The 140,421-nt window shown below is 36.2% G+C and overlaps 2 protein-coding genes and 1 pseudogene across 15 annotated transcripts; all 3 read right to left on the reverse strand.

Moving 5' to 3' along the window:
- Positions 1 to 1,013: 1,013 nt before the first annotated feature.
- ABCA9 (ATP binding cassette subfamily A member 9) lies at positions 1,014 to 64,002 on the reverse strand. Of its 8 annotated transcripts, XM_037809505.1 has the most exons (40): positions 63,864 to 63,997; positions 58,847 to 58,894; positions 57,405 to 57,514; positions 55,656 to 55,860; positions 52,348 to 52,512; positions 48,519 to 48,622; positions 47,725 to 47,951; positions 45,938 to 46,079; positions 45,507 to 45,692; positions 44,504 to 44,651; positions 39,778 to 39,940; positions 37,646 to 37,704; positions 36,998 to 37,108; positions 36,438 to 36,613; positions 36,117 to 36,236; positions 35,764 to 35,902; positions 35,168 to 35,258; positions 32,825 to 32,964; positions 31,544 to 31,663; positions 30,200 to 30,398; positions 28,487 to 28,653; positions 27,837 to 27,970; positions 25,952 to 26,089; positions 21,991 to 22,098; positions 19,452 to 19,625; positions 19,150 to 19,263; positions 17,101 to 17,220; positions 13,431 to 13,499; positions 12,895 to 12,986; positions 11,578 to 11,698; positions 10,809 to 10,926; positions 10,045 to 10,136; positions 7,604 to 7,764; positions 7,137 to 7,212; positions 6,973 to 7,067; positions 5,557 to 5,676; positions 5,197 to 5,337; positions 4,318 to 4,397; positions 1,264 to 1,319; positions 1,014 to 1,132 (listed from the first exon to the last, which is right to left on the reverse strand). In XM_037809505.1, exons 3-40 carry the CDS (start codon positions 57,498 to 57,500, stop codon positions 1,034 to 1,036), a joined length of 4,866 nt encoding a protein of 1,621 aa, XP_037665433.1. In that variant the 5' UTR covers positions 57,501 to 57,514; positions 58,847 to 58,894; positions 63,864 to 63,997; the 3' UTR covers positions 1,014 to 1,033. The 8 variants fall into 8 exon arrangements, 6 of the variants coding, with proteins under 6 accessions (XP_037665433.1, XP_037665432.1, XP_037665434.1 ...); XM_037809504.1 differs by lacking the exon at positions 58,847 to 58,894 and having other exon boundaries at positions 63,864 to 64,002; XM_037809506.1 differs by lacking the exon at positions 58,847 to 58,894 and having other exon boundaries at positions 19,452 to 19,562; positions 63,774 to 63,998.
- Positions 64,003 to 74,166: 10,164 nt separating this feature from the next.
- Positions 74,167 to 136,787, reverse strand: ABCA6 (ATP binding cassette subfamily A member 6). Of its 7 annotated transcripts, none has more exons than XR_005212723.1 (40): positions 136,620 to 136,785; positions 135,593 to 135,739; positions 133,872 to 134,076; positions 126,068 to 126,229; positions 124,415 to 124,518; positions 123,795 to 124,021; positions 121,113 to 121,254; positions 119,923 to 120,108; positions 111,581 to 111,728; positions 110,038 to 110,206; positions 107,506 to 107,564; positions 104,579 to 104,692; positions 104,009 to 104,184; positions 103,682 to 103,801; positions 103,272 to 103,410; positions 102,599 to 102,689; positions 101,641 to 101,780; positions 98,364 to 98,480; positions 96,965 to 97,148; positions 96,493 to 96,659; positions 94,158 to 94,291; positions 92,767 to 92,904; positions 90,909 to 91,016; positions 89,936 to 90,109; positions 89,599 to 89,712; positions 87,003 to 87,122; positions 85,453 to 85,530; positions 84,089 to 84,180; positions 83,268 to 83,388; positions 82,564 to 82,681; positions 81,404 to 81,495; positions 81,006 to 81,184; positions 80,471 to 80,546; positions 80,300 to 80,394; positions 79,202 to 79,321; positions 78,865 to 79,005; positions 77,581 to 77,660; positions 75,732 to 75,787; positions 75,439 to 75,599; positions 74,167 to 75,194 (listed from the first exon to the last, which is right to left on the reverse strand). XR_005212723.1 is itself a non-coding variant. In XM_037809405.1 (40 exons), the coding sequence occupies exons 2-39, from the start codon at positions 135,686 to 135,688 to the stop codon at positions 75,498 to 75,500; spliced, it is 4,884 nt and encodes a 1,627-aa protein (XP_037665333.1). In that variant the 5' UTR covers positions 135,689 to 135,739; positions 136,620 to 136,784; the 3' UTR covers positions 74,168 to 75,194; positions 75,456 to 75,497. The 7 variants fall into 7 exon arrangements, 6 of the variants coding, with proteins under 6 accessions (XP_037665333.1, XP_037665332.1, XP_037665331.1 ...); XM_037809405.1 differs by having other exon boundaries at positions 74,168 to 75,194; positions 75,456 to 75,599; positions 136,620 to 136,784; XM_037809404.1 differs by having other exon boundaries at positions 74,169 to 75,194; positions 75,464 to 75,599; positions 135,593 to 135,693; positions 136,620 to 136,783.
- A 2,337-nt stretch (positions 136,788 to 139,124) lies between these two features.
- Positions 139,125 to 140,210, reverse strand: LOC119514811 (annotated as a pseudogene).
- Positions 140,211 to 140,421: the final 211 nt, after the last annotated feature.

Raw genomic sequence — 140,421 nt, forward strand, 5'->3', positions numbered from 1 at the left:
ATGTTGGAAGCAATAGAGTTATTTTAGGTTTTTTTTCTCTTATTCCTTTGTTTTCTTAGGGGTTGTTAATTTTCTTGGGGTATGGTAGGAACATGTTGGAAGCAATGTAGTTATTTTAGATTATTTGTTTTTCTTACTCCTCTGTTTGGACATGGTTTATTAATTTTCTTGGGGTATGGTAGGAACATATTGGAAGCAAAGTAATTATTTTAGGTTATTTGTTTTCCTTAATCCATTGCTTTGTTTGAAATGTTGTGGGGTTTTTTTGGTTGTTGTTTGCCTGTTTGTTTTTAATTTTTTTGATAAACAAAGTTAAAAGATTGAAAAAAAATCAGTAGAAAAATGGGAGTAAAAACTAAATGACAAATAGGGTGGGATGGGGGGATGGTTTGGGTATTCTCTTTTCACTTTTATTTTTTATTCTTATTCTGATTCTTTCTGATGTAAGGAAAATGTTCAGAAATAGATTGTGGTGATGAATGCATAACTATATGATCATACTGTGAACAGTTGATTGTATACCATGGATGACTGTATGGTTTGTGAATATATTTCAATAAAACTGAATTAAAAAAAAAAAAGTGAATTAAAAGGGGGGAAGTACTCTGCTGCTAAGTTATCAATTGACTTCTTTTTATCCCCTAATTTATGTCTTCATCTGGACTTTGCCTAACCAAAAAGATCAGAAAATAGTTAATATTTTAAAGTTCAGAGAAAGAAAATAAACTGTCTCTGTACCGTCCTCAGAGGTGTAAGCAATTCTACACTAACTGCATTTTCAAGTTGAACACTATAGAACACGGTCCCTGGCTGCCAGCATCGTGGCTGCAAAACCTGGCTGAATCCCGTGCCTTGTCACTGAGCTCTCTGACTTCCTCCTGCCCCTTTCTCTACTCCCGCTGTAATGAATAGTATTGAGTAAAATTATGACATGAGTTTCAAAAGCATTTTTTACCATATCTGATATAAGGTAATGAATGCTATAAAATGTTGCCTTTAAAAAGAATCACAGGTTTAAGCAGCATTTGGGGCTTTAATTCTCTTCCTGAGGGAGAAGCCTCCACTTCACTGAGGGACTGAGTTCCTCCTCAAAACCTTCTAGCTCCTGCTCCTTGGAGAGTTCCAGGAAAACCTGAAAGGGAGGAGAGGAATGGCGAGAGAGGAACGTCACACTCCTCCTGGAGCTCCAAACGAGTGGGAAGAGTATGCACACATTATTCATTTATAGTACACGATGATAAAAAAAACCCTGCTGTGACCCACCTGCTCCAGGGTCGTCTGAGAGAGGCTGTACTCCTCCAGGTTGAAGCTCTGTTTAACTGCATAAGGAGGACATATAGTCAGGGTTCATGTATTTTCTATTCAGACAGCTTTACCAAGTCATATACTAAAAGTAAACACAAACAGATCTTAAATGTAGAAGATAAGGTAATGCATATTCTGTGACCAAATGTGGGAATGCAAATTCATGATACAATCATAACAGGGAATTATAACAGCTTTGCTGTTCCTTGCACTTTAGCAAATAGTTTCTTCATCAACAATACTTTCTTGGATTACTGTATTTTGAATTTACCAGCTGTTACCAATCTGGACAACGACTGAGCCTCCCCATCTTGTAAGTACATAACAGAAGGAAAAGAATGAATGGAAAGGTGAGACTGGGAAGCAAAAATTCCTTTTTGAGAGTTACAGGAATGCCGTGGCATTTCCTTTCTCGGTGGGCAGGGGTTGCGGTGGGGTTGGCCTGTGATTTGAGGACATGGGTGCTGGACTGTGGCTCATTTCTGGAAAAAAATGTAAAGAAGAAATACTGTGGCTATCTGTGCTCTCAACTTCTAGAGTTTGGAGGAGAGAACTGCTTGTGTGTTTCTCATGGACTTCAAAGGGGATGTACCTCAAGAGGAGCACCTGGAAGGGCAAGGTGATTCCAAGGAAAGTGCCCGAGGGCTACAACGTACTCACGAGCAGCCAGGAGGAAGAAGCTTCACCCTCCCCAAGGAGCTGAAGTTAGAGACTACTGGGAGGAGAGAAGGAATCTTCAAGGAAACCACAAGAACATCCATAAAAGAAAGGGTCAGCAACTGTTCATTTCTGAAGCCATATGTGCCTGTTTGAATGTATTATGTCCCCCCAAATGCCATTATCTTTGATGTAATCTTGTGTGGGCAGATGTATCAGTGTTGATTAGATTGTAATTCTTTGAGTGTTTCCATGGAGATGTGTCCCACCCAACTGTGAGTGATGACTCTGATTGGATAATTTCCATGGAGGTTTTACCCCACCTATTCAGGGTGGGTCTGAATTAAATCACTGGAGCCATATAAATGAGCTGACAAACAGAAGGAACTCAGTGCTGCTGTAAGTGACATTTTGAAGAGGAGCTATAGCCAAGAGGGACACTTTGAAGAATGCCCAGGAGCTGAGAGAGGAGCTGCAGATGAGAGACAGTTTGAAGACGGCCGTCGAAAGCAGACTCTTGCTCCAGAGAAGTGAAGAGAGGACAAACACCTCAAGAGCACTAAGAGTGACATTTTTGAGAAACTGCAGCCTAGAGAGGAACATCCTGGGAGAAAGCCACTTTGAAACCAGAACTTTGGAGCAGACGCCAGCCATGTGCCTTCCCAGCTAACAGAGGTTTTCCGGACACTATTGGCCATCCTCCAGTGAAGGTACTCAGTTGTTGATGTGTAACCTTGGACACTTTATGGCCTTAAGACTGTAACTCTGTAACCAAATAAACCCCCTTTATAAAGGCTGATCATTTCTGGTGTTTTGCATTCTGGCAGCATTAGCAAACTAGAACACCATACTACCTCTCTAGTGATCAAATCAGACTTTGATTCCCTATTTGTCTTCTCCCTTCCTCATATGTTACACCCTGGAGAAGCCCAAATATTAGCTTAGAAATAGGTGAAGAAATAGAGTAAGAAGAGAAATAAAATTGGCCATGCCCTCTTCATAGCTGTGGGTCTCCAACTTTGAGGCAGGTCTGACCTGGAGGGGGCATGAGACGCTAGAGTTTTGCTGCAGTTTGAATTACCCAAAAGTAATCTGGTGGAATGGAAGAATTAATCTACAGACATAGGGAAAGTCATGGCGCATGCATTTTGCTTGCACACGGGGCCTAATCATACAATCAATTCATTGCAGCTGAGAATGTAACACTGTGTCTAACTTTTGGGGAAAGCAAATGTTATTTTACATCTCCATATTTTGTACTTTCCACAGTTTTCCCATAATGAGGCAGGAAACAGTGATAAAAGGCTTTTTTCCCCTTCCCTAAATGAGAATGACCATTTTAAGAGACTAAGCACAGCAGAAGGAATTACAGGTGGAAGGGAACATTGTTGAAAGGAGAACTACCATAAGGCTTTTAAGAAAAGACTCCACTGTATTCTAGGGAGAAAGCCTTACTACAACATCTTTCATAAGCCCCTATGGGTTATAAAATGCTTCCTGTTTATCGGTGCCCGCTATGGGGATTCTTCCCACTGCAACGATGCAGCAGTCTACACACACCACAGCTGGCCACTAGGTCAGATGGTCAGTGTGGAGAATGACCACACGGACAATACAGCGAGGGTGACCAGAAAGATGATAAAGTGAAAACAGAACCTACTGGGGCAATCCTGATCCTGTCACAAGAGAGAGAAGAGACTCTAAGAATTAGGATGTCTGGGGCCTCTGATTACAGGAGGGTGCTAAGAAGAAAGTCCAGGTCAAGAAGAGGCTTGGGGAGGGCATTCAGCTCACCAGCACTCCTGCATTAACAGGGCAGGTGGAAACCAAGTCCATGATAGTTCAGTGTGGTCTAAAAAGATCAAACTCTAAGAGCTTGAGAAGAGTTGGGGTAAAGCCCACCTAAACAGAGAGGGGAACCTCCTTATCAGCAGTCTAATGCTAGAAAAAGAGTTCATGGAGACACAACCAAATTTTTATTTTTCTGTTTGTATGTATTTGTGGATAGCCAGTGCCCTAAATGGCAAGGGTCTCCTCCCTCCAAGGTCTCACTCAATTAGAGCAGAATTTCTCAACCTTGCTACTGCAAATATTTAGTCCAGATGTACAAGACGGTCCTGTGGATGGCTGTCTTGTACATTGCAGGATTTGTAGCAGCATCCCTGGCCTCTTCCCAGTAAATGTCAGTAGCACTTTCTCACACTCTATGGTTGGGACAACCCAAAACAGCACCAGACTTTGCCACATCACCCTTGGTTGAGAACTACTGAATTAGAGGACTTAATAATTGATTTATTATGCACAGATTTGGATTATCTGTTCCCAGAATCTTTATTTCAAAATAGTCACTCTTACCTCTCTCTAATTTGAAGAACGCCTGTGATAAAGGTCTCACGTCCTCTACAGGCAACTTATAGACCATCAGGGAGGAGTACCTGCAAGGAGAAGGAAGGGGACTGAACTCTGGTCTCACGGCCACACCATTGATGGAAGCATCTACAAAAGAGCAGTACTCTGATCAGCAGTGATTTTTAATAAGCACATCTGAATGGTGTTGGAGACAACCATAGTGTGAATGCTTTTTGATGAACAGGAAGTCAATTTACTAAAAGGAGGATCAGTAGACAACAGGTAGGAAACTAACAGTGGGTAGGTCTTGAGAAGGGAAGAAACAGGACTACTTATCACCCTTTTTTCTTAGTGAAAAGAGAGAAGAATTTAAAGTAAAAGAGCTGGATTCACCTCCTGGCTCCACCACTAGTTATGTGGCATGCCTAACCTACCAGAGTCTCGAGTGCAGTGACTGATAATAATGAGAATGCTAAGAGACACCGTTTGCAGAGATTTGACTGACGCCCAGTAATGGGCATGGACCTTGTACAGGCGATCTTGTGTAATGGGGCTAGTTTTACTCTCTAGGAAGGACTAACTGAGATGATGTAAATGTATCCATTAGTTCCAGGCACATTATAGAAGGCCCAGGATATTAATTCTCTTATAAGAATCAGCTTACAAATCAGTACCCTGTTCTCTGTTTCCCTCCTCAGGTATCTTCTGGAATTGGACATTTCTTTAGGAGCTAAAGTATTCAAAATTACCAAGAGTGTATGTAAAAAATTTAATGATGGGATAAAGCTTATAGTTCTCAATGCCATAATAAAATAACAATAATAATAATAATAAATCAAATTTAAAACAAAGACCAAGATAAAAGAAACCAACACCTCTGCCCACCTCCCCTGCCGAGCGGCCTGGGGGAAAAGCCTCAGAATCTCAGCGTGGAGGAGCTCCCCTCGTTCCGGGGTCTTCACCTTCATCTCCAGCAGATAATCTTTGCCAAATTTGCTTTTCAGGTGTTGGATGGAACCCATGCATCTGGAGCAGGAGGAAGATGAGGTAAACACGGAAAAGGGGAAATCTCTTCCTGTGGATGTTTAGCCTCCTGAGCCGGCTGCAGGGTGGGGTGGGGAGGGCACGTGGAGCCGGGAGCAGCAGCCCCAGGTCTGCACAGCGAGGGACCCACTCCAAGGAAAACGTCCTTTATTCAGGGGACACGACCCAGGGGTCAAGCGTGGGCTCTGGACAAGCTCCCACCTCAGCCTTCCTGACACCACGATGGCCACGCGGTCGCACACGGCCTCGGCCTCCGCCATGTAGTGGGTGGTCAGGAGGACGCCCCTCTCCGTGCTCCCGACGGCGGCCCGGATCGCCTGCCTGGAGTTAGGTTGAGGGAAAATGTTAATTAAAAGGAATGCTTCAGGAAATCCAGAAATACTGTTGTTTCAAAAACAAAGTTGCAGTTGGCACATATTTGAAACATTCATAAATTCCAGTTAATATATGGAAAGGATTTTTGGAGGGTTGACAGTGTTGGAAACAAACTACTGATTAAAATTTATAACAGAGAACATGGATTAGACTGACCGTAGAGATGGATATTGAGTAAAAGGTTGTTTAGAAAGAAAAATGCTGAGTTTCAAGACTATTTATGAGAAGGTAAAGGAATAGAGACAGAAAGTGAGAAGAACTAATTAAATAATAGTAATAATAACATACGCTAAAGGCAGAACAACAATCTCATAAATTTCCTAAAATATATAAATATTAGAATGTTTCTGTTTTTGTTTTTTATTCAATAAGAACTATGTGCCAGGTGATGTTGCAGAAAGATTTAAAGTTGAATATTAGATTGATTTGGCCGAGGGTAAAAATGTGCCGTGCAGACCCAGAAGATCTGAAGAGAAAACAAAATTCTTAAAGCAGGTTTTAGATTCTTAAAACATTTCTTTTACTCCTCACTATATACTGGCTATTACATGACATCAGATAATGGTTTTCTTTAATATTGCTTTTCCTGATGATGTCAGTCTCCTTGACTTTATAAGTAAACAACAATTTTGACAGTTGCTACAGGATCAGTAAATTCATTTAGGATTTGTATTAGTTTCCTATGGCTACTGTAACAAATCACCACAAACTTGATGGCTTAAAACAACAGAAATTAATTCTCTCACAGTTCCAGAGGCGAGAAGTTCAAAATCAAGATGTTGGTAGCGCCACACTCCCTCCTGAGGCCCTGGAGCAGAATTGGTTCTTTGCCTCTTGCAGCTGCTGAGGGCTGCGGCATTCCTTAACTGATGACTGCATTGTTCCTTGATCGGTAGCTGCTCCATTTCTTGACTGGTGGCTGCGGTATTCTGTCACTTGTGGCTGCTTCACTCACTCCATTCTCTGCCTCTGGTTGCACTGTCCCTCCTCTTCCATCTGGGTAATTTACCTCGGCCACTCTCTTGTAAGGACACTTGTCATTGGATTTAGGGCCAACTCAGATAATCCAGGATGGTCTCCTCCTCCCAAGATCCTTAACTTAATGACATCTGCAAAGACTCTTTCCTAAGTTAGGTCCCCTTCACAGGTTCACAAATTAGGACTCAGACATGAATTTGGGGGGCCACCATTCAACCTGCTACAGGGTTACCACAAAGCATCCCAATACTCCTGGCTCCTCACCACATCTGCTGCTGCCCCTCGGGGTCCATGCCCGTCGACGGCTCATCCAGAAGCACCACCGCGGGGCCGCCCAGGATGCTCAGCACGAAGCACAGCTGGAAGCGGAGAACAGCTGGTCGGCACCGCGCCGCGGGGGAGCCGGGGGACGGCGGGCCCAGCCTTACCTTCCTCTTTATCCCCTCGGGTAAGGCCTTCGCGGGGACCTTCAGATGCTCCTGCAGCTTGAGAGCCTCGACTAACCTGATAGAAACAGTCAATAGAATACACAATGCCCCTGAACAATGAAGAATAAATACACAGAAGAATGTGTAAGCCAGAACAAAAGCTACAATAAAGTTTTAAAAGAGTAGCCAGAGTGATCATAAAATTGAGGCCACCTAGGATACTTCATGGACCTTTCAGGGGCATCAAACTCATATTGTCAGTGAATTTCTTTCCACAATAAGGAGAATCAACAAACTTTTTCTCCTGGCTTGAAGTCTGAGAAAACAACAATGTCTTGGGTTTTAGCTGACCAAGTCTTCATCCACAAGCATGGGGTCACCAGTTAGACTCTCTCTTTCTTAATTCTGTGTGATCACCATTGCCATCACATCCTCTGGGTAGAGAACAGCTGCAGCCCCCCACATACCGAGTGATGGCGGCCTCGGCGGCTCCTCTCCTTAGCCCCTTCACTGCGGCGAACACCTCTAGGTGCTCCCGCACCATCAGGCCGGGCCACAGCGCGTTCTCCTGCGGACAGTACCCCAGGAACCCCAGGGTGTCCCCGCTGCTGCTCCCTTTTAGTAGCACCTGTGGGGAAGAGCTCACTCTCAGATTCTGCTCCAAATGGTTTTTGTTATGTGCATATGAATGAATTTCATTGAAACCCACCTCCTCACACACATAGATCTAATAGTAAAGAGTAAATAAGTAATTTCTTAGCTCTTGGACAAACATGATAAAAACTCGATAACTGAAAAAGCAGATAGCCTGCACTGTTACGTGCCTCTATGACAGTTAACACTTTATTACCAATTCCATAACATTGTCAAATTCCAGATTGCTCTTTGGTCGTGCACTCATTGATCTAATCATTCAAATGAATAGATAATTGAGTTTTCCCTTTCCCACTGGCAAAATGATGATAATTATAGGACCCAACTCAAATTTACTGAGGATTAAATGAGGCAAAGGGTTGCAACAAGGAGCTATCACCATCCCTATCCCCCAGGGGATCTTTGATTATGTCATTTTTGGTTGTCATAATTGGGGGAGGGTGCTACTGGTATCCAGTGGGCAAGAGCCAGGGATGCTGCTACACATCACCAATGCTTGGTGAAAAGCCCTTAGCAGGAGCCTGGGACAAAGAAACCAGTAATACATCAGAGCAGTGATTATTTTTACAAATCAGGCACCATCCTATATAATAATAACAGCTAACGTGTACTCAGTGCTTATTATGTGCCAAAAATCTAAGCATTTTATATGTTTTATATTGGGTTATCCTTAAAAAACTTTAACAGTGAGGTATTATTTTTATCATCTCTGTTTTATATATGAGAAAGCTAAGAATGCATCAATTAAAAAACTTGCAGAAGGTCACAAATGTAAACCTGGGATGTGAATCTGGGGTCTAGCTTCCAAACCCAAGCCCATGACCTCTATGCTGTATCATCTCTTCCCAATAAACATGAGGGGAGAACTAGTTCTGTTCTGTCCCATAGACCTTTCAATCTGATGAAGAAACAAAAAATAAACAAGAAAACACTTAAATGAATTAATCATAGCCCCTGCTTAATGCTTGCAAGAAAACAGATGTGCTAAAGAATAATAAGGAGGATCTAAGTTAGCCAAGATTGTAGTCAGGAAAAGATGCTTTGGGGAGGTAAATTTTAAGGTGATGAGAGGGAGATACCCAACCATGTGATGAGCCAATGGAAATGTACTCCAGCCATAGAAAGAATGAACTCAACATGCTTCTTCCTACTCAATATGGTGGGAAGGTGGCCAAAGCCAATGGGAATAAGGAAGAGAGCTGTGTGAAAGGTGTTCATGGCGGACAGAGGCCCGATTGTGCCAAGACTTCTGCGGCTCACATAAGAATTGTGGATTAATTCTAATTGAGGGGTTAGAAGCAGCAGAGTGATATGACATGATTTTCGTTTTTAAAGGATTACTCTGGATTCTGGGTGAGGCAAGAGGGGAAATAGAATGAGAATCTAGGAGACCTGTATAGCAATCAATACCACTGTGCAACCTCTCTGAACTGAGCCTTATGTCAAATGTCTAGAGCAAAAGTCTCCTCTTCAAAGTCATGGTTCTTTGGACCTCTGTCCATTTTACCCACCTTGACCTAGCCATACTATGAAGGGATACTCATGCATTATTCTAGTTTTTGCTTTGACATTTAGAAAATTATTACCTTTTCTCTGACCTATGATCTTTACTGTCTTAATAAATCCTAACCCAGCATCATTGTTGTGCAGCATGAATTTCAGTGTATCTGAGAAAACAGTTTCTGTGGCTCAGTGGATCTACTACTACTTGCTGCATCGTTACATCAATAAGGCCAGGAGATATCTCAATAATGATGTGACAGCTCCTGTTGCATACGCTTTCCATGAAAACCTATGAAGTCTTATTGCTGATGGAGTCTCAATTGTTACAGTAGTCACCTATAATATTTAATTGCAGCATACAGGTAAGAGAACAGTTAAAAATGAAGATGCATGATTCTGACAACAGTTTCTGGTTTGGTTCAGGATAAGTCAATTCAACTCAACAAGTCCTTGAAATATATCAGTCAGCAAAACAAAGATCCTTACCTCAAGGAACATATATTTCCTACTAATGTCTCTATTTTTCATTTAATAAGGGGCATGGGATAGAAAATATATAGCCTTGTTCAGCAACTAAATACTTTTGGCACTAAACAGAGAAATTTTAAACTAATCCTCTTCAACCTATGCCTAAATCACATTAATTAATGAGAAAGGATCCTTTATGTATTTTTAAAATTGTTGTCATTATTCATGATAAATATTTCTTCTAGGCAGCATTAACCACCATATTTCTGTGTGTTATACTGACCTGCCCAGCAGTTGGTTTTGTGTCTCCAGTTATCATCTTAATAATTGTACTTTTACCAGCTCCATTCTGTCCTAGCAGTCCTATAACTTCACCTGAAAAAAAATACTTACACTTAGAATTGTAACTTCAAATAATAATCATAAAAATAAAATGAATACCATTCAAGGACTAAGTATATGCCAGGTGCTATGGCAAATGTATTATGTACATTATTTCATTTGTTTCTCAAACAAATACAACTCATACACACACAGACCTGAAGAGCTATTATTAGCTTCATTTTACAAGTAAGAAAACTGAGGTTTAAAGAAGATAAATGATTTGTCCAAGGTCATGCAGCCAGCAAGAAACTGAGCTGGAATTTGAAACAAATTCTGAATCCAAAGGCCTTTGCCATTTAACCAACACTTCCACAAAATGCGTTATGTGTTAGGAAATACAAATGTATTCCATGCCCCAGTCAGTTCTCTTCTGTGTTGTATTCTTTGCCATAAAGTTCATTACATTACTTAAAAAGTTATACTATCCTTCTTAACAGAAAGACTGTATATTACAGTTAGATGTAACGCTCCTCCTATGCAAAAATAATAATAATTTTATTGCAATTAGATCTGAGGCTTTTAAGTAGGCTGGATCAACCTTAGCCAGCTGATGGGTTGGCTGCCTTTCATGCTTATCAATAGATGGCGCCAGATTCTGGGGGCTTCAATAAGCTAATTATTGGAGGTCAAGATTGTTCTGCTAACCAAACTACTGTTTCCAACCTTTTTTCACACAGAAAGTGACATTTCTTGTGGCTATTTTTTTCCTTCTCTTAGAAAAACAGTTTTTCTTTTTGCCTGCATATTCCTTCCGTAGACAGCTGGCAACGATTACTGGTTTCTGTAAAGACAAGTAAACAACAGTGGGTTTTATTCTCACCTTGAATTGAGAGACAGTTCCCTATTCACTGTGGCCAAACTTTTTCCTATACAAAATCATGAATCATCCAGTTCTTCCCCAGACTCTGCCATTTTCGAGCACACTCTCACAGCCTATATTCCTACAGGGAAAGGGGCATTTGCACCATGTCATATGATTTAGGGAAGGACTTCCGTCTTCAGAGAGTAGGAATGGAGAGAGTCATTGAACCAATAGATCTTTCAAGACGTGCGTTTACCTGTATGCACACCTACGTGCCCACATGTGCAAACACACACACTCATACATCAGACTAGCTCTCTACTCTGAATTTCTTATAGTAAGCTTTTCACAGGTTCTGAAACTCACAAAATCTTACTTACTTTGCAAATTTCATCTGTACTTGCCAAAAACAATGACCCTGAAAAATAAATTAATGAACGTGTGCGTGTGCACGCGTGCGCGCGTGTGTGTGTATCTTTCTTTTGCTCACTTTGCTCTTTGGATGTTGTTACTGCTGCTGAAGACAAGTAATAAAAACCTCAAGTAATTTTCAAAAATTAATATTAGAAACTCATGCACTTTAAATAACAGATATAATTATTTGATGAAGAATGTTTTCGTAAATTCTACCTCATCAAAGTCAGGGGTGGTCACTGCATTAGCTGTTCTTACTCTTTCCATCTGAACATCTTCATCCTCTCCTTCTGGTTGCTCTGGGTTTGGAAAAATATTACTGCTTCTTGGAGAAATTCTAAAATCAAAACAGTGTGATAAAAACAGGTTTCCAATTGAAAATTTTGTAGAAAAAATAATGAAATTTCTACATACTGATAACAATTGTTAGAATAGATTGAGTGACTATGAACACAACATAATCTCCATTCTTTCCCTACGCACCATCTGTCTTTCAAACCATCTAGTTTTATCACTGAAGCTACTCTTAACATCATCTTTGCTTCTTGAATAATAAGTTTAATTCTCTTTGTCTGTGGTGACTTCCTTTTTCAAATAATAAAACAGAACACACAATCTAGCAAAGGATTTTGGAGAAGGGTTGCATGGAAAAAAAATGAGTATAGTTTTGGTTCACAACATTTGAAATCACAAATATGCCCCAGAAAATCCAGAACATATAATCATCATACCAATGACTAATCTTTTACCAAGCACTGTCAATTCTTGGGAATATGTTTCAGAATCACTCTTTCCCCACTGGTCTCACTGCTACAAATCCAATTTTTTTTTTCTTCATCATCTCCCCTCTCAATTATTGCTGATTCTTCTGTCTTCCTCATACCATCAAAAATTACTGCTGTCAGTTGATTTCCTACAACATGGTTGTCATCTTGTCACTCTCCTGCCCTACCACCTCCATTAGCCTTGAGTATAACTGATACTTGTGAGATAGAACAGGTGTTCAAGACATACCCATGTCTTTGTTTCCCATTATATAATTTGCAAAGTCTCCCATATACTTCTTTATTTCAATGTCTATCTTCAGTTTAATTTTCCACTGTCCTCCAACATAAGCCTTCTAGTTATTTCCAGCCGCCTTCTCAAATTTAAGGAACTTAACATTTTTTTCAACCTTTGTCCTATTGCTCAGACAACTTTTCCTTTCTGGATTGGCTTCACTGATCTAATTACTTATCTGTACTTATCCTTTATTTCAAAGATTCAATCCCTTGCCTGTAGCTTTCCTCTGGTGTGAAAGTGCAGTTACTGTCAGCCTTATTTTTTCAGTGTCTCGTGTGTGCTAATTTGTTTTTCTTTCACTAGATGGTAAGCTTGTTCCATTAAAATATCATGAAGTATAAAAATTTTTTCTACACAGTTCCTTAAAAACAGTCTCATGGTGTATTTTACTTAATTAATTTGCACATATTAAAATGTCTTTAAACAATTAATATTAAAATAAAACATGAAATTCTAGTTGAATTTCTTAACCTGAACACAGGATCCTTTCTCATTGATTTCATCCTAAAGTTCATTTCCAGACATCGTAGAACAAAAAGGAAAATGAGAAACTGAAGGTAAGGCTAGGGAAAAGAAAGACAATCAAAATTGGCATCACCATAAAAATAACTAAATATTGGAATTGATTTAAGTAGTTTGAGCATATATAAAGATGATTGGATAACATTTTCATGAGGTTGAAAACAATCTATTCAAAGTATTCTATGAAACTCTGAAAGTTAGCTTCAATGCTATTCAAAGAGGGCATGACTGAAATATAATAGTATTAGGTTGATACCAGTACTATTTATGACATTTGGAGTTTGGGCTTCATACTCAGCATCAGATACTCATTGTGAAGATAGGGGTTCAAATTTTAAAGACATTGTGTGTGTGATGGGGGTAGGAGGTTGCTTCTGTGCCCCAGATACCTGATCTTTCTTACATGGTGCAATTCAAAGAAACTCAAAGCATATATAGGTTATATCCCCTCATGCTAGAATATTTAAATGGAAATGCCTTCTTACTATTAGCAATGCCAGATAAACAATTTCAGGTTCTGCAGTTCCTAAATAATCCATGGAGTCAGGAGAAATCTGTAAAATGAGGGAAAAAGTATTTAGTTGAACCATCACCTGTTTATGAATTCTATCTCCTTTAAAATAAATTAGTGTCAGTGGGAAGATGGCACAGTAGAAGTCCAGATATCATTTCCTTCACCAGAACAACTATTAAACAGGCAGGAACTGTCTGAATCAATTATTTTGAAATTCCAGAGCCTAGTAGACACTGTAAAGAATCCAGGGAAGAGCAGCAGGGTGGGGGTGTTAAATTATAGTAAATACTAGTAAATTTCTCTTTCTGCATGGCAGTTACAGGTGCCCATCCCCACTCTTGTGGCAGGCAGTGGTGGGCTCTGGCCTCTGGCCTAGATTCCTGGTGCCAGAGAAGGACATAAAAATCCACTTCCCCAAGATCCACGGTGTGGGGTGGGGGTGGGGGCATTGCTGATCACTGCTTTCAATTAGCTACTTTGGATCTACTGGGGCCCCAGCTGTGAGGGCAGTCATTGTTCCATCCCGCCTTGGACAAAGGCAGCAGAGGAGACTTACAGATGTGTGCTTCCTGAAAGCAGCAGAGGACAGCTGAAGGTTTGCATTGGCTGGGTAGGGACCAGGTCAAGAAAGCGCAGCTTCAAGGAGCTGTGGAGGAAGCTCCTAGGGCCCTTTCTGGCCCCTCCTTCATCCCCTCCCCAGGGAAGTTTGGAGTTGGCCGATGCTCCCTTTATGGATCTCTGGTCTTGTTCTGGTTGGGAAAGACTGACTTGGGGAAACTTCTCTGGTGGGCCACCCTCCCAGAATTACCCCTCCGGGCCAAAGGAGCTTGAGACAATGAAAGCACTCTAAGAAACAAATGAGATGGACAGCCTGGGGCAAAGGCTTACTACTTTACGTCCTATAGGGAAAGGCCCTGGAGAGGGAGAAGATCTTTTAGGTGAGAAGTAGCAGGGGCGTTTGAACTCCCATAAACAAGGAAACTCCTAAGACTACTAGCAAGCACAAGCTCAGGACAAGACACAGGTCCAGATAAGACAGGTAAGATCCTGCATTTTGCATTTGCCTTGGACTGACCTTCTTGATAGGAGGGCTGAAGTCTGACAGCCAATGCAAAGCCAATTTGCAAAGATGATGAGAGGTGTTTTGTAATTAGATTTGTTGGTGTTGTTAGCTTCTGATACTCAAGAAAATCTGTGGTATCACCAGCTTTTTACAAACTCAAGAAACAGATATCTCAGGGATGTTACCATTTTAAAATATTAAAATAGTGTGCAACAAAAGAGTACAAGAAAAACAAAGAAAAACAGGAAATGATGGTCCATCCAAAGGAAGAGGATAAAATCCAAAAAACATCAGCAAAGAAGAACAGATTGTGGACATACTGGTCAAAGACTTTACAAAATGATCTTCAATATGCTCAGGGAGATGAAGGAAAATACAGAGAAAGAACTAAAGGATATCAGGGAAACCATGAATGAACAGTATGAGAATCACAGTAAAGAGATAGAAATTCTAAAAAGGAACCAACAGAACTACTGGAGGTGAAGGACACAATAACTGACATGAAAAATTCCTGGGAGAGTTTCAAGAGATTGGAGTGGGCAGAAGAAAGAATCAACAAATTTGAAGACAAGACAATTGAGATGAGTTACGCTGAGGTGAAGAAAGAAAAAGAATTGTAAAAGGTGAAAATAGTCTCAAAGACCTCTGGTACACCATCAAGTACACCACTATGCACTTGATTCATTATGGGAGTCCCAGGAGAAGAGAGAGAGAAAGGGGCAGAAGGAGTCTTCAAAGAAATAATGACAGAAAACTTCCGAAGCTTAACAAAAGATGTCGATATGCATATCCAAGAAGACCAGAGAACACCAAACAGGATGAACTTGAAGAGAAATATACCCCATCATATACTGATTAAACAGTTTCAAATGCCAAGAACAAGGAGATATTTCTAAAAGCTGCAAGAGAAAAGTAACATGTTATGTATGAGGGAGTCCCCAACTATATTATAAAGAGCCAATTTCTCATCAGAAACCATGAAGGCAGGAAGGCAGTGAACTGAAATACTTAAAGTGCTGAAAGAAAACAATTACTAACCAAGAATTGTATATCTGGTGAGACTTTCTTTCAAAAATGGCTAAATGAGTTCCTTTTTTTAAAAGAATACTATCCAGACAATGGTATGATAATGATTCAAATGCAAGTCCATCATGCACAAAATCCAAAGAACCAAGTTAATAAAAAGATACTATGTTTTTACCAATAAACTCCGCATCGTGATTTAGCTTAAACAAAACAGTATCATTTGTCACATTAACTTAATGTGGTCAGTTTGAATTTTATTGGTTTTCCTTATGTTTAATTTGTAAATTGCTTTTGGTTTTGTAGTTCTGTAAGAGCTATGAGCATAAGGAGTGAAGTTTATACCTCATTTTATGATTGCACAAAGTTATGTAATGTTATAAAAGTAATCTAAGTCAAAAAATGGTTCACATGTTTTAAAAACTGAGGAGAGATTAAGACATTCCCAGATAAACAAAAGCTGAGGGAGTTCATCAACATCAGATCTGCCCTACAAGAAATGTTAAAGGCAGTTATTCAGACTGAAAGGAAAGGACACTAGACAGTAGTTCAAAGCAGCATGAGAAAATAAAGACCTCCAGTAATGGTAACCATTTAGATCATTATAAACGTCAATATTCTTGTATTGCATTTTTTGGTATGTAACTCTACTTCTTACTCCCCACAGGTGCTCAAATGCAAATGCATGAAAAGTAATGATAAATCTATGGCTTTGAACATAGGAACCCTGTACTTTTACCCTTTCAAAGAAATCGATCGTGTTAACTTTACCAATGACCTCTATGAAGCCAAATCATATGGTCTTTTCTCAATTCTCATCTTTCTATAGCTCTCTGTAACATTTGGTGGTTTAAACACCCTCTTCTTCTTAAAACATTCTCTATTGCCATCTGGCACACACTCTTATATACTGACACTTATAGGGTTTAAAAGAACTTCTAAGAAACAATTCTGGCACACAAAAGTCCTCCAGTTTTTCTCCTACCTCATTGGCTCCTTCTCAACTCTTTTGCTGACTCTTCCTCTTCCCAAACTCTAAATTTTGGAGTTCAAGACCAAGTTCTTGGCCCCTGTTTCATTTTGACAGATAGTCACTCTGTAGATTATATAATCCATCCCCTGACTTAAAATACCACCTCTATATTGATGAATCTCATATATTTAGCTTCAGTCTCAGTCTACACACACACACCCCACACATTGAATTCCAGACTCATAAATCTAACTGGCTACTTGAGAATTCCCTTTCATGTCTATTATGCATCTTAAACTTAACATGTCCATCTGGTCAGGATATTTGCTCCGAGGAGTGAGGTTATCATGAGAACTGTGAGATTCTACTACCTGGAGCTGCCTCTGACCTTCATAAACTAGGGCAGGGCCTCCTACTGAGTGAAAGCATGAGTGTTGCCCTGTAGCAAGAGAATTGGTTTTCTGACAACAGAGATTTCAAACTTTGCATAGTTTAAGGACTGTACCTTTATTTTTGCAAAATCAAAGCATTCTGAAATGACCACACATTTCATGACCCTGAGACTGGAGTGGAATTACTTACCTCAGAATAGATGAAAAGAGAACCAATCAATGTGAAGGGTGGTATTAATAAGGTGCAGAAAAATAGAGCTAGAAATCCATATTGATTTAGGTCAATAGCAACTATTGAGAAGATGGTTATCTAAAAGAAAAGAAAAGAAAAGAAAAGTGTTACTATCGTGTAATGAAATGAATTTTAGGCTGTTTTCCAAGAGGGTGGGAATTCAACTTGCAGATATTCTTATTATCAGTTTTCATCTCACTCTACAAACCAATATTAATATTGCCATCAATAATTTTTCCTTTTTACACAAATTCTATTGGTTTATGAACTTTTAAAAAGACAAACATGATTTTTCAAATTTTAATGTTTATACAAATCCGGGGTGGGAGGATTTTGCTAAAACTCAGATTCTGATAAAGGGGTTAATTTTTACATATTACTCTGTATTTTTCTTTTTTCTTTTTTTTCCTCATTTCACAAGAGGACACAGAAAACCATTTAAATTTTGTCATGCCAGTTATGCATTTTCATAGCTGCATAATATTTCTTTGAATGGATGGACAACAATTTAACAATTTTGCCGTAAGAAAATGCGTTTTTTTAATTTTATACTCTTAAAAATGATTTTCTACATCAATCTTCATATACAGACACTTTCAGTGTTTAAGAGGAGATTCTGAGAAGTGTAGTTGCAGGTTAAAATTTATGTGCATTTAAAACTGCACAGAAGCTACAGATTATTTTTCAAAAAGATTTTGACAATCTCTTCTCCCCAAAACCATGTATTAGAGTGCACATTATGACACTCCTCATTAATGCAGGATGTTATAAATAAGTAAAACTAAATTACTAGTGTACTTGTTTCAATTTGTATTTGCACAACTACTAATGAGGTAGAGTTTTCTAATACTAATTATGTGAGATTCTTGTTCATTTCATTTTCTGTTTTCATGTTTGTTGTGATTTCAATAGTTTGTAATAATTCTTTATATAAAAGAGGCACAAATTCTTTGTCATATCTGTGCAAACATATTTTGCAGTTGACTATGGGTATTTGATTTTTTATTGGATGTTTTTCAATATAATTGTTTAATTTTTATACAGTAAAATCTGTCAATATTTTCTTTAATGGCTTCAAGTTTTTGTTTTTTTTTTAATCTTGCTTTAAAAATTGACCCACCCCAAGGTTATAAATACCTTTTCTTAATTTTTGTCTTTTTTCCAGATATTTTTATTTTATACTTTTTAAAAACTTTAAATCTTTAATCAATTTAGAATTGATTTTTGCACCTAGAATGAATCAGGAGTCTAGTGCCATTTTTTTTTTCAGCTAGAGAACCAATTATACTGGTTTCTTTTGTTAGACACACCATCTTTTTTCTTATGATATTAAAATATAAATTTCATATGCAATATATATGAGTCTCTATTTGATTCCAGTGATGTGTTTATCTATTTCTGTGCCAGTGGTCTGTAAATTGCAGAAGGGAAGAGTAGAAGTAGGAAGACTAGATGGGAGATGATGAAAGCTTAGACAATGGTTGTGGCAGTGAAGTTGGGAAGCAGCAAACAGACTCAATAAATGTTTAGAGTTTAAAGAAGTTGCAAATGAATTGAATGTGGGAAAAAACTAAGAGAGAAGAATCAAAGATGATTCTAGAGTTTTGGCATGAGCAAGCAGCTGGGTGGATTGCAGTACAATAAAGTAATATAGTAAGGAAAGAGGAGGAACAAGATCAAGAGACGGTAATACCTCAGATATGTGGTCATAGAGATGCTTTTTACATATTCAGGTGAAATTATAAGTGAACTGTTGAGGTAGAAGTCTCTAGATACAGAAGAGAGTTCAGAGCTGCAGACATGTTTGGAGGTCACCAATTTATAAATAGTACACACCCACACTTAGAGTATGTTTTCATGCCTATGGTTATCGTAGAAAAATTCAAATTTTCTAGAGAGCAATAATAATTTACCATTCTGCTTACTGCAAAGATTAAAACATAAGTTCTTAGATTTATGTGAAAATAAGTTAAAAAATAAAAGAATGTGAACCATATACATACTTACAATTAAGAAGAAAAATGACCAGATTCCACTGTTTTTTCTCCCATTGCGAAAGATGAATGAAATCACATATGTCAAGAAAACAAGAGATAAAACATATCCAATGCTACACAAGATCTGGAAATAGAAATATTAAGTTTGGGTAAAGAAAATGCTGTATAGAAAGGTATTTCATACTTTAACCTCAACTTGCCAAAACTATACCTCACCACAAGTAACTTGAAGTTCTTGGTTTAAGATTAATAATGTTATTGCATTAATGAAAAATAGTCTAACAAATTCATCTTGCCATTTTTGCCACTTACCTGAACTAACAGGTTTTGAATTATAAATACAATCTCATCTGGGCTAAAAATGTAGTCCATTATTTGCATTACAAGGAGGATCGAGAAATACAGAGGACCATCCACCAGCGCCTGCCCAAACCAGTAAGCAGAAGGGTAGAGGCCTGAAATCTGTAGCTGGGAGTGAATTTTTTTCTGATAAAGAAATAGAAGAAACATCAAAGGTTCTGAAAAATTGAGCTTTGAAACATTGTGAAAATACAATCATGAAAGCAGTCATTTTGCTGTTTCTCTTTTATAAACACTGTGCTGATTCGGCAAATGCCACTGCCATTTGCTACACTCGATGCTTCTAGGGTTGGAAGCCTCATGCCAGTCAAACCATTAACAAGGGTGACTTCATTGCCAAAGGGAAAATACACCAACGTCACTAGCTCATGTTCCATTCTGGACTAAGATGACACCTTTGCTTCCCAAAGCTATTCTTTCCTTTGGCACTGTGAAGACTTGAAAACTGCACAAAGGCTCAGCACAAATAGTTTTACAACTTCCCGTAAGATTTTTAAGTTTTATTCATTTATAATGGACATTCTCTTTGGGGGTCTAAGAAATGGTTATCTAACTAGTCAATTTCATAAACACCTCTTTAGGTTGGCACAAGCAAGACTTCTTTAAAATGCTGCACTTCTATTGTCTTGAAGAAAGTCATATTTTTCATTATTGCATTGTGGAAACTACTGAGTGACTCACTGCAAGCCTTATTGTTATAGTGACTGTGTTAACATAAGGTCTTTAAAAATATAACTTAGGCTATTATAACAGTAAAGCACAATAGCAATTAAAAATTAAAATGGGAAATTGAGTCAATATAAAGAGATTCATTAGGAAAAAAAATTGGAATGCAGGTAAATATCCTGAAAGAGACAGTGCAACTAAAGGAGGCAGGGAAGAGAATAATAGAAAGAACAGATTAGAGAGGTTGAAGTTTCCTATTCATTAATGTTTTTAATAAATATTTACTGTGTATATACCATATGCCTGGCTTTGCGTTGGTCATGGGGCTCTTAAGGGGTTTAATTTCCGGGATGGAGGGAATAAAGACAATAAACAAACAAGTATGCTGATAGCTACATAATTCAATTGCGTATGTGTTAAGAAGAATGTTTCAGGGTCCTATGAGAGTCTTTAGAAAGGAGATAAATTATAATTAGGGGATTGTCAGGGAGGGTTCCTTTGTGAAGTGATACCTAACTTAGGCTCTGAACAATGAGTAGTTATTAACAGGTGACAAGTCAGGAGAAGGCAGAGAGAAGGCCCTGAAGTGGGGAGTGTGGTGTCGAATGGATTGAATATGTATAGTAAAAGAGAAAAAGAAACAAAGATAACTTCTAAATTTTGTGTCAGGGCAACTAGGTAGATAGTGGTACCATCTAATGAGATGGGAAAATTGGGAAAGAAGCAGATCTGGACAGAAAAATCAAGAGTTTCTTCTGCCTACATTTGAAATGTCTATTAGGCACATATGGGGAGAAATCAAGGCAGCTGCTATATATGGAAGTCCAGAATTCTGAAAAGAGCTGAAAAGTAGTCCCAGTACTAAACTGTGGGAAACTTACTATATGCCAAGTACTATTCTAAGTGATTCACACATATTATTTCACCACATCCTCAAAGGAAGCCATTTCAAATAGATATAACTATTATCCCCATTGTGCAGATAATAAAAATGAGGGACAGAATGATTAAGCAACTGTCAGATGGTGATACAGCTTGACGGTGGTGAGCCCAGGCAAGTTGACTCCAAAAGGAGCCTTAGAAAGAGTGACTAAAGCAATAGAAAGCAGGTGGTGAAAATGTGGTCTTGTAAAAGTCAAGGAAGAGGGGTAGTTTGTGTTTCCCATGAGAGAAGTTCTAAAGCTAGGGACAGTTTAAGAGCAGAATGAATGAAAATTAATTCCAGACAGTCAGAAACATTTCCTGAATTTTTGCAAAGCCCAACAGCACCAAACTAGCATCAGCTGATGGTGCTAAATGCAGAGACCAGAAGTCTTTTCAGTGGCATCAGAGTTACAAAGGAGAGGCAAACACACTCTGTTTCAGGCTTCTTAAATTTTATACAAAAACATCACATAATGAAGGACAGTCTTTTCTGACAATATGTCGAAGTGCCTGAGTTGGTCAGTGCTCTCTGAGTGACTTTACCCTCCTGCCTTCCCCTGGAAAGTGGTAACAATTATTGAGAGATGGGCTGTGATTGCATCAGTGCCAAGTGTCTAAAATAAAACTCCAAGTGATATATCAACTAGAAGTTGTAATTCCCTGTTAGTTGATGATATCTCCTAAGCTGTCCTTCCTGAAGTCACATTTATTTAAGAAAAATAGCATTGCCTTCCTATCAGGCAACCTGTTATTAACTGCTTGGTTATTTACTGTTTCAAACACAAAAACTTAATTGTACCACCTTCATATGCATACATTATTAAAGGACTATTGACTATATATATATTGACTATTGACATTGGCTTTTGAAAATATGCAAGGATTGAGTTACTTTTCTTACTTTGTAGTCTCCGATACTGCTCATCGCAATGTAAGGAGTAAAACAGGCTGCCACTGGTATCCAGAAGAAGGCGTTACTCAGGTACCCATATTCATAAGACATGTGCTCCTAAAATCATGCAGACCACTGTGAGCTGATGGCAGTTGGCCATACAATTCATTTATATATATATATATATATATATATATATATTTGCTAAATCCTTCAAATAAATGGATCAGTCTGACCACCCAAAGCACTTTCTGAGGTCCTATCTGCCACTTCTTACCCACATTCATTCTCAACCCTGCATTGTGGCAATAGGATTTTGAACATGTAGCCAACTCAATGCTGAAGAAGCAGAATCAACCCAGTTATATGAATTGGCTAAGGTCCCACAGTTCATAACAAGTGAGGCAGGCATGAAACGTATGATCATAACATTTAGACTGATATTTTAATAAAAAGTAGAGATTGTGGGCTGTAGTGGAGGGGCTGCTTTGCTATTCTCAGAAATTGGTGCTAAATAAGTTCAGTTCAACATTTATGCAAATTCATTTTCCCTGATTCAGCAGCTAATACAGCTAATACAGGAGTAGCTCATTCAAATGACTTTCAGAGACCTGAGAAGTAGAAATAAATGAATCAAGCATACGGATGTTAGAACATAAAAGTGATGGGGCTTGGAGAAAAATGGACAACACATACTTCACATAAAGGCACTGGATTAAAAAAAAATTCAAAATTCTATTTAGGCTGAAGGGGCCATGAGTTTTCCTGTAAGACTTGATTTGGTCTATGAACCGTTGCTTTACTACAGTATAAGTCATCTGAGGGTACCAGCCACAAGTTTTGGGGTCTCCTTACTTTTCTCCTTTTATGTTTTTTCCCCTCCTAAAAGCACCTCTCTGGGATGCATATGTGGAAATGAGGCCCTGGGGAAGAAAGGGCACCCAGGACCACCTCACCTATCTTATTTCTTTGCCTGGAATCACCCTTGTTGATTTTCCTGATTCAGAAGCTCTTGGAGATGAGAAACTCACAATTAGTCTTGACGGCCAGCTTGGCTCATAAATGACATATAATGTCCATGTTAGACTACACCTGCTCACAGTCAGTGCTTGGTTGGGCTCAGGCTGGAGGGACCCATCAAGACACCTGATAGCAGCAGGGTGGTTTGGTCAGGTCAGGACATGCAGGAATGACGGGGCGGAAACAATTCAGGACATGTGACTAGTGGCTAAAGCCACTGAATGGTGTCAGAAGCAGGGTCTGACCTACAGCAAGTTATGTGCTTTAGGGAAAAGGAAAATTAGTCTGCAAAATTAATTGTAGGGAGGATGCCAGGGACTAGATGGGAAATCAGTGAGAATAGTTCAAGGAGGGAATATTTATCTCACATAGGAACTCAAGGTCAGCTGGACAGGTGGATAGCAAATGCTTTGTGGTTAAGAAATCTTTTTAAAAGTGGGAACGCAGGTCACTTGCTCAATCTTGGGAACTCCCTGTCCTTGGTTATCCACATGATTGACCAGTCTACTTACTGGCTAAGGAAATGTATTGGTACCCTTATGTGCCTCAGTTTCCTCAGTTGTAAAATTAGAATAATAATACACTAATAAAATATAATAATAACAATACCTTCTTAATTGTTTTTGTTAGGACATTTAAATGTGTTAACACATATAAAGCACATGGTAAAATTTGGAGTTAACTTGGGGCCACCTATGAACAGGAAGTCACTGCTTCTGCTCTAGAGATTTCAAAAGGAAGGAGGACTGCTCAAGTGTGGCTTGAGAGGAAATGGATAATATATTTATGAAGATGGGAAAACCCCCATTACACCCCAGATCTTTGTAACTTTCAAATGATGTGGAAGAGGACCCTAACAGTATTTATAGCTCTTTCCGAAGAAGCACAAAGATTAAAGAAGGGGTAGAAGTTATCGAGCTACCTGCGTGATGGCCAGGCCAAACAATCAACAACAAAAAGTGGAGAAAGCCTGATGGTGTGGACCTCTCTGCTGTGGCCTGGGGGAGACCCTGCCATGCATCGTTGAATGTGTTCTCATCTACTGAAGAGACTGCGGTCAAGTTCAACACTACCTTGAGACAATCACCAGGATTACCCAGGCTGTGATCACCCACATAAATAGATGATATCAGCAGCATATCCAGTTAAAGAGAGCATGGATATCTCCCAAGCTGTAAATCTATAGGAAGATTATCTATGCCACCATCCATCCTTTCTACTCCCAGCCCAGCAGTGTTTTACCCAGAAGGAAAACAAGAAGAGGAAGTCCAAGATCTAGATCAGTCTCCTCTTCCTCTCCAAGGCACTAGACTGTAAGGGGGAATGAAAGAGAAAATCACACCACTTCCCACCCCAGTCCAAGTCATTTAGGCCACAAATGGAACCTGCATGTACAATTTTCTAAGTTTATGTGCCTAATCTATTGTCCTTACAATAACTTGGCCAACTTCACCTGGTGCTCAAATTGCCTCATTTACTCCTCAAGAAAAGTTTGTGGTCTACTTTACCTGTATTTTTTTTTTTTTTTTTTTTTTTTGCAGATTGGTGAATCAAGGACTACCAGAGTTAAGTTGAATCAGATAGGAAATTCAAGTTGTGGACTGTATTGGACTAATTTTTAATAACAAACGTGATCAGGATGCTATAGAATATACCAAGGTGCCATTTGAAAAAGGTAAAGGGAGAGTCATACAGAAAAATGAAAGAAGTGATTCAAAAACAGATTTGCATGTCTACCCCTCTTCCCACCCATAGAAATTCTGACTCAGGATTTGAGCAGGCCTGGGAATTTATATTTTAAACAAGATCTGCTGCTAATTCTATCACAGCCAGTCCCCGATCTAGTCCAATCTGAACATTCTTTAATAAAAGTTTCATTTGGCACATTCCCAAGGAAAAATAATGTTAATATCAATAATGATATCAAGTACAATTTATTCAACATGTAAATTTTCTAAGTGTTTATGTGCCTAATCTATTGTCCTTACAATAACTTGGCTAACTTCATCTGGTGCTCAAATTGTATCATTTACTCAAGAAAAGTTTATGATACAGTTTTATCTGTATTTTTTTGCAGATTGGTGAATCAAGGAGTTAAGTTGTTCATGAATGTCACACAATATGGAGCGACATTCAGGGTGGTCTGGCCCAAAAGATCCTGGATTTTTCAACTATGTCCAAATACTTAGGGTCAAAGATGGTTATAGACCTAAGATCAAAAATTCTCATTTCTTTTTCTCAACTAAATGTATTTTATGCTGCTCCAAGTCATCTGAAACAAAGCTACAATGTTATTAATCATTGCCAAATTTTGTATGTATGTATACACACATATATATCATATACACTGTGCTGGTTTGGAGCTATGTACCCCAGAAAAACATGTTCTTAAACTTAACCCATTCCAGTAGGAGTGAACCCATTGTACATAGGGCCTTTTGATGAGATTACTTTAGTTAAGGCATGGCCCAATTCAATCAGGATAGGTCTCCATCCTTTATAGAGAGAATGAAGTTCAGACAGATAGAGAGAAAGTCATGGGAAGCAAGAAGCTGAAGGTCAGTGGAATCCAGAAGGGAAGGAGAGGCCAGGCGAGGCTGCCATGTGCATTGCCGTGTGACAGAGGAGCCCAGGCCAAGGATCAGTAGCAGCCAGCCCCAGAAGACCAGTCTTCAGAAAGAAAACATCAACTTGATGATGCCTTGATTTGGAGTTTTTCCTAACCTTAAATAACTTCTAATGTTTAAGTCAACCCATTGCATGATATTTGCTTGAGCAGCCAAAGAAACTAAAACATATGCTTATATGCATATATATGTGATATACACATATAACAACATAAAACATATTTTGGAGTCAGTTCATAAAATTAATATGTGAATTCAGCACTTCAAGAATTTTCTTGAAAGCTATTGATGGCTCAGTATAAGTGAGATGATATTATACTTACTTCAAAATATGTGCTTCTGTCAGTCTGAATGTGTCCTGAGGAATTAAAAACTCCAAGTAGCCCATTACTAATGATATCCATGAGGACAGGAAAGCAATTCAGCCTTTTGGTATTACATGCTATTGAAAATCTGTAATCCTAAAATATAAAAAATATGAATTCTAAGTCCTCAGAAAGCAAATGCAACATTAAATAAATAAATATGATAGAAAAATCTTTCAAATTATTGATAATACAGTAAGGCTAAAGATTAAGCTCACCATCATCATTATTATTTGGTAAATTCCCAATATGCCTCAAGGAATCCCATACTTTGGTTTCTACCCACTATATCATCCACCATTTGGCTACTTATGCCTTTAACTTTCACCCAAAAAAATACCTCAAATGATTTTTAGCAACGATACTATAAAACTCTACAATGTAAGCTCACTTTAACATGAAAATAGACTTTGTTTCAAAACACAATACATTTCTTTTATAAGTGAAGAAAGTGTGCATAGAAAGCAGGAGGCAAGCAGCTATTGCAGTGAAATCATAGGCTTTGACAAATCCTGAGCTTGCAATAGCAATATTGCAGGTAAAATCTCTTTAAAAAAAAATATAATACTTTTGCATTTGAAATAAAAACTTTATTAGTTCTCCCCCAAAGAAAAAGAATAAAAGTAAATTCATTATCTATATTGCCCAAAATGTGGGCAATCTTTGAGAAATCATTTCTGCAATCATAAATTGTATTGCATCTAACTTAATTATTGAGAGTAATGTTCATTGATGTTAAACATGGCATTTCTTAAAACTGTTTTTCTGAGCATACTGGAAGCTAACTTGATTAGGACATATCAAGGGCTGGTTTGATTGAATGTAACATCTCACTGTATTTTGGCACAGAAATTATATCTGAAAACTGTTTGGAGCTACAAATAGTCAAGATTTGCAACCCAAGAGCTCCGATTTACACATCAACACTATCTTCTCATCTGTTTCCATTTGTCTACTATAGGGATCTCCATCTAAACTCCTACACTACCAGATCCAGATCGGTAATATCAATGAGTGAAGGAGTATAGAGTATGGGCAAACTGAAAAGTAAATGCCACTTCTAAATTAGGCAGCTGTTTCTCAGCTGTTCTGTAGTCTGCCAGAACTGGCATATGGAGTGATTTTTCAAAAGAAGCCAGAAATTTACATTTGTATGTAAAATGTACCAATTTTTAAATGTTGCCAGACTTCAAAGAGCATACAATCACTTGCAGATCTTAGTAAAACCCATATTCAAACTTAGTAGGTCTGACATGGGGCCTGAGATACTGCATTTCTATTAAGCTCCCAATTGATCCAATGATCATGGTCCATGGACCACACTTTGAGTTGCAAGGAACCAAGGCAACTTTTGTTTTTTTTATTAAATTGTCAGATTTCTGAGTATAAATATTTATCTGGAGATTTGACTCATTTGTGTAAAACTTCACAGCTAAGACTTGAGTTTTTTTCCCATAAGAAATCACACAAAAATACATTGTAAAAAATTAAAGATAATATTAATTCTTGGGTACTGGAGCTGTAGTTCATAACAGGCCTTATCAGATACATGTCTAGAGCAGCACCAAAATGTAATTTGAGTTGAAATACAATTGTTAATAAGATTCAAATGAACTTTAAATAAACCATATACAATTTAAGACTTAAATAAACCATACAACTTAATAAGGAATAAAATCAAAACAGCATTTCATTATCTATTTACTTCTGGCAAATAATTGTAGTCCAGGTTCTATTACAAAAATGAGAAATATCATGTTTGTTTGTGTCAAATTTGCCTTTTATGTCAATGGATATATATTATTCAAATTTCTCTTTTAAAATGCCACAAAGTCCAACATACCTTTTCATCACCAGACACAATAATAGCACCATTGTATGATGGGTCATCTGTACCATTTCTAGTTCCAAAGGCATCCACTTCCAAAGTTATATTCTGCCTCTTCAATGAATGTATAAAGTTATCAACACTTGACCCTACCGTGAAGGTAAAGATCAAAGGATGTAAGAATGAGATAAATCCAATATAACGCAACATTTTTAAAAAAGTCTAAATGCCATCACTCATAGCAGACAATAACTACTGCCTAAGTAGTCTCTTAAAATAGCAGAACTGATGCAGAGGTTCCAAAATCTATTCTGACGTCATGGATCTGACAAGGTTACCTTCCCCAGAGCATGGGTATTTACTTACCAATTTCTGCTAAAGTAAGAAGTATTAATTCCAGTTAACATTGTAATCCTTGTGGGAATTAATTGTCTATCTTCTTATAAATTTGGTAGAGACATTTGCAGAGCCCAGGAATGCATAAACTTACCAAATGGACACAGAAAGTCTTCAAAGGTCAGTCAATGATTCACCTTTCTAAATCCCCTCTTGCTGCTTTTTGCTTTCTAATAGAACATATAGAAGTTACTTTTTCTTTATGGTTTGTTTTCTGGGGACTCTGTCAACAAGAACATTTAGGAGTTGCATTTTAGCCCCATATTCACCTGTTTTATTGATGATCAATAAGGGGGTCAGAGGATCTTGTGGTTGTTGTCCCAGTGAGAGAAAGTACATATTAGGAGACAGTCCCCAAGAATAACTTCTTGAATACAATTCAAAGAATAGATGTTCCAGAAGATGAGGGAGAAAGCTAATTCCAAAAAGCAACAACCTACATTGAGGAAAATGTGAAAGAAAAAAAATCACTCACCAAATATATGTATAATGCCTTTTTCCCCTTTTTTCTTCTTTCTAAAATGAGATGGCTCCTATGTATCCATCCTTGGTGTTTCTCTCTCTCTAAATGCCTCACAACTTGGACATTTCATTCAGGCTTTTGAAATATGATGACTAGAATTCTTAAATCTCTCTCTTCAATGCCCACTTCTTTGTTCTGCTTCAGATCTGCATTTCTTCCTTTTGTTAGACCACTGAAACTTCGTTTATCACCATATACCCAGAATTCCTACACTCTGAACCTATTCTTCCTTGTGTTTCCAATTTCTCTAATAAATTACAGTATTTTCTCATTCATGTGGATTTCAAAACTCAGTCATTTTTCATTCATTTTTCTTCCTTAAGTCCCTTTTCCAAAAGGTTGAAATTTCCCATCTATCATATGTTCATTATTGCTTGCCTCCAAACCTTCTTCTCTGTTCTACTTTCCAAGTCTGAGCCTCTATTATCTCTTTCCTGACCTCTCTCAATACTGTCCTAATTGTTTTCCCTCTCTACAATGTCTATTTCCAATCAATTTTACATTTTGCCCAATTAAGCTTCTTAGCATTCTGTTGTTAATTATGTCAACAACCTTTTCAGAATAAAAAAGAAAACCTTAATAGTTTTTCACATTATTCATAAATTTCAATCTCTTTAGCTTTATGTAATATAGTTCCAAAATTATTTTTATTTTTCATACAGTCTATGTTGCAATCAACTGAAATTAGTAACATTTCTTCAGATTCCTCATGTACCCCTACCTCAAGACTATCCCTTCTGCCTGAATTTTCATCATCCTTTCTCTCGTTATCTAAATACATTCCATTATCCTACACAAAACTCAAATTCTCCCTCATGAAAAACTCTTTTTCTGATTCCCCTATTTGGACATACTCTCTCCTAATAAAAGCCATAGTTTACAGGATTTTCTATTTTGTATTACACTTATTTAGTGTATTTCTTATCATCCTCAAGGGCAAAATCTCATTTCTGATACATTTTTCTGTATTTTCAAACATTTAACACAGAGTATTGTGCAGAGAAGTGACATATATTTTTGAATGAATGAGTGTCTTTGTGGAGAGCTGGGCTTATAGAAACAGGTAGTACTTAGTGAAGAGACCAGGAGCTGAAAGGGAGCGTGTGAACTACCCAGTGGGCTCCAGCTAAAGGTGTGAAGCCTTAGCAGGGCTTGATGTTCCAGAACTAGTGGGGGAAAGAGGGAAGTCTTTGGGATGGGACCTAAGTGCTAATGTCTATGTGCTTCTGGAGAACTACTTAACCTGTTGTTATCAGCAGATTCTGTGTAAATTTAAAAGAAGACTCCTAACCTTGACCTGTTTTAACTATATATTAACCTATGCAATAAAAATTGGTTTATCTATTTAAAATGCCATATATAATTGTTGGAATTGACTTTATCTGAGTTTTATGTTTTGCTTTCTTGAATTTATTTTGAGTGTACTGACCAAATAAATCTGAATGACTCTAATACTCACACTGCCATCAGGCTCTTTCTTTCCTTCTTTAACTTTAGGTAGCGAACTTTTGCTATTGCACTCAACTGCAGCCTCCAAAGAGCCATGCTGCTCACTGCTGTCCTTGTTTCATCCAGGGAAGACAAAACCTGTTCCAGCTCAACAAGGCGACCCATGTCTTTTGCTCCATCATTTTGTAACTGTCCCCAAATTCCAATATCTGTAAAACCCAAAATCAGATTAGTATACATCATTTATACATGTATACATATTATACATTAGGTATACATTATTTAGCTTTTCCTATGATCATCTTTTTCACCCAAGAATGTCAGAGCTAGAGAGTCCTGGGCAAAGATACAAGTAGTCTAAATCACAGCATTATTATAGCTACTACCAAAGAAATGGGAAAGAAGTAAAGATAATGACATAATAGAAGAAAATCTTGTTTTTCTGAAAAAAAGTCCTGGGTCTGTAGCTTTAAAAGACTTAATTCCTTCTAGGCATATCGATGAAAGTTGTATTTAGACAGTGAAGAAATTTTTTTTCATTCCAAGAGATAAACCATTTTACTATTTCTGATCTTAATAGGTGAGTTAGTAAGTACAGATTTATCTCCCAAAAACAAGAAAATAGTAGAGGCAATAGTTGTAATACAACCATGGATAAACACAAGAAAAAAGATACTGCTTTTGGAAGAGAAGCCTAGAGAAGTTGGTTCACTCCAATCTCATTAGAAAGCTATATACACATTAAAAGTTAGGTGTAGCCACTGAAAAAAGATGTTAATAATAAAACTTCAATGGTAGAAAAAAGAAGGAAAGGGGGTAAAAAAAAAAAAGCCCTACTTTATTAAAAAAACACACATAAAATGACAAAATGAAAATAAAGAGAACAGTAAAGAGTAACCACAATAATATTTAATAAACCAGAAACAAGGAAATACTTTAGAAGCAATCAGAAAAAGAAGACAGAGACTTTCCAAGGCATAGCATTTCACTGACAGCAGATATCATCAAAATGCTACAAGAAAAATAATTGTCCACTTAGATTTCTGATTTCTCTACAGCACTCAGTTTAAGTACTACTATATATTTATTGTATGCTCCATGAGGACTTAGTCTTGCACACTGCTGTATTCCATATGCTCAGTAAGATGCATGGTACAAAATAAGGAATCCAAGATGGGAGCGCAGCAATGGCAGACGCGGGGAGAAAGGACGGTGACACGTTCCTTCTCTGCTCCAAGTTCTCCCAAGACTGGCCTGAATCACAGCACCTCAAGGGCATGTAGCATCAGTCAGAGTATTTTCAAGATAAAATACTGCACAGAAAGATAAAATTCAAATTGTTGTTTTGTTTTACCTGATTCATCAAGAGCTGATTTTCCTTCTAGCTTCAGGAACACCTCATTCAAAGTTGTCATGGAAACACCATAATTCTCAATGCCCTGGTTAGAACATCTATCAAGATCCCTGTAAAGGTCTGAAAGTACAAATAAAAATAGATCAAAATAAAGTACTTTGTAACAAAAGTAATAACTATACTTTTTAAACAATAGGAAATATTTGTGATAACCTAAATGCATTCATAAAAAAACAAAAGTCCATTATACATGTCCTCTTATTTCTAAAACTATTTATACAGTGTGTTAGTTCCCATGTCTTCTTGAATATAAAATCTGAATATTTATTTTTCCATTCTTAGAAAACTATATATGTGGTTTTAAAAATATTTTATGCAGCTTGTTTTAAAATTTTTAATTCTGTTAGATTTTGGAGTCTGTTTAGTTCCAAGCTCCCATTAATTAACAAGTGTTTTCCAGAGAATAGAGATTTGTATTTTCATGTCAGAGATAATTGTTAGGCAACTATTGTAACAAATGCAAAAGAACTAATGTTTACAGATATAATTAGGTACTATACAACTTTCTGTAATAAAAAATATATCTAAATCAAATGGAAGTACAAAATATGTATGTAACTTTGTTCTTCCTCTCTCTCCTCCATTAAAAGTTGGCAAATTCCTTAAACTCAATAAAGTAAACATGTTTTTATAAGCTACACTTGAAAAAGCAATTTACCTCAAACTCTTGGGAAATGAAAGGGCACATTAGGGGACACAATAGAAAAATGGTAAGGGCAGTGGTCCTTAAGCCTTTTGGGTTTGCCATACACAAAAGTTGTGAATCCTAGAATGTCTGGCAGCATGCAAGTCAGCCATTAGATACTTAGATTATACATTATGTCACAGTGTTTATCAACCAGCCTACATACTGTGAACCCTTCCTTTAGCTCCCCTTCAGTACTCTGCCACTGTTTGCACAGACCTCTTCCTGCCCTGACTGCACTCTTGAGAAAAATTTCCCAATATTCCTAATTTTAGCTTGATATTATTCTGTAGCTCTTAATTGCACATTTTGTGACTTCAACAATATTTTATGTATTCATGCCTCAGTTTGCTCAGAAGTGATGTGAAGATAATATCAGAGTCTAATATTAGAGCTGACCTTGGGAAATACTATATACTTCAATGCAGAACGCCATGCATTCAGCAAGCATTTACACATTAGCTCTTATTCTTATTACCACTGCTACTGCCAGTGACATGATTCCCAAAGCATTCTGTAGTCTCTGCCTCTGTTACCTGGAAATTTGTTTGTCCTTTCCAAAGGCAAAATATATACGAGATTTCCTTCACTTTGAACTGTTAATTTGGCATCAGGGATATGCTGTTTAATGAGTGACGTTATGCTCTCTGGATCACACATATCATTCAGGTGCAAACTGACATTTTAAAAACAGAATAAAAGTTATTTTTATTCAACATTATCTCTAAAAATAATTCTCTAAGTATGTGGTATGTTCTTATCATTTCATTAATATTTATGAGATGAAAAATGCATAATCTACTGGAAGAAGTAAGACATAAAAATACGAATACAGTCGTCCACACTTTAAAATCTAAATGATGTGACAGAGAAGCTATTGTAAGGGATCCTGAGAGACAGATAAGGTGACCAGGGCATTGTTCTCTGGAGAGGAGAGATATCAGCCAGAGCTTGGCTAGGGTGAGGGGTGGGTTGTAGTCCTACACCCAGTTTTGTTTCTATCTATTCAGAAACTCAACCTTGAATTCTCCCCTTGCAGGAAGAACTAAGTACTGCAAGAACTAGGACTTGAACATGGTAATGTAAAAATGAAAGCAATTTGGTACAATCATTAAGAACGTTGGCTTAATGTCAGGCTGATCTAGTTCCCACGTTTCAGGCAAGTGGCTTATTAGAGTCTCTGAGCATCAGTTTCCTCATCTGTGTGATGAAATAATAGCCAGCTCTCACAGAATCTCTAAAGATGGACTAAAATAGAGTACGTAGAGTTAGCACAGAGCCTTACACTAAGCTTATCTTCAATAAATGTTAGATATTTTTTAATCACTCTTTGTCCCAAATTTATTCAAGTCAAGGTTGATCTGCCTTCTTGATGAGAACATATAAATTCTTCAAGAAATTACTGAATTTTAGAAACCCCATTATTAGTCAGATCCATTGAAATTTACTGAGGTGGTGAAGTCATGAGAGCATCACAAATGATAACAAAGGCATAAGCCCCCCAAAAAAAACAATCTTAGAAAAAACTATTCAGTGCTTATAAGGCCCTGAGATACGCACCATCAAGGATACCAAATGAGAAGGATACAATCCCTTCCCTGATGGAGTTTATAACATAACTGTAATATAAAGCAGCATATTATAGATGTGAGAGAGTGGGAAGTTGAGTGAAATCAGTTAAGCAGTTGTCACCTTGCCATGTACTCACTCATTCAATGTGTCTTGCCTTAACTATAAAGTAGATATTATTACCCCCATTTCATAAACGAAGTTACTTAGAATCAAAGAAGTTAATTATGTTGCTTAAGACAACAATTCAAAAGCGTGTGTTCAGAATTGCAGAGAAGAGGGAGCTCACTGAGGAGAAGACATTCAAAAAAGACCTTGAAGAATGAATGATATTTGAATATGGTTAAGTGGAGTTGGGGAAGACATGACAGATAGAAGCCCTACTTCAAGCATAAACAGGAGAACAAACTATGGAACATACCTAGAGAACAGTGAGCTGTTGTTTAGGTGGAGGGTAATGATTCTGTTGGTTTGTAACCAGCAATAAGGATGGAATGGCAGCTTTGGGCAGTTTATGCACTCTAAATAATAATGAGGAGATCCATTTAACCACTGGGGTGATGCAATTTAAATTATGGTTTTAGAAATATTAATACTTTAATGGGAAGGACATGAAGCATTCCACACCATACCTGTAATCTTGGTTCAAAGACTCTATCACTTACAAATTATGTACAAGTGGGCAGATTATTAAATCTCTCTCTCATGTTGTATCCTTACTTGCCAAAGAAGGATAGTTATACCTTCTTCTTAGAGTTATATGGGAGATAAAATACAATAATATGCATATTCTATATGTAAATGTCTTAGCAAATACCTAAAACATAACCAATACTTAATAAGTGATAGGAAAATTATTTAATAAAGACAATAATAATTATCAGAAATAGAAGGAGAACGAAAAGAATGGAATGATGGCGAGAATAAAGTCAGGGAGACCTAAGTTTCCCTGTTTACTTGTGTTTACCTTGACTGAAATTGTCAAGGTAAACACAAATAAGCATCTGAGGTCTGATAGGAGAAAGAGCTGCACTATCAGTAAACTACTCTTAGTAAGTAACACATTGCGAAAATATCTTCCAAAACTTTTATTTAAACCTATGTTAATCATCTTTTTATTCTCAATGCCTATGAGCCCACATATCCTACATTCTGGCTAAAACAGCCAGCAGTTGTGGCTTAGTTTTAGCACAATTCTGTTGAAATGAACTTACTAGTTCTGTAGCCTACTTTGATAGATTAATACTGATATCGCATGTCCCCAATATTTCTAACATGTTCTAATATGTCTCCAACATTAAAGGGTTTACCTTAAGTGGTAGCCGATGCCCCATTTCTTCTTTAGGAATAGAGAGGAACCTGCACACTTCAGCTTCCCACTTGATATAAACACCTTCCTATCTAAGAGAAAAGAACCAAAAAGAAATCACATTATGGTGTTATTACTTCACTATTTTTAAAAGATAAATTGAATTCATTAATAAATAATATATTTAGGAGCAAGAGCCAATAAAATAGATAAATGCTAATTCTAGTCACATGGAAATCACTTTCTTCATCATCCCAAAACTAACATGATTAAATTATGTTAGTTTATTTTCTAGTATATTTAGAAAAGTTATCATGCATCAAAGGATCTAATTGTGTCAAGTTCACTGACATCTATGCTGAATAAAATATGAGTATGTTATATATTTTACAGTTATGAACTGTTTTGTGATGGGATCAGAATACTGCCATGGAGTAAAGTATTCTGGGATGCAGACACTCAAATGGGAAGGAGCAATATCAGCCTGTCTTGGCTCATCACACACACCTGTGAGATATAGCTATGGGTATATCTTGTCATAGTCCACACATGTCCCTAATTCCTCATTAAGACACGTGAAAGGAAACTAAGAATTACCAGCCAGGATGTCAGCTTCATCCATGAACTGGGTACTGAAGAGAATTACTCGATCTGATTTTCTCTCTTTCAGAAGGTTCCATACTTTGTGTCGTGAAAAGGGATCTAATCCAGCAGTTGGTTCATCCAATAGCAAAACCTACACAGCAGGCAAACGCACACAAAAGAATTTTACCCTTTTAGGCAAGGTTCTTTTTAACAGCAATATGTTTCTAAAAGGATTTGGGACATATACCTTAATACTTAATATTTTGCTGTAAAAGTTCTCTTACATTTATCATTTGCAATGTGTTTGATATAAAATAATGTCATAGTCTTCTTGTGATCTCATCAGTAATTTTAATCCTGCTTACCTGAGGATCTCCTAAAATGGCAATCCCAAAGGTTAGTTTCCTTTTTTGTCCACCACTTAAATTTTGAGCAAGGATGTCTTGAATATTTTCCATTTCTAAGTCCAGTAAAACTCGTTGTACCTAACCAAATAAAGAATATTTAGACCAAAACCCAAAATGTTTATCTAAAAAACACTATCATTTTTCTATTCTTTACAAAGACCCTTTTACCTAACCTTTAGACATATGTTGTGTAGAAATAATTTAACTTGACTACATTTAAATTTGCTAGATGAACAATTTCATTTTCATGGCTGTGTAATCTCTAACACGTTCATGTACCTCCTGCTCCACTTCTTGTGGCATAATCCCCCTTATTTTTGCAAACAGCCTGAGATTTTCTCTCACAGTGAGAAAGCCAAATTGCACATTGGATTGTGGACAGACTCCTGTGAGTCTGCTGATATTATCTTGGCCAGCCATTTCTGAAAGTGTGTGATTATAGATGGTGACGGAACCTACAAGCAGAAGGTAGAGAGTTAGCATCAGGATAATGTGTCATGCCTCATTTAAGATACTTTAAAATGTAAAACAATGAATGTCAATCACTAGATTCATTCTAATGTATTTTCCTAATTAAAAACTTGAAAGTAATGTTTACGAGAACACCTGTTCCAGTGGGAACACCAGTTAGTAACTAAATAAGCCTAAAGTTAATTGTCATGAAATATTTTAATCACAAGCAGCACATTCCCGAATAAATAGAGCATAATTTTATTAAAAATAACTTAAAGAAACTTGTGAAATGTTTCTGTTAAATATCTGGGTGTGACTAATAGTTAGCAAAATATAAATGGACAATTGATTCCTTTTCCTTAGCCTTTGGATAATCATCGTCTCACCTGACGTTGGGACTGACAGCCCGCTGAGGATGTTTAACAGCGTGGTTTTTCCAGCTCCACTGTGACCAAGGAGGGCAGTGATCTGTCCCTCATATATGTCAAATACCAGACCTGGTATATATTTTTAAAAAATAAAATTATACTGAGACCTTACATATTAACTTCACATTCTCTGATTTAAAAAATTCTTATAGTATTAATATATTTGGCTAGCAATATAAAATCCATCTCAAGCTCTTTCTTTTAAAATTGTATCTCATATGAAACACACTTTATAACTATAGCACGACCAATGACATTATTATGTGGTTAGCAAGTTTTGGACAAAAGCAGTTATCATAAAAGAAAGTTGGACTACATAATACGTATATAATATATAATAAATAAATTAGGATTAAAGAGTTTATTTAGCAAAAAATAAAGAATTTCATGAAGCTATCATATATCTTCAAATACATAAAATTCTAAATGGTACACCCAATTTTCTGAAATTGTTATATAGGTTTTACTTGTATGAAAACAATGAATTCAAATAAAGGACAGGCATATTATCTGTAAAATCTGTTCTTAAGTCTTACAAGATCTTGCTACAGTGAAGCATAGTCACTAAATCAAATAGCCATGTAAAATACAGGGTTCTTTTATTACCTTTCAGCGCTTCCACTTTTTCATGCTTTCCTTTATATTCCATTTTAAGATTTTTGATTCTGAAAAAAAGAGGAAAAAGTTTTGAAGAAATTGTGCAGGTGGACAGAGGATGGGTAAGGCAAGTCTTTGAAGTTATGAGAAAACCTGGGGGCACAGATGATGGGCAGAGGCATCAGGGCATTTCATTAGAAGCAGCGTCCCTGATCATCATCATCTGAACAGGTTCTGCTACCCAGGCAGCAGTTAGCTCATGGAAATATAACACTATGAGGATTGTGATAAATGACTGCATAAGGAAAAATCAGGAGATGATATTAAGGGTTAGAAGATACTGTGGAAGAGAAAAGAAGAGAAGCAGCCTGCCAGAACAGAAAGATTAAGGGTTTGGAGTCAGTACAGTCTTGGTCACGTCCCAGTATGCCACTCACTAGCTCTGATTCCAAGTTCTGCGTACCCCAAACTCAGTGCCTTCAGTTCTTGAGCAGTAAAATGGGGATGATAATCTTAACTACCCCAGAAGGATGATTTGTGGAAGAAATAAGATAAGATGTGCAAAACACATATGCCTGTAATGTAACAAACCTTCAAGGATAATGAGAGAGGAGGAAGTCAAAGAAATGAATGATTATGGGGGAAAAGATTTAAAATATACTGAAGGTCTACAATAAGCCAGGTTCTGTGCTAAGCATTTTATCTGCATTATTTTCTTACATGTTACCACAGACCAGCCAAGCAGTTGATAAGCCAGTTAATTATGGGCATAACTACGAAGAGGATGGGAAGGAAGGTGGAATGGCTTTGGAGTTGAGCACATGTGGGTGCACACTCTGCCTCTCATCCTAAAACATTTGACCTCAGACAAGTTTCTTGGCTTCTCCTAGTCTCTGTTTCCCCATCTCTTTTTTTAAAGACAATAATGGATATTGGCTTTATTCCTTCCTTCCATCTAAGCAATAGAAACGATGGCTTTCTCCATAGGTTTTAATGGAATTTATCCTTAGTGTTGAGGCAGTAGACTCCACATTAGACAGAATCTACTTCCTGGTCAGTGCAATAATGCATCTCAATCAACATTTCATTCTTCTGCCTCTATAATGAGTGGTGATTGTGAGCCCAGCAGGCTTGTCCTATGGGATAGAGTGAGGGAGAGCTTTAAATCATTCATGTGTTGGGCCACTGGACACAGGGCAGGCCTTGGCAATGAAGCAGGACAGGCAGCCTTGGGTTGCCTAGACCATCCCAACAGTCACCCACCTGAGGCTCTCTGCCTCCAATGCCTCCAACAGTTACTAGAGATAATTTTCCTAGAGCACAGGGATAGTCTTATTACCTATGATTCACAAATCTTTGGTACCCTCCTCCTTGCTCTCTGGGTTGATCAAAATGCTGAATGCATGGTCTTTGGAGCTAAATATTTAGAGGCTGTATGGGTCACAGATGTACATCAGCTAAAATAGATGGTGGAAGAGGTGGATCTGGAAAGATTTCATTGAGGGGTGAGAAAAGCACAACATTGAGTGATGGGCAAAATTTGAACAAAGATCTAGGGAATTTAGGATTTTCTAGTTGTTTGGAAATTTAAGAAACCAGTATTGAATGAAACATGAATACCATCTCAGAGAGAAAATAAGCTGACACTAGCAGCTCTAACTACTCATGTGTCCTTCCCATCTCTCTGGGATGCCTTTCTCCTTTTTTCTGCACCATCTGCCTCTGCTTCCTCGTCTTATTAGCCAGGAACGAAAGACAAGAGGGACAAGGTGAATTGCAGAAAAAGGGGTGAGAATAACAGGGGAGAAGATGGCAGAATCTATCACAAAGAGGGAGGGAGTGGCAGGGGAATCAAAGTATAAAAAGGAGAAATGAGAGATAATGAGGAAAATGGAAATATGAAGATGATTTATTCATTGATGGTAGCTGCTATGACATAATATATTAATAAATGTAAACTCTGACAATGTGAGCAAGCAGTGTCACTAAGCATGAGTGCAGCCTTTCACAAGTGTAGCAGCCTGGGTGTAGGTGGGTCCAAAGGGTTACAGAAGTAGATCACTGCTTGCATTAGTGTTTTGCCTGATAAAATCCTTGGTCTCTGACCTGTTCTCTATTTGTGCCTCCATGTAATTTATTACCTGATGGCTTCTTTCCCATGGAATTCTGGAGACATTGGTTCAAAAGAGTCATTCAGTGAAGGCTCAGAATCTATTTCATTCTCAAGGGCCACATGATCTTGGTGTTGAAACCAAAAAGAGGACTTCAGGAAAAACCAGGGAGAACGCTGATGTCCATATTCAGCTACGTGAGCAGGAGACAATTAGATATTGGGTCAGTCACCACTTTAAGAGTAGAATCACTCTCATGCAGCATAGCAATGCCCTTTGATGTTAACTTGAGCACATGTCATCACCTTATCACTGTTTTAATATGCTTTTGACAAATAGAGAAAAGTGAGGAAAAAATAGCTGAGATGTTACCATCTAATATGATGTTTCTCGTATGAGAAGTACAAACCATTTTTAACTAAACACAGACTCCTCAAAGTTTAGTCAAGTGTTTCTGGAGGAATTTAAATCTAATATTCAGAGCAATTTTAACTTCAGTTTGGCCAGAGTTAAATGCATTTCCCAGAGTTGCTGACCGTGTCGAGAAATAAACATTGTGGCATATGTTGGCAACATTTTAAAAAGCTAATAAATGACTGATGAATCTACAGCAAAAAGTATCCCAGACAACCTGGAACAGGAGACATCAAAATTAAGCCCAACTACTAGAAAATGGAAGAAATAGGGCAAATATATATTAATGAAGGAGCAAAGAAGGGCTTCCTTGTGATAATTCTTATCATTATAGACATGGCTTTGATAAGCATTAGTCTTAGCAGGAATAGCATAGAAAAAGAATTAGGAAATGATTATAAGTGACAGAGAAAATGGAATATGTGTGAGCTACGGAAGTTTCCACTAAAGAATAAGGATGATTGATTAAACACTTCCCTGAGTTTACATTCATGTATGCTACTTACATATACGGAGGTAGTTTTCCTGCTGATGGAAGATTTTAATCACTCTATAAAATTTCATATTTACTTATTTTGGGAAGTAGCTCATGTGTATTTTTCCAGAGAGGTAAAAATATGGTTAGATCTATGCATAATCAGTTAACTGATTGATTACTGAGTGTTTCAAAGGCAAGAAAGAAAAGCAGGATACAAATTAGTATTCATATGCCTATTTTGAAAGGGATTACTCAGAAAAAATAACTATATTTTGAAGTAAAAAAGACAATATTTGAAAAAGGATGTAGTGAAAAGGTAGGAAAGACAGGATATGGAATCATTACATTTGTGTAGCATGTTAGACTGTAGACTATACTGCAAAATATTTTCACAATCTCTCATTTTATTCTTTTAAAGATAATACGAGGTCAGTAGGCACAATTATTGTCACTATAAAGATAATGCAAAGGACACCAAAAGGCTTAAGAATTTGCCCAGCATCTCACCACCTGAAAGGCCAGATCATTCTATTGAATCTTATAAATGATGTATTCCCTTTCCTAGAGGCTGATGTTCTAAAAAAGGGAAATAAGGAAAGTTACATACAAAGATTCAAAAAAGACTACCAATCAACAACAAATGGTTGGAAATTCTAGAATTTATTTTGCATTAAGTGAATATTTTAGAAAATACTGAAACAAATAAAGGGAAAAGGCATAGTCGAGTTATCTTATTAGCAATGCTTTCCTAACACACGCATATCTTCCAGAAAAAGAGGGTTTGGGTCTCATTAGAGAAGTTTTTGAGGAAAGACTCCCCTGCATTATCAGTCTCAGAGTTTCAGTCAAAGGCGTGGGTGCCAAATGGCACAACAATGACAAGGGAGGAGAAGCACTGGTTACAAAGACAGAGTTTATGAGATTGTGCCAAGGAAGAGAGAAAACTAAAGAACCATGAAAGCATCCTTGGAGATAAAGATTCTCTGGAAGAGTAGAGACATATGTGGATGAAATAGGTTAATTCTACCAAATACGTATTGCTGGTCTCATCATTTTCAACAAGAAGGAGGAAAAATATAGAGATTGGTTTTAAAATGTTTTCCTGTGCTAATAAGTGGATGAATCCAGATTTACAACTACAATGGTTTAGAGAATTCCATCTCCTCTGAATTATCTACCTAATTATCTACTTATGTGTGAAATTCATTTCAAAAAGACCTGTAATATTTCAGTAAACCATCTAAATTAAGTGTTTCCCATTATCACACGATCTAGTATAAAATTTTAGAAATTCAGAGTCAAAAGGAGCTTCAGAATTAATCTAAACAGAGCTTTATATATAATATGAATGCCCTATACAACATCGTAAATTTACATTGATAGAGAACATATCATTCCCAAGAGTCCAAAATATAAGTTTTGTGGTCTTCCACTTAAGGAGCAACCACCTCATAATAAGACAAAATCTACTCCTTCTGTCACTAATCCATTTGTCCTGTGAAAGCTCCCCCAGGAAGAGAACAGATTTCTCCCCAGTCCTTGTTAACATGCTGCTATCCTCTGGGAATGTATTTTGAATTTTTTCAAAAATATGATGTTACTTAATAGCCATTTGTGTCTCTTTCTTGTCTTTAAGGTTACAGAAATGACTTTCATTTTCACATGCTTTATTGAAGTACAGATAAACCACATCTATCATTTTTTCTGATCACGCAATTCAGTACCCTGTCAAAATTGATATGAGGTTTTCTAAAATAATTTTTCCTAGTGAACTCAAGCTAGCTACCACTTATTAGACTTTTCATTTAATAAATTATTTCCAACTTTTTGTAAAACTTCAGCCAGAACCATTTTAAAACTCAGCAAGTCATATCTGTTGAAATATTTCTGTCTTCTATCTCAAAAGGCAGAGGGTACTTTTGTGATTTCATCTTTAACAACTCTTCTGATATCCATGTTTCCTCAGAGATTACTAATAGTTCACTGACCTTTCCCTCAATTACTTAAAATCACTTGCATTTTAAAGATGTGTTGACAGTGCAACATAATCTCATTTAGAGTAACCAGGCATCCTGCTATTATCAACCTTACATATATCAACCCTAAATTTATACTCACTATGACCTTCTGTCCAAGTATAATTTTCCTCAACAGGAAAGATGACAGCAGGGAGTAATTGAACTATTCTGGTTGTTCATTACTCCATTTCTACTGTAATAGGTATAACCAGTGTCATAATATAGGACAGCAGGCATCCAATCCCCATCTCTAGCCACACACACACACACACACACACACATACACACACAAAGGGTATCATGACACAACGTAAATCTTCAGAGTTAGATGTGACCATTGGAGAAAGGGGGTAGGGCTCAAATAGACATCAAGCTATATTAAAAACATGAAGTTACATTTAGTACACATCTGAATTAATGATCCAAATTGTCATACCATATCTTGGAGGGACATGAAGTCAAGAGTCAGAAGCCTACAGCCTACCCAGGTTGGACTCAGGTCCTGACCACTAGAAGTCAAGTCCAGAGTGAATTTCCTGCCCACAGGCAGAAGTGAAAACAGAGCCAGCTTCTGGAAGTCCTGGAATGTGGCTAGCAGTGCCAGCAAGTTCAAAGCTCAGAATCGCCACCTCTAATGGCAGATGTGAGTTGGAATATGAACCTTATTAAGTCAGAATGGAGGAAATCACCAAACTTCTCCTTAGGAAGCATGAGAATGAAGCCAAAAAAGCAACCCACTTCATATTTTGAGATCAGAGCAAAGCTGGCATGAAGACAATATACAAATGTTTTAAGAAAAAAATGTTTAGACCAATCTCTCATATGTATATAGTTGTAAAATTTAAATAGAGTAATAACAAGTAAACTCCAACAGTGTTTTATATATTTGACATATAATAACCAAATGGAATTTATTCCACCAATAGAATTTATCACATTAACAGATTAACAAAAAACATGCCATTATGTTTACCAATATAAAATATAATTTGATAAAATTCAATATTCACAAATGCTAATAAAAAATTTCTTACCAACCTAGAAATAGAGCATACTTAATCTGACCAAAATCTATCAAAAATCTGAAATATGTCAAATCAGCAATGCCTAACTATTTAAAAATGGATGTAAGATAACGTAATAAATCAGAAGATAAAAAAGATGTAGTAAAAAAAAAAGAAGCAGTAATAACACAAAATTCTGTTACTGAAATAAAATTGGAAAATAAAAAATAAGGAAAACATAAGTGCTCTATTAATTTGTAAAGAATATAGCCACAATTTTGATAGTTAATATTCCAACATAAGATTTCTTACTCTAGAGGCACAGAGAGCCATTATTCTGTATTGGTTCTCTCAGAAACACAATCTGTTAATTGAAAGATCTCTTCTTTTGTAACATCTCCCCTTTTCTCCTTCTTCCTTTTCCCTGACATTCATGTGTCATTTAGTATTTACTAAAAGGTAAAAGTCAAACCCCAGAGATGCACAGGTAAAGACCTTGCCTTTACTTAATATTACCTATCAAGTGAGATAGATGAGGAAGCACTCAGAGATTCCCAAGATCAAGTATTAGCTAATCTTCATCTAGCTCTGATGCAAACATTAACCACATAATAATCAATAATCTCTTGCAGTGTCTGTTTTTAAAAAGAAAGAAACTGAAGTGTTATAATAGAGCAAAGTCTTAACGAATGATTCTATAAACAAAGCACAGAATACCATTAAGCTATCTTTGAATTTTGGAAAAATGAGTAAATAATTTATATTCAACACATAACAGACAGTTACTTTAAAAGAATGCAATTAATGAAATTGTGTTGAATTACAAGCATGCTGTTACTTACTGGGCAAAATTCGGTCAAAATATAATGTCAATACCAAATAGAGAAGGGCATCAAACACCAACATGAAAAGAGTTGCGATTATTAGGTATGGATTCTTTGAAGAGTCTACAAGGATGTTAGAATTCATGTCATAGTCCAAATGTATAAGCTGGGGGAAAAATAGATAGATTAATATTAAGAATTATTACACTTATTTTTGTTAGACTCTTGGGATGCAAAAGATAAATAAGCCACAATTCCTATCTTTGGAGACCTCAGGTCTACTGGAAGACATAACAATGAAACCATCTAGCCACAAGGCAATGTGGAAGTACCAAAATGCAGGTAGGCACTGAGTGCTAAGGCACACAGAGGCAGGTAAGTTCTCTAGGAGGAAGTAAAAAATTAGGGAAGGAGATATTTGAGCCGGACCTCCTCTAGGATTTCATCAAGCTTAGGATGGGAACAAAGGAGGCCATTCCAGCTGGACCACCAATTAAGAGTAAAAACACGGAGAAGAAAAAATACTTCAGTAGGTGGGGAAAAGACAGAAGAATACCTTCTTAGTGAACTTTAGTAAAGTGCAAGGAGTTTATATGTAACATATCCTTAAATTTAGTATCGTGTAGTGAAGACGTCATGACCAGAATTAATTTTTCTGCAAAGAGAGTCAGTTTCATGTAAGAAGAAAATGATAAATTATAGAACTGGCTAATTTTAAGTCATTTCTACATAATTCCTGGTTTTCAAATGTTTGTGTTACTATTAAGAATCTTGTTTGAGATCAGACAAATGTTTATTGGGATAACCATTAAAAGTAGAAACTGATCCACATCAATAATGAAGTGACTTAAAAAATTAATTGTGCTGAGAGAGAAAAATTAAAACTTTTACTATCTCTTAAGTGTTGATCTTTGCAACAGTGAGTGTGAATTTTGATGGTTAGAACGTCTAACAAGAATTATTAAGAGGAAACCTGTTTTGAACGTTTTGTAACAAATGAAACATTCACATCGACTCTCACCTGGGCCACTCCAGCAGTGAAGGCAAAGGGGCTGAGGAGACACAAGGTCCATTCCAAAAATGCAGGAAGATGTCTGTACAATGCAGCGAATCCCAGACTCCCCCAAAAGACAATAAGGAGAAAGACGACCAAGCCAGTAAGGAAAGGTTTCTTTATCAACACACTCATCAGGAAAGCTAAAGTTACCTGAGAGGGGAGAAAACTTGGGCTGGTATGTAATCCTGAGAATCATCAGTAGCATAAAATATATAAAAGTATATTTCATGTAGTTTTTTCAACCCTAGATACTGCCTCGGGCAAATACTGCAAATGGAATAGAAGAGGCATGACCAAGGTCTTATCTCAGTGACAAAGGAATGGCAAGTTTCTATGGGAAAGAGCCCACATGGAGAGAGACAGAGAAAGGGAAAGAATTAAATTCACCAACTCACCAAAGACAGGCCATAGAAGAAAAAGAGAGTGAAGATCACCATGAAGCCAGTGAAGATGACAACTTGGGTAGATTTTACAATAATAGTCATTAAAGTGGCCACAATAAAGATGAAGCCAGCATACATCAAACCCCAGGAGAGCCTAGCATAGAACAAAACATGAGTTCAGGGTGCTGTTACTTCTTCTCTTTATTCGTTCATTTATTCAGCAATGTGACTTGTGACTTGTGAGGTCAGCAGTGTGACTTCACTCACTTGTGAAGTGAAGCTTACTTTGTGTCAAGGATGAAAGGTATATAAAAAGCTAATAAATCAGAAAGCTTCCCTTGGAGAATCTTTTTTTTTTTTTTTTTTTTTTTTTTGGAGGGGGGGTGTTGTGGCGAGAGTAATAAATAAGTAAACAGGTAAAATGGGTGCTAGTTGCCGAATATGAAGGAAAATAAACTGGGTGACATAATAAATGTAATTTGTAGAGGTTTCCAGAATAGGAATTTGGGAGCCATAAAACAAGTGGGTGGGAAAATAGGCATCAGCATTCAGTGCTCTTTTTCATTGGTACTATCTCATTCATTCATAGAAATATTTCAATAAAAACTAAAAAAAAACCCTCAATGGATTTATTTTCTTTTCATTTTTAAAAATCATATTGGTTACTCTTCTCTGACTCTGTAGATTTCCATTGCTTTTTTTAAAAAAAATACAGTGACCCAATTTTTCTTCTGCATTGAGTTACACAGTACAAAGAGGGTGCCTGAAAAAACTCCCATTCTAAACAAAACCAGAAATCCATCTTCTCCAGTCCCATGCTCAGTCTGTTGAGCTCTTTGAAGGAGGGAAATAGATTTAGTGCTATATTGGCAACACTAAAAATGTGTGGTCCGCAATGCAACTCAACAGTCTCTGACATTCTTTTAAAGACAATGTAGCATATGCCTAGAACTATTCTATATATTCTACATGTCTTGTTTAAAACTGAGAATAATATTCACAGTGTGTAAAAGGCAAGATTCAAGCCATTTTACCGCTACATGTCTCTAATACATCTCTTGACTAAACTCATCAATCTACTGTCCTCTCCTGCCATAATACTTCCCAAAGTTCTATTAGCTGCCAACAGTTATTGACTGTTAACTTTTTCTTAAGGACCATGTAAAGAACATTATATACATTTTCTTCTTTAATCCTCATGACCAATGACAGATAGATATTTCTATCAATGTTTTACAGAAAAGTAAACTAATGTTTAAAGATACTAAGACACTTGTGCAAGGAGGTAGGTGCTAAGCGCTGACGTGGAGACACAGGGCGTCCTGCCCGCCAGGGTTGGCCCTGACTACGCTGCTCTGTTCTCCCCACTGTGGAAAGTGTTATCCTTAAAGCTTTTTTCACCCTCAATGTCACAAAACAAAAAGATGCCCCATTTAAGATAGGGTCAAAATCAATAGTCATTTCTAACAAAGCACCGAAACATTTATTTCATTGGACCTCATAAACCTCAACATCTTAAACAATTGAGTTCATTCACAAGGGTACCTAATGACTGAGAACCATCATGTATTGGTCGATGAAACCACAGCATCAGCTTTGTTCAATTAAAAGTATAAGAGGTATGGAAAGTCCCAGTCATCAAGCCTGGAGACCCACCTACTCCATTCACTTATTATAATGTAACATTCTGTGAAGGCATTAAGTTAGAAAATGCTAGTTTCTAGCTCCAAAGAGTACAGGATAAGCTAAGTCTTTGTGTTTATTCACTCAGGGTGACGGTTTGTAGTCATGTGATTTACCAGAAGGCTGACTCTCGAAGTCCCATCATTCTCATCCAGGCCTTAATGTGTTGTCTTTCTCGTGTAACATTGATTGACAGATAGTATATGAATGCAGAAAAAGAAATAATGCAGAAGAAAATGAAAAAATCAGTTGTAACTCCTCTTTGAGCAACAAAAGGTAATATCTTCATATTTATTCCAGTAACTGACATCAGCTGTTCCATCACTGAATGATTTGTTGTGATCTAGGGTCAGATATCAATGAACAAGAGGTTATTATTAGATTCATTATAACCTTATGCTTTTTTCCTAATTATAAGAAGTCACGTGTATGCCACATTAAAAAATATGCTCCCTGTATGATCTGGGTCCTTGTAGTTTTTTTAATGCTCCAGATTTTGTCTTGATGCCTTAGAACATCCCTCTTTACATTCTTCACTTGACAAAATTCTACTCATGCTTCAAGACTTGCTGAAATGTTTGTTCAATTAGTAAGTCTTCCCTGATAGTTCTCAGCAGAGAAGCTTCTGCTTTTGTGCTTGCCTACCACAACATTTATAACTCCATGATAGAACCTAAAGACATTATAAGTATATATCTACTACCCAGTATCCCCAGAGAAAAGTGACTGAGTTCTATTTTTATTTCCTGATCCCCAAAGTGTAACACAATGATTTGATTATAGTAGTTGTTCAGTATATTCTACCAAATTAATGGAGCTAATAAATGACAGAATAAGATAATTTATTTATATCACCATCCATCAAAATTTAACTTACAATTCAATTAGGTTTCTTCAAGTTAATACTCACTTCTATAATAGCGGCATTAATGGCAGCTTGAAAAGCTACAAAACCTTTTTCCCAGAACTTTGAAACTTCACATGTGATTTTTTTATCCATTGGATGACAATGAGCTTTAGGAAAAGAAGAACATCACAACCATTAATATGGGATGAGGCAATTCTGGTGATAGGAAAAATCAAAAGTTCAAATGCTCCAAAATGGACTCAAAGTCCATAATAATATAGCGTATGGTAAGAGTCCTCAGTTGAGCTTTGTAGGACACACCCCAAAACACATCAGAATTGCCTTTTTAATTCTAAGACTAGCCCTGTATTTTCCCATTAAGTATTATGACTCTCTCCAATAGTCAAGAATATTTTGTTGAGCTTTTCTTTCTACTGCTGTGCCAAGAAAACACTAAATTTTTAAATGTTTGGAAATTACTGAACTTGAAGTCTTTTCTAAGAGTAACATGGGAATAATAGCCAGTATAATTTCTTAATAAAACCATTTACTTCTGCATATAGGTTTTACATAGTAACAATGAATCCATTTCAGTTCAAAAATCATAAATATATCTCATCAGAAATCAGAAGGGCCAGAAAGCAATGAGAAAACATATTTAAAGTGTGAAGAAAAAAAAAAAAAAACTGTCAGCGAGGAATTCTATATCCAGCAATACTGTCTTTCAAAAAATGAGGGAGAAATTCAGACATTCCCAGATAAACAAAAGCTTAGGGACTTTGTTACCCTAGACCTGCCCACTAGAAATGCTAAAGGGAATCCTTTAAGATGAAATGAAAGGACACTTAACCTGAAGCTGATAAAGAAATAAAGATCCATAATAAAGGTAATTATATGGGTAAATTAAAATTCCATTATTATTGTATCCTTGGTTTTTAACTCTACTTTTTATTCCTTATTTGATCTAAAACACAAATGTATAAAAATAATCATATTCTATGTAATTGGATACACAAAATATAAAGATTTAATTTGTGATAGGAACAACATAAAAGGAAAAGATCTTGTGAAATTTGAAATTGAAATTAAACTGGCATCAATTTAAGCTAGATTTAGGATATTAGATGTAAACCCCATAGTAACCACAAAGAAAATATCTCAAAATATACAGAAATAGGAGAAGAGAATTGAACTGTTTCACTACAAAAGATTAATTTTACACACAAGAAGGCAGCAGTAGAAGAAATGAGTGGCATAAAAGATCTAAGATAGTCAAAAGAGAAAAAAGCAAAAATGGCTGAACTAAGTCCTACCTTACTGGTAATTAAAAGAATTAAATACTCTAATAAAAATGCTGAGATTGGAAGAATGGATAAAAATGCATGATCCAACCAAATGCTGTCTACAAGAGACTCACCTTAGATCTAAAGACACAAATAGGTTGAAAGTGAAAGGAGAGAAAAATAATTTCATTAGTAACTGAAAGAAAGCTTGGGTGGCTATACTAATAACATACAAAATAGACTTTAAGTAAAAAAGGATTACAGGAGACAAAGAAGGACTTATTTATTTTTAAAAGGGTCAATCATTCAGGAAGATATAACACTATACACACACACACACACACACACACACACACACACATATATACATATATATACATATATATATATATATATATACACACCTAAAAATAGAGCCCCAAAATATATGAAGCAAATACTGGCAGAATTGAAGGAAGAAATAGACATTTCTATATAAGAGTTGGATCCTTCAATAAACCAGTTTCAATAATGAATAGATTATCTAGACATAAGATAAACAAGGAAACAAATAAATTGAAAAATATTATAAACTAACTAGACCTAACAGACAAATATAGAACACTCCACCCAACCAAGCAGAATACACATTCTTCTCAAGTGCACATGGATAATTCTCCAGGATAGAACATATATTAGGTCACAAAACAAGTCTCAATGAATTTAAAAAGATTGAAATTACACAAAGCATCTTCTCTAAGCACAATGGAATGAAGCTGTAAATCAATAATAGAGGGAGAACTGGAAAATTCACAGATACATGGAAATTAAACAGTACACTCTGAAACAACAAATGGGCCTAAGAATAAATAAAAATGGAAACCAGAAAATTCTTACAGAAGAATGAAAATGAAAACACAACATGGAAAAGTTTATGGGATGCAGCACAGGTCATGTTTGGAGGGAAATTTATAGCTGTAAATGCCGACATTTTAAAAAGATTGCAATTCAATAGCCAACTTCCCATTTGAGTAACTAGAAAGAGAAGAACAAACTAAGCTTAAAGAAGGAAGTAGAAAGAAGGAAAAATAAAGACTGGAGTGAAAATAAATGAAATAGAAAAATAATCAAGAGAATCAACAAAACAAAAGTTGGTTATTTCAAAAGATAAATAAAATTGATGAATTTTCAACTAGACTGACAAGGAAAAAAAGAGAAAGAAGATACAAATAACTAACATCAGAAATGAAAGTGGGGACATTACTACTGATCTTACAGAAATTAAAGGATTATAAGAGAATACTATGAATAAATGTATGCCAACTAATCAGCCTAGATGAAATAGGCAAAGTCCTAGAAACAATTTACCTAGACTGACACAGCAGCATTATAATAAGGAAAAAGATCAAATCAGTCATCAGAAACCTCCCAGTAAGGAAAAGTCCAGGTCCAAATGTCTTCACTGGTGAATTCCACCAAAAAGGTCCTGGGAAAACCAGATATCCACAAGGAAAAGAATGAAATTAGACCTCTACTTCATGCCATATACAAAAATTAACTCAAAATAGATCAGGGACCTAAACATAAGGGCCAAAACAATAAAACTCTTAGAAGAAAACATAGGGGAAACTTTCATGACCTTGGATTTGGCAATGATTTCCTAGATAGGACAGCAAAAACGCGAAAAACCAAAGAAAAAATAGATAAAATGGATTTCATCAAAATAAAAAACTTTTGTACATTAAAGGACATTATCAAAACAGTGAAAAGCAATCAACAGAAAGGGAGAAAACAGTTGCAAATCATATATCTGACAAGGATTTAATATCCAGAATTTTTGAAAATCTGCTACAACTCAACAACAAAAAAGACAAATAACCTGAATTAAAAAAGGACAAAGCACTTGAATAGACGTTACAGTTCAACATAGAATTACCGTACGACCTGGCAATCTCACGTCTATATATATACTAAAAAGAACTGAAAACAGGGATTCAGACAGATATTTGTATACCAATTTTCATAGCAGCATTATTCACAACGGCCAAAAGATGGAAACAACCTAAGTGTCCACAGATAAATGGATAAACAGAATCTAGTATATCCATGCAATGGAATATTACTCATCCATAAAAAGGAATGATGTTGTGATACGTACTACAACCTGGATGAAACCTGAAGACATCATGTGAAAGGAAATAAGCCAGACACACAAAAAACAAATATCCTATGATTCCACTTATATGGAATACCTATAATATGCAAATCTATAGAGACAGAAAGTAGGCTACCAGGCGCCAGAGAGCTGGGGAGGATGGAGAGTTGTTGCATAATGGTACAAGGCTTCTGGTTGGGTGATGTAGAAGTTTTGGTAATGGAGAGTGGTGATAGTAGCACAATATTATAACTGTGAATAATACTACTAAATTGTATACCTGAAAGTGGTTAAAAAGGGGAATTTTATGTTGTATATATGTTACAACAATAAAAATTTTAAAAGTATATGTTGTTTATGTGTGCATCTGTGTGTGTTTAGTTCAATTCACTTCTGCTATCACCTATGCCCTCTTGTGGCCAATGACATAATAGCACAAACAAAATTAAAAACAATTTTCTAATAGGAAACTTACCTGAATGGTCTCTGTGATCGTTCATCTTGGGGATTCTAAGTCCCCAAGAAAATTTCAGATGATATGAGAAAGTGTCATTAAAGATGACTCTCACTGCATCAATAGAATAGTTCAAATCCAATTCATCCATGCTTTCTTCATTAGGCAACCCCATGATTGTTCTTCCTGCCACGTGCAAAAAAATAATATTTAATAAGACAGAATGCTGTACTCAATTGCTTTGATGTTATGTCTTCACTGAAGGCATTCTGAGTACTAAATAAGAGGCTCACATTTTGAGAAGGGGAGAATAGAGAGAAGGGGAGAATAGAGAGCAGGTGGGTGGATTTCTAATACGCTAGATAAAATCAGAAGCAGTATACGGCAATCACTTTTAATCACAAATACATCATCCCTTTCCAAATAAAGCTATTTAATAATTTAGAGCACAATTAATTTGAAATAATAGCAATACCAATGCGTGCTATTAAACTCATGTAGATACAGGCCTATCCAATGTTGAAATAGGTATTATATATAAGATATAGTAATATATATACATAGCATATGTATATATGCATATTTACATGTATATATGTTGTTAAATAAAATTAAATGGCTGTTTCTATTTAAAGTTATCTTTTAATAAACCTACAATCTTAATTATACTGAGTATTTCTTTTCACAATGTTATATACACGTATGTATATATATATACACACACATATAAATAGCATATATAACTTTCAATATGGGAATATATATATATATATATGGTATTATATATTTTCAATTGACAGTATCTAAATGGCCAAATTTCCAAAATCAGCATAAAATTTGATAATTTTGGATAGTGTTTTCTCAAGAGATTTTGTTCATTCTAAGATATGTAATAAAAATGGATAACTGTTACTGAGGTCTGGGTAAAGAGTAAATTATTAAAATGATTCCATATGTAGGGCTCTGGGACAGCGACAGGAACTATGACAGTTTAATCTACATGGAGCCAAAGAGACCTGTGCATTTTGGGGTTTGAGTAATTAGAACAGGGGGTGGGCATGTGAACCGAGTCAAACTGTCAGAGCCAGTGAGCATTAGTCCTGGGACTTTTGTTGAACCTACTGGGGAGGAATTACTATTTCCCCTGGATTGGTAACTTCTTCATCCAAGTATGCATCGTCAAACACTGTAGTGTAGCCTTGCCCAGTTTTTATTTGAAGTCTCCTTTAATCTCCACATCTTTTTTCTATTCCTTTCTTTTCTTCAATATGTATCTTTGGAATAACCCAGGTCATTTAACTTGCTCAATTTCCCAAGTCTGGATTTTGTTGAGTGCATACTCAGGTGCAATTCAACATGCCCCTTCGTTCTCTGTATTTCCTACAATCAGGTAGCTGTATTGAGAGGCTTGATCAGACTCGGGTTCAACTATTTTGGTAAGACTACAGATGGTGGCATGTTGTTTCATTACGAGGCTCATAATTTTTGATTATCTCTCTTCTTGAAATTTGGTAGTCATGGTTGCTCACTATCTAGATCCATTAATTCAAAGGAAGTTTCAAAATGGTAATATTCTATTTCTGTCATTTCTTTTTCATTTACTAGTAGAAAATCTTTATAAAACAATGTTTCCTTCATCTATTTAGACATCCAGTAGTACAGTTCATATAAGGTAAATACTGCTATTTCCCCTTTATTTAAGAATTTTCATAATAAGAATTGATATCTCATCATCCTCCAAAGGTAAACAGTTACATTTTTCTTTCTGAGATTACTATGGACATATTACTATGGAAGTACTTAAATATATTTTATGAGTTTCAAGTTCATCACAGTAATTATCCTTATTGAAGCCCAATTTTGCCAACTTTGACCACTGTGAGTCTTTTCAAGTTGGCTGCTGAGTCCTCTTTACATAACCTGTGTGCCGGTTTGAATGTATTTTGTCCCCCAGAAAAAGACATATTCTTTGATGCAATCTTGTGGGGCAGACAGAATAGTGGGGATTAAGTTGGAACATTTGAATTAGGTTGTTTGCATGGAGATGTGCCCCACCCAGCTGTGGGTGGTGACTCTGGTGGGATACTCCCATGGAGGTGTGGCCCCACCCATTCAGGGTGGGCCTTGATCAGTGGAACCATATAAATACGCTGACTCAAAGAGATGGAATGGAGTGCAGCTGTGAGTGACATTTTGAAGAGGAGCAAGCTTGCTAGAGAGGAATGTCCTGGGAGAAAGCCATTTTGAAACCAGAACTTTGGAGCAGACGCCAGCCACGTGCCTTGCCAGCTAACAGAGGTTTTCCGGATGCCATTGGCCATCCTCCAGTGAAGGTACCTGATTACTGATGTGTTACTTTGGATACTTTATGGCCTTAAGACTGTAACTGTATAGCCAAATAAACCCCCTTTTTATAAAAGCCAATCCATCTCTGGTGTTTTGCATTCCACAGCATTAGCAAACTAGAACAACCTGGTAGTTCTCAACGGTTTCATAGTCATCTAAAAGACAAGGTATCCCAGACTCATCCTGTAAATTTCCTGGCCCAGACCTCTTTATCTCCTTTCTTCCATAATAAGACTCCCGGTTTCAAGGACATAGGGGTGATAGAATTAGACCACTTCATTGTTAGTCATTTGCTCTATTCCACTTTACACACCCAACAGCCTTAGAATGATGTCCTACTACCACACTACCAATATAATTACTGAGAGCATTTTCAGTTGTTGTTCTCAAATCAGCCCACTCTGCTTTCTGGTGGATAGTCATCATCTCTTGGGGGGCTCTCCTTATCTCAGGTCCATCAGATGCCCCATTGCTTCCCTTTGCTCCCACCCACCCATCCACCCAGAGAGTGGTACCATGCAGGACTTGTGACTGTTGGTGCTTCCTCCCCACCCACTTATATCTTGGGATTCAAGGAGGTACTTTGTCACCTAATTTTGCTGTAAATACTGCCTGTGGGTTTTAGTATTACTATCTTGCTATTCTCTCCATTTTTATGTGAGTGTTTGAAAAGATTAAAAACCACACTGTCATCACTGTTCAATGTTTCCAGAATCTTACCACAATCATAAATTTGAATAACCCTGGACTATCTCATTTTGGTACGTATTATGAAAAGGATAACCTTTTTGACATGAAATTTCCTCAGTAAACAGTAGTGAACAGAATAAGAAAACCTCCTTGATATTGGAAAGAAATACACATTAATGTTTTTAGCAAGATCTAGAAACTTCAACATTTAGCACAGTTTAACAAGGCAATTTCAAAATGAATTTGCGTATTTTGTGAATAAGGAAATCACCATGGGCTGCCAGAGAACATACCTTTCATGAATGGAGCTGAAGCCACTTTGTTCATTATCTCTTGGGTTGTTTTGGATTCGGGTGCAAATGCAATAACATAATCAGAATCATTAAAATTATCTACACGTCCCAGATCCATTGCAGGCATGTGAGAGAAGTCATTAACTTGATGCAAATTGGAGGACGATAGGTATGCAAAGAGTAGAAGAAATGAGAAAATCCATTCCTATAAAGCAATGAGGGGAAAGTGAATCAAATCAACAGGGGTTCAACCACAGATTAATCATCCACAAACAATTTGAAACTGTTTTGTTATCTCACTTATATTCCATTTGCTTTTTCCCAGATTTTAATTTTTTCATTCTCTTTTTTCTTCAATCTGAACATTTTGAAATATGTACATTGTTGATAAAGAAAGAGTTGTAGTTTCAATTCCAATTATAACTAAGATTCTAGGTTCATCATAGAGTGATGCAAGCGAGCAAAAGGCTGGATTGTTTCATGGTTGGCCCAATAGCTTATAGCCATAATGAAACTGCATGACAATGCTAGAGAAATATTAGGTGGCATGGAATCAATAAACAGCTTCCATCAACAGAACAAGGTCATACTTTTGTCTTCTGCTGCTTGCTTGTGAAAGAAAGAATATAGTTCTAAAACATTGCTCATAAAAGGATTATAAAATAGTCTTTGTCACCAAGACAAAATTCTGGAATTGAAAATGCAGCATTATATCATTTTCAGCCCAGTGAGAAGAACCTACGTTATATTCAATTATACTTCTGAACACATGGCCTTTAGTATATATGACATTCACCACGATTCCATTTTAACTATGTGGTATATCCATATCTATACCCATATCTTTTGAAACAGATAAAAAATATGATTACTGTCTATAAATAAATTAAAAGTTTGGAAGTAAAACATCTATCTAGAATAGGATCCTGACATGTATTTATTTTTCCATAACTGTTGCTCCGTGAAGGCAGGGATTTTTGTCTACTTTATTCCATGCCAATCCCCAACACCTGGAAATGTACTTAGCACACTATGAATATTCAATACATATTTGCTGAATGCATGAACACATACATATACACACACAATATTCATAAGATTGGATGCTAATATACCAACACTTGAACAAGGATATTTTATGAGTGATTTTCTCTTCTTTTTTACACTTTTCTGAATTTTCTGCATGAAGCACACAATCACTCTTACAATAAGAAAATAATTACTATTTTAGTAGAGGTGAAGTTTCAAAACTCAGTTTTCTTCTCCTCATGGTTTACATGCTCATCATTTCTTTAAAATTGACACTTTCGCCATAGCGCAGTTGTGCAGAAGTGGTACAATTTGCCTTTTGGGTTTTTATTAAATTTTGAATGACTTTCTGAATTGATTCTGGATTAAATTTTGCCTTTTCCTTTCACTTCTGCCCTCAATGTATGTACCTATGCCTTCATGAAACTCAAATGAGTTCAGATATTAAGAATTGCTGTCTGAGATATAAAGATGTGGTTTTATTTTACAGGGGGTTTCTAAATATGAATTCGTTTAAAAATAATGCCTCCAGAAAGACACGTAATGATATATTTTAAAGCAATCTCATTTTCATAAGAGACCAGAATTAAACAAAAAAGGCTGTTAGTTAAAAATAGAATCTATAGGAGACATCAAATAAAGAAGACAAAGTATTTGTGCTGACTGATAAAATACATTTTCCTCTTGTAAATATGAGAAAACATAGACTGTGAAACATACCAACAAGATCTCTCTTTTCATCCTCCACTTTTTAAGAAAATTCTTGCAGAGAAGGGCCCATGTTTGCCGACCCACGCTTATGTTTCTCCTACTCATTTTGACCTGTGTATCTAAAAAGAGGAAGTAAAGGAAGCAAATGTGAAGTTTTGAAAGAGAATATATTATGCAGAGCAAAAAAATCGTAACAACTGTTTCCAACTGCATGCTTAGAGAAGAAGAAAGCCAAAAGACTAATATATCTATATCTATATCTATATCTATCTATCTGTCTATCTATATATATATATATCAAGGAATGTTCAAATTCATTAGTATTGGAAGAATATCAAAATTAAAACAAGTATAAGATATCATTTATCTCTCATTGGACTGACAACATTTGGTATTAAATTTTCTAATGGAAATAAAGGAATTTTCATGCATTACTGGTGGAAGTACAGACTTGTCCAAGCATTTTGATGAGAAATTTATTACTAGTTAGTAATATCCCATCATCAGTCAGTTCTGCTCCTGGGTATGTGTCCCAAGAAAATTATCACATGGGTCAGTGTGGGAAGTTTTACAAGGATGCTCACAATAATGTAGATTATTGTGTCAGGGTGTCAGAAAATACATTCTGATGAATACAGACGATAGAGTACTACGTAGAAACAGGAACAATGGATTGGTATCCATGCATCAACATGAAGAGATGTTAAAAACATAGAGCTAATTTTAAAACTTAAGAAAATTTTGAAACTTATAGCATAATTAATACTGCATGCAAAACACATTTTGGAGGAACATTTATGAACTAATCAAATACAACAGAAAGGTCACCCTTGGGAGAGGGAAATAGGAAAAGAGATGGGGTGGGAAATGGGAGTTAGAAATTAAAAGAAATAATCAAGATATATAGGAACTTTGCTTGAACCAGTCATTTTGGCATGCCATGAACTTGAGTATGATTAACTTAACTCTATAATCAGGGTCCAAAAAAGTCCCAGGCCAACCATTCAAACACATAAACGATGAGCCCAAAAGTAAGAAAGCCCAAAGGCAAATAAATAGAAAATCTCATGGAAATGTCAAAAGACGTCATATTGTTCATTATGGCTGGAATAAAAGAGATTGCACAGTGGGGAGTGTAGATTAATTAGTTTAATCCTAACAACAAAACTTTGGGGTATATCCTATTAGAATGAGGCACAGAGGGGTAAAGTGATCTGCCAAACCCAAGTGATGGTGGCAGAGACAGTGCTTTAATCCAGACAGTTGAGTTCTGGAGATGACACCCTTAACCAGAGTACCACACCGCTGTAGAAATTTGACAAGGGAATGGGTACATTAATTCCCTCTCCAGTGCAAAACCAGAAATCCTGCCACCATCCTGGCAGGCAAAGTGAAGCTCCAGAAGGAATCCATTTCAGGCTGTTTATTTACAGGCTTTGGTTTGTGCTCACATTATCAGGAGTCCCAAAATGCTGGAACATGAAAAAGTGGAGGTTATCCTGCAGATGAACAAAAAATACATACTTTTGAAAGGAAAAACAGCTTTATAATAATAGAAAATAATGCAGTTAAAATTAAAAGTAAATGACATAAAATCTGCCCATGGTATTGAGAAAAATTTTGTGATTCTCTCAAATTTCAAAAGAAAATTAAAACATATAGAAGTGTTGATGAGATAAAAATATGCAGAATAGAAAAAAAGAACAAAGTAAGATATTTGGTAGCGAGAAATCCAAAACAAAGAAAATACAGATGCAAACATAATTCTTTGCAGAACATACGTAGAAGAAAATACATTGTAAAAGCACAATAAAAATCAATTTTTCAGAGTAGTGGGAAGATTTGTGTTTCCCATAAGGCCCTCCATGTACCAAATATAATGACAAAAAAAATAATAACCCTATGATATACTTGAAATTAAAAGACTGAATAAAAAGTCTATAGGAATCAAGTTGGGGGAAGTTGAGGGAGAGCATAAATAGTTTAAACAGAACAAAAATCAGCCCGATATCTTCAGAATGGAAGTGAAAGAAGGGTGATTTGCTCAAATTCCTCTATAAAAATCTATCAAAATGGACAAAAAAGGAGGAACACAGAGGAAATATCCATTTGTAATAACACCAGAAAATTATTTAACCTCAAACCATTGACACCCCCTCCCCCCAAAAAGAAGCCAACCAACTTATTAAATTTGCCTCAAATTATGGAAAATACATATAGGAGACTTTCAACTCTCCTGACCACAATGTAAATATTAATCTAAAATTATTTGGGAAAGCACTGAAAAGCCACTCAATATCCCTACACTAAGGCATGAGTAAAGCAAGGCAGAAGCAAAGGGATCAGATTGCACGTCATGGAATGCCAGATGTGGGTGAAGGAAGGTGTGCATAGATGCAGTTTATCTTCATTTCCTTCGACCCCAAGGTTACAATATAGAAAAATGTGAAACGCCTTTATACCAATCGTAACAACAATAACCCAAACAAAATTCAAATCACACTTTTTCATGGCACTAGCGAAAAACAATAGTTTCAAAGAGCCCTTGATGAACTGAACTCCGTAAAGAAAGCAGCCCTTGGTGGGTGAAAACATGGTCACCTTTTGCAACTCCCATACCTGGGTACAAATATGTAGTCTGGGTATGGGCATATAGGGAAGGTGGGCTACCAGAAGAAGAGAGTATTTGTAAGGATAAGGAGAAAGAAGTCAAAGGTGATTGTGTGGGCTTGGTGGAAAAAGTGGAATCTGAGTCCGAAATGCAAAGAAAACAATTAGCCCGGCAATTTCCCCCCACTTTATCACCACCTAGGATTTTCTCAAGAAGGCAGCAACTGAAAGACGTCCTGAATAAACAGAGACAACTCTTTAAGCTCTGTGCATTCTCATGCTGCTTGGATTCAGTAGCCCTCCTGCAGGTGAATCTCAAGGCAAATGTCACCTACAAGCATCGCTCACTTCTGCCCAGTCCCCTCCCCACTCAAACACTGACAACATCCAAAAAGCAGCTGAGGGGAGATGGGGCAGAACCACAGGTGAGCTCAGTCTGGTTAAAACTTCAGGCAAGTTCCAGCTCAACTAGGATCCAGGAGGAATCTGAATTTTAGTTGTTCACCTTAATTTCCAGAGGAAAGGGATTGCATTGTTTGGAAAGCCAAAGAAAACAAAATTTGATACTTCAGTATTTCTTGTTCTTTTATTCATGTCTGGAAGACAATGGAAAATTACTACAGAAGCAGGAAAATGTAACCCATAATCTAGAGAAACATAGTTTATAGAAGCAGAACCATAGATAACCCAGTTATTGAAATTAAAAAAAACAGGATTTTCAAACAACTGCTATAATATGTTAAGAAACTTATGGAGAAAGATGGATAGAATGGGTGAAGAGCTGGGGCATCTCAGAGGATAAAAAAACAAAAGTCTACACAAAAGTCTAAGGAAATACCTAGAATAAAAAAAATACATGATCTGAAATCCAAAATTCTTTGGATATGCTTAATAGCAAATTTGACATTGCAAAAGAAAGATCAGTGATCTTGGAAACATATCAATAGAAATCTAAACTGAAGCTAAGTAAGGAACAAAAGAGATTGGGAAATTACAGAGTTTCAATTTTCTGTGAGCAAATATTAAATTGTCTAACATATATGCAACTGGAGTCGTAGAATAAGATAGAGCAAATTGACAGAAAACAATATGTGAAGAAACAATAGCCAAGAATTTTGATGAAAATCAAGATCTAAGTCATGAGTGAATCCCAAACAAGACAAATACAATAATAAATAAATAAATAAATAAATAAATAAATAAATAAATACCACATAGGCTCAAAATAGTCAAATTGGTGAAAACAAAAGATAAAAATAAAATATTAAATGAAGCCAGAGGTAACGGTTGACTTCCCAGCAGAAAACCACAAGCCAGAAGACAGTGTGATAATATCCTTAAGGTGATGAAAGAAAAAATTGCTGGCTACTTAGAATTCTATATCCAGAGAATACATCTCTCAAAACTGATAGTGAAATAAAGACATTTTTTCAGATGAACAAAAGCTGAAATAATTTCTCACCTGCAGAATCACACTAAAAGTAATGCTAAAAGGTCTTTAAGTTCAAGGGAAATGATACCAGAGGAAACTCAGATTTTTAGGAAAGAATTTGGTTTGCCAGAAATTTTAAATAAGTGAGGAAATATATTTTCTTTCTTTATTTAAGAGACAATTGACTACTAAAAGCAAAAATATAATAATGCATTTTTAAGGTTATGACATTTGCAAATAAAATACATGGGCAAAATAGGAAAAAGTATGGGAGAAGGTAAATGGCATTATAGTGTTTTATGATTCTTTCATCTTATGCAAAGTGGTAATATTTAAGGTACATGGTGATAAGGTAAGGATATACATTGCAATCCTTTTCACAACCATTACATAAATAAAATGATGAGGTATTGTTGGAAAGGCAACAGAGGAGATAAAACGGAAACCTAAGAAAACTCAGTTTATATAAAAGCAGGAGGAACAAAGGAAGAAATAACAGGGGAGACACACGGAGGACAAAAAGAAATATTAGCCTTAAACCCAACCATATCAATAATTATGTTATATATAGAATTTTTTCAAACAAAATTGAAAACAATTTAAATATTGAAGACAATCTAAATAGAGCATGAGTTAAGTAAATCATGATATATCCATATAATGAAATATGCAGTAGTGATAAATTAACAAGCAGATTTTTTTCTTCTTATATATATTCTTATATATATATATATATATAGTTGAGGTTTTTTTTTTTTTTCAAAAAAGAACAAAGTAAAGGGAGAACTGTGTTTAGAATGCTACCATTCATATGGGTTGTGAATGGCAGAAGAACATGTGTAAATATACATTTGCAACTGCATAGATATTTGGAGCAGAGTCAAGCTGTTCACCAAACCACTTCTTCCTCTTCCTAAGCACAATGCTTTATTATACTTCCCAACCCAAGTAGAAGGAGGAGCCAGAAGAGGGGGTCAGAGTGATGGGAGAGGAGAAGGACTCAACCCACCATTGCTGGCTTTGAAGGTAGAAGACAGGGCCACAAGTCAAGAAATGTGAAGAGCCTCTAGAAGTGGAAAAGGTGAGGAAACAGATTCTCCTCTAGAGCCTACTGAAAGGAATGTAGCTATGCCAATACCTTGGTTTTAGCCCACTGAGACCCATGTCACACTTCTGACCTCCAGAATTGTAAGATAATAAATCTGTGTTGTTTAAGCCGTTAGATTTGTAGTGATTTGTTACAGTATCATTGGGGAACCTCATACAAGGAGCAACAACAAAAAGGGAGTCTGGTAGGATGAGGACAGAGAACGAGATGAGAAGACATTCTAAAATAGGTGTAGGGCAATGGTGCTAGACAAAAAGAGTTGCTGGAGGTTCTTTTTCTTTCATGGAACAAAAGAGAACATGGACCTATGTTTAAAAATTGTTCAGGAAAGAACAAAGGGGTTTGCCAGCTACGTGGTTGAGTTCCTGCTGATAACGCCATCAGAACAGGCTGTGATAGCCTGGAGACCCTGACTGATACCAAACTGCAACATTTCCAATGAGGACACTGATGCCATAATAAATCGCAGAACTGGAAAAGTTTAAATATATGGCCAGGTGCCTATTCTTCTTTTTTCTTGTGAATTAGTATGTGCTAGAGAATATTTTTGAATAAAGAACAATAAACATAATGCAACTGTCATGAATGTGTTTATTTGTTTATGACAATTAGGATTGATTTTTTCCTCATGCACAGCCTGATGTAAATATCAGGAAAATAAAAACTGCTCACCATAGAAGCATGAAACATCCAGTTAACTTAAAATCCCTCTGAATAGCAAATTGCCTTATTTTGAAATAATAAATTTGTTATAAAAAGCCAGCTATTTCCCAGTCAGATATAATTTTATTTTCCAGAGCATAAATATATCACATGGCTAATTAGATAAAATTCATATCTATTTAGCATGAAAAACAAGGTGAATAAAAATATTGCCCTAAGTTTTCTTGATGAAAATACCCTTAAGCCAGTTAAAAACAATTCAAAATTCAGAAAAAAAATGTGTATCTCTCAATGCTTACAATTCCTTGGGCAGTAAAACTGAAAACAAACAAAAAAGAGAATAAGTTTTTAAAATAACTCCAGAAATAGCTCAGACTTGCAAAGTGGCAACACAGCTACATTCCTTTCAATTTACTCAATAGCAGACTGAATAATATGCTGTTTGCCCAAACATGATTTAGTCATGGGATAAAAATGGAAAACTTTAGATCTCAAGCTGGTTATTTAGCTATACAATACAAAATACTCAGATAATTTGCAAAATCAAAACTTACTATTAACTTACTGCTTTTAAAGGTTTCCACCCAAATATTTGGCATTCTCTCTCATGTTATATCTCCATACGCCAAACAACCACAATCTGAGGTTAACTTACTCTCATGAAAGCTGGAGCAAGAATCTAGAAACACAGTCCATCTGTGGGTCTGTTCGTGTCCTGGAGAAGAATTTGCATTCCTTTTGGGTCACAACTACATGGTGCTTTTAATTTCATGTTAATTGTGAATAGCTCCCTTTTAAACTGATTTCTGAAAAGGATTATGGTCTCAGTTCAGCCAGGCTGCCAAAAACTCTGTTCACATGATGACTCTTCTACTGTTTTCCATTTCTTTGTCTCCCGGCCAGTTACACAGCAGGGAGTTTGTAGTTGCAGATGGTTGGCTGGACATTTCAAAACAATATAAGCTATCAAACCAAGGAAAATCTAGTCTTTTTCAGATGACTTTCTAATATAAGACCCTCTTGGGAGAGTTGACCCCAAACATAATCTTGTAAATAAAGATAAATAAGGAACCAGTTCAGAAATGAGCAGGGAGAAATGGAAGAAATTTAAAGAGGAAGAATTTTTTTTAAATGATGTCTATAAACGAATAAATCAGATCAGAAAGTAATTCAAAAATTTAGTTCTGAAAACCTGGGTTTAGAAATTCGACAATGGAGCGGTGTAATTTCTTTTCAGGGTAACAAAATGAACGCTGAATTTTCATCTGCATCTTGTTGAATTGCATGTACACTAATTGCATCATCTTTCTTAGAGTAGAAAAAATTGGAGACTCTTTAGAGAAGCATCTTATGAAAACACCTGCCTTTAGAAGGCCTGCAGGTTTATTATTTCTGAAACAGGTACCAGAAAACAAATGATTTTCTCTATATGCAACCACTGGTTTTTAATCCTGTTTTCCAGTATTGTTCAAGCAATGTTTAAAACATATAATAGCTGCTATTCCATCTTTCTTGAGCATCTCATTTAAGTAGAAGAAAAGGCAGTTACAAAATTTCTTGTAATTCATCTTTGGCTGAAGAAGAAAGGTGAAAAAGGACCAAGATCTGCTTAAAACCAGTACATCTGTTAAATTCTTCTGCACAATAATTATTTCCTGCCCACACCACTGAGGAGGAACCAATGCACTGTGCTCATTATTCTCAAGTCAAACACTCGCCATCTGTGTTCCATTGTCAATGATAATTGCATGAAATTTCGTTACCTATTTCCCATTTCCTCAATATTTATTCAATCATATTTACTCTTTTGCTAGTTATGTGAGACCCAGAAATCACACAGCAAGCAAAATAGCAGAATGAACTCCTCGTTAGTCCACGAGACTGGCATTTAAAAACAAAAAAAGCTTCTGTCTGATTGTTTCTGCATTTCTGTAAATGTCTTTCATAGAAGATACAAAATTATCATATTCAATAACATTGCCAACATTTTGTATACAGAGAACATGATTTAGGAAAATGTTTCTCAGTAACTTGTTTCCTTAGAAGGAACTTGTGTGTAGTTTAAGCTGTAAATTCAGGTCCTAGTCATTTTTGGATTTATTATTTTCCTTCAATACGCTGGCTTCTTACCTCACATGTATCACACACTTTTTAAATCTCTGGAGCGCTATACTGGTGCAAGGCCACCCTCATTAATCTTTTTCAACATTTTTGAAAAATCGTATGTATCTACTCTTGCAAATAAGCTTGCCAATTTAAAAACAGAGTCCAATTGAGATAGAAAAAATGAAATTTCGCTTATTTTATAGCATAATATACTTATTTAGCAACCACGTATAGCATTATTATGTGCAATCCACAGTTAAATATTAACACGTTTATTCCACACAACAATCCCATGAGTTAGTGCTATTATAATCACCCTTATTTTACAGATGAGGAAAGTGAAGCCTCAGAGAGTTTAAGTAACTTGCCTAAATTCACACAGCTGGCAAGTAACAGAACTAGGTTAAAACCCAGACTCTTTAGCTCCAGAGTCTGAGAGCCTAAATTATAAATACTATGTTCCCTCATGTGTGCATGTTTTTGTTCACTGAATTCCTACTTTAGGAACACACATTTTCAGTTCCCCTTGCCTTCTGCTTCATGGATTTTGAAGCAATATTCTCCAGTGCCAGAGCCTTCTGGTCTCCATGAGACGTACTTTGTACCAGGCTAACACATCCCTTGTGGATTCCCTGCTAGTTACTCGTACAGGGTAGCTGTCACCACAGGGTCTGTGTGAGCCATCCTCAGTGCTGCGTGTGCCACAGCAGCAGAAACTGTATTGCGGAGAGATCAAAGCAGCACAACACCTCGTTACAAGACAGGGACAGGATGAGAATGTCTGCTGTCTCCCACAGGCTTTTCTGACTTGCTTTTCACTCTTCCTCAGGCCCAGACACACTGCCTGCATTTAGGTTTTGTCAGATATCCTCCAATTATTTATTTTTGTTTCTTCAATGTAGAATGAACAAATTCTACTTGGTCCTAGTTTATAATTGTGTGTGTGTGTGTGTGCGCCTCAAACATCCTTTGTTTGATATATTCCTGACTTCCATTTTAATTTTATTTACATTTATCAGGTATACTCTGACAACTTTATTATCTGCCTACAGGATGTTTCTTGAAACAGTACAATTTTTATTTCTTTTCTTTCTAGCCTGCAAATATTTAATTTCCATAGGGGAATATAAATCCCAAGGGTGACCAGTCCATTTGGTCCAGTCATCTTATTTCATAGTATCTTTAAATTAAGCTTTCCTGTGGTTTGCTATTTCTCCATTTTTATATTGCTCATGTTCTCTGTTCCTTTTCTCATTTTCCCATTTCCCCCGACTCTCGTTTGGAATATTCTGAGTCAATGCTTCATCCTACTGTGATTCCCCTTAGATGTTAACAAATTTGAAAAGACCTATGGCAATGTTACAAACCAGCCTGTTTCTCTAGCCATCTTCCTGCCCGCTGGTGTCACGTACTACACTCTCATCTCACCCCTTACAGGATGAGTCCCGCAGCATATTTTCATTTGAAGCCTCAGCTCTACCTCTTACTAGATGTACAATGCTGGGCAAATGACTTGTTTAAAGCCTCCATTTCCTCATCCGTAAGATACAAAGGATATAGGAGTACCTACGAAGGGTCATTTTAGGATTAAAGGAAACCACACACATAAAGGATTTAGCACAGTTCCTAAAAGTTAGTGAACACTCCAATTGTCCAAACTGGAAATTATAGGTATTTAATAATTTTACCAACCTGAAAAAAAAATTAGTGTCCCTTTGATGACTTAATGTACATATTTTAATTACGTGACTCTAAGCATATTTTAATACAATTTTTGACCATTTGTAACTTTTTTCATCTGTAGAAAATCTGTCCATTATCATCATCTATGTTTCTGCTACACTGTCATTTCTTATTTTATTTTTTGTGTCTCTAACTGAAAATGTATTAAATTATTCACTTTAAAAATAATATATTATTGATATCTTACATCTGCTTTTGCTGAAAAGAAGGCTATATAACTCTGATTATCATGAATTTGAGTTTGTTTTACTTTCTAGGATATTTCCAGAGTTTCTCTTTAACCTCAAGTTCATGAAATTTCACTACAGTGTGCTTAGATGTAAGTTTTGTTTTTGTGTTTTTTCCTGCTTTACAATGCATGGTCACTTGAGAATTTTTCAGCTAATGCTTTTGTCAAATATTGCTTCTCCTCTAGTCCTTCTGTTCTTATTTTCAGGAAGTTTATTAGATATTCAAGATTTATTGTCCTTGCCTTTATCTTTTGCCTATCCCCTATGTTGAAACTGGAAACAATCCATTTTCACATCACATATTAAACAATCTTTCTGATATACAATTTTTATTTTGTCACCCCTATTACCAACCTTTCAGGGTCTTAATTTCTTTTGCAGGATACACATATTTTTGTATCATCTGGTCCATGCTTCTCTCTCCAGCCTTCCCTTGTCTTATTCCCTTCCTTCAACTGCCCTCTTCTAATGACTACTTTCAACTGCCCTCTTCTAATGACTACATCTACCTGCTTCATTCCTACTTGTTCAGGTCTCAGCTCTGACTTTCTCCTCCAGGGAGTCTTCCAAGGCAGTAGACCCTCCAGGTTCTCCCTTCACACTCCATGGTTATGCTATTTTAGAATGCACCTCTCTGTATTTTAAATGAATTATATTTCTCTTTCTCCCACCATTGACTGTAAACTTCTGAAGGGTACAAATGCTTCACCATTGTACATACCACAGAGCCTAGCACATGAACGTTGCTCCATCCATATGTTTTGAATTTTTAATGCTAAATGTTGAATGAGAGGTGGGAAGCAAAACACAGGAGTCTCATTTTTTCTTTCTAGAAGCTTAGCCATAAAATAAAGGTCATTGGGTGCATGTTAGCTAAAGCAAGTTGTTTTTGTCAAGGATTTTTTTTAGATGGTATTTAGAAGGGATAAATAAAGAGGGAAATGCTGAAAATATAGGAGAAATCAAGTAACAATGGAGCAACATTTAGCGGAGAATAAGAAGGGATTTGATGAAGCTAGATAATAGCATGGCCTTGAAAAGAAAGGACACCTTTCTTTTTCCTCTGACAAGGAAAGAAGAACTTGAGAATGAGAACTGAGATAATTTTTAAATATGGCAATGTGAAATAAAGCTTTCTTCTCTGAGAACGTCCAGGCCTTTTTCTGGGAAGTAGGATGCATGGCCAAATGCTAAGAACAGACCAACAGGCAGTTGAGACAACTGAGGATAATGTTATAAGTTTTGAAATGGCCATTAAGGAAAGTGGAAGATGTTTAACTTGAACCTGTTAGGAGCTCTCAAGTCACGATGAAAATCCTGCTGAGGTAGGTAGTGCTCTTCAAAGTAAAAAGGCAATGTGTGAAGTTTGCTGTGGTGTGGCTCAAAATACCATGTTTTAAAAGTCATTTATTATTCATTAAAATCATGTGAGAATCAGAAAACACATCAGTGGCTACTGAAACTGATAAATACTGAATTACTTGAAGACTTGCCAAGAAAATGCTTAAAATGGGCAAGAAAAAAAAAAGTCATTGAAAAAGCTGAGTTATTCAAATTCAGGACACCAGCGTCAGCACTGGTAGCTCAATGACAAAAATGAAAATGCAAAAAGAGCCTGAAGGGACAAAAGTATTGTTGAATTTGTTAATATTTCCGCTATTTCATTCTTTTCACAAAGCTAATTTGCCTAATGCATAATTTAAAATGATTTAACATTTTATACATATACTCATCAATTTTGAATTTATGAAACTAAGCCATTTGGTTTATACTGGTTTCTTACCTTAAATAAGCCTAACCATTAAGTCTATGGCTCCCCAAACATCACTATTAATTATAATTACACATCATTACATGTTACAGGTAGAGTTACAGAGCCACACACAGCTCATTGGGTTTCAAATAACTAAACATCACTGCAATTGAATGTCTCTTCAGCTTTTGTGGAAGGTGGGGTAATATCTCAAAGCAGGATGCAAAAAGTCAGTCTGAATTTTCTGGTGAGTGCCCATTCTTGCACCTGAACAAGGCTACTGGGGGCTCTCAGCTCCCTTCCTCTTATAGCCCAAGGTACCCAGGGCCCCATTTCCACAACATTTTGGCCCACTAATATTGTCTGTATGTGTTTTCAGATGGGTAACTGAATCATATTGAGGTGTAATGAAAAACTTGGCTGGTCTTTGACCTCTATTCCTAGGAAGGGAACCCTGCAATCTTTGGAATTTCCTGTGATGAGTGTCTTTTCTTCTTCTTCTTGGTGGACCCAGGACTGTGGGGCCAGACACACCTGCAGACTTAGTGTGGGTGAGGGGTACCGGCCACACCAGAAAGGCCAACCATGGGATTATGGGGTTAGGACTTTGAGCCACATCACATCAGCCCACATCAGCCCACCTCCCCAACCTCTGGGAAGTCAACCACATGGGCATTGACTCTTTCAGTCATGCCTGCCTAATGAGACCCCATATAAACTAAGGACCCCCAAAGACCAGTAGGGCTTCTATGATGGAGAAGCTGTATCACTGTGCCAGGAAGGTAGCACATGCTGTCTCCAGGTGGATTCTTACATTTGAGACCCTTCCAGACCATGCCCCCATGTGTCTCTTCTTTGGGTTCCTTATTATTTTCATCATTTTACTATAATAAAGCTAAAATCATAAATACAGTGTTTTCACTGTGTTCTGTGAGTCATTCAAGTGAATTATCATACCTGAGGGGAGCGATGGGAAACCCCAAATTTGTAGTCAACAGGTTAGAAGTGCAGGTGGCCTGGGCCCTCAAATGTGCAACAGCAACATGAGGGAGAATCTAGTAGGGGATCATCAAACTGTGGAGTCTGGACCAACCCCAGGTAGTTAGAGGCAGAATTGAATTGTGTTCCTGCAATCTTTGCAGTTGCTGATTAAATTTCTATACCCACATAGTTGGTGTCAGAAGCTGTCACAAGTTGTAGAAGTCTTTGAAAATTATACACATGATATATTTTTCAGGATCCTTTTATTCTTTCATATTTCAAGTTATTTGCTGACTACTACATAGTTCAGATGCTCAGCCTTTTTGCAAACATTCAACGGGAACTCCAAACAAAATGTATTCAGTCATCTAAAAGTACTGTTTATAATATTACAATCATTACCCTCCTGGACCCATTCCAGGAGTATTTTGTTATGTAGGTTTTCTACATTACTTAGTGCAAATACTTAAGGAGCTGATGAAGATATTATGACAGTTAACTTCCAGTTTATCATTTTCACCAAAATAGCAAACAGTGTGATTTTAAAACACATTAGTAAGACTTCTGGCAGTTGTTGGACTATGTTGATCTGTATGTAACCCCAACAAAGATATAAAAAGGATAAATTAAGATGAGTTCAAAGAAAGATAAATATCTAGGTGCCTAAAATGAAACAAGTAAACAAAGCTAAAGTAAGATTATTATTTTAAGACACGAAGTTTTGGGGTGATTTTTCACATGGCAAAGGCTGACTGATACTATAATTCATCTGTAAGGAAAAAATAGACACATCTTTACACAAAAACTGGGAGTTCTCATTCACAGATATTTCTGGAAGAACTACTAAAAGATATCCTCCAAGAAGAAAGAAATTGAGCCCAGAAGGAAGTTGTAGGATGCTAAAACTAGTAAATATATGGGTCAATTAAATAAATATCATCTGTGCAAAGGGATAATAACAATAATGAGTAATTTGTGTATTATGGGTATGTGTTAAACACAGTGGGGAACTAAAACATTAAATATCAACTACATGGAAGAAGAGAGAAGCAGTTCCCAAGCAATCTTATAGTTCTGGATGAGGATCAGTATGATTGCCACTACTCTCCCACATTCACCATGGGTATTTAAATTTAACAGAATTTTAAAAAAGTTAAAATTCAGTTCCTTCAGCTCTGATGCGTAAAGAGTTTGGAAGTGAAGACAAAAAGCTGAACAAACTGAAAAACAACAACTTTTCTTGGACTCATCAGAGAAATGATATCTCAGGACAAACCACTACCCTGAAATCTGGTGAGATGGGAGATTACATAGAATTACAGCATAGCTTATCTGGAACAGATGCCATAAACTGGTCAGAACATTTAAATGTCAATTTTGATGAATTGCAGGAGTCTGAGTGTGGACTAGCATCATAAAGTGAGAAACTCCTGGGGACTGTAATCTTAGGGGGGTAACACACTTTATTGGGTTTTATCTCCAGGAACTCTACTAGGTTATTACAGTGAAGATTCAGAAAACAAAAACAAAATAAAAACTTTCTTTCTTCTGGCAGGGGAAGGAGAATAGTAACCATTCTGAAATACAACAGAGCATTCACCATAGCAAAAGCCTATGGTATGGGAGAAAATACTTTACCATAGCTTTATCTTACCTAGGGGTAAAGGCATTTACCCAAGTCTAGTCTCTCTAGCCTTCCTGCATCACTAGGGGCAGGGGAAGAAAGTAACAAACATGGTGAAAATCATAACCCAGGGAAATAGGCTTACCAAAAGACAGATTTACTCTTAAGAGTTGAGCACTTTCTCTCCCTTATCCGTGAGTACTACGTCAGCAGAGCTCCAGTATAATAACAGTGGATTACAGCAGAATGAGCTGCAAAGCTTAGTCTCTAAAGAGAAAGTCTTAGGTCGACTCAAAGACAACCAGGGGAACCAAAACTAGGACACTAGAGGAAACTAGAACTATCACAAGCAATAAACAGTAAAAGCATAATGGAGAGAAATTAGACGCTTTCTCCCTAAAATTAAAAAGAAGGCAAGGATAATCCCTCTCACTGCTTCTATTCAACATCATACTGGAAGCCCTAGCTAGTGCAATAAGATAAGAAAAGGAAATAAAAGGTACCAATTGGGAAGTGTCAGGCCATGAACCTACAAAATAGGTTCCACCAAAAAATGAAGCAGGCCACTCCATATAGCAAAATATTAACTGTTTATTAGGAAACTTACAGACTGGGAAGCTGGTCCTGCGGCCGCAGGATGATCAGAACAGCATTCCGTGCCACTCAGCAGGTTACAGAGGGTTATATAGGGCAAGAACAAGGAAGGCACAGAGCCAAGTCAGGTCTTGCAAGATCAAAAACATGTTTCTTTGAAGTTACTGCTATGTAACAGGAGTATAGTACAGACAGCTATTGTGCGTAGGAATGTGCATATGTGCATTATGATGCACTTTTTTTTTGGTCTTATCTAGGAATTTATGGCTTCTCTGGTTTATGGCCTCACAGGAAGGAAGAAATAAAACTTTTTCAAGGATGATATAATTATCTCTGCACATATTGTCTCACTAATTGTAACAAATGTACCATCCTAATGTAGGATGCTAATAAAAGGGGAAACTGGGAGTAGGTGTATGGGAACTCTGTATCTTCACAATTTTCCTGTAAGTCTAAAACTGTTCTAAAAAATTGTCTATTTTTTTTAAAAAAAATTTGTTCCTCAATTGCACTAGCTACATTTCAAATGCTCAATAGCCAAATGGGGCTAGTAGTTACCATATTGGAAAATGCACACATAGAACATCTCCATTACCACAGAAAGAACTGTTGGACAGAGGTGCTCCAGAATTCAGGTCAAATATACATGTTACAAATTTTAAAGGCAGAAATATTGCATTAGAATTTCATGGTTTTGCAACCCAGCCCTTGAAACCACAACCCTCAACTTTAAACATGTAGCAATTTTATATACATTTTTTTTTAAGGCACAGCTGCACTCAAAATAAGATGTACCTCTGTGCACTAGAAGCAGAACAGAAATTCAGTGCACAGACAGGGACTGAAACTATGTGAGGTCTGGATAGGCTTATGTCTTGAAGCAGGAAGAGTGATCTAAAGGGTTAATGGGATGTGAAGCTGCCCCACACAAATCTCTTTACCACTTGCTCCCAGATATTGATTTACAACGAAAATATTTTTAGATGGTGTCTTATCAAACAGGGTCTTGACAAGTAATGGAACATACTCTCGATGGTTCAAATTAAGAGTTAAATGAAAAGGCTACTTTACTGATATGTTAGCAGAGTTAAGGGAACAAACTTGGAATTGTGAGGTACCTAGAGATTGCAACAATGGAAAACCATTACATGCCTAGGGCCAAAGGCACAAGAGGAAGAAATAGAGCTTCTACTACCCAGTGAGAGCTCCAACTGTGCAGGAGGACAAAGACTGTAGGCATGGAAGGCTACATCAACTGCTAAAGATCTGGTACCAAAACGGGGAAGAGAAGAAATACTCTATCCCTCTCTTCCACTTTCCCATCTTTTGTTGCTGCCTCCTATTAGATCGGCCAAACCCACTGGAAGCCAGCCAACAAAGAAGGGACTTGGGGCTGCAGCCCACAGAAGTCAACCTCCAAGAAGCAGTATGTTAGGAAAATGGGGAATAACCAGCCAAGGCGAAACTACAATAGAGTTAGAAATAATATTTACTACTATCTTTTTCCTTTTTTATTCCCTCATCCTTTGTTTTATTCTGATCTTCTTTTCTTTCCACACCGATTCATCTGTTCTTGGACTCAACCCTAATAAACACCTAAATTATCAGCTTCCAAAACAATCATATTTGATAGTTTTAGCAAATTATGTTCAGTTGAGTATTTTTAAGATATTCATATTATGCCTGATATTGGTTATTCAGTATTTTGTAAACATGTTTCTATAAGACAAGAAAATTTATAATTCATAAAAATCATAAGCAAATATGGCATTATATTGTTATGTGAAATACTGAATATTTACATATGTTGTGATATTATACATCTGAGCAAGATGAGAGCATTTAATGCTTGAGTTTTAGAAATAATTTAAGTAAATTCTATTTTCACTATAATATGAATTTATTTTTACAGGGGAGTGAATGTTCTGAATAAGCAGTAAACCATAGATTATCACAGATTTAGAAATATAACTCTTCAGATTTAATTAAAATATTTGTAAAAATATGTAGAAAAATATTTTATTATATAAAAAGCTTATAAAATTGATAAAAAGATTAGAGTCCAAAAAACTAAATGAACAAAGAATCACATAATTAACACAATAAAATGCAAATATCTAAAGCTGCAACTTCACCATAAATTAAAATGTATATTAAACAATTTCAATGTTATGACAACGAATATGCACATTTATTTAATTATGAAATTGTATACATTATATGAGTTCAACTATGTAAAAAGGGTAGTAAGGAAAAGAAGGAAATAGTTGAAAATGTTAGCATGGATTTTTTTTGTTGTTGTTATGGTGAGATTGTAGTGGTTTTTAAATTCAATTTATTTCACCTCAATTTCAATATTTTTCTCCATTATTCAAATTTTCTTCAGTGAATATAAAATTTTTTAAGTTATATAACATATTACTGAAAAAAGAGATATGCAGCAGGAATACTGCTTGGTCTTCAAAAAGTTTTCTGGTGATATTTAGAATGAAATAGCTATTACTTAAGGGAAAAGCTAAAATAATATGGAAAGCTGGCAAGGAGGTTTTTAGAAATTGATTAATACAAAAGACACAAACGTACACACACAGGGAAATGAGGTTAAACTTGCGTCAAATACACAGAAAATTATCAATAGGGTGATGAATGAAATTTACTATCATAAGAACTTAATATAACATATTCAAAAATTTAAAAAATCTGAATGAATTCTCTTGTGACTCCCCTTGTTTTCAAAAAGTATATCTGCACTGCTTTTCAAATGCATATACTTGTTTCCTTGTGAGTCCAAGGGCATCCTTACCCTGTGACTCTCAAAACAATTTCTGAAAAGGTTTCAGGGGAAGAATCTTGTGCTGTACTTGCATATAAAAGAAAACCCGTAGCACTGATAATCATGGACTGGATGAAGTTGTCATGCAGCTTCTGGCTGTTGAATATGCCCTTCATATACTTCTGCAAGAGAATGTTTTAGTAAATGGTAAACAAATCATATTTCAAAAAATTCTAAGTCTTATTTCTACAATACACCCAGGGCTAAGCTCCTGGGGTGCTTCTATTAATAAATTGTATTGCCTTATCACAGTTTTCTTTCTCCCCTAGGACTGAGGAGAAGAATAATTTTAACATTCATTCATTTACCAGCTAAACATATAAAATATACATAATATTGATATTAATTCTTTTAAATTATACTTACTGCTAATCATTACATACATGCTTACATGATCTTTACAAAGAATTGTTAGGCTTGAGGTTTTAAGGATCATTTGAATGAGGGAGGAGTCTCCATCTCATGGTTGTACCAACTTCCTCATCAGAATTTCCCACTTCCTGCTCCCTAGAAAGCTCTAAGAACACCTAAACAGGACAGAGGAGAACGAAAAAAATAATTATTAAGTTGTTGATTGTCTTCCAAATGAATTGGAAAAATGCATGTTACTTGCATGTGAAATTTATAGGGATGGTCAAAAACAATGAAAATTGACCCACCTTTTCCAGTGTGCATTGAGAGAGGCTGTATTCTTCCAAGTTAAGATCATGTTTCACTGGGGGGGGAAAGCTAATATTTATTAACCCTTATAATTTTTCAACAAGAATTTTTTCAAAGTCAAAACAAAATATAAAAATGCAAATAATTAATATAAGTGGAAAAAAAAGTTGGAATAAACAAATGCTTGGTGAAAGAATGAAATTATGAAAAATCATAAAGAGTTAATACAAATTCATATCAAATTAATATTGATATTAAAAGAGTTTCGTCATATTGTGTTTTGACAATATGTGTTTTGTTATTTGGTGTGTGTCTCAGAGAGATATAGAGGTTCCTTGAGAAACTAGGCAACTGACTGATGTTTTCTTAGGTATGGTGAAGAATCCAATCCCATCCCATCCTGTTTAAAAGAACCCAGTCCTTCCATGTAACTGTGCTTCAGCCAGTTCATCTGCTGGGGCAGCTCTCCTGGGGCTCCTCACCGGAAAATCTGCATGAGACTTGCCACCAGATTCACATATTCAACAGTTCACCATTTATTTGTACACGGAGAAACCCCATTTGCCAGGCGCTTTTAGGTGTCAGGGATAGAGCAATAAACAAAACAAGCACTTCACACAGTTTGCATTCTAGTGTGAGAAACATGGAAATACTAAATTAAAAAGCATTTAGATACATAATAAAGTAAATGGTGACAGCTGCTATGGAGAAAAATAAAACAAGTAAAAGAAATAGGGAGTGCTGGGGCATTCTTTTATACAGGATGGTCAGGGAAGGGCACAGTAATAAGATGATAACTGAGCAGAAACCTTTGAAAGGAGTGAGGAAGCAGCCTGGATATTTAGAACTCCAGGAAGAAGTATTCACAAGGGCGGAGTCCTAAGGCAGGAGCATGCACGACTTGGCAGCATTTAGGAAGAGCTAGGAGGCCTGTGAGTCTACAGTGGAAAGAGCAAACCAGAGATTTATACTTCAAACACTGTGAGCCAGGCACTATCCTAGGAGCTTTACAAATTCAGTGATTTAATCCTTCTAACAACATTGCCAAGTACACACTGAGAATCTCACATTCTAGAGATGAGCCAACTAGACATGCAGAGATAAGTAACTTGACCCAACATCTCTTATCTACTAGACAGCTGGGATAGGAACTCAAGAAACACCCACCCCACATCTGCGCTTTCCAGCATTCTGCTGTGTTGAGATACACTGTGAAGGGCTGCTGATGGGAATGGACCCGGTGGAAGGGGGATGGGCAATTTCAAGCACCAGGTGGAGTTACATACAATGCAGCAGCCGTTTTAGCTTAGCTAAAGACACAGACAGTTCATTCATCATAACAGGAAAGAAAGCCAAATACATCGGTACAGACACAGGGATGCTGATAGAAGGATAGAAGATTTCCTTGTCACTTTTATTTTATTAATGAAATATTAATAAAGGGAATCAGCTAAGAGAGAAAAACAGAAAGGAGACAGACAAGTAAGGAAAGAGGAGGAGTAAAGTAGTAATTTAGGAGACGGGGTGTAAATGGGTTGTGCACAAAAGGCAACGCAGGCAGCACTGAGGGGCTTTTTGAGATTAGGGACACAGATTCACAGTGAGACCCGTCGGCACAGTTGTGTGTTTTCTGTAGTTTCTGTCCCTGCACCGGAGAAAAACCTCTTTGTGAAAAATTGGATTAACCAAGGTTGGGGTTAAATCCCACAATTAACTGCCTTTAGAATTCTCAACATCATGCCTACAGGGTCTATTTTTAAAATATGTTAGGCACTAATATACCATTAAAATACTTTCTGAATATGAATTGGTTTTTCAAAAGCTTTGTTTACATATGGTCATTCTTACCTGCCTCTAATTTTTGAAAGGCCTGAGACAGAGGGTGAACATCCGCCATGGGCAGTTTATAGACCAAAAAGTAGGAATACCTGGGAACAGGAAAATATATTTGACCCTGGATTTTAAGAGGAGAAATGGCTATCACATAAAATATTTATATTATTAACAATTTCATTTTTAAAACAACAGTAATGCAAATTAATGTATGGTTGAAATGTGAATTAATTCAAATAATTTTTCAAAGGACAACTTCTAAAATGACTTTTGGTGATTGGCTATTGGAGATAGTTCTAGTTATGATCCAGCATAGTTACTTTTATGCATAGTTTATGCAAACCCTTTGCTGGTTGAACACAGATTTTCTGAATTTATCTTTTTGATTACTTCAGAATAGGATTGGAACTAATAAAAACTAAGATTTCATCCTTGTCACCAGAAAGCTAACTCAGAAAGAGGTAGGAGGTTGGGAGAAAGGGGCATAATAGAGGTGGAATTAAAAGGCTTTGACTAAACACTTCACAGAGGAAGAGCCAGAATTCATTTTTGGCATCTTGTTTCTACGCACTTCTTCCGTGCACCACGACTATGCTGCCCGACCTCATGCCCCATTCTCAGCTCATTCCCAAAGGGGAGTCTGACGTTCCCAAGTGGCCCTGGGGCTTCTCGGACCCCTGAGACTGGCTGTCCTCAGACTGGCCTCTGTTCTTCCTTCCTACCTGAATCAAAACCACTTTTCTGATTAGTGACACCACAAGTCTGAGAACAGGACTGAGTTAAATGCCCCAGTATATCCTTTAATAAATCCCATTGTGTTTATACTGTGCTAAAATGAAAGAAGCAGTTTTTATATCCTGCTTCTTTGGTGAGCTCAACCCTCTAAGGAAATTCAAATTCAGTTCCCTCCCCCACTTCATTGTCCTCCCTGCAATAACACATAGACCTACACAAACACACACACACCACACACACACACCACACACACACACCACACCATTCTATTCTCCATTTTGAGGCATAAAAATACCATTAAAGGGAGACATTAATTAACATCAATTGCTTCTTTTTTTTTATGAGGGAGAGCTACCCTAAATATTCACATCTTTTTTATTCCCATAATCAGCTTCCTGAGCAGTTCCCATCTCTTCCATAATCTCAAAGACTCAACAAAGCAGTTTTTGTGATCCCTAACTTTTATCATGAAGTCAAATTACCTTGAAATTCTCACAGAGCAAAAAAGGAGCCACTGAGTGGGTAAAGCTTACATTTTTCACCATAATCAAAAGTTCCTTTCACCTTTCCTGCCGTGCAGCCTGTGGAAAAAGCTTCAGAATCTCCGCGTGGACCAGAGGTCCTTGAGAAGTTTCCTTCATTTTTAGTTCTAAAATATAATCCTTGACAAACTTGCTCTTCAGGTGTTGGATGGAACCAATGCATCTATGGACAAGAAGGAGAATATGTTGAAAACTAGGGCCCCTTAATTTCTTCATGTTATTTTAAATTTCAAATATAGGGAAAGGGTGTCACTGAAGTTGCCAAGAGAATGAGTGCCTGCAGCTCACAGTGATCTTACACTTTCAATGGGGGAAACTCCTTCTGAGGGACTTAGTGGAAGCACTGGACGGAAACCCACCTCAGCCTTCCCGACACCATGATGGCCACCCGGTCACACAGGACCTCGGCCTCCGCCAGGTGGTGGGTGATCAGCAGCGCTCCCCTGGTGGTGTTTTTAATGGCTGTCTGAATTGCCTGGCTGAAGTGAAACAAGAGATTACTGGCACTTAAAACAAAAAAGTTTAAGAAAAAAAGAAGAGAGATGGAGGGCAAAACTTAGAGATAAAACATAATACATGAATCTCGTTTAGATCTCAATTCAAACAAATCAGGGAAATGTGTATACCGCCTAGGTATTTGATAACATTAAACAATTGCTTTTGATCCCGTAGGTAATTTATGGTTTTGAGGTTAAGCTAAAAAATACTTCATATCTTTGGAGATATGAACTGAAGTATTTATAAATAAAAGGATATGCTCTCTTGTATTTGTTTCAAAATAATTGGAGGGTGGAGAAAGGAAGTGGGTAGTGGAATAGATGAAACAAGATTGGCCTTGTATTGATTACTGTTGAAACTGGGTGACGGTTATAAAAGGTTCATAAATGATTCTTACTATATTTGCATAAAATTTCTACAATAGAGTGTTAAAATAAATTTGAAAAATATTGGACAGTCAAAAATATTAAATTGGATTGGAGAATTTTTACTAATCTAAAAGGAGAGGCCTAGAAATAGAAACTTATGAAGAATTAAAAAAAAATCTATGAGAAAAACTACATAGAGAAAAAATACAATAGAGTAGAGATAAAGGAAAAAGTAGAAATGGGGAAATCAGGTCAATGAGTTAATGCTCTCTAAGCAAAGTAGAATTTTTTAAAAGAGGAAACATTTATAAAAACCCCATAGTTAGAAGGCAAAATTGAAATGCACTTCAAATTACAAGACCTAAAAATCCAACAAAATACTTAGAGGGTTTCCTTTTTACCTGAATAGTATATGAATATGATGCAACATTAGAGAATTCATTTGTTAAATATTTTTTTCCTAATAATGTGGATTACCACCATTGAATTAGGAACCAGTGGATTTGAGTATTGGTTTTCCAAGATCAGTCTTAGAATGCAACCTTACATAAGATCGATACTCCTGGCTCTGAAGGTCATGATAATTCTCACCACATTTGCTGTCGCCCTGCAGGATCCATGCCTGAAGATGGTTCATCCAGAAGCAGGACAGGTGAATTTCCCAGCATGCTCAGCACAAAACACAACTGAAAGGCAGAGAAACATCGCTGTTTGCAGCTGCCCCATATGAGACCTCAGAATAACATCACACACCATACACACCTTCCTGGTCACTCCTGCCGTCAGTTTCTGCACTGGAACCTTCAGCTGCCCATGCAGTTTGAAAGTATCCACTAGCCTGATGGCAAAAGGGGTGGGAAAAAAGTACCAGGTCAAGAGAAAATTTTGAAACATACAAGCACACAGAAGAGAAACAGCATTGGAAAAAAGCTTGGACTCTTACTCTCAAAACCTTAACTCTAGTGATTAAAAAAAAAAAAAAAAATCAGCTTATTTGGAACATGAAAGATTTGTCACCTCATAAGTTTTTTAGAAAAACAGAATTCTGACTAGAAATGGAAATGGATGATTTGGGGGCCTTACTCATTGTCAATTATTTTATGTGGTTTTTTTTTTTTAAGATCCCTTGTTCAGGAATACAGGAAATGAGGTTTCCTTCTCTTATCTCTGTTCTACCACTGACACTCTGAAAAGCTGCAAACGCCATTTGTGCTCTCCATTCTTTGTTAGTGAATTCATCATCGGGGTACAGCATCCCTGCCTCTCGTCACGAAGGAACCTCAGTGACCTCCCGTACCGAGCGATGGCGGCCTCGGCGGCTCCTCTCCTCAGCCCCTTCACCGCGGCGAACACCTCCAGGTGCTCCCGCACGGTCAGGCCGGGCCACAGCGCGTCCTCCTGCGGACAGTACCCCAGGAACTTGACCGTGTCATCTCCCTGGTGGCCACAAACTGAACTGTACCCTTTCAATTCCACCTCAAAAAATAAGAATAAAATTATCCAAGAAATTGGCATACAGCTAATATGGCCTAAATTTTTTGAGCATCAAAAAAATAATATAGAAATTATTTTATATATTTGTTACAGAAAACAATTTAAACTATTAACATAAAAGCATCATTTTATAAATATATAATCGATTTCAACATGAAATTTCTATTCTGGAAACGGAAATGTTACTTCATTTTTCAATACCTCTCCAGCCGTTGGCCTTGTGACCCCAGATATCATTCTGATAGTTGAACTTTTACCAGCGCCATTGGGTCCTAGCAATCCCAAAATTTCACCTGAAAGAAAGAATCATTGACTCTTAATAGTAAAAGTTAAATGTTGATTAACATAACCCTGTTTCTTTAATAAAACTTTCTGAGATATTTGCACTCTTTGGTTAATGTCATTTTGAAATATGTAACATATATGCAATCCATGTCATGAAAACACATTCTTTAACTCCTCTATGAAATTTTAGTGGAAAGTTTATGAATTAAATGGCAATATATCTGTTATACCTGTCTTTCTTTTCTGGGATATTTGATTCAATTAGAAATGAACCATGCCTAAGAAGATTTAAGAATCCCAAATTGATGTGCTGAGTATGTGCATAGATGATTCCTACCCGTGGGAAGTCAGAGGCATTTTCTCCACCCCGAATATCATCAGCTATGTCCAAGACACCACCATCTTTCAGCAGAATTGATACAAAAGCCTTCCCCCAATTTATGAACAAACAGCCGGTATAATCTTTATTAAATATAAATTAAATGATGACACAGACCTGCTAAAAACCCTCAAATGGCTTTCCATCAACTTGATATAAAATCCAAACTCCTTGCTGTGTTTTACAAAGCTACACCTAATTTGCCCCCTGCCCTCCTTGTTGGCCCCCTCCCTCCCATCCACAGATGCATCCTCTACCTCTTGTTATCTCCACCATCCATGTGAGCCCCTGCACCTGCTGCTTCCCCTGTCTAGAACGCTCTCATCTCTTAATGCCCACATAAACGGCACCTTCCTATCACTCAGATTCGGCTTAAATTCACTTCTCAAGCGAGGCCTTCCCTGACCACCTCAATGAATGCAGCCCCAAGTTATTTACTTCACTTCACATGTTTTAAAGTTCTGCAAAGAACCTATTGAATATCTGATATTTTTATGGATAAGTTAATTTCTGTCTATGAACCCCCTTCAAGACTTTGCCTATTTCCTTCGTAATTGTATTTCTGGAGCTAAAACAAACAAACAAAAAGTATGTTGAATGAATGAATGCTGTAGCAGTAGAATGGTGCCCATAACATAATAGATGCTTGGTCTATATTTCTAAAATAATGGTGAATAAAAAAGTGCTTGTTCCAAACCTTTTTTAACACAGAAAGAGATATTTCTTGCTGCTACTTTCTTCTTCCTCTTTGAACAGCAAATTTTATTTTTGCTTGCATATTCTTTGTGTAGACAGCTGGCAATTATGACTGGTTTCTGGAAGAGATGATAGTATGACTTTACTTTTCAATTTCTGAGACTTTACGCTCCTATATTGCCTCTGCTGGGCCCTCTCCTGTCCTATTTCACAAGCTAAGTCACATTTTGCATTGAGGGTAATCCACATTGCTTGCTTCAAATTTTATATGAATTCATTAACATAGACAATGTTTCATGCTTCTATGGAAGGTGGCTCATTGCTTCACCAGAACAAAAGAGGCTAAGCCCATATAAATGTCACAACATCTAAGTCAAGTAAAGGAATAACTCAAAAATTTTAATCTCCATTTAGCATTTTATAACAAATCTCACTTAAATTCTTCAACTTGCAAGGTCTCATTTGATTTTAAAATTATAGTTCTACTCATCAAAACCCATTTTCCTCAAAAGAAAACTAAAACCATAATGTTTTATATTCTTCTTTGAGCTTCTGGGAAGCCCCAAGAAATGCCTGCTCATAATTAAGGATCAGAAAAATGCACCAAACTCCAAACTTTCAAAATGAAAACCAGCAGATCGATCTCTCTTCTTGACAGTTCTGAAATAGTTTAACTAACATCCATTTTGTCACTTGTTTTTCTACCTCATCAAAGTTGGAGGTGGTCAGAGCAGTTGCTGTTCTTATTCTTTCTTCTTGAACATCTTCATCTTCATCTACAGGTTCCTCTGGATTTGGTCGACAAGCTCTATTTGGGGGGGATATTCTGTGGAGAAAATAAAATACATAACATGTGGCTTTCCAGTTATCAACGATGTATGAAAAATTAGCTTCCCTGTGACCTTACCATCGTCCTTTCTCTCAGTTGACTGGTGACGATGACCCTGCTTCTACCTTTGCCAAGAACTCCTATCCCACTGGCCAGAATCCCTTTCTTAGCATTGCTGCCATTCTCCTGGTTAGCATCTCTGACTCTTTCAAATCTGTTGGAAGTTACTGCTGCTAAAAATCAGGTCACCTGTATTTTCTCTGCTCACACTGAGTCCATCTTAATCACACCCAGATATTCTTATCAGCATCTTGTACTGCTTGCTCTTTTTAGAGTTCCTCTTCTTGCAAAAACTCTGAATTCTGTCACAAAATCTGCCATTCAATCTGTCACCTCATCTCTTCTGTTCAAGGATGTGTGATCATCTTACACAGGAGAATGGCATATTTGGGTACCCATTAAATATTTGAAGGGCTAGAAGCTACCTTCAGCTCCTTTGGCTGGTTAGTGACAAAAAACTCTGCCGGGGGGTCCTATTTCATGGCAAGGAAGTCAGCAATCCAGTGACAACAGTGATAATCATAGTGCTATTTACCTATTGTACATAAATCCCTATTAACAGATCAATGATGTGGTCACTACCTGGAAATACTAAAATCAAATATCAAGTACTAAACTTAATTATTTTTATACTAACCTGAAAACAGGGTCTTTTCTCATTGTTTTCTTTCCATACTTTATTTCCAGCCATCTTAGAACAAAAATGAATATCAAAGCCTGAAAGTAAGGCTAGGGGCAACAATAACCAAAAAATAATTATATTTGGCACAATTTCAAAAATATTATATAAACATTTAAATTAAATTGACAGTCTTTTGTCCTCGGGCAAAATAGATGTGACTCATTCTTATAAATCAGGGAAGAGATATCTCTGGCCATAGGGGCGCAATGCAGCCCAATGGAACCTGCCTTCTTTTCCCTCTGACAACCCACATCCAGTCTCAAATAAATTCTTTGTGCTCTATCTTCAAAAATACCTAGACTCTAACTACTTCTCATCCCAATTTATGCTAGTCCTACCTAGGTCCAAGTCATTATCATTTCTTATCTGGACTCTTGGGACACATTCCTACATCCTGTCCCTCTTCTCCTTTTGCCCAAAGCACCCATTCTCAACACAAGAACCAGAGTGACTCTTTAGTATGTTAAGTCTGATCATATCACTACTAAAACTCACTTAAAACCCTACAGTCACTCCTCAATCACTCAAAGAGTCAAAGTCCTTATGTGACCCAAAAAACACTGTTACCCCTTCTCCCTACCCCCCCACTTCCCCTCCTTACCTCCGTCACCTCTTCTTCTACCACTCTAACCCTTGGTCATTCTGCTACAACCCCACTGGCCTCCTGGCTGATCCGGAAACAAGCCAGGCTCACGCTTGCTGCCTCCTAATAGCATCCTCTTCCTCAAGATATCCCTACAGCTTGCTTCCATGCCTCCTTCAGACCTTTATTTCTCAGTTAGCCTTTCCCTAATCACTCATCTGGCTCAGTATATGTTATTAAGTTTAGTCTCTTTCCACCAGAATTAAAACCTCCATGAGGGCAGTGATTTTTGTCTACATTTGTTCCTGTGCCTAGAAATTCCTGACACATAGTATTCATAGATGGTTGCATTCCTAAGCCTAAATTTACCAATTTAATCATTTTTGCCCCTCATTTTCATTATTTGGCATTTGCCTTTTTATCAACAACACAAAGGGTGTAATTTATACTGTATCTGTAATTTTGGATAAAATATGTCTCAAGTTTGCAGGAGGGGTGACTAGACAGTATAAACAAACAAAAAATAATTTCATATTGAATTCAGGACTCTACATTCTATTCATGCATAAAACTTTTAAGTCTAGGATTTAGAATCATTGTGTCTGAAAATAATTGTTTTATCTAAGAGTATATTAAAAATACTTTTAACTTTAGTACACTTCAGACAAGACCACCTAGTTACAGTAAATGATAACTATCCAAAGAAGCATGGGGCTAGGTAGAAAGTTCTTCTCACTATTAGGCATACTAGAAGATCAACTTCATTCAAGTCAGGTTTTTGGTCCTGAATTCTGTTGTAGGGCCTGTAGATTTTCTGCAAAAAGAAAACAATAGCTAAATGGAAATTCATCCACTTTAAGATTTACGTTCAAATAATATGAAATTTTCCACATTGCACATTTCCCACATTAAGCTTGATTCCCGTCAGTGCACTGGGAACGAGTAATTACCTACAGAGGAGAGAAAGGAGTGCCCTACTCAGCACTTACTGCCTCTGACTGAATAGGCAGCTTATGTCTGGTTCTCTTCCAAACACTGCTTTGTTTTTTAAATGTCTTGATTTTAAGAGATTAAAGACTGCCGAAATTCTATTGCTGGCATAAGTGGGAGTTGCTGGCACTGTGGAAAAACTGTGGAGGTTGATCATATTTATCTAAAGTGCCCTACAAGAGCCCCTTCCATATCCTTTTCTACTCCAGTGGTGACGTTTTCCCACCACAATAATGAGTCCCATCATTTTATTCTTTCTTCATCATTGCATTAAAAACATAACTCATTCTCCCCAAAAAGCATATGAAAATCTAGGCAATATATTTTACCTTGCAGGTCTACTTATATTCTAGGAGAAAATGCTTTAAGCAAAGGAATGAGTTCCCAATTAAGAATTCTAGATAATGCTCAGCGAGTGGAAAGATATTCTTGTAGACAGAAAGCTTGCACAATTCTCCAGGAACACAAACCATTAGAGAAACCCTGGTTACTTCCTTAAAAGCCAGTTCAGCCAAGGCAGGGCCCCAGGGGATGTGCTCCAAACTGAGGCGGTTATCCCAGCCTCCTCATGCACTTCTCTGCACTTGAATCAAATTCTGCTTCTGGAATCAGTGTCTCCTGGTCCTTCCTGCCTCAATGCCTTTGATTTCCCCTGCAGAACATGCTTACCCCTCCAGCCCCAATCTTCCACTAATTAATCCTTACTCATCCTTTGACTCTGTTTACACATCACTTCTCCCAGCAGAATTCTCTGACCTTTAAGGCACATCAGCTAGGCTTTGGGTGTGCTCCCTTGGCACTCTGCTCTTATCCTTTGTAATGCTTAAGCCCCTTGCCTTTACTTCTTGAGGTCAGTCTCTCTCTGTCTCCCCTAAGCTCTGTGAAAGAAAGGGCTGCACCATCTTGTCTATTAACACAGTTATCAACACAGTGCCCAGCACATAGTAGTGTTTAATATGTATTGCTGAACGGATGAATGGTATGGTACAAAATGTACAGGGCAAAGCTTTTTTAACGGCTTTATTGAGGAATGAATTCCATACCATAAAATTCACCATTTTAAATGTACAATGCAATGATTTTTTTTAGTAAGTTTACAGACTCATGCAATCCATCACAATTCAATTTTAGAACATTTCTGTCATCCCAAAGAGATCTTCCATGCCCATTTGCTGTCATTCCCCATCTCCAGCCTCAGGAAACCACTAATCTACTTTCTGCCTCTATAAATTTAAGCAAAGTGCTTTAATAGGCTGTATATTCAAAATCATTAACACAGTTGGTAACATTTCTTACCTCTATCAGAAACGTAAGAAATCCACCCATGGTAGACATGGGAACCAATGCCATGCAGGTAACCGAGACAGATATGTTCAAATCATTCATTAAAATGAGGGAGAATATGAAGCTTGAGATCTACAAGGCAAGTCCAAATACACTGCGTGTCAAACAAACTCAGCCCACCGATACTTGACAAACATAACTGGGTGTTCTCATCATGTATATCAGAATTTTCTCATATGCAGATACCCCCATATTGCCATCACAAATTCCCCTTTCAGAGGGAAAAAGAGGGGGACAGCAGCCTTTTCTTATTGAGAAGATATATGCTTTTTAGCTCCCTGATAGAAAATTATTTTTAATGTAATTTTATTGAGATATATTCACACACCATACAATCCATCCAAAATATAGTCAATGGTTCACAGTATCATCACATCTTTGTGTATTCATCACCATGATCATTTTTAGAACATTTGCATTACTCCAGAAAAAGAAAGAAAAAGAAAAAAGAGGACCCCAAACTTCCCATACCCCTTACCCTCCCTCTTACTGAGTACTAGTACTGCACTCTACCCAATAGAAAATTTTTTATAGATAAAAAGTCTTGGGATTAATATAAAAGCTAAAATTATCAAATAACTTCCTGGTGTTATTAAGAGAAAGCCCAGACAACAGGATAAAGAGAATTACCTTTTTATAGCTAAGGTAACAATATTACTAATGCACAAAAACATGCATTCAATGAAAAGTTACATGGACACCTAGACCACCGTAAAGCTTTCTCACCATCCTCCCTGCTCCATTTCTTCCCCATTCCAAACAGGTGATAGTTTAAAATTGTGCATTTCGATTGTATTGGACACATTTTCTTTTAGAGTACTGGTTAATGGTGGAGGGGGGGTGGTGATAAAGATAATTTTTAAATTTTTCTGTTTTAAGGATCAATTTATCTGTCAACAAGTATATTTTGAGCACTGTATTGAATCTTTGGTAGCGTTTATTAATGTATTAATTATAATACAAATAGTAAGAATCATAATTACTAAATTTGCTGAATATTTCTAGACATTAAGAACTAAGCATGTCTTATTTACTTTAATTCTCACAACTCTATAATGTTCCTATTATTATTATTTAAGGTTCAGAAAGGTTAAGTATTCTTAAGTCCATACAATGAGTGACAAAGCTGAAATTCAAAATTCTGTGTTGTGTGATTCCTGTCTTTATGTCAGAAACCTATACTATTTTGAAGGACTATTACAAAGAGAAATGATGCATCAATACTAAATGAATTTATGTAATCTACATATAAGAAACATTTGGAAGTAGAATAAAATAACAATCAAATTCAGTAAGGGTACAATAAGAAATTTAGATAGAAAATCCAAAGGACTCTTGTCATTTTACAATCTCTACAATCTCACGTCAAAGGCTGCCCACTTCTACATATTTCTCTTCTCTGTTTCCAAGACATCACTCTTTTCTATTTTTTCTACTATTTCCTTGTTTCTGATAACTGTAAGTCCTTAAATCCACTTACTGACTCTCTTATTTTACTAGGTCTCCAAGCTTTTACGTGCCTCTTCCCCCCACCCCTTTCTTATCCATTGGAACAAGAGAGGATTCCAAATTGCGTCAAAGTAAATACTCTGCAACATGCTAAAGAGATGTGCTACTTATACTTCCACTGGTGAGCACAATACACTGAAAAGGTGCTTCCTTATCAGACAGGATAAGGGGCCTGAGATACACATGAAGTACCACACCCTTGGGTGCATGGAGTCCATCGGACACTAGAAACAAATTAACTCTTTACTATATCTTCATTCGATGATGGAGAGATAGTGCCTGGACCGCAGATCACAAACGGATAACTGCACAACCATCAAAATACAAAGCATTCTGACATTTGATCCTGTGAAGAGTAAAAAATGACTGCAGCCCTAAAACTAGCATGTTTAAGTACATACTAGTTGCATGATAAAAGGATCAATTATCACAGTAAATATCCTTTATACATATTGGGAAGGAATGCTAAGTTATTTATATTGAGCATAAAGATTGCTTGCAGCCTTTGTGAGGATGTGTAATCTGGAAACCTGCTAGCCTCCTAAAACTCACGATGTGTTGACTAGCATGAGCTGGAATCAGTATTGTCAGCCATGCTACTATCATATATATTTTGACACAAGGAATGACATAAGGTCTGAGACCTCAGTTTTATCCCTGAGTCTATCACTATTTATGGTGTGACCCTGAACAAGTCACTTAAGTTTTTTACTTTTGTAAAATAAGATGAATTATACTAGATGACCTTGAAATTTTTTTCCATTCTGACATTCTAGTAGTCTACAAATATGTAGCTTCTTTGCAATGATATAAAAATGAAACAGATAAACACACTGAAACAGACAAATATAAGAAAAGAAACAGGAAAAATAATCAGAAATCATAAACACATGTTATACTAAACACTGTGGTATAATTTTAAAGTACTATTAATTTTCCCTGTTTCTCAAGGCAAAAGTGACGATATTTAATGTTACACTGAAAGTTACAAAAGAACAGGACTCCATTTCTCTATTTGCTTGTATGCATATTTACTTACAACATAGAAGCAAAATGACCAAAGGCCACTATTTTTTCTCCTGTTGCTAAAAACAAATGATATCACGTATGTCAAGAAGATAAGAGAAGCTGCATAACCAAATGCGAAGACAACCTAAAGAATACACAAATAATATTAAAGTCAAAAAAGAAAATATTAGCTAAGGGAAAATTAAATTACAAATATTTTCAAGTACTTTATTGCTCATGCACTTTGCATGGTTTTATTTTTGGTTAATGATAAAATAAAAATGAAAATGTATTGATTATGTAAAATACTGAGATAAATTTATTATTAATTACATTATAAAATATGGTCTAGGTAATGTGTGACTTACCATAGCAAACACAATGCGACTTGTAACATGAATGGGTGAAACATCTTCTAGGAGGACAACTGAATACGTTGAAAGGAGAATAAAAGCGTAGAGGTTAAGATCCACCAGTGCCTGCCCACACCAGTAAGCAGAAGGGTAGAGGCCCGAAATCCACAGCTGGAACTGAGCTTTGTTCTGATGAAAAAGCACAGACGTACATAAATTCTGTTGAAATCCAAATACAAACACACCTGATTTTTTTAAAGAAATCTAATCTAACCCTCGAATATTTAAAAATAAGTATGCATATATCATCTAGGAGCCTGAGATCTATAGAGCCACTTCCAGTAAGATAGTAATTTTTAAACATTTTTATTGTTTTAATCGATAGGCTTGCTTCAAATCACCGTTTTAACCTATGTGTAATGAATAGAAAAATAGACCTCATACAGATCAAGGGATTCAACTCCTCCAAAATAAATGTTATTTTGTGACTTGAAAGAAATAGTTAATTCTCCTTTTGTTCAAATATCCTTTCAGGGAGCAACTGGCTTAAGATGGAGAAGTATGACTTTTCTAAATGTGATTTAACTGCTTTGTGTCAATAATGGGCATGAGCAAATACAAATTAGACATAAATCCCAATTTCCACAATGGAAAGGAGACTAAAGTCTTAGAATTGGTCCTTGGTCAATGATTTCCTCTTTGTAGATATAAACTAATGTAGTTAAAAGTTTTATAATATTCCCAATATTGAGGTTTTCATTAATTTGAATCTCTGCAAAATTACTATATTTTTCCTATGATTTTGAAGTAAAAAGTACTTTGTTTTTATAGGTAAATTCTCTTAATTGTTAGAAATAATATATAACTATATTATCTAAATTAAACATGCTTAAATATTTTTCTCATAGGAAAATAGTCTGATCATATCATTCCAAATTTTAACAACTGAAGTTTCCATAATTTCTTTTCATTTCCCCATTTTTCTTACCTTGTAATCACTGACACTGCTCATGGCGATGTAAGGAGAAATGCTGCTTACAATCAAATATAAGAAAACGGTGCCTTCCGGCAGCCCAGTCAAAAACATCATATAACGCTGAAAATATAAAAAGTACTTTAAACTAGTGAATATTTTTAAGGTGAACCAAATACTAACAATCATAAAGAATAATGTGCTTTTTGAAATTTTGAAAAAATCAAAATCAGAGTATACATGTAGTCCATCAACATCTATGCATGGAGGTGAGATTTCTGATAATTTGACATGAGATTTCAACTCTCAGAATAGAGAAGTAAAAAAATAACTCATGGATTTTGACCCCAGATTTAACAGTTTATTCAGGCTCTGCACACCACATCTTTCTCAGCAAACCTAGTAATGGGTATGTGATGACTTTGGCAGCTTGGGTGGGTACGTCTGAAGTGCAGGGATTTAAAGGAAGCTCAGATGCCAGTGAACCCTTCTTCAAGGAGATAAACTTGAAATCACCACCCACAGTCAGCATCTGCCTGAAACTGGGCTTATATCCCTCCTCCTGAATACAACCCATATCAAAGTAATTCTCCAATTCCCAAACATTATTTATATCATTCAAGGCTACTTCTGGCCTCCCCCAGGTAGTAAATGGTTGCATGAGGAATGGTCTGTGTCACCAGGGCTGCCCAAAGAATAGCCATGGGTGCCTTAGTCAACTTTGATCCCGAGCAAACAGATAATGGCATGCAGATACTATAGCACCAAGAGGGAATAACACCTTTGTTTCTGCTACTTGAGAAAAAAAACTACTTGAGAGTTTCTTGCAAAACCACCACCCTGTAACTCTCCTATGCATGCCCTCTCACACAGTTGTGGCTTTAACTTGCAGATTTGCACATCCATCACTGACCTCTCAAATATATCCCATCCCCACATTTCCCATTGTCTCCACACTATCTGTACATGGACGTACTGCAAGCATCACTAGCACAGTAAGGCCAAAACTGAACTCAATGCCTTTGTCACAAAATGGACTTCCCTTTTTGACTGTTCAATTACTAATATCCCCTATTGCTCTTCCAATTTCCTGGCTTAAAGCAGTTAGAGCAAGTTTTGAGAGATCAAAACTTGGTATAAGTCAGGGTCCAACAAGAAAACCATAACCAGTCAGTAGTTATAATAGAAATTACTCATGATGGAGAGCCACTGTCACTCCTGGGCTAGAGGGAAAAGGAAGGAGGCGATGTGCCCGAGCCCAGGATAGGGTACCCCTGATCTCCTCTTTCTCACCAGTGCTCCCCATTGTCTAAACCCAGCCTGTAACCAGCTGTCCCAGAATCCTGAAAATGCAGCCTGTGTGAATCAGAACTTTCCACATAGAGATGCAGAGCAACCATTGGTAGGCAAAGGAATGAACCAGAAAGTAAATAGACCCAGAATTGGAACACTCTCCTTCATATTTAGTCAACCTACTATCCATTCAGTCCAGGAGGGATAGTAGATACTAGATTTATGAAATTCTAGAGCTGCCTTATTAATGTATCTGATTTCCAGTTAAGTGTATACACACACACACACACATGCACACACACACACTTTCTCTAGTACACATCTTCAATGTATACTTTTGCAGAAGAGTCCCTAGGAGAATATGACATACTACTGAAAAGTATTCCTCCATGAAAATTCTCTGATAACTTACCAGGAAAAAAAATCATATTTTGCTAGATACAATTTGTTTAAAGTGTTAGGACAAAATTATAATTTTTAGGATTTTCAGTAAATTATTAATACTTAAAAGCTAAAGAGGGAAAACATAGGTTACCTGTCAAATTCCTGATTATTCAGAATGAACAAAGCCAATACTTACAGAAGGCAATGAACTTCTCACAATTCGAATATATTCTGTATGATTAAACATTCTAAGTAGCCCATTGCTGATAATATTCATAAGGATAGGAAAACAGTGAATTTTCTTGGTATTGCACACAATTGAAAAGTTGTAATCCTTAAAATAAAACAAACAAACAAAAAAAGCAAAATATATACCATTAGTTATAAATTCTTAAAGGACAATCGCAAGTTTTTGATATATAAGATCCTAACTGCCACATTTTAGCTGTGTGGTTGTCTTCAAGTTAATTGATCATTTGGGGCTTTAGCTTCTTTATCTGTGAAAGGGAATAATTTTGCTATACTCAATATGGATTTTTATTGATATAGCTATTTTAGATAATGTTGTCCCCATTTCACTGATGAGAAATTTTAGCTCATAAAGTTTGAAAGTGGCCCTGACAAGGAGACACTGACACTTATTGATGAGCAAGCAAAGGTACACTGACCTTCTAAAAAGCAAGTAAGCATGGGATTCATAAAAAATATTCATGGTAACATTGCCAATGAAGAATGTCACACTTTCAAAGACAATATTTAAGTACTTCACACTTAGGAAAATGTTCATGCATTCATCAAGAGGTTCAATATTGTTTAAACATTACCAACAGTGCATGTAGTGAATATGTTAGATCAGTTACAAGCAAAGCAGAGGACAAGCAAGGCAGTTTCCCACAGTTGATACAGAAATTATATTTTTTATGATTTATTTAGTTTAGTTAGAAATGAATTCAAAGATATATCTTCAAAGGTTTTTTATTTTATTTTTATTTGGCTTGTTTCTCTTGCAACAAGGAATAAAGAAGTATCTCCATTTAATTTGACCCCTTGTTTTTTGTTGGGATGCAAATAAGACTCCAGAATTCTATTATGGTTAGTGTACAACATTAATACTCTTGACACTTGACAGCTTGCCATAGCTCATACTATTTTGCCCGAGTTGAAATCTGTTAAGATATCAGCCTGAGGACACTTTCAGAGATTTCATGTGGCTATTTTAGAGTGTGACGTATTTTCTCCATATATCAAAACATTTTTTGGGTAGTTAGCCCCTTAATAGGATTCTTTACATTCATAAATATATTGATTTATAATTATAAGTTCTAATTATTTATTGCATTTGAATAACGCAATTAAATTTCGCTACTTTCAAATATAAAAACTATCCAATTCAGAACAAAGTTAAGATAGAAAATGTTTTATGAAAACTATTTAAACTTCACAGTTTATTCAATGAGCCAAAATGTTTTTCTGAATCAAGTTGCTGTATAGTAGTTGGGTTGACTTTCTGCAGTTTTTTGTTACAATGTAGTATTTTCTTGTTTCTTATTTTATTTTTATATAAGCTAAAACAAGAGACAAACGTACCTTTTTTTGACCAGAAACTATGATAGCTCCATTGTATGAGAGATCGTCTGTGCCATTTCTATTTTCAAAGTCATCTACTTCCAAAACTATATTTTGATGTTTCAGTGAACATATAAAATCTTCAATATTTGATTCTTGTATGAAGTTAATAACAGAAGGCCATATACAAAAGCAATAAAATATGGGATAAAATTTTAAAACCATCCCCATACACAATTTACAGCGAATGTTCATAGAATACTAGAGGAATGCATAGCTTTTTGGACTTCACCGTAATAATATTGGCCCATGACACAGAAATCATCCTACCATTTTCTGTTTAGCAAATCTTATGCTGTGATTAATTATCTCTATAATTAATTGGATTATTTCAGCTTAACACAAGTCAACATGTACTCATTAAAAAAAGATGGTTCTGTTTTATGACTTTTGGACAAAATACATTTGAGCTCAATAATTAGTGGGGGTATAATAATTATATGTGAAATACTTCAGATCATCCAATCTAAAACAATAGATGAAAACACTCTCTCCCTTAATCATTTGGGATGATATAAAAGTAAACATATGCATGGGTGGGCCAGTACATTCATTTTAAATATATATTGCACACATATATATTACATGAATATGTATTAATAAATGGAAAATAAAAAATGTGCCACCAACAAACCAAAGTTTTTGATGTGCCCCAAAAGAAGAAAGCAGCTGAGATTGACAAAGAAACAAGAGCTAAGAAAACTCACAGCCTAGGGCACAAAGGAGCAAACCACCACAAAGATAAAGCCAATTTCCAGGATATCTCAAACTCTGAGTGGACAAACGGGGCCAAAGTTGGGGCCAAAGTTGGCTCGGAAGCTGCAGCCAGGGTCATTAACTAGGTCATAAGTACACTAGAACAAGGTGACCCCTCAGACACTGACACCTGTTCCACAGGTATCAAGTAGCAGCTGCAGTTGCCCCCAGGGTGAAAGTTCCCAAATTTACTTTCTAAGAGAAGTGTAGAGCTACCTCAGGAGGACAGTATCTGGTGAAAACAATAGGGCAGGACTCTAAGTAACTCCAGACAATTAGAAAGACAGGACAGGAAGGAGGAAGAAAAGGAGGGACTCTCTCTCTCTCTCTCTCTCTCTCTCTCTGCCTCTCTCTCCCTCTCTCTCTCCCTCCCCCTGCCCCGTCTCCTTATTTGACCTCTGAAATGGGAGTTTATTCTAGACAGACACAGAGTGGGCCCTCTGAGTGGGACAGGGAGGTACACACAGAAAATTAGCTTTCCATTTCTCCGGAGCAGCCACCTGTCTCACTCTATCTCCACAGTCACTTCAAGTAGACCATAACAGTGCCCCACAGTCACCCAGGCAAGTATGAACATGCTACCAATTATCAGATTTTAAGAAAAGAAGAACAAGATGGTATAGGAGTCTCAAACTTAAATAGCAAAATACCTAACAATTAATTGAGTACAGAGAAAAAAAATAAATAACTCTTAAAGTTAGCACAAGTATACTGTTCTGAGTGACTGGAGAGGAAAAGACATACATGAAAAACATAAAAATAAAAACAGCCTAATAGGTGAAGAAACAATTTGAGAACTTGGAAATTAAACGTACAATTAGCAAGACTTTTTAAGAGTAAGTAAGGTTTATTTTCTAAAACCCAGATAGGAAGCAAGGAGAATGAGAGACAGAAATTATTTAAATCGGAGATATCTACAACCCTGAATCACAAATGCATATGGAGAAGGACATCCAAGTAATATGATAGGTCACCTACTCTGATATTATTTTTAACATTTTAATCAGAAAACTAAAAGATTTTTCAAAGTTACATAAATGTTAGGCAAACAAGTTGCCCATTGTTTGGCATAACAAGGCCACAGGCACAGAATTGTCTTAAGGAATCATCCTGGATTCTTTTGGACTACATAGCAGAGCAGGGGAGCAGGTGTGTCATCCTTACATGTCAATCAGTGTGTATCACATTTATGATACAGGTTAAGCTGTAACAGAGAGGTCTCAAAATAGAGTGGTTCAGTCAAAATAGACATTTAGTTCTCTTTCTCACATAATAGCTTAGAGGAGGCAGGTAGATAGGCAGCTCTGCACTACAAGATTGTAGAGTGACACAGGTTCCTTCTATCTTGCTGCCCTAGCACTCCCATTATCTCTAAAATGAAAGCAAATTTTATGCACTGTTCTTCATAAGTGTTTTCTATAAATAAAGTTCAAATACATATTTTCTTCTTCTATGATTTGCTCCCCCACCCCACCCCAGCATATGCAATTTAACAGAAAGATAATTAATTTCTGGATTTAAATTTTGTTTATCTATTCACCTGTGTTATTGATGATCAATAGGCTGGTATGGGAGTCTCTGGAGCGTTGTCCAGGAGAGAGGAAATAGAATTCAGGTTTAAATTCCCAGTCGTTCTTTTGAGATAATATAGCAGAAAATATCTTTTCCACAATCAAAGGGAGTACTGCAATTGCAAGCACCAATAGTCTAACAATAAAGAAAAAATACCATATGAATCTATAACAATTTTATTTGTCAGTCATTCACAAATACTTGTTGATTCTAGGTGCTATGGTTATGAAAGACATACATTAGCATGATACAGTACTAAAAGGCATCGCTACATAAACACAAGCAAACACGCAGGTATTCTCAATGTCAGCAGAATCAAATGCTTCATTCATCCCACGGCACGGATGCGGGGCCTGGTGCTTGAGTTTTGAAATTCTCTCCTGGTTTGAACCTCTTTTGAAAATCATTGTCTAACACAACCAAAGTACTCTGATACTCACAAGGACAAAAGGGCTTTCTTTCCACGTTTTAACTTTAAGAGACGGAGCCGTGCTATTGCACAGACCTGCAGTCTCCAGAGAGTCCTGTCACTTGTAGCTTTCTGCATTTCCGGGAGAGAAGAATGAGCTGAGTCCATTTCCTCTAGGTTTCCTGTGTCTCTTAACATCTCTGCTTGTTCAAGCTCTATATGCACACACACACATTATTAATGCCTGTCATAGGGGCATCACAGTTTTCTCTGCTTAGGAACATGAAATATTTTTACTCCTACAACTCAACAACAACAACAACAATTCAACAAAGGACTTAAATAGACATTCTGCAAAGAAGATATGCAAACGGCCAAAAAGCTAATAAAAAGATGTTCAACATCATTGGCCATCAGGGAAATGAAAACCAAAATCACAATGAGGCACCACTTCACAACCACTGGGATAGCTGTTATTAAAAATATATGGGGCAAAGCAAACAAGTGTTGGGAGAATGTGGACAAAACACAAATCCTAGTTCATTGCTGGTGGAAATGTAAAATGGTGCAGCCACTTTGGAAAGCAGTTACAATGCAAACAATATAAGAACCAAATTATGTTTATGATGTCCTATTCAATAAACTCAGTGATAAAAGATACTGTAATCACATCAAAAGAAGAAGGGTGATCTCATTATGCCCAGTGTTTAAACAGGCATAGAAAGTCCCATATGTAACAGTAAACTGAAAATATAGCTTGTCATTAATGCTTAAATGTCTATAATTGAAATATCAATCATTTAGTAGTATAGGTGAAAGATCACTAGGCCTGTACCTGAATCTCATTTATATGACTTAGAAGTGGTATGATTTGGAGCAAATCACTGAACTGCTCTTGAGTCTGATTCTCTCATCTCTCAAGTGGAGTCAATGACACCTGTTGGAAAGGTAATGCAATCTATCCACATGCTGATCATGGTTTCCATAAATGACTGCTCTCATCATTATCACCTGGCAAAAAGCACAGTATGTAGACCGAAGCCACCTCCTCATGAAGACCATAGTAGAATTGTGTATAGTAACAAGCTAAGAGAAAATGTTTGTAAGAGATTTCTGCTCAGAACTCATGCACCTGATTGAGAGCCTTTCGTAGCCTCAAAGCACCCTGGCAGCAATAAGCATCTAGGATACGGGAGAAACTTGCTGAAATAAGATGCAATTGTTTCCAAAGAAAAATTCTGAGACTTCAAGAAAGGACTTATGTGCAGACCTCATAGTGATGTTAGGAAAATGACAGCCCTTCCCAAATAGCAGAGTCAAATTTGGAATTAATCACATTCCTTAGTCTGAATCATATACAAGAAATTATACATACTAAATTGAGACATGATCAATTGGGGATTTTCTATGAATTATACAAATGGTTTTACCTTGTTCAAAAGTTGATTTTCCTTCTAGTTTCATGAAGACTTCATTCAGAGTTGACATGGAAACATCATAACTCATCACACCCTGGCCGAAACACTTATCAAGATCACTGAAAAGGTCTAAGACAACAAAGAGAAACACTTACATTTGAAAACCGACATTGATAACTAATCTAGGAAACTAAATTTGGTCCTTTGCTTTTTATAAATAAATTAACAAAGTACTTATTTAAAAGATAATGCAGTATATGTTTAGAAAAAGTAAGTATTTGGAACATATCCACAATATCTTTCAAATCCATCCACTTCCTTTTCTGCTAGTACCACAGTAGCCCAATCACTATCATCTTGTACTGTACCTCTGAAATGGCCACAAGGCTGTCTCCCAGTGTCCATTCTTGTTTCCCTACATCCAGAATAATCTTTTATATCCAAAGAATAAAAATATAAGATTATGCCAAACTCTGCTTAATGACTTTCAATAGTTTCTCAATACAGTTAAAATAAAAATCAAAGAGTGTACCACGGTCTCCAAGGCCCCATGTGAGTGAGTCTCTATCTGTCCCTACAGCCTTTCTGTCCCTAAGCCTTTCTCATCCACTCTCTTCCCTCACTCACTGCACTCCAGACTCTCTTCCCTCACTCATTGCACTCCAGACACCCCCTTTCTCCCTCTGCTTAGAATGTTTTTTTTTCCCAAAGAATATTTATTTAGCTTAGGTACATTAGAGGGGAACATAAAGTTGCTAACAAAATTTTTCTTATCAAATACCAATAACACATCCCCTGAAATTCAGTGTGTATATGAGATTATTTACTATAAAGACTATCAAACTGGTGGAATACTGATGACACACTCAAATTTGATATCTTAGATTTTTTTTGGAAATAGCTGATCCAATCAGGATAAGAAAGAAAAGATACTGTGTGAATCCAGGTAAGAATTCTCAGCTGTTTGATGTCAAAGAAAACAGCTGCTTTCCCATAGTAAGATTTACAGATTGAGTTATTTTTTCTAGGTGCACAGGCACTGTTGAGTAGTGACAATAAATCTTTTGAATGCTTTTTCACATGAGAGATTTCTTACTCTTAACATGACAAGCATTCTAAAAAGTTGATTATACATATACAGTAAATTTCAAGATCATTTTTTAAAGAAAACAAAAGCATTTTCAAGAGATACGTGGGATAAATTCACAGGTGGGATGAATTTCTGACTTTCCAGGTTGGATTTGTAGCATGTCTTAGAATGCTTCTGACCATTTCCTTCTTCTGGCCGCCTGTGACCACTCTACCTAAACCCCAACCCGACTCCATTCATCACTCTAAGCTGCATGACCTTGTTGATTATCTTATCGTTCAACTGTACTACAATTTTGTTTATTATGCATTCCCACTTCTCCCCAACCAATGGGAGGTAGGTTCCATGAGAGTAGGGACTCATATGTTTTATTTAATGCTATATCTCTAATGCTTTGAGTTGCGCCATTTATATAACAGGCATCCAATAAACATTTATTGTGACTCTCTCCCATGGGTACACTTGGATGAGGATGCAAGCTTCTAAGAGAACACCTCACATGCCACTTTTTACATCTGGTGGGGTGATGGCCCAGCAAAATTTCTAAGAGGAGTTAGATGGGTGAGCCCAGGCAACACTGTGTTTCCTCATGGCCTGCATATGACGTGCAGGGTCCTGGAAGTTCCCTTACATCCTGGTGAGGAGATGCAGGGGTTAAGTACAACATTGGATATGTAGAGGCCTGGTCTACATAAAAGACTGCCATGGGTTGAGAGATCAACACCGGAACTCTAGCTAAGTAATACATTCCAGTGGCAGTAAGAGCATATAATTCTCCATTTGCTTTCCACAACTAACTAAAAGAGGAGGTGGGCCAGTTATGCCTCATTTGAGCATTAGTTCAAGCAGCAGAATAACATAGGATAGCTCATGGACTTGAGGATGCCAACTTGCATACTACTAAAAAGGTCACAGAAAGTCGCCATATTTGGGGTGGAGACAAAATCTGAATTCCTGAGCATTCACCTAATGAGACTGTGTCATCAAAAGAACCTGTTTATGACAGTGTGATTGTGAAGACCTTGTGGATCACACCCTCTTTATCTAGTGTATGGATAAGTAGAAAAATGGGGATAAAAACTAAAGGACAAATGGGGTGGGATGGGGGGATGATTTGGGTGTTCTTTTTTCACTTTTATTTTTTATTCTTGTTCTGGTTCTTTCTGATGTAAGGAAAATGTTCAGAGATAGATTGTGGTGATGAACGCATAACTATGCTATCATACTGTGGACAGTGGATTGTATACCATGGATGATTGTATGGTGTGTGAATGTATTTCAATAAAACTGAATTTAATTAAAAAAAAAAAAACTTGTTTAAATCAGGACTGAAGGGAGTGAAATCTTTAATAAATTTAATGTTTAAACTAAAAGGAAGCTGTTTAGATCAGAAGAGACTCTAACATGTTTCCTCATAGGATAGTTATGAGAACAAAATAAGTCGATATATCGAATCGATTAGAAAAGAGCCTGGCACATAATAAGAATTGACATAGAATGATTATTAGGATTATTTATAAATCAAAGCCCAGGCTGGCACCACTTACACAGCAAGCTGAATCCCAGTTGAACACTTTTTTAAGATAAAGAAACTATATCTTTCTCTGCAAAATTAATACATACAAAGTTTTATTAAAATACAAAAAGAAACCTACAGCAGATTCCATTGATGCCCCACATCTCTTCTCTATTCACCTCTATACAACAAACCTATTTATTACGAACATTTCCCTGAGGGTATTTCAGGGCCTCACACATATGCTAAGCTCATGTTCAGAGCAAGCTGGAAAGTCAGGAAGTTAATGCTCCGGGGTGTTTCCCTCAGCCAATGACAGAAAGGGAATGGTGTAAATATCCCAGCTTCCTCATTCCTCTGGTGGCATAACTCTAAGCCCACTTCCTTATTTATCCACTTATATTCCCCATTGTGGTTAAACCTCAACAGTCCACTGTAGAAACCTGCTTGATAATGCATTCTTCCTTGACTTCCTTCCCTGCCCTATTTCATGTCACCATTTTCCTGCTGATGCTTCCAGGTATCAACCACTGAATAAATTAATCGCACTCTGTTCTCATTTCAGATCTGCTTCCTAGGGAACCCAACCTAAAACAAAATCCAAATTCATTAGGCAATGAAATCTATATTAAAGTGAACATTTGATCCCAAATTTCATTACATTGTGATCATATTTAAGTTACCTGGAAATTTATTTGTTCTCTCCAGAGGCAAAGTATATACAAGCTTTTCTTCATTTTCTGTTTTCAACTTAGCATCAGGGACATGGTGATTAATGAAGGATGTTATTTTTTCTGGATCACATAATTCATTTCTGCACAAACTAATATTTAAAAGAGAAGACAAGTGATTTACATTTTCTCCACTGCTACCACTAATGAAGAGATTTTACTGAATATCTTGCCTTTGAGTACTACTTTACTTGGCTTTATGGAACAAATAAAATGAGTAATAATAAGTAATGATGTGATTGGATTGACTATTCTTATGATCTATATGTAGAAGATATATAAACTCAGAACGACTACAAATATACAAACAAATCCATAATGTTACTCAAACCGTATACCAAGTATGAGGATATATGAGAACTATCTTCCAGAGGGAGGTGAGAATATTAGACAAAAGAGACTTATTATCATACTAGCCTATATAGAGATCAGAAATTAGTAAACAGCAGGGAAATTTGGCTCACATCCATGTTTTGTTTGGCCATAGGGCTTAATTTTTTTAAAAATTGTTTTAGTCTGGACATAGACTTTCTTGAAATCATTTAGCTTTGTGCCCTAAGAAAGAATGAAAACATATTATAGGATCAAATGGATCAGCTGAGGAAATCAGCAAAGAGAAAGAAAGAAGAGATTTAGACAGCACGGAGTAGCTATCCGAAAAAGTGGTACATGAAGAAATTTTGCTGTAAAGTCAGGCTTGGTTTATGTTGAGAATTTGTCTATCATTAGCATTAGTAAAGTTACAAGGAGGCAGGAAAGCCAGAAAAGCATTTGGGAAACACTGATCAATCCAATATGGCAGAGATGAAGCATAAGGTCAGTCTCCTTCCTGTAACCTATACACTGTATACTTTTTTTGAAATACCTGTACTGAAAACTTATACAGCCGGTCAATCCCCAAAGCCTGTACCTTAAGTGATATCCAAGACCCCATTTTCTCTTCAAAAAGAGTGAAGAGCCTGCACACTTCAATCTCCCATTGGACATGATCACTTTTCTATCTGAGTAAAAAGAAGCAAGAGAAAGGATATTAAGAGTCATATCTACTCTCTTTAGAAAATATAGATGAGGAGCCAATGCTCAGATTTCTAAGTGGGCAGTGTTCCATGAGGTGTAACATTACCTAAAATTCATTTTAAAATTGATGCAACCAAATTAGCTCATGAACTCTATTCTATTTCTGTGCCCTCCAGTACTTCCTGGAAACACACACACACACACACACACACACACACACACACACACACACACACACAAATTACATGGGCACATTCTAATCTGGATGCTAAAGAATCAATGGATATTTTTCAATGTAATATATATTAAAGGAGATTTGGATGTTTAAAGTAATTGATAGCTGATCTGAAAAAAGAAAATCACAATTTTTTATTAGTGTATACACACTAGCAAATGTACAGCTAGCTAAGAACTCCACAGTGGGATCAGAATCCTTTGTCCATAGGATGACTATAGAATGTAGGAACCTCCAGGTAATGAGAGCAAGGTTTTTGCCTTGGAAATAAACATTGCTTCTCATCTTCCCAAATTCTGGATTGGAATACTGAAACGAAACCAGGAATTACCAGCCAGGATGTCAGCCTCATCTGGGAACTTGGTACTGAAGAGAATCACATGGTTTGCTTTACGTTCCTTCAGGAAGTTCCATACTCGGTGCCTTGAAAAGGGATCCAATCCAGCAGTTGGTTCATCTAACAGCAAAAGCTATGGAGTATAAAGATATACAAAATACGTCTTTCTTCCAGGTGAACTTTCTCCATGTGATAGCATAGAAAACAACAATAACCAAACCAAACCAGATAAAACAAAACTATCCAACCATGTATCTCCAATATATTTATATTCATAGTTAAACGTAGTGGTTTCTCTGTAAACCTGATGTCAACTGATGCATTACAATGCATCACTTTTAGTGGTAAAGGAAGAGCTTATTGATATTCAATCTGCATTTCTTCCCATGCATAATCTCACTTACCCGAGGGTTTCCTAAAATTGCAATCCCAAAGGTCAGCATTCTTTTCTGTCCTTCACTTAAATTTTCAGCAAGGTTATCCTGAATGTTTTGCATGTCCAATTCCAATAATATTCTTTGTACCTATCCAAAAATATATACAAAGCTTGAAATATAAAATGATTCATACTGTAAAAAATTAACTTCCCATTAAACATTCCCATTTTTCCTCGGACCTCCTTGCCTAAATTTTATTCAAAGCAGGGCAGTTAAGTCACCATACGAAATTCTGTGGTCATAATTTAACTTGGTAAATGGTTGGCAATACAGCTAATCCCCCATGCCATCTACCTCATTTTCCACTTCCTGTGGCTGAATCCCTTTTATTTTAGCAAACAGCGTGAGGTTTTCCCTGACAGTAAGTATGTCAAATTGAATATTGAATTGAGGACAAACACCACTGATCTTTCTGATTTCCTCCAAGTCTTGCATTTCAGAGAGATTTCTATTATAGACGGTAACTGATCCTAAGAATAGAAGTTAAAGAAAATTAACATTAACATAGTAATACATTTTATTAATGCTTAGAGATCTTACTCAAGAAAATATTGGCACATATTCACAAATATCTAAAATTCTGAGTTCATAATTAATTAGCAACCACTGATAATTTTTAACATAAATATTAGTGCTCAGAGTAGTGTACATTTTACATGGAATATTATACAAAATGGAATAGAAATGATAATGACTCAAAAATTTGGGAAACATGAAATATATTCTGAATCGTGATTTTGGGAAATAACTTTAGATAAACATTATTTTATCTTAAGCAATCAAATTTAAAACTTCAAATGAGAGGTAAACACCTGACCTCATTTTATCAGACATCTTGCCTTTGAGAAATTTCTTTTTGCTCACCTTCTGTTGGAACAGACAATCCATTAAGGATATTTAGCAGTGAAGATTTGCCAGCTCCACTGTGACCCAGAATTGCTGTAATTTGACCTTCATATATGTCAAGGATCAATCCTGCTTTTAGAATAAAATATTAAAATTATAAATAGGAGGGCATTAGATAATAATTGATCCTAAAAATGGGGCAAGACAACTTATTTTAGTTTGTATTTCTCAATCATTATTTTAAAATATATAATATTCAATATTCTCCTAACTGGCAAAATAATATGCTTATTGTAGAATATTTAAAAAATAAATTCAATCACTTAAGAAGATAAAATTAACCATAATTCCAAATACTAACATTGTCATGTACTTACTTCCAGTGTGCACATATTTGAATATTTGAATATGCAGATACATGCTTACAAAATATGATCATATTTTATTATTTTGTTCTGCATTTTCAATTCAGTTATAGACATTTTCTATGGCATGAATTACCTTCTCAAATATATTCACAAACCATTTATATTCTTTCCTTTGCCCATTTTTCTATTTCTTTCATTATAAACCTCTTCCATTTATGCATCAATATGTAACATTTAGCTAAGAATCTTTTGAGGTTTTTTTTTTATTTGTTTGCATTGCAAAAAGTGAAAACCAAATTTTATTATAGAAAGTTGTTAGAGTAAGATAAAATTCTTAAGAATCTTATGACATATTATATCTGATCACTATATCTATATTAGGTCCTTTCATTTCAATTATGTGACCGATCTTCCAAACATTATTAAAATTAAAAACTGGGCTAAAACTCCAGTTCTTTCATTTTCTATCAGGATGATCTTGGATAAATTAAATTCTCTAAAGTTTTCGCACCTATAAAATGTGCTAGTTATAATTAGTTATAAAGAGAAAATTCTTTCTATTGTAATCCAATTCAATTATAGTCTTCATTTATAATTTGACTAAAAGATTCAAAGGACTAAAAGATTCAAAGGATCACTTCAAAGAATAAACTCTAATAGCAAGGAAAAAATTAAAGAAGAGTAAGAAACTGGTCTTGGACACCCAGATAGTAAGATACATTGGAAAACTATAATAATTAAAATAATACATTACCGACACAAGATGAAGTAATCAATGGAATAGAAAAGATGATTTAAATGGGCCAAAATAAACATAAGAAATGAGGAATAATAAAATGACTTTTCAAATTCAACAGAAGGATGAATTATTTAATAAACAATATCAAAACAACTCCATTTAAAAATTTCTAATTGTTGTTTTTAAATGGAAAAAACATAGTGTTTTCCAGATTAAGGGGAAAGCAACTCTACCTATCTCAGAACTGACCCTATTCACTGGAAAAATGAAATATAAGCCTCGTTTTTCTCCTCTGTAAAATGGGGGAGATATTACTATGTATCTCACAGGATTAAATGAAAAAAGATCTATATAAATCACTTAGCATAATTCCAAATACTCAGTAAGTACTCAATAAACTTTAATTGTTTACTGTTAGTATTATTATTTTTATGTATTGCTGGTGGGAGTATGAATTTTTATAACTTTGGAGGAGAATGATTTGAATTGTTAAGAATCTTAAAATATGATTCCTTTGACTGAATAATTCAGCTGCTGAATAATTCTGCTTCTAGAAATTTATACTCAGGAAATAATTAATGGCCTTTACAAAGATCAAGCAAGGATGTTCATTCTATTATCTTTTATATAGAGAATAACTGGAGATAAATAGAATTTCATATACTAGGGCGTTAGGTAAATAAATCATGCATATCCATGCAATGGAATAATGCTATTTAGCTCTTGAAAAATAGGCTGTAGAAGAAGGATTTCAAAGGCATGTTCCCAAAGATGTCCCGAAGTTGCCATGGAGAATAGCTGCATGGGGATAAGGCTGAAAAAGTGCAATTCTAGATCTCCTACCCTTACTTCCCAAAGAAAAACTCCATTTTGTTTTCTTTCATATATATTTTACATGTATTGATGTTCAATATTTTTAAAAATGTTTAAGGTACTACTATTTTTAAAATGGAAAAATCCTTGAAGTTCATGATTATTAATGAGTGAAAACGTGGTTTATAATGTGGTCTAGGAAACTTAAATTATAAATTGAAAACTCTTGGTTAAATTGAAAGAAAGAAACTGCAGATCTAGAGGGTATTTGATGAGAAATACCTGGAAGCAGAATGAATTTAACTGAATCTAGTACAATAAATTCTCAAAATCAAGACCTAAACTCAAAGAAATGAGTAAGACTGAGTTACAGGATTCTGCATTTGTTAGAAAATAAAAACAATTTAAAGTAAATGGATAGGGAATTCACAATCTTTGGGAAGGTTCCTAACTCTTCTTGTTAACTTTTCATGTAAAAATCATGTTGATTCTTCCTAAAAATCATTAATAAAAGCATGCTGCCCTCTATGAAATATAAGCCAACTTTGATGCTTGCAGTTTGTTAAACTATATTTGTTAGAATATTTAGTATCAAAATATGTTTGTTCATTCAAAGTTATGAGTAGTTTGTCATAGGAAATTGACTTACAAAATTGTTCACTGTCAATGACTTATCTTGTTTAACTAACCTCACCAGTATATACAAACTATGCAAATTCCCTTGCTAGCAAAAAAATTTATCAGACTTTTTAAGTCTAGCAGTGCTTCTTCCCTTACAGTGTAAATAAAATAAAATAGAGCCTATAGCAGATTTATCTTTTAAAAAAACCACAGTGAAATATCTGGAAGGATTATACATCAAGTCTCAATCACGGTTAATTTCGAAGTGGTAGAGTTACACTGTTTTACATTATTTGCATTCTTTTATTTCACATTTACTTATTTATATTATTAACTTTTTCATGTTCAATTTTTCCCATTTTTGTAATAAAAAATTAATGAAACAATGAAAAGGTTTTCTTTACCTTTCAATGCTTCCACTTTTTCAGACTTCCCCTTATATTCTTTTCTAACATTTCTGATTCTGAAATAACAAAAAAGGTGCCTACTCAACCAACACAGAAGTAAATACAGCATAGATCATGAACAATCCTAGTTGGAATGTAGATGTAGTCAACCTTATTTCATATGAAACAAGGAATGTTGCAGCAAGTACCCTTTGGCCTCAGAATACTGTATTATCAACCTGCTCAGAAAGACTAAGACTCATTTTCAATTGATCATTTGCCCTGGGATGGAAAACAAAAAAGTGTCTCCAGAAAGTTCCAATTAAACCATTAGTTTTTCTTAGAAAAGTAGATGGCTCTGTAATTATCACATTTTTTTTCCCTAGGCATAAAATGCCTGGTGCTCTTTACCCTATTTAAGATCAGCACGTTCACCTGAGCTCTTCAACCATCATCTCCCATCCCCTACAAGCCTTACTCATCAGGGTCTGTTACCTTCATCTTCTATAGTTTCTTCTAACAGCTTCCTTTTGGCCTCTAACTCTGCATTAGATACAATCGAACTTCCCTCCTCTCCTCATCTTACTAAATTGTCAAAATCGTAGTGTGACTGTGAGGTCTCCACTGCTCGCCGCGCTTTTCCTCCTCTATCAACTACACTTTGCCTTCTGAACCTGCCACTCTACTGAACCTCTTCTTAATGAAATCTTGGTGAACTCCTAATTACCAAATACAACAAACATGTTCCATACTTACTTATGAATTACGGGTCACTATAGATGACTTCCTTTTTGAAAGTTTCTACTTTCAAAGTGACATTCCACTTTACTGGTTTTTCTTCCTACTTTTCTGAATGTTACTTCTGTTTCCTTATAAGTTCCTCTTCTTCCACCACACATTTAAATCTTGGTGTTCCACAGGGAGCCCGGAATTTAGCATGGGTCTTCTCATTCTGTACGCTCTCACTGTGTTATCTCATTGGTTTGCACCATTTCAACACAAACCTACTTTCCTACTGTGGTGTGCAACTGAGGAGAGGTATTTCACAAGGCAGCCCAAAGCTTCAGTGAAAATGCCTTGCATCAGATCACTTTCCTTTCCTGGTTTGATACCCCAGGCCTCCAACTTAGTGAAGAATCCAGACCAGAGACAGAGCTGCCCAGAGCCAATATTGCACAGATTGGGCATGGTGTTCGGGAGAAGATATTTAACTTTCTTTCCTTGGCCAGAGGCAGCGGTAGAAAAAGAAATACAAATACTATTTTTTGAACCTTTGTGAATAACCCTAAGATTTTTTTTAACAGATCAGATCTGAAAATTATTATCATTTGAATAATAATATATTTTTATTTTTGTGCACCTAGCTGGTGAAGAGTGATTGGAGGCATTGGAATTGAGTTCTGGAGGGGGGCGATTATTCTCCACTTGGCCTATCTCTTTTGAATAGATGTGTTCCACGGAGCTACTATCCTCATAGCTGGGGGGATGGATCTACTGCCCCCCTTGAAAATCTCAGCAGGAAACAGTCAGGATTAGAAGGATGGAGTTTAAGTAGATGAGTTAGGAATAAGCTCTTTGACTTGAATAAATATTTATCTTCCTAGATGTGATTCCCATTTTTATTCATCTTCTGTGGCCTCCTGATACATCAACAGTGGCCAGAGGTTAAAGACACAGCCAGACTGTCTGGATTCCAATCCCAACTCTCCCATTAATTAGACGCACAACCTTGGGCAAGATACTGAGCTTTCAGTACTTCAGTTTCCTCATCTATAAAATGGGGAAAATAAAAGTATCTGCTCATAAGCTTTTTTTGAGAACTAAAGGCATGGCTGGTACATGTGTGCACTACACAGGTACCTGCTAAACAAATACTTGGTCACTATATAACGCTCTGATTCTTCAACTTTAGTGCACATTAAAGAATCTACAGGGCTCTTTACAACCCACAGATTCCTGATTTCAATCCCATACCGAGTTAGAATCACTGCTCTGAGGTTCTAGGGTCTGAGAGCAGACGTATTCTAAGAACTCTTAATATGATCCTGTTATGTACAAAATCCCATAACAGCCCTACAAAGTAGATATTGCCCTCATTTCCTAGAGGATGCTGAGGATCAGAGAAATGCATTCTTTTTTTCCAAGATTACACATCAGTTGAGAAGAAAGTGTGATATTAGGACCTAAGAATTTCTGACACCAAATTTCTTACTTCCTCCACCAGACCATATACAACAAAAGAAATTATAGAGGGAGGGTTTCACATGATGAAAAAGAGTAAATGTAAAAGAGAGGTGAGGGGCCAGAGACAGAAACAGGGAGAGAGACAGAGGATGACAAGGTGACAGTATATAGAACTAATTAAAGAGAATTGTCCTTTCAGGTAGCAGTTAGTTGAAATTGGTGGTGACGGCAGTGAAATAGCCCAAGGTGACATTCATAGGAGCAAATTTCATCTCTTTAAATATTTTGCCTAAGCCTCACCCTGTTGCTGTTGATTAAAAATTCTTTAGCCTTGCGTTATATTAAAATGACCCTATGTGTCATTACCTGATGGCTTCTTTTCCTTGGAATTCGGGAGCTACCGGTTCAAAATAATCACTGTAGGGATGCTCAGAATCTATTTCTTTTTCAGTGATCTTATTATGAATTCTTTGGTGTTGGAAACAAGATGATGAGTTCAGGAAAAATAATGGAGAATAGCGGTGCTCACTTCCATCTATTTAATTAAGAGGCAATGAAATATAGGATCAATAATATTAAACCAATGAGCAATTAAGCCTTAATGAGAATAGTGCAGATTGTCTTAAACTTTTAAGTATCATAGAGAAATTCTTTTCTTTCTAGCTTCATATTATAGAGAAGAAAACTTGATAATAAAACAAACAGTGACAATTCAAAATAGCATGCTATTGCAAAACGAAAACAATAGAACTTCCAACAAAGTATAAATCATGGGTTTGAATAAAATGGCTTTAAAGGTGTTCAGAAGAAGGCATAAAACTAAATATTTGGACAAGACCTTAATGTGGCACATAAAATTAATAGTGAAGATGCTTGTGAACTTGAGAAATCATTTGACCACAACAATACAATGGGACATAATATTGAAATCTACACATAATGTGAATGATAAATATATGGAAAAAATTTATTTGTCCAGGATAAATATAAGGTAATTTTCCAAATTAAAAAAAAGTAGTATCTGTTATTAATGACTTTCAAATACAAACCAGAATTAATAGAAAGACAGAAATACATACAAATAACATATGAGACCACCTTAAATGCAGTCAAAAAGGAAGGAACACATAAAATAAGAAGATAAATAAATCAGGAGAATTTACAAGGAAAAAAGTGTTATGATTCTAGTGTGTGTGAAGGGATCCTGGGTGTATATGAAGTTTTTGGTTGTTTGCAAGAAAAAGAAAATCTAACTGGGTTATATATTTCTCTAAATATGCCCAATGCATGAAGCATTTTTGAGAATAATGCTAAAAACATTCTAATTTTCCTTTCTGGTATTTCTTTAAAAGATGGACATCTCTCCTTCTGAAATGGGTCCTTCCCAAAATGAGAGAAGTGAGGACAGACTGTTTCAGTCCTGAGGTCTCTTCTAACCATGTGTGGTTTACAATCTGCCCCACATTTTTGTAAGTGAGAGGACCAAATATTGATTAGGAGGTACTTCCATAGTACAAGGCTCTACACCAGCTAAAACCATCTTAGGAATGAATTTATTTCAGATTGTTCTGACACAAATCCTAAATAACATCCTTTGAAAACACTTTTAGGGATCCTTGAAGAAAGAAACACAATTTAATTGCTATATAATTATAAGGCATGCTATAATTATTATGATCATTACAATATATTCTGTTATATCAAAGTCAGAGGAATAACTGTTTTTATAAAAAAAAAATCCTTCCAGACCATTAACACTAGCAAGTCAAAACAAAGAACTCATTAAGCCTGTGGTGGAAAATATTTCTTATTCTTCATTTCTTAAAATTAATTTATATAACATTCAGAAAAATGTCTTCAGTGTAATCAATATTTATTAGAGCTCAGAGAAAAATGCACTACTACTCACAGGGTAATATTCTGTCAAAGTATAAGGCCAATACCATGTACAAAAGAGCATCAAAAGCCAACATGAAAAAAGTTGCTATCATTATGTACGAATCTCCTGAAGGGTCAGGAAAAATGACGCCATTCAAGTTAATTTCCAGGTGGATGATCTATAATTCAAGAAAAAATAATAAATGTTTGAAGGAAATAAATAAAAAAAAATCCAGTGTATTATTTTATAAACAAGTCCTTATAATGAAGTTATTAGTCAAAATATTTCTATTTTACACAGATCAAAGGAATATTAAAAGAAAACACCAATAAAAAATACAAGGGTCTAAGAATAGGAATTTAAATTATAACTCATTTGCTTATTTCATTAGGTCATTGCAATACTGCTAAGTATCTGTTCCATAAGACAAATGAATACAAACTTTGTAAAAGAATATGAGCAATCCTTTGAAATATTTTATTAGGATAATAATAACAGAACTTACCTCCTTTTCTAGTATTAATGCAGAGAAAATTTTGTATTTTAAATTTTACAATATAATAATAGCTACATGTGGGAGCCCCGGACCTCCAAGTGTCTTGAAGACTGCACACAGCAGTTTGCTTGACCTAGGACAGTTAAGGTTTGACCTACTCTCCTTGTAATATCAGGTGCTAAATGTAATCTATACCTGAAACTACCTCCTCCCTGGGACTCCCTGAGATACTGTTATCTACAAGATAAACTATAATCCTCCCCTTCTTCTTGTTGATTACACTTAATCCCTCCCTACCTTGCATGAGCCCCGCTCCCCGCCTTATGCTCTCATACCCATTGAAATGTTGAGCCCTCATAACCAGCTTATTCAGCCCCCCCCACAAAGTGCGGACTATTTCCATGTTGTGCTCTGAACTCGCCAACATTCAGAGCAGCTCCTGAATCCATTCAGAGAAGCTCCTGATTTCAGGGCAATGTGACTCGACCTCCCTACCCTGTAGGTAAGCCCCATAATAAAAGCTCATGTCTCAGAACATATACAGTACTTTCTTTATCATTTGGCTACAAAAGCCCTCTTGGACCGTGACAACTGGGGAGCCAGCCAGGAGACTAAAGAAATCCCAGCCACTGATAACATGAACTTGGGGAAGAGAAAGGGGAAGTCCTGGGGCAGGACACCGGTTGGCCTGCAACATCTATATGAAGAGGTGTGGCTACCCTCCTAGACGAATGGGGTCTGTCGAAGGTGTATGGAGATGCCTATGACTCCCTGGCTGGACTAACGGTCCTTCTGCAACAGGCTGCAGGACTAGTCAGATTTCATGAGAAAAAGGAAAGCTGCCAGTCTACTGCAGCCATATCCTGGCCATTCTTGGAGGCTGTGTGTGCAGCTACGGAAAAAGCCTTAACAGCTGATGTGGCAGTCTGCCACTTAGAAGAACTGAAGTTAGAAAGGGATATGCAATTGATCCAAGCAGAATTGAAAGACAGTCTGGATAAAAGTTTAGAAATACTGGCATGCCAGTACACTAGAGTAAGAGGGCATAAGCCGCCCAAAGCACAAATTAGGCATACCCTCGATCCCCTGACTGGGACCCTAAAGTATGATACCCTGTTGATTCCTCATCAAAAGATGATGGGCCCCTGTCTGACTGGGAAATTAAAACTGAGGAAAGTAAGCATGTATGTCCTCTGGTTCAACAAAAGGTGTCTTCCCACAGATATACTGTGGCAATATATCAGTATAAATTACCAGGACCATTTAATAGCCCTGTCTGGCCAATGAAAAAAACTAATGGTTCCTGGCAAATGACTATTAATTATATCGAACTTAATTTAGTAACTACTTTGTTTGCAGCCATGTCGAATATAGCTACCTTGTTGCAGGATATGAGTACTCAATTAAGCCGATTTCACTCTGTTAAACCTTGCTAAAGCTTATGTTAGTATTTTAGATCCCTCCAGCCAGACTGCATCTACCTTCACATGGGAAAACCAACAATGGACATTTGCTGTGCTTTCACAAGGACACCTCCACAGTCCCAGCATCTGCCATGGACTGGCAGCACAAGATTTAAAGAAAAGGACACCCCCTATATTTCACTACAATGATGAAATCATGCTAACTATTAATTCTTTTCCAGAACTAGAAATTGCTGCTAGCACAGTGGTGACCCACCTTGAAAGCCAAGGATGGGCAATAAATCAAAGCAAATTACAAGAGCCTGGACATTCTATCAAGTTCTTGGGTATTGTCTGGTTGGGTAAAACTAAAGCTATTCCTTCAGCTGTTGTTAAAATACAAAATTATCTTACACTGCTAACTCCTAAAGAAGTAATAGCTTTTCTTAGTTTATTGGGTTATTGGAAACTGTTTATACTCTATTTAAAAATTTTAAAACCTTTGTACACCCTAATTAGAAAAGGAAAAGCATGGGAATGGGATTTTCCATGGCAGGTTGTGTTTATAAAAGTTAAGCGAACTATCACACAAACACAGGCTTTAAGAGGGGTGGACACCGATACATCCTGTGAATTGAATGCGGCCAGTGTCAATACTGGCTTTGGGTGGGGTTTGTGGCAAAGGCAACAGGCTAAATGTGTAACTATCAGATTCTGGTCCCAACTTTGGAAGGGCACAGAACTCAGATATAGCCTGTTGGAAAAGCAATAGTGTGCCGCTTATAATGCTCTGTTACAAGTCTAAGGTCTAACTCAAAGGTGACCAGTGACCTTACGGGTAGCCATAGCCATACAGGGGTGGACACAGGAGACTATAAACAAGCCCCATCTGGGGAGTGCTCAGCTAAGCACGCTGACAAAATGGCAAGCCTGTGTCCTACAACGAGTTTTTAACAATAGCCCTGTGAGTGCAGAAATGCATGAAGTTTTAGGACTGGTCTCCCATGTGGAAGAGCAGCATGCCCTGCCGCCGGTTGATCCTCCCGAAGTGGCTCCTCCCGTGCCCACCATTGATAAACAAGGCAGCATACCTGACTCTGCATGGTATACTGACAGATTGGCACTTGGGCAACATGCTACCCGAAAGGCTATGAATGTCCAGCCAAGTACTGACATCACTTGGTGGGAGACTGGAACTTTGCAAAGCAGTCAGTGGGCTGAGCTGCGGGCTGTATGGGTGGTAATTGTCCATGAACCAGGAGACACCTTGACTGTCTCCCAGATAATTGGGCTGTGTATCGCGGCCTAACAGTACGAATGGCCACGTGGAAGCAGGAGCAATGGACGGTGGTCAACCACCCCCTATGGGGGAAGGAACTGTGGGAAGACATCTGGGTGGCCTGCCAGAAATGTAAGGTCACTGCTTTTCATATTTCTGCCCATAATGTTAACTCATTGCCAAGTAATGCAGAAGTGGATATCCTAGTGAAATTCCGCAACCTAACACCAACGATGCATGAGGCGACTGAGTGGCTGCATCAGAAAACCGAGCACCAAGAGTACCAGACCCTGTGGAAGCTGGTGCAGCAGTTTCAGCTGCCTATCACCCAACAAGAGTTAAAAGGAGTAGAAGATGCTAGCCCTCCTGCTCGCTGCGATGGCCCAGGATGCTTCCTCACTGACTTGGACCCATCGGCCAAGACCAGATTCCTCTCACCTGGTGGCAAGTAGACTATATTGGCCCCCTTCCTCTGTCCAAAGGGGCAAAATATACCTTTACCACTGTAGATACAGCTACGGGACTGCTGCTGGCCTTCCCAGGGGTCAAGGCCAACTAACGAACTACCATACCTAGCTTAGAAAAATTAAGTGCGTTTTTCAGTTCCCCATACATGTGGACAGCGATAGGGGACCCCCTTCACTGGGTAATTAATCCAGGCCTGGGCTACAGAACATAATGTCCTTTGGACGTTTCACTTGCCCTATAATCCCACACAACAACTAGGTTAATTGAAAGAATGAATGACCTTTTAAAGGAACACTTAAAGAATAATAGAAATTCCTTACAACAATGGACCCAACGACTGTACCAGCATTAACTCCAGACCCAAAGTGGTGGCTCCGTCTCCTGTGGAAATGCTAACCGCAGGGCCCATGTAGGCCTCACAAATTCAAATAAGAGGGGCCAGCAGCAAGGCAGGGATAATAACCTGCTCTTGCCTGTGCCACAGACACTAGAAATTGGGGAAAATAAGGTCAACTGGCTCTGGTTCTGGCTCATGCAGCCAAGCTGGTTGAGAATCCTAAGCCCATGGGGCACTATGCCAAAGATTATTTGTATTTCCCATCTGGGACCCCGATCCCCCAGGGAACTGTATGTGTAACTTTGCAACCCCAAACTAACTAGATCTGACCCTGAAGGGCTCCCCACAGGGAGAGAAAATATGGCATTTTAAAAACCCCTCACCTAGAACTCTTCTATCCACTAATGAAAACTCAGCTTATATATTGTTCCTACATGTGCTATTAATTCTAGTTAAAAAAATTGCATATTACTGTTTCAATAATGCATTAACTAAAGTGTTTTAAGTATTTAGCATTATTCTAACAAGTTTTAATTTTAGTGGTAATTGTATGCTGTAGAATGTCTGCTTGAAAACGGTTTCCAAAATTATTTTGGTAACTTAAGTATACAAGGTATAAAGGATGTTTTGTACAAAAAGGAAAAGGAAAGTAGTTTTGTCCTAAATGACCGGTTGTTTCAGAATGAAAGAGAAAATGTAGGACAAAAACCTGTATGGATATTGAAAGTTGCAGAAAATTTGCGGAAAGGGAAATTAATTTCTGTGGACAAAAGTTAGGAAATGGCAAAACAAACAAACAAAACTAGGTATAGAATAAAGCAGACTGCCTGGCAGTTTTATCCTTTAGCTATTTTAGCCACAGGTGCACGTGTGCTTTAATTAATATTCAATGTTGTGTATATGTACCCGATAACTCACAAAATATAATACAAGCTCTTGATCACATGCCAGATCATATACAAAATATTGAACATTTATCTGATGATCCTTTGTCCAAATGGTTTAACTCTTTAACTTAGCCATGGTGCCACTTGTTAACAGGATTACTGTTCATATGTACTGGATTACTTGCACTCTGCTGTTCACTGACTTGTTAGGAATTATGGGTGCAATGTCTGTCCTATGGTTGATGCAAATTACTGCATGGGGGTGGAAGGTGGGAGCCCCAGACCCCAAGTGTCTTGAAGACTGCACACAGAAGTTTGCTTGACCTAGGACAGTTAAGGTTTCACCTATTCTCCCTGTAATATCAGATGCTAAATGTAATCTATACTGGAAACTACCTCCTCCCTGAGATTCCCTGAGATACTGTTATCTACAAGATAATCTATAATCCTCCCCTCTTCCCTGTTGATTACAATCAATCCCTCCCTATGTTGCACAACCCCTGGACTATTTTCATGTTGAGCTCTGAACTTGCTGCCATTCAGAGCAGCTCCTGAATGCATTCAGAGAAGCTCCTGAATTCAGGGCAACATGACTTGACTTTCCCACTCTGTCAGTAAGCCCCATAATAAAGGCTCATGTCTCAAGGTGCCTGGTGCTTTCTTCAGTCATTTGGCTACAAAAGCCCTCTTGGGCCATGACACTACATGTACATGGAGCCATGTACTAGTTCTAGATACTAAGTGCCTTTCATATCATCTCATTCAATCTTCCTCAAAGATTATTATTTTTATTATTATTATCTGAATTTTATTTTTATCTGCATTTTATATATAATGAAACTGAAGCACAGAGAGGTTGAGTAGCATAACCAGTCAAAGTCAAAATCACACATCTAGGAGTGGCCAAGCTAGAATCTGAATATAGGAAGCCCAGCTTCCAAGGCCAGGTTCTTACTCAAAATCCTGTACTACTTCTCAATTTATGTTAAAATGTTAACATTTACATAAAAAATTTGGGTTTATTACAGGAATGAAAGGCTGGGTCAACATTTAAAAATCTATCAGTGTAATTTAACATCAAATAGATTAACTTAATAGATGCAAAAAAAAATTTCATAAAATTTGATATTAATTAATGTTAAAGAAAATCTCATAGCAAACTAAAAAGAAAAGGGAAGTTCCTTAATCTGGAGAAGGAAATGCACAAAGACCAAAATCAAGCATCATGATTAATGGTGAAAGTTTTTCCTTTGTCTGCATTTCTATTCAACATTGTACTAGGGGTCCTGACCTATGCAGTAAGACAAGAAACAATAAATAAAAGGCATAAATAATGCAAAGAAAAAAATACCACTACTATTTCAGACAATATGATTAGATATGTATAAATTCCATGGCCAATATACAAAAGTCAGTTGAACAACAAATATTTAGAAAATAAGTATTTCAACAAAGATGCCATTTATAATAGTATCAAAAATATCAAACACTTTGGAATAAATCAAGCAAAAATGTGTAAGAACTCTATACTGAAAACTAAAACAATTGCTGAGGGAAATTGAAGATTTAAATGAATGTAAAGTTATGGCAAAAACTAAAATGATATCAGTTCCCACCAGATTGAAAACTCCAGCTGTGTCAAAATCTCAATAGCTTCGCATTGTACATGCACATGTATATGTATGTAATTTGATAAGCTAATTCTAAAATTTACATCATTACAACACCCTGTACTACCTCTCCTATTCTAGGAGAATAGACAAAATCCTCTTGAAAATGAAAATGAAGTGGTGAAAGTGTCTCTGCCAAATATCAAGACATGTATTAAAGCAAAACAATTAAGATAATGTGCTATTGGTGCAAGGATAGACATATGGACTAATACATGATTGACTGAATTAGGATAAAGGAATCTCTGCAATTCATTCAGGGAAAGAATGTTCTTTTCAATAAACAGAGCTAAAGCAATCAGATATTCATATAGGAAATTAACATTGACCTCTGTTGACACATACACAAAAATTATTTTGAAATAGATTTGTACATAAATGTAAAAGATGAAATAATCAAGCTTCTAGAAGAAAATGCAATAGTCTTGGGGCAGGTAAGATCTCTTAAACAGACACAAAAGCACTCTACATAAAACAAAAAAAGTTGACCAACTGGACTTAATCAAAATTAAGAAACTCTGTTCACCAAAATTACAATTTATAGAATAAAAAATGCAAGCAACAAATAACTGAAATATGTCTCATATCCAGCATATATAAACAGTGCCTACAAAGCCAAAAATTAAAAAAAAAAAATAGGGAACTTTGTAGAAAAATGGAGAAATGATCTAGATTGGAAATTTACAAGAAAAAATCCAAAAACATTTAAAAAGTAACATTAAACATGTGAAAAAGTATACAGCTTTGTCACTAATCAGGGAAAAGCAAATTAGGACCATGATGATATATGACTACTTATCCACCAGAATGGCTACAACTTAAAAGACTGACAATACCAAATGTTGGTAAAGACATGGAGCAACTGGAATTCTCAAACACTGCTGGTGAAAATACAAATCGGGACAGCCACTTTGGAAAAATAAAAATTTGACGGTAGCTATTAAGATTAACATGTACATATTCTACTTTCCAATATTCAAGTCTTAGATGTATAGCAAACAGAATTGAATGCCCATATTCATTGGGAGACATATTCAAGAATATTTATAACAGCATTATTAATAATAGTCAAAAACTGGAAACTATTGCTGTCCATCAGTAATTATATAGTTTTTCAAACAATAGGATACTATAACAGAATACACTGAAGTTACACACAAAATGTGGATAACAACTAAAAACATAATGTTGAATGAAAAAGCCAGATTTTCAGCAATGAATTTTGTACAATATCACTCACATAAAATTCAAAAAGAGAAAACTAAAAAATATACTTAAGGATGCAAACTTACATGGTAACGAAAGGCAAGGAAGTAATTATCATAGAAGTGAATTTTACTTTTAGAAGAAAAGAGTAGTTAGCAAACTTCTAGAGTGATGCCACATTCTATTTCTTGGCCTTGTTCATGGTTAGTCTGATTTACGTTATAATTATTTGCTAAACTGTATTTTTATGTTTTGAATTTTTAATATTTAATTCACAGTTCACAAAATAAAATATTTTTAAAAGACATTTACACAACAGAATGCTTTCAATCTGTGAACTGAAATGCTTCCAATCTGTGAATCTGTATGTGTGTGTGTGTCTGTGTGTGTTAGAAGAAAATTTTTGAAAACCAAAACACGTCTGAGAGGAAGTTTTTCTTATTCAAGTTTCCTTGTGAGATGACAATTTTTGTACAATGTAGTAATATTTTTTTAAATTTAGCTTTACAATAGAAGGATTGCTTAGAATAAAAGTTCTTATCTAGACAGTCTGTTGATTATAAGGGGTCATGAAATATCAAATTCTTTTGAATATTTAATAATAAACCAACTAATGATGCTCTTACCTGAGCCCATCCAGCAGTGAAGGCAAAGGGGCTACAAATACTCAAAATCCATTCCAAAGCTGAAGGAAGTTGTCTGTGTAGTACAGTTAATCCCACACATCCCCAAAAGAAAGTGAAGAGGAATACAACCAAACTGGTGAAGACAGTTTTCTTTAACAATATGCTCACCAAGAATACTAAAGCTATCTGAAAGAGAAGACATTTAGCTGGTTATATATACATATATATAATTTTACTTTTAGAAGAAAAGGGTATTTAGCAAACTTCTGGAGTGATGCCACATTCTATTTTTTGGCCTTGTTCACGGTTACTCTGATTTACGTTATAATTATTTGCTAAACTGTATATTTATGTTTTGAATTTTTAATATTTAATTCACAGTTCACAAAATAAAATATTTTTAAAAGACATTTACACAACAGAATATATATGTTATGATAAAAATATAAACATAAATTCTCAGTGAAATCACTGAAAATCATTGGAAGCACAATAAAATACGGGACTTTATATCATAACATAAATATGTACCACTGAGACAGTGATGCAAATATTAAAGTATAATTATTCTCAGTCCTTCCCTTCACCCTCTTTTAAAGAGAGTCTTTATTTGTCCCACAAAGATGCTGGACTTTTGTTGCTGAGGTAAGGGTGGGTAAAGGCTGTATGCAGGGCTGAGGAAAGAGCAGAAGAGCAGATTTGGAAAAATTGAGACACTAAATTAATGTTCATATGGTGCATCTACATACCCTTTGCAGAACGATGGAAAAGGGGAAGAAATCAGGGGCCCTTATTCATAGAAGAGAGAGAGCAGTAAAATGGGAACCAGTGCAAGGTGGAGTCTTAGAGGGGGAAGAGATACTATAATAAGTATGTCATTGAGGCCCTTGTGGAGAAAGATGGGTCCACAGCTCAAAAACATTCTCAGTAATCCAGAATAGTCTTTGATAATTTGAGAGTCAAAACTTTTTTTTTTTTTTTTTTTTTGAGACATCATTTTGTTAATTCAGACCTTTAGGCAAAAAAGAAACCGATTTTATTTGGGTTACATCATTTTCTCACATACATAGAGACTTTCTCAAGCAAACACAGAAAACAATGGACATAAAATAAGTAACTATATGAGGGATATTTACTACATACAGCTAAGACCTTAAGTAGGGAAAGTGATTATAAATTTATGAACTTACCAAAGACAGGCCATACAGGAAAAAGAGTGTAAATATGACCATGAAGCCTGTCATGGCTATAATTTGGGCAGATGCTACGACAACTGCAACGATTATGGATATAATGAAAGTGAAGCCAGCATAGATTAAACCCCAAGACAGCCTACACAAAGACAAAAAGTTATTTACATTATTTTAACTTAATTATGAAATACTTAAAACATACTCAGATAGCTGAAGAATAATACAATGATGACCCTGGTACCTGCCATCTAGATTAATAACTATAACAAAAACAGTTGAAGTCCCCAGTGCACCCTTTCTCTGATCACAATTTTCCTTCCTCTTCCACAAAGGTAACCACTTACCTAAATATGCTGTTTATAATTCCATGCATTTTATCTTCACTACATATGCATGAAGCCTGTTATAGCACAGGTGCCAATTAGCCAAAAAGGATCCCACAATCCACTATTAACTGGAAACAACAGCCTGGTTGTGTGGGTGCTTTCTGGCTGGTTGTCAGCTCTGTATATGTGTCTTGTCCAAATAGTGTACTATTGTATAAATAGTATACTGTATGTTTTCTTCTGCAACTTGCCTTTATCAGCCAACATTAACAATATTATACACTACTGTATAATATTCCACTGTATGAATATATCACAATGTTCTCTTGCCCATGGACAGTTAGGTTGTTTCTAATTTTTTTTTTTTTTTTTGCCATTACAATGTTGCTAAGAGCATTCTTGTACTCGTCTTTTTAGGGAAATGCATAAGAATTTCTGTAAGATGGAATTGCTGAATTAAAGTGGGTGAGCATTTTGCATCTTCACCTTAGATATTTCCAAGCTATTCTAATTGTAGAATTGGAAGGGAACTTAACAGCTGCTAATCCATCAAGTAGATCTGGAAGGATTTGTGGACGATGATAATTTCACCATTCTTGAGGATCTCAGGAGGCAGCACCCCCCTCCACTCTCCTTAGTTGTGGAAAATTAATATCTCATAATTCCACCAAGCCATTCCATTCTCACTATTCCCATTCATGATTTCTTTACTTAAACCGATATAACTTATTTTACACCTTTAAATGTTCACATTGTTTTGCTTTAGATGCGGCAGTGTTCACATTTTTTGAGGTAGTTATTAAGAAGCAGTATACAATTTTAGAGCTAACAAGTCTATAAGTGTTTCAGTCCAAGATTCTCACTTTTCAGATGAGGAAACTGCTGTCCATATTTTAAGTTAATGGGCTTATCTGAGATCACAGAGTAACTTAGTACAAAGCTAGGATGAAGCCATAGGCTTCCTCTCAGTCCAGAGCTCCTTCCCCTACATTAAAAGAAAAGCCTAATTACATAAGAACTCGACAGCTGAGGAATATAGCAAAAATACTAAACCAGGACCTTGCATTAATAAGTCCCAGCAGAATATGCTTATGCTGGACTTACTTGCTGCTTGCTTATTTGACTTCTTTTTAAATTTCATGTCATTGCAGTGATTCAGTCTGTTAGAAACATCCACATTTTTTAAAGGGCCTTTACCACATTGTGCAGAACCCACTTCATGAGTACAAAGGGAACTACTTTAGTTGGAAATGGAAACACCACAAACGAAGGAAATTAGAAAAAGGAACTGGTTGCAGGGGTGGGGTAGGGGTTGGAAAGAGATGTAAATAAACATATGGAAACCCATATGCTAAAAACAAAACAATTCAGACATCACATTTCTTAAGAAATGTTTCTTTAGAACATTTCTTAAGAACATTAAGTAATGTTTCTTAAGAACATTTCTTAAGAATATTTTCTTGATATAGGGAAAAAAGAGAACTATCTCCCAGGGTTCAATATTTTAAAATGTTATGTTTCTTTTGGGGTAAAATAGAGAGATTGTTTTTCTTTTTTTCCTTTTACCAGATAGTATGGATTTTGTAACTGATTGTATTGCAAAATTCTCTGCTTTAGTCACTCTTTATTATTTTGTTAGGTCTTTGTTCTTACTCTTCAATTACTTGTTTTTATTATAATACAAAAGCACACACACATACATTTCAAAATCTTTGAAATCATCTGTGCAATGGGGCAAGATATAAATATTTCAAGAGATGGAGACCTTCTTATGTGACAGCCCACGTGCTGCACATGCTGTGTACGTTATACAGGTTTTCTTAAAAATAAAATGTAATATCTTCATATTTTATTTAGTTGCTTCAAAAAAATACATCCTTGGTGGCCAAGGCCCTGAACATAAATTAGGCTTTATAGGATTATACTTTCTTCAATGTTACAAGCCACGAGAAATCAACTGATAACTGTGGGTAGACCTGCAGACCTGTGGGAGAGCTACAATCAGGACGTGGATTTGAGCCACAATTCTGCTATTGAAGTCCTCTCTCTGACCCTGAGCAACTGCTTTATCCTCCTTGACCTTCATTTTCCTTGTTTTCAAACTGTTTATCACCTCTATCCCACGGTTAGATTAGTACAATCAGGACACAGAAAAAGTGCCCTGCAAATTTTGATCGCTATTGTTGTATAGCAAAATTTAACAAAGACATAATAAAAAAAAAAAAAAAAAAAAGAACAAAAGGAAAAGTAGCCAGTGCATCAAATTTAAATCATGATGTTCTGAAACAATAATATTTTTTTACTTCTTTATTTCCCTCTTTGTTAATAAGCCCTACATGAATTGGATACTCACCAGAATGCTGAATCTTGTAGGCCCATCATTTTCATCAAATCCTTAAGCCTTTTCCTCTCTTTTGTAACACTGAGTGATACAAAATATATAAATGGGAAGAAATAAAGCAAACAGTAGAAAATAAACATCTCATACATAAATATGTCTTTAGCAATGAAAGGTAATGTCTTCATATTTATACCAGTAACCGACATCAACTCCTCCATCACAGAGTGATTTGTTGTGATCTAAAAAAGGGTTTAAACAAATAAAATCATTATTTAAAGTACAGAAACTAGTGAAATATGAATAAGTGCTGTGGACTGTACCAATGTCAATTTCCTGGTTTTAATATTGTACTATGGTTATGGTTACCGTTGGGGCAAATGGATGATGGATGCATGTACCTCCCTGTTCATTGTTTCTGCAACTTCCTGTGAATCTGTAAGTATTTAGAAGTAGTTTCTTAAAAACAAGCAAAATGTTCCTTTGTCTAAATCCAATTCCAGCACTTCTATACCTGCTATATTATATAAACATATGAAAATCTGAATGCATATCATCTTTTATCAAAATGTTCATGCCTCAGGAATCAGTTTACATCAATTATTAGAACTTTTTGATTCAGATTCAGCACTTACCTCTATAATAGCAGAATTAATGGCAGTTTGTAAGGTCACAAATCCTCTTTCCCAGTACTGGGACAGTAAACATGAAAACCAATCATATCCATGCCAGCAATGAGCTGTAAGTACAAAGAAAACCACAGCCATCATCATTATGGGATCAAGACAGTTTGGAGAATATGAAACAAGAATCCATGAAAAAATAATCCAGAGAAGTTTCAACTAGTCATAACTTTTAAATACATTGAAAAAGGAAGCTAATGAAAATTCTTAATAAGGTAATCTTCTTCACATAAACCACAGCATGTATAGAATTTCTTAGAAAATATAAAGATATGAAAGCAAAGAACACTCTGCTGCAGCCATATGGGACTCCTTGCTGTGCCTCAAAACACCAAAGGCTTCTAGCTGTAGAATTTTTTTGCACTTGAATGCTCTCCCTCTAGATGGATACATGGCTCACTCCCTCCATTTATGCTGATCTCTTTTAAAAAGTAACCTCATACAAAGGCCTTTTCTGGCCACCCTAACAGTGAAATATCTAAAATCGCTTCTCTTCCCAGTCTCCATCTTCTAAAGCTTTTTTATGCTTGTTGCTTTGCTCACCCCCTGACAGACTACATATGTATTTATTTGTTTATTGACTTCCCTTCTTTCCCTGGCCTTTTCCCCTGGCCATGGCTAGAATGGTTCATGAAAGTAGGCTCTACATTTTGTTCACTTTTATCCCCAGGGCCAAGCACAGTGCAGGACACAGAATACGCCCTCAGTGGAAGAAAGAAAAGAAACCAATTCTATAACTCACTTCAATTCTACTTCCAAAAGCCTCTCAAATCCATCCACCTCTCTTTCTCTCAGCTGCCTCCACTCTGGGCTAAACTACCATAATCTCCCTTGCTGGTTTTATTGCGTTCTCCCTGGCTCTTCTGCGATCCATTTTCCAGGCTCTGTCAGAGGTGCTCCATTAGGCCTGGGAATCGAATCACGTCTCTACCATGATTAAAGCACCTCAGTGGCTATCAGTGGCTATCCAAGGCCCTAGGTTTACAGTAATCCCCAAAACCTAGCCCTCGTGTCACTTCAGCCTCCTTCTGCCACCACATTCTTTTCTATGTTCTCTGTTTTGCTGCAAGGCTCTTCTTTCAGATCTATCAACGGTGCCATTTCAACATCCTTGGGCTTTAACACTTGCCATTCTTCTATCTGAAACACAATCCCCCTCACAGCTCATAACTACTGATCCTTCTGGTCTTAGTTTAAACCTCACTTCCTCAGGTAAGACTTTCCTGATCCTACAGCTTAGTAGGACTCACTGGTCTTAGTCACCAGAATACCCTTCTTGGCACTTTTCTTTAATTGTTCACTGTAAATATTTCCTTCTTAACTGAAATCTCACCAGAGGCTGGAACATCAGTCTTGATGACTCCTCCACCTGTTGTACCTTATACATGCTGACCTCAATACATATACAGGGAATCATTCTACAAGTTTGTTGAGAGTCATCCTCTGGTGGGGAGATATGATTGACCTTGGAATAAGTTCAGCAATAAAATGTGCTTTATTACTTTTCTAATGTCCCATTGAAAGCATCTCTATGACCCATACCCACCTGCTTCTTTTACTAAAAACATGACAAATGTTATAATTATATTTTATATGGGAAGTCACCTAAGAAATCTTCTTCCACCATAAATGGAATGTCATACCCCTGAAAACATTTCAACTTATATGAGAAAGTGTCATTAAAGATGATTCCCACAATGTCTGGAAAATTCTCTAGAATTATTTTATCCATTGATTTTTGATCTGGCACTCCAATGACTTCTTTTCCTGTGAATTACAAGGTAAAAACAGACATAGGAGATTGTTACAGGGACACAAAACTAAATGTTATATCCAACTATGCCATTAACTGTTTTCCACTGAATTAAACTAAGAGTCATTTTGCACTGAAATCAAACATGTCCTAAAAGGCAAGAGGGAAATTTTTTTCTAATATTTTAGATTCTAAAATCAGGAAAAATGCATGAGAATTTAATGTTTTCTTTTAATAAGGGCAGATATAAAGGCAAGTTTCAGGTACATAAAAACATTATACCAGGATAAACATGCATAAGAGAATTGGAGTACAAACATCAGAGGTAACTGTAGTTACCATATAGCCAGAGGATGCCAGATTTCAGATTTCTGAAGCAAAGGCTCCTCACATGCCATTTGCCTTATCAAAAACCAAGATCATAAGATGACTCTTTCAAACAGCCAGAATTTTCACCTGTTAGAAATCAAGGACCAAAGAGTAGATAGCCAGGGAGATGACATCATCATGATGAAATAAGACATCCCTGAAAAAGCCGCCCCAGAGATTCAATGAATAAAAGGACAAATCCCACTTGCTTCCAACTCTGGAGAATGGTAAAGACTGTAGAAGGACTCCACAAATGCTGAATTGAAGAAAAATAAAAAGATCAGGTAGGAAATTTCTGGAGTGGTCCCGTCAGTCTGTTCCCCTCCCCCTCACTTGATCTCACACAACTTGGGAGTCACACAGAGGCAGCAGCCCAGTTCCCTCCCACCACAGACACAAACTTTGGAGCCACTCAAAGCAACAAGTTAGAACCCCACACAAATCCAGGCACAGGTTCCCAAGTCTGCAGAGACCCAGGCAGAACACAAGCCGCTGAAGATTGCTGCATGCAAAAGTGCCCTGGAAAGGGGGGGAGTGACTGTGGTAGAACTGTTAACAAGGGGTGTGCTCATTCAATCCAGTTTCTGTTGGCTGGACCACCTAAATGCAAAACAGACATATCTGGATTGATCCACCTCTCTGGATTGACCTCATTTTGTTCCCTAGGGTGGGATACCCTCATGGGGAAGAAACTGGAGGCAGAAAAGTCTCACACACTAAAAGGGGTGGGGGGCAAAGTAAACTGCTGTAAGACAGGATGGGTCCTACAACTAAGAAGTGTCAGCTTAAGGGAGCACTGAGTGAAGGAGAGAATTTAAACAAATCATAGGAGCTGGGGAGAAAATTCTGCACAAAAACAAACAGAACAGATCAAGATTCCCAGAGAAGGAAGAAATGAAAGAAAGCTTTATCCTGGAGGTGAAACAATTGCACAGAAAGTACAATCTTAAAAAGTGTACTGCATATCAGGGAAAGAATCAGATGAAGAAGAGCTGAGGAAATCTGAACAAGTAAACTCAGGCTATTCTAAAGGTCAAGAATAAGTGCCAAAGTAGAACTTTAACACAAAGCCAATCAATAATAAAACCCTAGACAAGAGAAACTGATCTTCAGAATTCACTCATCAAGATAATAAGATGTCTAGATATCAGCAAAAAATTACAAGCCATAATAAGGAAGAGAAAGATATGGCTCAGTCAAGGGAACAAATTAAAACTTCAGAGGAGAAACAGAATTTAGAACAAAGAATCAAAGAAATTTTAAAAAATCTCCTAAATCAATTAAGGAGATAGAGGAAAATATGGATAGAGAGATAAAGACTATTAAGAGATAGTATGAGAGCATAAAGAAGAAATTAGAAGTATAAAAAGAAATCTAACATAAATTGTGGGAAGAAACACAACAGTAGAGATTAGAAATACACTGGGAGCATACAACAGCAGATTTGAACAGGCAGAAGAAAGAATTAGTGAACGAGAAAACAGGACAATTGAAATAATAAAATCAGACAAATAGATAGAGAAAAGTGTAGAAAAATTAATCAGTGTCTCCGGGACATGAGTGAATACACAAAACACACAAACATATACATCATGGATCTCTCAGAAGGAGAAGAGAAGGGAAGAGGGACAGACAGGATACTTGAGGAAATAATGGCTGAAAATTTCCCAACTGTTATGAAAGATATACATGTCCAACAAGCGCAATGTACTCCAAACAGAATAAATCATAATAGATCTACCCCAAGACACATACCAATCAGAATGTCAAATGTAAAAGATAAAGAGAGAATTCTGAAAGCAGCCAGAGAAAAGCAATTAATCACATATAAGGGATCCTCAATAAGAATAGGTGCCAATTTCTCATCAGAGCAATGGAGGTGAGAAGGCAGTGGTATGATGGATTTAAGGTACTAAAGAGAAAACCTTCCAGCCCCAAATTCTTTATCTGGCAGAACTGTCCTTCAAAAATGAGGGAGAGATTAAAATATTTACAGCTAACCAGAAACTGAGAGAGTTCTCCAAAAAGAGACCTGCCCTACAAGAATTATTAAAGGGAGCTCTGCAGTCCGAAAGGAAAATACAGGAGAGGGTGGCTTGGGGTACTACAAAGAAATGAAGATTATCCATAAGGGTATCTGAAAGGGTAAATGCAAAAACTCAATAGTATTGCATCCTCAATATACAACTCTACTCTTTAACTCCTTTAAGTTATAATACAACCAAACAAGAAAAAGGCATATTTCCTGAACATGCAAAATATAAAGTGGTAAAGTGGGACAAAAACAACATAAAGAGGGAATACAGGGGGATATGGGAGCAGAAAACATGTATATTACTGAAGCTAGTTAGTATCTTTTCAAATTAATAGGTTATAGATTTATGATGTATAATATAAACCCCATGGCAACCACAAGAAAGTATTTTAAGATTTACGGAAATTAGGAAGAGATTAGTCAGATACATCACAAATGATCAACTATACAGAAAAGTAAATTACAATAAAGGAAAAGAGAGACAAAAAAAGATATGATGTAAAAAAACAAAGGAAAAAATGGCTGAAGTACAGACTTTTCAGTAATGACACTGAATGTTAATGAATTAAAAATCCCCAATCAAAAGACACACATTGGAAGAATGGATAAAAAAGCATGTTGGAAAAAGGTAATCCATGCAAATAGCAACCAAAAAAGAGCTGGGGTAGTTTTACTAATATCCAATAAAATAGACTTTAAGTCAAAAGCTGTTAGACAAAAAGAAGGACATTACATATTAATAAAAGGTACAATCCATCAAGAAGAAATAACAATCATAAATATTTATGCACCTAACTACAGTGCCTCAAAATACATGAGTCAAACACTGGCAAAAGTGAAGGGAGAAATAGACACCTCTACAATAATAGTTGGAGAGTTCAATACATTACTCTCATAATAATAGATAGAACATCTGGAGAGAAGATCAAGATGCAAACAGATAATTTGAATAATATGATAAATGAACTAGACCTAACAGACATATACAGAACATTGCATCCCCAAACAGCAGGATATACATTGTTCTCAAGTACATATGGATCATTCTCCAGGAGAGACCACAAATTGTGTCACAAAATAAGTCTCAATAAATTTAAAAGGATTGAAATCATACAAAGCCTCTTCCCTGACCCTAATAGAATGAAGCTGGAAATCAATAACATGCGAAGAACTGGAAAATCCACAAATATGTGGAAGTTAAATAGCACACTCTTAAGCAACCCTCAAAAACTTAAAAAACCCTAACTCTAACCCTAACACTAACACTTACATTAAACACTTACATTAAAAAGGAAGAAATAGCTAAAATTGAACACTTAACTGCTCACTTGGAGGAAATAGAAACAACAACAACAACAACTAATCCAAAAGCAAGCACAAGGAAAGAAATAAAGATTAGAGAAGAGATAAATGAAATTGAGAATAACAAAACAATAGCTAGAATTAATAAAACCAAAAATTGATTCTTTGAAAATATCAATAAAATTGACAAACCCTTAGTTAGACTGACAAAGAAAAAAGAGAGAAGATGCAAATAAATAAAATCAGGAATGGGAGAGGGGGCATTACTACTATCTAGAAATAAATGAAAGGGATCATAAGAGGCTATTATGAACAACTGTATGCCAACTAATTAGATAATCTAGATGAAATTCTTAGAAACACTTGAACAACCTACACTGACTCTAGAAGAAATAGAAGACTTCAATAGACCAATTACAAGTAAAGAGATTGAATCAGTCATCAAAAACCTCCCAACAAAGAAAGCCCAGGACCAGAATGCCTTACAAATGAATTCTACCAATCATTCCAAGAAGAACTAATACCAATCCTGCTCAAACTCTTCCAAAGAATTGAAGAAGAGAGAACACTACCTAACTCCTTCTATGAAGCAAACATCACCCTGATATCTAAGCCAGATAAATGTACTACAAGAAAAGAAAATTGCAGACCAAGTTCTCTAATGAATATACATGAAAAAATCCTTAACAAAATACTTGCAAATTGAATCTAATAGCACATTGAAAGAATTATACACCATAATCATGTGGATTTTATCCTTGGTATGTAAAGGTGTTTCAACATACAAAAATCAATTAATGTAATACACCACATTTAAAAAACAAAGGGAAAAACACACAATCATCTCAATTGACAGAGAAAATGCATTTAACAAAATCCAGCACCCCTTCTTGATAAAAACAAACAGAAAACTAGGAATAGAAAGAAAGTTCCTCAAAATGATAGAGAACATGGATAAAACCCCAAAGCTAGCATCACACTCAACAGTGAAGACTGAAAGCTTTCCCTCTAAGATCAGGAACAAGACAAGGAAACCCACAATCACCACTGTTATTCAACATTGTGTTATAAGTTCTAGGTAGAGCAGTTAGGCAATAAAAATAAATAAAGTCTTCAAATTGGAAAGGAAGAAGTAAAACTTTCACTATTTGCTATGACATATCCTATATAGAGAAACTCTCAAAAAATCTACAACAAAGCTACTAGAGCTAATATGTGAATTCAGCAAAGTGGCAGGGTTCAAGGTCAACACACAAAAATCAGTAGTGTCTCTTTACACTAGTAATAATCAATCTGAATAGGAAATCAAGAAAAAAATCCACTTAAAGTAGCAACTAAAAGAATCAAATATCTAGGAATAAATCTAACCAAGGATGTAAAGGATTTGAATACAGAAAACTACAAAATATTGCTAAAAGAAATCAAAGATGACCTAAATAAATGAAAGGACTTTCCAAGTTCATGGACTGGAAGACAAATTATCATTAAGATGTCAATTTTACCCAACTTGAAGTCACAGATTCAACACAATGCCAATCAAAATTCCAACCACCTACTTTGCAGAAATGAGAAAGCTAATTATCAAATTTATTTGGAAGGGTAAGGGGTCCAGAATAGCCAAAACATCCTGAAAAAGAAGAATGAAGTTGAAGGACTCACACTTCCTGACTTTTAAGCACATTACAAAACTACGGCTGTTGAAACAGTGTGGTACTGACACAAGGGTAGATATATTGACCAATGGAATCAAATTGAGCATTCAGAAATAGATCGTTACATGTATGTTCAATTGATTTTTGACAAGGCTGCCAAGTTCACTCAAATGGGACAGAATATTCTCTTCAACAAATGGTGCTGGGAGAACTGGATATCCAGATGCAAAGAAATGAGAGAAGACCCCTATTTCACACCATATACAAAACTTAACTCAAAATGGATCAAAGACCTAAATAGAAGAACCAGGACTATAAAACTCATAGAAGAAAATGTAGGGAAGCATCTTTAGGATCTTGTGTTAGACAATGTTTTTTTAGACTTTACACCCAAAGCACAAGCAATGAAAGAAAAAATAGATAAATGAGACCTCTTCAAAACTAAAAACTTCTGTGCATCAAAGGACTATTTCACAAATGTGAAAAGACAACCTATTCAATGAGAGAAAATATTTGGAAACCACATATCCTACAAGGATTTACTATCCAGAATATATAAAGAAATCCTACAACTCAACAATAAAAAGATAACCCAATTTAAAAATGGGCAAAAGACTTGAATAGACAATTCTCCAAAGAATATATACAAATGCCAAAAAAGCACAAGATTCTCAACATCACTAGCTATTAGTGAAATGCAAATCAAAACTACATTTCATACCCACTAGCATGGCTGCTATTAAAAATACAGAAAAATTACAATTGATGGAGAAGCTGTGGAGAAATAGGGACCCTTATTCAGTGCTGATGGGAATGTAGAATGGTGCAGCCATTGTGGAAGACAGTTTGGCAGTTCTTCAGGAAGCTAAGTGCAGAATTACTATATGACCCAGGAACCCCACTTCTAGGTATATATCCAGAAGAACTGAAAGCAGGGTCTCAAACAGATACTTGCACATCAATTTTCATAGCAGCATTATTCACAGTTACCCAAAGATGGAAGCAACCAAATGTCTATCAACTGAAGAATGAACACACAAAATGTGGTATATACAATCAATGGAATATTATTCAGTCATAAAAAGGAATGAAGTCCTGATACAAGTGACAACATGAATGAACCTTGAGGACATTATGCTGAGTGAAATAAGACAGACACAAAAGGACAGATACTGTATGATCTCCCTGATATGACTAATTATAATAAGCAAACTCACAGAGTTAGAATCTAGAATATAGGTTACCAGGGGATAGACTGGGAGTAGAGATGAGGAGTTGATGCTCAATTTGTACAGAATTTCTATTTAGGTTGATTGTAAAGTTTTGGAAATGGATGGTCCTGATGGTAGCACATTATTGTGAGTGTAATTAACAACATTGAATAATATATGTCAATGTGGTTAAAAGGAGGAAATTTTAGGTGACAAATGTTACTAGAATAAAAATTAAATGATGAAATCAGAATGTATAACTCAATGAACCCTATTGTAGATGATTGACTAAAGTTAACAGTACAAGAATGTTCTATTATGAATTGTAACAAATGTACAAAACTATTTCAAGGTGTTTATGGGGAAAAAAATCACCTAATGTAAACTGTGGACTAAGGTTAGTGATATTATTTTAACATTCTTTCATCAATTGTAATAAAGGTACCATACTAATGCAATGTGTCAACAATGGGGGGAGGTTATATGGGAATGCTATTTTTTTACATTATTTTTCTGTAAACCTACAACTCATCTAATTAAAAAAAAATTAGAAAAGAAAAAAGAAGATAGCCAGACTATACCCAACTTGGCCATGAGTGAAATAATACATTTTGTTTATCCTGGTTACATAATGACCTCATTTAGAATGAAGACCTTTAACAATGTTTAAATATTACAGTATGTGCAGAATAATCTTTAGATGATCTATCCTTACTTTTCATAGTTCTGGAGTTGTCATTCAATAACCATGCCTAAATTTCTGTTATTTAGATGGTTTATTTCCCTGAGTTATAAATCTTAATCATTATATTTCCATGTTAAAAATCCCACTTCCACTAATCAGAAGATTTGAAATTGTAAATTTATTGTTTAGCAACATTCCAACAGAAACACAGGCCTTCCTAAATTTGACCTTCATCAGTTTAACAGGCTAATTGTTGTGAGTTAGAAAAAATAACTGATTTTATGTTATCTTGATACCTAAATAATTAACCTCATGCATCATTATTTCTTCAAACTAAACATGTATACATCTTATAAATAAATATAATAACATCAGTAAATTGTTTTCCATTAGTATACCTACCTTTCAAAAAGGGAGCAAGTGCTGTTTTATTCATTATCTGCTGGGTTATACTAGAAATTGGTGTATACACAACCTTTATAGAAGAGGTATTAAATTTATCGACCCTTCCAAGATCCTGAGGAGGCATTTCAGGAACCCGAAAATTTTCTCTGAAATATGAAAATAGGCCCATATACAGTCCTAGAAGTATTGGGAGGCCCCATTCCTATAAAACATAAAAAATAGAACAAATTTAGATTATGTGTCCTTAAACAGCTCCGTCAACAGCAACTAATTATTGAAAACAAATTCCAGTATTACCCTATAGTTGGCTTCTCTTTGTTCTCTGCCCTTCAAGGCAATGGAAAATCAATAAAAGATAAATACTGGGATAGTAGCCAAAGTGCTATTCTTCAATACTAGAACCCAAATTTTGCATTAAATTGTAAACTAGTGCAGGAGTCATTGTATAAACAGGATGATGATTTATATTTATACACATGGGCAGCATATTCTAGAGACAGAGAGAGAGAGAGAGAGAGAGAGAGTTTATGTATCAAAGCAAGGAGGGAATTTTTTTCAATGTTTTAGGCTCTAGAGTCAGGAGAAATGCATGAACATTAAGTGTTTTCTTTCAATAATAGTAGGCATCAGGGCAAGATTTAGGTACACAAAGCATATTATACTAGGATAAACATGCATAAAAGAACTGGAGTACAAAAAAGAGAGGTAATTGTCATAGTTACTATATAGTCAGAGGATTCCAGATTTCAGATTTACTGAAGCAGAGGCACCTCACATGAGTTCATGGGAACAAATCACAATGCTTTTGTTGGTTGTCATATCCTTGTATTGGAAACCAAAGAAAATGAAAAGGAATGGAGCAGAAAAGATTATCTGATGGTTCAGCAATATCAGTGATCTCTTTCTTCTTTGCAAATATTAGATTGTATGCTTAGCCCCCTCCCAAATTAAGTGGGACCATGTGATTGAGATCTGGCCAGTGGAATGTGGGCAGGTGTAATACACTCCACTTCCAGACCTGGCTCATGGAAACTTGCACAACCTGCTGTATTCTCTGTCTCAGCTTCTCTTTCCTGATCTTCTGAATGGATGCAGAGGAGCCGGTGGAGATCTCCAAGCCCCAGGACATAGAAGAGTCCCTAAATGAAGGAGCCTGGGTCCCTGAATGACAGAGTGGAGAAGATTCCTTTACCCACCCATTCCCACCCCACTTATACCACCAAACCTGATCAAACTATGATAAGAGTGACAAACTTTGCTCTGCTAATTCGCTGAAATTTGAGGTTGTTACCAGTAGTTACCCTCTTGCGTAATGCAAACTGACAATCAGTGGTGTAATATGGTCATAATTCTTGGAAATAACCTTGAAAATAAGTCCCCCAAATTAAAATTCATCACTTTCTGCTAGGCAACATTTTGATAATACCTAGGCTCTACATGTATAAGATGTGGTAGCAGCTATAACGGTTGCTGTAATTTACCATATAATTACATTTTTACTTACTCTCCTTTAAAAAAAAAATCAGTAATACTTTTAATCCTTACAATTCTACATTATTTTTCAACAACTGCCAGGAGTCTCTCAGTGCAACAAATATGACTAGAGACAACCTCAAAAATCAAGAAATAAATTCTGCTAATTAAAATATGAGAACCATTACACAATGAAATAAAAATAACAGTATTAATTGTGGAAAGATACAAGCTTTCAAGCATACCAACAAGCTCTCTCTTTTCTTCCTCCATTTTTTAAGAAAATTCTTATACAGAAGGGCTTGAGTTTGCTGCCACACACTTTTCTTTTTCTTATTCATTTTGCCTGTTCATTTCATGACAAGGAGAGAGTAATTATGGTGGAGTACAAACTAGAAAAAAATGGCATAATCAGAAAAAAACTTGATCATATGTTTCAGTAAAGAACTGCAAAAAAAAGGCTTTAAAATATTAGTTCAATCATCCATGCATGTAACATTTTGCCTCAAATATATTCACTTTAAGTTATGTAGAGGAGGGTGTGATGATGGGGAGGTAAAGTGACATCAAAATTTTACTAAAACATAGAGTAATACAATGGAAAAGGTATAGGTAGAGTTTAGAATCTGCAAGATACTTCACATTTTTTTATCTTTTATAACAGGAATTTAATTATATGAATAGAGTAGTTGAATTCTATCTCATGTTATTAATAGTCGTTTCTTCTTTGTATTTAGATAGAAACACCAAAGCTACAAATTAACATCAGAATTCTGATTACTTAAATTCATCTGAATAAAAATCATGTCTATTCGATACAATACCAATGAAATAACCTTCCAGACTGAATAGACAATTTTTATTAAAATATTTAGGTCACAAGATAACAATTCAAACTACTTGCAACTTGAGCCTGAGAGAAGAACAAAAATATTTTTCTTAATTTTCTACAAAATAAATTTTTGAAAACAGAAATCACATAGGAAAGTAATTTTGCCCAAGTATTTGCAAATAAACAGAAACTTTTTTTGAGTTTTTATATTCTTTAATTAAATTCTTACAGATTTGTATATGAAAATATTCAGACAATTCCCTCTTAGTTAATAGAGAAGCAATAAAATTTAGTTGGGAAAACAGATTATTTAAATTATCAGCTCTTCAATATAAAATACATAAGTATTCAGAAATATCTGAAAAATAGATTGATTTTAGCAGTGCCCACCCACATATTTGGCAAAGCACACACACACACACAAACAGAGCTTTACTTACTGTCCGCAAAATTAGGAAAAGTATTCTGGAACCACTGATAAACCAGTTCTCTTTTTTTCTTAAGCAACAAGTATAACTTCTTTATTGCTGCTCCCTTTATTCCTTTAAGTGGGTATCTACTTCCAACAATTCTTATCCAGGCTGGCTTCTGAAAAGGGTGTGGTCAAACCGATGTGCACATGATGAACTTGTTTTGTTTTATGTGTTTTTTTTTTCCCCCTAAAACAATTATTCTGCAGGGAAATGACCGTTCACTGGTTGGTTACTCATTTCACAGGGAATTAAATGAATCCTGTGTTTGTTCATTTGGCCTTTCAACTCCAGAGATAAGGGGGAAATGGTTAAACAAGGAAAATGGGACTAGCCTAACAGACATGATGAGACCAAAGTGGGAGAAAAAACAATGAAAGAGTAAAAACAATAACTAACCAAACAAAGCTGTTACTTTTTAAATGAGAAATCTCTAAGTTATTTTTTTTCACTACTGATGTTTAAACACAACTGCTAATCATATATTTTATCTAATTAATTTAAAATAAGTGGGCAGAACATACTGGAGATGAATATGCCTAATAGCTCAAAGCAATTCCTAGATCTATCTTGTAGAAACACTTAAGTTGGACAAATGAAGAATTATAAAGAATTCTGTTTTTCCCACAATGTTCATAGTGGGAGCAGGATTTCATAAGATGTAATGAGCAAAATAAAAGTATGTGGATTACTTAAGAATAGAAAACATATAAAAGGATTCAGGTGATGTTTTTGTGCATGAAGACTAGAAAAAATGAAATGTATTCAATTCCCATTGCATGGCTTATCTTTCTCTCTAGAGTTGCAAACATTTCTTGTCCTGCCAAAGAGAATGGCAAAACAGGAAAACAAAGTCCATGAATTGGGAAATCTCAAATATTTGAAATGGCTCCCAATCCACAGATGTTAATAATCATAACGCTGAGAGCAATGTTCTGGAGAAAAGGGGGATAATTTTTAAAAACACTGTTAATGTCATATATTATGTATGTACATTTCTCTCCTTGGTTGTTAATTCTATTTTTGAAAATTGCCGACTGTGAAATATTTTATGTCCCTTAAATTAAAATATTGACAAGAACAAAAGTAGCAAAGATGTCCTAAATGTCACATGATTGGGGAAAGGGAGGTGTTAGAAGGTATAAACACTGTTAAAAATTGTATCGGTCAATAGGCCAATTGGAAATCTAAGTCTTTTCAATCACTTGGAATATAGTTCAGGTTCTGTTGTTAGAGTTGTTTTATATTCTATACATTCCATCTTAGAAATCATTTTCACTTTCCCTTTCTTACAATTGCATTAAAATTCACTGCTATAATATCAATGCTTTTTAGAAAAAATATTTTCTACTGGTTTCATTTTTCCTTACAGTTTTTTGTTTTGTTTTTGTTTTGTTTTGTTTTGTTTGCTTGCTTTTGGTTTCCAGGGCATTTTATTTATTAAATTCTATTCAATATGCCATCAACAGTTCCCCTGTGTGTATTGTGCTGATAAATAGACACTAAGAGGATTTAACAAGTTCTTCATTTAATAAGTCTGAATTCATTTCATGATATTGTACACTGTAATCAGTTAAAACAGAATTATTTTTAACAGATCTTAGTTTAAAAAAGTCATAGACACTGTGAGTTTTGTATAAACTGGTGAATAGTAAGTTAGTTCCTTTCTTTTGACTTATAAGCCTCAACTTCACCACGGAATAAAAAATGCAGGTGAAAGAAAGCATAACCAGTCACTCGTATAGAACAGAATAGTTTCTATAATTTGAAGCTTTCTTAATGGTCAGGTTCAGGCCTGACCCAACTGTAAAAAAGATTACTTAATGAATAACCTACATATGGAAATTGGGTAAAATGTTATTAACTTTAATCATTAATAGCTTAAACAACACTATATTACTAACTGCTATTTGAAATAAAAAACCTATTTTGAATCCCCTAGAAGACAGCATGTTTATATAACCATGCCACCTAGTGGCGCTTTAACAGAAACCTCGGCTTTAGGAAAGAGTCATAAACATTTAAAACAATGGCTTTAATCATCATGGTTTGTTTCAACAGTATGCATTTTATGACAATAACATGAACAGATTCAGAGCACCCTAGGGCTCTCTTTATATCCTAAAGAAAGCAAACATTTACATTATTCATGTGTTGTACTGAATTTAAAAAAGATCAATGGTACACTTATCCCTTAGGTTAAACTGTAGTGGGGTGTACAGTTTTACACCTTCAGTTAAGTTGTTTGCCAAAGGAATAGAAAACCAAAAAACAAAACAAAACACTATTCTTAGGAATGGAAAAGTCTTTCATTTGCTGTTATAACCAGCAAATGCCATTCATTAAATCAAAACTGGTGGTGGTGGGGGTGTCCCCCCCATCTATTTGTGCAAGCTGACCAGTAAACATTACAATTTTTAAAATGGTTATATACTATATGTTACAAGTCCCAACCAGGTAGTGTCAAAATGACATCTATTTCTTTGCTTGCTTTGTGATCATATCCCTTGGTGATGTTACGGTCCAGTGGCATTCAGCTTCTTTTTCTCTGCAGGCTTTAAAATCTGAAAAGAACACGTTAGCATTTCATCCACAGTCATTATGGCATCTGCACTGTCAAACTCTCCACAACAATTGGGTGCAGAAAACAGAGTGACCAACTGACTCTTGGCAAAATTTCACATCCATCTTCAACCACCTGATGGGCTCTACATGTAAGATCCAAACCATGCTTATGGAGAAATTTGGCAACCACTTCTGCACCAAATGTGAAAGACACTCGTCTGTCATTTTCCACCCCAGCCTAAGACACCTTTATTGGGTCAGACCACAAAAGGCAACAAAGAAGTCCTTGATCTGGTGCATCAGTTGGTTGCATAATTTGCCAAATCTCCTCCACAGATAGAAGATCTGGTAAAAAACTTTTACTCCATGACAGCAGAGCATTTTCTCAACCACAATGGCTGCTATAGGTAAACAGTTACAGCAGTCTGTGAAAGTTCTCCATGATTTAATGTTGTATCTTCTTTTACATTCATCATAAAATCCATAAATCCTATTGATCTGGCACATTCGTGGTTTCCTCGGAGAAGGGAAAATTCTCGGGATCTTTTATTTGTAGGCCAATAAGAGGTAGATTGTCTCCAATGACTGCTTCTCTCTGTCCACACAGTCCCCAAGAAACAGGTAGCTGCTTTCTGGTGGGAAACCACCGTGCTCAAAAACTCGAAGCGAATCATAGTATTGCCCATGGATATCACCACAAATTCTGAGTGGCGCTTCCAATTTTAGTAGGATAGGCTGACTGAGAAAGATCTCCCGAGACTTAAAGCACAAACCTCTGATTTCATTCTCCTGTAGCTTGACATTCTTAACCAGACTTGGACCCTCTCACTTCAGCAGCCGTTGGATGATGCTGTCAACGTTGCGCTTATCTATATCCGCCACCGCTTTCCCACCGCCCACCCGCCTGCAGCGGCACCACCACCAGCTGGCGCCCGGGACTTACCCCCTTCCCACGCCACGAGCGCAGAGCAGTGGTGGCGAAGTGGGGACAGCCATGGCGAGTTCCCCCAGCTGCCACGCTCCCTGCTTCTTCCTTTCTTCCCGCTGGAACCACGAGAGCTCTTCCTATTTTTTCTTGTGTGTCTTTGTCTTTTATCATTCTTGACTTCTTTATTCTGGTCTATTTTCACTTCATGGGCCATTTTCCTTACTTCAACCTGAAGATTTCCCCACAAATGGTGACCTAATATGATGAGGAAGTTCCCAA

Source organism: Choloepus didactylus, chromosome 18 (assembly GCF_015220235.1).
Source record: "Choloepus didactylus isolate mChoDid1 chromosome 18, mChoDid1.pri, whole genome shotgun sequence".
Lineage (NCBI taxonomy): Eukaryota > Metazoa > Chordata > Mammalia > Pilosa > Megalonychidae > Choloepus > Choloepus didactylus.

Coding starts and splice junctions, on each gene's coding strand:
- ABCA9 (XM_037809503.1), bottom strand. CDS start 63,807: ATGCCAAATATTTGGGTGGAAACCTTTAAAAGCA. Junction 44,652..45,506: donor TCACTGCTGGAGTGGCCCAG/GTGAGAGTCGAT, acceptor TTTTTCCCCCAG/CTTATACATTTGGACTATGA. Junction 35,259..35,763: donor TGAAGCTGACATCCTGGCTG/GTAATTCTTAGT, acceptor CTTTTCTCTTAG/ATAGGAAGGTGTTTATATCA.
- ABCA6 (XM_037809405.1), bottom strand. CDS start 135,688: ATGAATAAGAAAAAGAAAAGTGTGTGGCAGCAAACTCAAGCCCTTCTG. Junction 120,109..121,112: donor TCCTGTATGGCCTGTCTTTG/GTAAGTTCATAA, acceptor CTTCTCTTTCAG/ATAGCTTTAGTATTCTTGGT. Junction 82,682..83,267: donor CCACCTCCAACTTTGATGAG/GTAGAAAAACAA, acceptor CATCTCTTCCAG/AAACCAGTCATAATTGCCAG.